The following is a 106140-nucleotide window of genomic DNA, read 5'->3' as shown; positions in this document are numbered from 1 at the left end:
TCCTCCTGTAATCTGCTGCAGACTAATCTCCTTCCTCCCCCCTCCCCTCTCCATAGGTTACACAGGGCTCGGCTGATGAGTCGAGATTTCCTGATTCTGAGCAGTGGATGAGAGAGAGAAGGGGGGGGGACCTGGGGAAAGGCTTTTTGAATGCAGATAATGGCAGATTTGCCTAATAAAACCAATTACAAAGTTTCTTAAAATCGCCTGGACTATTGATTTCTGCAAAAAACTAAACAAAAAAAAATACAGTGACACTTTAAGCAACAGAAATTGGGCCAAAGGAAAGGAGAATAATCTCGGATAACTACTTTAATACCTTGACTGAATTTCATGTACGTCTGGGGCTGCTGCACATTTCTTCACGCACATGAATGAGTTAAACAGTTTCATCAGGGATCCCAGTTAAAAAGAAAGAAAGAAAAAAAAATTAAACCATGACTCTGTGATTTAGATGAAACCTCAGCCGTTCACTGATAAATCTCTGACCCCGACACCCTAAAGATCCCGACTGACCCCAGTCAGGGGACAACTTAAGGGACTACTCTCCCAGTCCGCTATTCACCAACACAAACATGTCCGCAGTTATCTGTACACCCATGTGAGTACTTGCCGATGGGCACTACCCCTTATCTCCACACACACTCTTCTCTGCTTTTGTCCCCAATCTGCGCCTCTTGTCTGCCTGATTCTTAACCAATCTTTTGGATCTCTGTGCAGCCCTCTCTGATGCATCACCAGCAGACCTTGACGACCACATCATTACCTACATTCAAGATACAGCTGTCAAACACATGGATAGGGAATACCCCATTCACGGAGATAGAAGTGCTATCTCATCCCTTAAAAACAGCAAGAGCTCAGGACCCGATTCCTTGAGCAAAAATTCAAACCTCTGCTTTAACCCCTTCTGGTTATATCATTTAACACCATCTCCCCCTCTCCGGGGTTCCTCAATTGTCACATCAAAAAATCCTATCTGTGTGCTTGGCACGTGTTATTCCTGGAGTTACCCGTCAAATGGGTTTTGTTCTTGCCAGGAAGCCACCCCAGCTGCAATGTCTTGAACTGCTTACTCTAGTTGCGGACAAGGATCCCCATGTACTTTCTTTCAGTGGATGCTGGGAAGGTCTGAAACAGGGTGCACTGGCCTTTCTGGCACCGACGCACACTCATTTCAAAGTGATGGCAATATACATCATCTTAAGTGTGCAGGTTCAGGTCAATGGCATCCTGTCGTAGCCCTTCCACATCAGAAATGCCACACGCCAGAGTTGTCCCCTGTCGTCCCAAATATATTTGCTCACTATGGAACACCTCACCTCACCTCACAGAACCAAATATCAAAGCTGTTGGCACTGGGCAGGACCACCACAAATTAAAGGAGAAGTCCGGCAAAATTTTTTTTATAAAGGGGCTATCCAGTGCCCCACTCTTGTGTCCAGTTGAGGTGTGGTATGCAATTAAGCTCCATTTACGTCAATGGAACTGAGACTCAAACCCCACCCAATCTGGAAACAAGAGTGGTACAAAAGTGGCCATGTTTTTGAAGCACTGGTTAACCCCTTTAAAGTATTGTATTGCCCCCCAAAAGTTATACAAATCACCAATATACACTTATTACGGGAAATGCTTATAAAGTGCTTTTTTCCCTGCACTTACTACTGGATCAAGGCTTCACTTCCTGGATAACATGGTGATGTCACTTCCTGAATAACATGGTGATGTCACTTCCTGGATAACAGGGTGATGTCACGACCCGACTCCCAGAGCTGTGCGGGCTGTGGCTGCTGAAGAGGATGATGGCAGAGAGATGCTCAGTGTCCCCCTCTCCTATCATCATCTCCAGCAGCCACAGCCCGCACATCTCTGGGAGTCGGGTCGTGACATCACCATGTTATCCAGGAAGTGACATCATTATGTTATCCAGGAAGTGAAGCCTTCATGCAGTAGTAAGTGCAGGTAAAAAAGCATTTTATAAGCATTTCCCGTGTATATTGGGGATTTGTGTAACTTTTAGGGGGCAATACAATACATTGATAAAGATTTTCGCCGGACTTCTCCTTTAATTTTATATGTAGACCAGCTTATATGCAGTGAGATCCCACCAAACCACATAACCCACTATTCTCCCAGAATTTGAACGATTTTGTACACTCAGCAACCTCCACACATGGAAGCCCCTAAAATATCATTGCCCCAAACTACTCAGGAGCTCCCATATGCACCTTCACCAAATGTTTTTCCTAATCTACCTTCTAATTCTAGAAGCCCTCACTGACTACCATCACAGTCATCTCTCTTAGTTTGGATGCATGAATGTCCTCAAAAAAGACATTGTTCCAAGGTTCCTTTGTTTTTTCCAATTAGTGTACCTGGACAACTTTCACCTGTTTCCTCTGGACCACCTCAAAACCTTGAGTGGTGTCCCACAGGTGTTATTAGTTTTACACCCCTCGCAAAAGTCTGTACTTCAAGTAAACCTGGTAATGAAGTAGTACCTAAGTTTTGCCACAAGATGTTGCTGTTATCTGTATATGCACTCATGTATTGCACAGCTGTAGTGAACAAGGGGTTATTGTTTGTTGTAATCTGTGCACTAAAGAGAGCTGTTCTTTCCTTTCACCTATCTCTTTCAAAGTTTGCAGATCTCCCCCATACAGGATAATGTGTGTATCGTACTGTGAATGGGGGAATAAGTGTTGTAGTAATGCAACTCGGGTTCTAGTTACTAACTAAATACCAACATAATCACTGAACCTCTATGATCACAATATATCACATATTTATAATAATTCATAAAACAATAAACCACGACTAAGAGAATGTTTAAAACAGCGAACATACAAGAGGGGGCTGCTACAGATGGACAATGAGAAGTGTGAACTAGGCTTAGAGTATGTCATAAATCAACAAAGAGCAAAGTGCTATAAGTAAAGTATCAGAAACCTAATAGTGCACAGAGAGGTCGCTAAAGAGAGAACCATAGACAAGTGTAATGGAAATAAATGATGTTACTAGAGATGAGCGAATACGATTCGATCAAGTAGGTATTCGATCGAATATTGCAGTATTCGAAAGCTTCGCATTCAATCGAGTAGTGTGACGAATACGCGGGAAACATTCGAAAGCCCTCCCATCGCAGTTAGCGCTTTTTTTAATCCAATGATCATGCAGGGAGGCCGTGAGAGACGCACACAGCGCCCAAACGGCGTCTACCCTCATTGGATAGCTGAATCACATGACCTTGAATCTTAAATACTTGGCCCCCGCCTCTTGACCGCTTTCAACCTAACCAGGGAAAGATCTTGCAGCAGGGCGAGATAGGTTTTGGTTAGGCAGGATTACTACAAAGCCCAAAAGTCCTTTTCAGGAATAAGATCCAGCGAAAAAGTCATCTCTGAATCCAAAGCTCTTCTCAGTGCTAAGAAATAGATGATATAACAGCAGCAGCAGGTGTATTCATTCCAGTACCCTGTGTGTACAAGTGACTTATAGTGTCCCTGTTTAACACCACTAAGGGCACCTGATATATACTGTTCCAGTAGCCCAGTAAAAGGCACGTGATACCTATTGTTCCAGTAGCCCAGTAAAAGGCACGTGATACCTATTGTTCCAGTAGCCCAGTAAAAGGCACGTGATACCTATTGTTCCAGTAGCCCAGTAAAAGGCACATCATACATATTGTTCCAGTAGCCCAGAAAAAGGCACTTGACACATACTGTTCCAGTAACGTTCGTACAGCATTACGCGTGATACGCGCAAATAACATGACGCTCTGCGGACGCACATTGGAATCATGTGTGTAACACTGCGCAAGAAATAAGAACAAAATGTGTGAACATTGCCATAAATGTTCGTAAAGCGTTCGCAAATATTTTTCCTTCGCAACTGCAGACAGTGGCATTATTTTCCCAGAATCACGTACAAAATCGAACTTTTATTAGATATGCATTAAAAGTAAAAAATTTATTAAAACAAGTGTTCTCCACATATGAAATCGGCACTTCACAACAGATCTAGGGTGTTGACCCTCTGATAGACTGGTATACTTAGGGATAAATTAGGCCAAATGAATAAAGATGAAACCAGACTTCAGCAAAATTTGCAATAAACAAGTATCTCTGTCTCAATCCAAGTCTCTACGCGTTTCACCCAGATATGTCCCTGGGATCATCAGGAGACCTTCACAAAACACAATGGTTGCTGTTTAGAGATTGTATAGAATAGAAGAGAGTGGCATTATACTGCGACTTTGGGGTGTTGGGTGCACCCAGGCATGCTCCCCCTAATGTCCCAGTGTCATTCCGTAGGTGTTTGCATCGTTTAGGGAGGTTTCATGGGGGACTTGGTGACCTTGGTTTGATTTCCAAGTTTTTTCCCCAGAGACTATAATGGGATCTAATACTCGTTCGAATAGTCGAATATTGGTGCCTATTCGATTCGAATTCTCGAAAGTCGAATATTTCACTACTCGCTCATCTCTAGATGTTACCTAAGTGGTGAATAGTAGAACCGTCCACTGGCTGTCGCGCCCCCCCCCCCCCCCCCCCCCCGGACACACCTTTCGGCGATGCCTTTTTCGAGGGGTACTGAACCGCTGGAGGGCCCTGATATAAATATCCATATCACTATGTGGGCGACCAATCCCGCTCCTGAAAAAGCCGTGCAACGTCTACATCACCCAACTTCTGGGACCGGCACTCACCAACGGAGGCGCCGTGGGCGATCACGTGATGTGCGCCGCCACCGCGTCATGGCAACGCGGACATGCACATGATAGAGAGAATAACAAGGAGTAGATAAACTGCCATCTACTGGTTAGGGACAAACATAGCAAGTAAAATAGGGCTATCAATAGCAATAGTGAGGCAATGCTGCCATCAAGTGGACAAATGAAAAATTACCAAACATTCCAGGAGTAAGATGTTGCTGCCATCTAGTGGTGATAATAAACATAATGTTAAAATGAATGCATAATGTTATTATTATTATTATTATTATTATTATTATTAATATTATTATTATTATTTATTTATTTATTTATTTATCAAGTGCCCATAATTCCAGAGTACTATACTAATAATAATAGATAGTGGTAACAAACAGGAACAATACAAGATCAGAACAAATTACATTAAGGCAAAATACAGACTGGTACATGAGGTAAGAGGACCCTGCCCGCCAGGGCTTACACAGGAAGAGAGGACCCTGCCCACGAGGGCTTACAATCTATAAGGTACGGGGAGAGAAACAGGAGGTAAAGTGCAGCCGGTCACAGTGTGATGCAGAATTATTATAGGTTGTAGCCTAGTTGGAAGAGATGGGTTTTCAGGTTACTTTTGAAGGACTTGATGGTGGGAGAGAGCCGGATGTGTCGGGGTAGTGAGAGCCGGATGTGTCGGGGCAGTGAGAGCCGGATGTGTCGGGGCAGTGAGAGCCGGATGTGTCGGGATAGTGAGAGCCGGATGTGTCGGGGCGGTGAGAGCCGGATGTGTCGGGGTAGTGAGAGACGGATGTGTCGGGGCAGTGAGAGACGGATGTGTCGGGGCAGTGAGAGACGGATGTGTCGGGGTTTTGAGAGCCGGATGTGTCGGGGCAGTGAGAGCCGGATGTGACGGGGCAGTGAGAGCCGGATGTGACGGGGTAGTGAGAGCCGGATGTGTCGGGGTAGTGAGAGCCGGATGTGTCGGGGCAGTGAGAGCCGGATGTGACGGGGCAGTGAGAGCCGGATGTGACGGGACAGTGAGAGCCGGATGTGTCGGGGCAGTGAGAGTCGGATGTGATGGGACAGTGAGAGCCGGATGTGTCGGGGCAGTGAGAGCCGGATGTGTCGGGGCAGTGAGAGCCGGATATGTCGGGGCAGTGAGAGACGGATGTGTCGGGGCAGTGAGAGACGGATGTGTCGGGGCAGTGAGAGACGGATGTGTCGGAGTAGTGAGAGCCGGATGTGTCGGGGCAGTGAGAGCCGGATGTGACGGGACAGTGAGAGCCGGATGTGTCGGGGCAGTGAGAGCCGGATGTGACGGGGCAGTGAGAGCCGGATGTGACAGGGTAGTGAGAGTCGGATGTGATGGGACAGTGAGAGCCGGATGTGTCGAGCTAGTGAGTTCCAGAGTATGGGGGAGGCTCGGGCAAAGTCTTGGAGGCCATTGTGCGAGGTACGAACAAGGGGAGAGCGCAGACGGAGGTCACTGGAGGATGGAAGCTTCTGTGAGGGACGGTAGCGGGATATCAGGTCAGAGATGTACGGAGGGGACAGGTTGTGGACGGCCGTGTACGTCATGGTCAACAATTTAAAGTGAATACGTTGGGCAATGGAAGCCAGTGGAGGGATTGGCAGAGGGGAGAGGCAGAGGCAAAGCGAGGGGAGAGGTGGATTAATCGGACAGCAGAGTTAAGGATAGACTGGAGGGGATCAAGGGAGTTAGATGGAGGCCAGAGAAGAGGATGTTACAGTTGTCCAAGCGGGAGAAGATGAGAGCATGTACCAGCAGTTTTGTGAAGTCAGGGGTGAGAAAAGAGCGGATTCAGGAAATGTTTTTGAGGTGAAAGCGGCAGGAGGTGGTCAGGGCCTGAATATGTGGTTTAAAGGACAGGGCAGAGTCAGAGGTGACCCCAAGGCAGCGAACTTGAGGAACAGGGGACAGAGTGCAGCCATTGATAGTGATTGACAAATTAGACAGCAGGGTGGAGCGAGATGGGGGAAAGATGATAAGTTCTGTTTTCTCCATGTTGAGTTTTAGAAAGTGGGAGGAGAAGAAGGAGGATATGGCCGATAGACACTCTGGAATCCTGGATAGCAAAGAGGTGACATCCGGACCAGAGAGCTAGATCTGAGTGTCATCAGCGTAGAGGTGGTAGCTGAAGCCGTGGGACTCTATGATATGTACCAGGCCAGAGGTATAGATGGAGAAGGGAAGAGGCCCAAGTACAGAGCCTTGGGGGACAAAATATATGTATATATAAAAAGGTGAAAAAAAAAAAATAATTATACAGAATATCAAACACTGTAATGAATTCATGCCTGTCAAACAATAATAAAAGTGGGCAGCCCGTCGCTGAACATCTGTGAAATATACATAATAAATAGTCATGATTGCAAACAGTGACTGTGTAAACCTGATAAACCGCTGCCATCTACTGGTTAGGGACAAACATAGCAAGTAAAATAGGGCTATCAATAGCAATAGTGAGGCAATGCTGCCATCAAGTGGACAAATGAAAAATTACCAAACATTCCAGGAGTAAGATGTTGCTGCCATCTAGTGGATGATAATAAACATAATGTTAAAATTAATGCATAATGTTATTATTATTATTATTATTATTTATCTATTTATAAAGTGCCTATAATTCCAGAGTACTATACTAATAATAATAGATAGGGGTAACAAACAGGAACAATACAAGATCAGAACAAATTACATTAAGGCAAAATACAGACTGGTACATGAGGTAAGAGGACCCTGCCCGCCAGGGCTTACACAGGAAGAGAGGACCCTGCCCGCGAGGGCTTACAATCTATAAGGTACGGGGAGAAAAACAGGAGGTAAAGTGCAGCCACTCAAGTGTGATGCAGAATTATTATAGGTTGTAGCCTAGTTTGAAGAGATGGGTTTTCAGGTTACTTTTGAAGGACTTGATGGTGGGAGAGAGGCGGATGTGTCGGGACAGTGAGAGCCGGATGTGTCGGGACAGTGAGAGCCGGATGTGTCGGGGCAGTGAGAGCCGGATGTGACGGGACAGTGAGAGCCGGATGTGTCAGGGTAGTGAGAGACGGATGTGTCGGGGCAGTGAGAGCCGGATGTGTCAGGACAGTGAGAGCCGGATGTGTCGGGGCAGTGAGAGCCGGATGTGTCGGGGTAGTGAGAGCCGGATGTGTCGGGGCAGTGAGAGCCGAATGTGTCGGGGCAGTGAGAGCCGGATATGTCGGGGCAGTGAGAGCCGGATGTGTCGGGGCAGTGAGAGCCGGATGTGTCGAGCTAGTGAGAGCCGGATGTGTCGAGCTAGTGAGTTCTAGAGTATGGGGGAGGCTCAGGCAAAGTCTAGGAGGCCATTGTGCGAGGTACGAACAAGGGGGGAGTGCAGACGGAGGTCACTGGAGGATGGAAGCTTCTGTGAGGGACGGTAGCGGGATATCAGGTCAGAGATGTACGGAGGGGACAGGTTGTGGACGTCCGTGTACGTCATGGTCAACAATTCAAAGCAAATATGTTGGGCAATGGGAGCCAGTGGAGGGATTGGCAGAGGGGAGAGGCAGAGGCGAAGCGAGGGGAAAGGTGGATTAATCGGACAGCAGAGTTAAGGATAGACTGGAGGGGATCAAGGGAGTTAGATGGAGGCCAGAGAGGAGGATGTTACAGTAGTCCAAGCGGGAGATAATGAGAGCATGGACCAGCAGTTTTGTGAAGTCAGGGGTGAGAAAAGAGCGGATTCTGGAAATGTTTTTGAGGTGAAAGCGGCAGGAGGTGGTCAGGGCCTGAACATGCGGTTTAAAGGACAGGGCAGAGTCAGAGGTGACCCCAAGGCAGCGAACTTGAGGAACAGGGGACAGAGTGCAGCCATTGATAGTGATTGACAAATTAGACAGCGGGGTGGAGCGAGAAGGGGGAAAGATGATAAGTTCTGTTTTCTCCATGTTGAGTTTTAGAAAGTGGGAGGAGAAGAAGGAGGATATGGCCGATAGACACTCTGGAATCCTAAATAGCAAAGAGGTGACATCCGGACCAGAGAGGTAGATCTGAGTGTCATCAGCGTAGAGGTGGTAGCTGAAGCCGTGGGACTCTATGATATGTACCAGGCCAGAGGTATAGATGGAGAAGGGAAGAGGCCCAAGTACAGAGCCTTGGGGGACAAAATATATGTATATATAAAAAGGTGAAAAAAATAATAAATAATTATACAGAATATCAAACACTGTAATGAATTCATGCCTGTCAAACAATAATAAAAGTGGGCAGCCCGTCGCTGAACATCTGTGAAATATACATAATAAATAGTCATGATTGCAAACAGTGACTGTGTAAACCAGATAAACCACTGCCATCTACTGGTTAGGGACAAACATAGCAAGTAAAATAGGGCTATCAATAGCAATAGTGAGGCAATGCTGCCATCAAGTGGACAAATTAAAAATTACCAAACATTCCAGGAGTAAGATGTTGCTGCCATCTAGTGGTGATAATAAACATATTGTTAAAATGAATGCATAATGTTATTATTATTATTATTATTATTATTATTATTATTATTATTATTATTTATCTATTTATAAAGTGCCTATAATTCCAGAGTACTATACTAATAATAATAGATAGGGGTAACAAACAGGAACAATACAAGATCAGAACAAATTACATTAAGGCAAAATACAGACTGGTACATGAGGTAAGAGGACCCTGCCCGCCAGGGCTTACACAGGAAGAGAGGACCCTGCCCGCGAGGGCTTACAATCTATAAGGTACGGGGAGAAAAACAGGAGGTAAAGTGCAGCCGGTCACAGTGTGATGCAGAATTATTATAGGTTGTAGCCTAGTTTGAAGAGATGGGTTTTCAGGTTACTTTTGAAGGACTTGATGGTGGGTGAGAGCCGGATTTGTCGGGACAGTGAGAGCCGGATGTGACGGGGCAGTGAGAGCCGGATGTGTCGGGGCAGTGAGAGCCGGATGTGTCGGGATAGTGAGAGCCAGATGTGTCGGGGCAGTGAGAGCCGGATGTGTCGGGACAGTGAGAGCCGGATGTGACGGGGCAGTGAGAGCCGGATGTGTCGGGGTAGTGAGAGCCGGATGTGTCAGGGTAGTGAGAGACGGATGTGTCGGGGTAGTGAGAGCCGGATGTGTCGGGGTAGTGAGAGCCGGATGTGTCAGGGTAGTGAGAGACGGATGTGTCGGGGCATTGAGAGACGGATGTGTCGGGGCATTGAGAGCCGGATGTGTCAGGGCAGTGAGAGCCGGATGTGTCGGGGCAGTGAGAGCCGGATGTGTCGGGGTAGTGAGAGCCGGATGTGACGGGGTAGTGAGAGTCGGATGTGACGGGACAGTGAGAGCCGGATGTGACGGGGTAGTGAGTTCCAGAGTATGGGGGAGGCTCAGGCAAAGTCTTGGAGGCCATTGTGCGAGATACGAACAAGGGGAGAGCGCAGACGGAGGTCACTGGAGGATGGAAGCTTCTGTGAGGGACGGTAGCGGGATATCAGGTCAGAGATGTACGGAGGGGACAGGTTGTGGACGGCCGTGTACGTCATGGTCAACAATTTAAAGTGAATGCGTTGGGCAATGGGAGCCAGTGGAGGGATTGGCAGAGGGGAGAGGCAGAGGCGAAGCGAGGGGAAAGGTTAATTAGTCGGGCGGCAGAGTTAAGGATAGACTGGAGGGGATCAAGGGAGTTAGATGGAGGCCAGAGAAGAGGATGTTACAGTTGTCCAAGCGGGAAATAATGAGAGCATGTACCAGCAGTTTTGTGAAGTCAAGGGTGAGAAAAGAGCGGATTCAGGAAATGTTTTTGAGGTGAAGGCAGCAGGAGGTGGTCAGGGCCTGAATATGTGGTTTAAAGGACAGGGCAGAGTCAGAGGTGACCCCAAGGCAGCGAACTTGAGGAACAGGGGACAGAGTGCAGCCATTGATAGTGATTGACAAATTAGACAGCGGGGTGGAGCGAGAAGGGGGAAAGATGATAAGTTCTGTTTTGTCCGTGTTGAGTTTCAGAAAGCGGGAGGAGAAGAAGGAGGATATGGCCGATAGACACTCTGGAATCCTGGATAGCAAAGAGGTGACATCCGGACCAGAGAGGTAAATCTGAGTGTCATCAGTGTAGAGGTGGTAGCTGAAGCCATGGGACTCTATGATATGTCCCAGGCCAGAGGTGTAGATGGAGAAGAGAAGAGGCCCAAGTACAGAGCCTTGGGGGACACCGACAGTGAGGGGACAAGGAGAGGAGGTGGTGTGGGGGGGCGAGGAGAGGAGGTGGTGTGGGAGTGGGAGACACTAAAAGTGCGGAAGGAGAGGTAAGAGGAGATCCAGGAGAGGGCTGAGCAAGTAACACCAAGGGATGAGAGAATGTGTAAGAGGAGAGAATGTCGAAGGCAGAAGATAGCTCAAGGAGAAGAAGCACAGAGTATTGGCGTGAGGTTTTGGCAGTTAGTTGTGAACTGTTACTGCCATCTAGTGGATACCAGAAGTAATATTACCCAATAATAGAGACTAAGATATATGTATAAATAAAAAGGTGAAAAAATGTAATAAATAATTATACAGAATATCAAACACTGTAATGTGCCTGTCAAACAATAATAAAAGGGGGCAGCCCATCGCTGTACATCTGGGAAATATACATAATAAATAGTCATGATTGTAAACAGTGACTGTGTAAACCGGTATCGTGCATGCGTGTGAGCAGATGTGCCCACACGCAGACACACATGAGTAAAGATGAGAAATGATGTCAAAAGATGTATATTAAAAATAATTATAATCACATGTAATAAATAAATAAATGAGCATCTACAATATCATAGATACCTAAGTGTAAAAGTGCTAAGGTGCAGTACAACACACGTGCGCAGCGAGTGAAAAAGTACCAAGAAAAACACAAGCAATAACAAAAAATAATATATAATATAAATGGTAAATATGGTGCACAAACAAATATATATGTATATTCATGGAAAGAAACATAAATATATTAAAAAGTAAATAAATTGCAATCTCTATTATGACCAAAACAGTCTATACAGATGACAATGTAAATCAATGGTTAATCACATGCACTAAACATAATGAAAGTCAGGGGGTTCAGCGAGGGGTAACCACCATGACAGGCAGGCTAAAATACATACTGGGAAAGGGAAACATGTAAGAAAGACGTGTAAAAGCGTCCACAATGAGCCCAGATCATGCAGACTGTAATGATCCACGTTCAGATATTGCGTTAGATGATAGAATAAATCAGGTGTAGCAATTAGTAACATAGTCCTCCGGAGGCGGAACAAGAGAAAGAACAAATCGAGATGGAAGCGATGGTCTGCAACACACAGGTCACATGATGCGCCTTTTCTCTGACCGCTATGCCCATCAGTGGGTCCAGTTTTTATTTTGTATCTTCTGTATTTGTCTGTAATTATTGTTTGTGACGTCAATAATTGTTGTGATGTCATGACGCCATCATGGAGACGCGGACGTGCACATGCACATCATAATAGAGAGAATAATGAGATAAACCGCTGCCATCTGCTGGTTAGGGACAAACATAGCAAGTAAAATAGGGCTATCAATAGCAATAGTGAGGCAATGCTGCCATCAAGTGGACAAATGAAAAATTACCAAACATTTCGGCAGTAAGATGTTGCTGCCATCTAGTGGATGATAATAAAAAATATTGTTAAAATGAATGCATAATGTGAACTGTTACTGCCATCTAGTGGATACCAGAAGTAATATTACCCAATGATATATGTATACATAAAAAGGTGAAAAAAAATAATAAATAATTATACAGAATATCAAAGACTGTAATGAATTCATGCCTGTCAAACAATAATAAAAGGGGACAGCCCGTCGCGGAACATCTGTGAAATATACATAATAAATAGTCATGATTGTAAACAGTGACTGTGTAAACCGGTATCGTGCATGCGTGTGAGCACTCGCATGCAAGAGTGCAGATGTGCCCACACGCAGACACACATGAGTAAAGATGAGAAATTATGTCAAAAGATGTATATTAAAATAATAATAATCACATGTAATCATAATTTGCAACGTAAATAAAGCATTGAAAAATATATATATATATATATAATATGAATGGTAAATACGTGTGCAGAAACAAATATATACAATTTATTTTTTTTCCAGTAATTCAATTCAAAAAGTGACCTCATATTTTCTATAGAGTCATTACATACAGAGTGAACTTTTTCTAGTGTGTATTTCTGGTAAAGTTAATGATTATGGATTACAGCCAAGAAAACCCCCAAAGTATTTCAGAAAATTAGAATATTATATAAAACCAAATGAAAAATATGTTTTTAACACAGAAATGTCGACCAAACGTTAAGTCTGTACAGTATATGCCCCCAATACTTGGTCGTGGCACCTTCTGCATGAATGACGGCATCAATGCGGCAATGTGGCATGGAGGCGATCAGCTGATGGCACTGCAGAGGGGTTAGTGAAGCCCTTTGATAGCGGCCTTCAGCTCGTCTGCATTGTTGGCTCTGGTGTCTTTCCTCTTACTCTTGACAATACCCCATAAATTCTCTATGGGGTTAAGGTCTGGCGAGTTTGCTGGCCAATCAGGCCCAGTGATGCTGTGGTTAGTAAACCAGGGATTGGTACTTTTGGCCGTGTGGACAGGTGCCAAATCCTGCTGAAAGATGAAAATTCCATCTCAATTCCAAAATCTTTTAAGCAGCGAGAAGCATGAAGTGCTCTAAGATGTCCTGGTAAACGGCAGATGGGACTTTGGTGTTGATTAAACCCAGTGAACCTATACCAGCAGATGACATGGCTCCCCAAACCATCACTGATTGTGGAAACTTCACACTCTTCCTCCAGCAGCTTGGATTGGGCCTCTCCACTCTTCCTCCAGCAGCTTGGATTGGGCCTCTCCACTCTTCCTCCGGCAGCTTGGATTGGGCCTCTCCACTCTTCCTCCGGCAGCTTGGATTGGGCCTCTCCACTCTTCCTCCGGCAGCTTGAATTGGGCCTCTCCACTCTTCCTCCGGCAGCTTGGATTGGGCCTCTCCACTCTTCCTCCGGCAGCTTGGATTGGGCCTCTCCACTCTTCCTCCGGCAGCTTGGATTGGGCCTCTCCACTCTTCCTCCGGCAGCTTGGATTGTGCCTCTCCACTCTTCCTCCGGCAGCTTGGATTGTGCCTCTCCACTCTTCCTCCAGCAGCTTGGATTGTGCCTCTCCACTCCTCCTCCGGCAGCTTGGATTAGGCCTCTCCACTCTTCCTCCGGCAGCTTGGATTGTGCCTCTCCACTCTTCCTCCGGCAGCTTGGATTGGGCCTCTCCACTCTTCCTCCGGCAGCTTGGATTGGGCCTCTCCACTCTTCCTCCGGCAGCTTGGATTGTGCCTCTCCACTCTTCCTCCGGCAGCTTGGATTGTGTCTCTCCACTCTTCCTCCGGCAGCTTGGATTGTGCCTCTCCACTCTTCCTCCGGCAGCTTGGATTGTGCCTCTCCACTCTTCCTCCGGCAGCTTGGATTGTGCCTCTCCACTCTTCCTCCGGCAGCTTGGATTGTGCCTCTCCACTCTTCCTCCGGCAGCTTGGATTGGGCCTCTCCACTCTTCCTCCGGCAGCTTGGATTGTGCCTCTCCACTCTTCCTCCGGCAGCTTGGATTGGGCCTCTCCACTCTTCCTCCGGCAGCTTGGATTGTGCCTCTCCACTCTTCCTCCAGCAGCTTGGATTGTGCCTCTCCACTCTTCCTCCAGCAGCTTAGATTGGGCCTCTCCACTCTTCCTCCAGCAGCTTGGATTGGGCCTCTCCACTCTTCCTCCAGCAGCTTGGATTGGGCCTCTCCACTCTTCCTCCAGCAGCTTGGATTGTGCCTCTCCACTCTTCCTCCGGCAGCTTGGATTGGGCCTCTCCACTCTTCCTCCGGCAGCTTGGATTGTGTCTCTCCACTCTTCCTCCGGCAGCTTGGATTGTGCCTCTCCACTCTTCCTCCAGCAGCTTGGATTGGGCCTCTCCACTCTTCCTCCAGCAGCTTGGATTATACCTCTCCACTCTTCCTCTAGACTCTAGGACCGAGATTTCCAAATGAAATGCAAAATTTACTTTCATCTGAGATCAGCCCCTTGGCCCACTGATCAGCAGTCCAGTTCTTCTCTTTGGCTCAGATAAGACGCTTCTGGCGTTGTTTACTGGTCAGGAGTGACACATGGAATGCAACACTTGTAGCCCATGTCCTGCAGACGTCTGGATGTGCTTGTGGCTTTAGAAGCACTGACTCCAGCAGCAGGCTACTCTTTGTGAATCTCTCCCATGGCATTGAATGGCATTTTGGTTACAATCCTGTTAAGACTGCGGTTCTCCCGGTTGCTTGTGCACCTTTTTCTACCACACTTTTTCCTTCCACTCACCTCTCCTTTAGGCTATGTTCACACTACGTATATTTGAGGCTGTATTTGGTCCTCAAGTCAGATCCTCATAGCAACCAAAACCAGGAGTGCATTGAAAGCACAGAAAGGCTCTGTTCACACAATGGTGAAATTGAGTGGATGGCCGTCATTTAATGGCAAATATTTGCTGTTATTTTAAAACAACGGCTGTTATATTGAAATAATGGCCGTTATTTACCGTTATATGACGGCCATCCACTCAGTTTCAATATTGTGTGAACAGATCCTTTCTGTGTTTTCAATCCACTCCTGGTTTTGGTTGCTATGAGGCCTGAGATATACAGCCTCAAATATACGTAGTGTGAACCCAGCCTAATTAATCTGCATTGATACAGCATTCTGAGAACAGCCAGCTTCTTTAGCAATGAACTTTTGTGGCTTTCCCTCCTTGTGGAGTGTGTGAATGACTGCCTTCTGGACATCTGTCATTGTGTTGCATACTGAACCAGACTAAGGGACCTTTTATAACACTTAGGAAGCCACTGCAGATGTTTTGGGTGTTTTTAACAGAAATAATCGCTTGAAAAAGTTCACTCTGTATGTAATGACTCTATAGAATATAAGAGGTCACTTTTTGAATTGAAATACTGAAATAATTTTTTGTTGATATTCTAATTTATTGAAAACCACTGTATTCATGGAAAGAAACATGAATATGTATATAAAAAAATTGCAATCTCTATTATGGCCAAAACAGGCTTTACAGATGACAATGTAAACGTGGTTAATCACGTGCACTAAACATGAAGTGCTCCAAAGGGTGTAAAAACATGAAAATGAAAGTCAGGAGGTTCAGCGAGGGGTAACCACCACGACAGGCATACTAGGAAAGGGAAACATGTAAGAAAGACATATGGCCGCTCATCTGCAAAAGCGTCCACAATGAGCCCAGATCATGCAGACTGTAATGATCAACGTTCAGGTATTGCTTTAGATGATAGAATAAATAAGATGTAGCAATTAGTAACATACTGTAGTCTTCCAGTGGCGGAACAAGAGAAAGAACAAATCAAGCAGGAAGCAATGGTCTGCGACACACAGGTCAGATGTTGCGCCTTTTCTCTGACCGCTAGGCCCATCAGTGGGTCCAGTTTTTGTTATTTTTTATCTTTTGTATTTGTTTGTAATTATTGTTTGGTTATTTTTATGTTAGATTTTGATGCACAACATCTGACTTATGCATTGCAGACCATCGTTTCCTTCCTGATTTGTTCTTTCTCTTGTTCCGCCTCCGGAGGACTATGTTACTAATTGCTACACCTGATTTATTCTATCATCTAACGCAATACCTGAACGTGGATCATTACAGTCTGCATGATCTGGGCTCATTGTGGACGCTTTTACACGTCTTTCTTACATGTTTCCCTTTCCCAGTATGTATTTTAGCATGCCTGTCATGGTGGTTACCCCTCGCTGAACCTCCTGACTTTCATTATGTTTTTACACCCTTTGGAGCACTTCATGTTTAGTGCATGTGATTAACCATTGATTTACATTGTCATCTGTATATATATATATATATATATATATATATATATATATATATGTGTGTATATATATATATATATATATATATATACATATATATATATATATATATATATATATTCATGTTTCTTTCCATGAAATATATATATATTTTTGTTTGTGCACACATATTTACCATTCATATTATATATTATTTATTTTTTTTGTTATTGCTTGTGTTTTTCTTGGTACTCACTCATTTCACTCGCACGTGTGTTGCACTGCACCTTAGCACTTTTACACTGAGGTATCTATGATATTTCCTTATGTATAGGCTCATTGCTTTATTTACGTGGCAAATTATGATTACATGTAATTATAATTATTTTTAATATTCATCTTTTGACATAATTTCTCAGCTTTACTCATATGTGTCTGCATGTGAGCACATCTGCCTTCTTGCATGTATAATTATTTATTATTTTTTTCACCTTTTTATGTATACATATATCATTGGGTAATATTACTTCTGGTATCCACTAGATGGCAGTAACAGTTCACATTATGCATTCATTTTAACAATATTTTTATTATCATCCACTAGATGGCAGCAACATCTTACTGCCGAAATGTTTGGTAATTTTTCATTTGTCCACTTGATGGCAGCATTGCCTCACTATTGCTATTAATAGCCCTATTTTACTTGCTATGTTTGTCCATAACCAGCAGATGGCAGCAGTTTATCTAATTATTCTCTCTATTATGATGTGCATGTGCACGTCCGCGTCTCCATGATGGCGTCATGACATCACAACAATTATTGACGTCACAAACAATAATTACAGACAAATACAGAAGATACAAAATAAAAACTGGACCCACTGATGGGCATAGCGGTCAGAGAAAAGGCGCATCATGTGACCTGTGTGTCGCAGACCATCGCTTCCATCTCGATTTGTTCTTTCTCTTGTTCCGCCTCCGGAGGACTATGTTACTAATTGCTACACCTGATTTATTCTATCATCTAACGCAATATCTGAACGTGGATCATTACAGTCTGCATGATCTGGACTCATTGTGGACGCTTTTACATCTGTCTTTCTTACATGTTTCCCTTTCCCAGTATGTATTTTAGCCTGCCTGTCATGGTGGTTACCCCTCGCTGAACCCCCTGACTTTCATTATGTTTAGTGCATGTGATTAACCATTGATTTACATTGTCATCTGTATAGACTGTTTTGGTCATAATAGAGATTGCAATTTATTTACTTTTTAATATATTTATGTTTCTTTCCATGAATATATGCACCATATTTATCATTTATATTATATATTATTTATTTTTTGTTATTGCTTGTGTTTTTCTTGGTACTTTTTCACTCGCTGCGCACGTGTGTTGTACTGCACCTTAGCACTTTTACACTTAGGTATCTATGATATTGTAGATGCTCATTTATTTATTTATTACATGTGATTATAATTATTTTTAATATACATCTTTTGACATCATTTCTCATCTTTACTCATGTGTGTCTGCGTGTGGGCACATCTGCTCACACGCATGCACGATACCGGTTTACACAGTCACTGTTTACAATCATGACTATTTATTATGTATATTTCCCAGATGTACAGCGATGGGCTGCCCCCTTTTATTATTGTTTGACAGGCACATTACAGTGTTTGATATTCTGTATAATTATTTATTATTTTTTTCACCTTTTTATATATACATATATCATTGGGTAATATTACTTCTGGTATCCACTAGATGGCAGTAACAGTTCACATTATGCATTCATTTTAACATTATGTTTATTATCATCCACTAGATGGCAGCAACATCTTACTCCTGGAATGTTTGGTAATTTTTCATTTGTCCACTTGATGGCAGCATTGCCTCACTATTGCTATTGATAGCCCTATTTTACTTGCTATGTTTGTCCTTAACCAGAAGATGGCAGCGGTTTATCTACTCCTCATTATTCTCTCTATTATGATGCGCATGTGCACGTCCGCGTCGCCATGACGTGGTGGCGGCGCGTATCACATGATCGGCCTTCGTGGCGTCATGAGGTCACAGCGCCTCCGTTGGTGTGTGCAGGACCCGGAAGTCGGGTGACTAGGACCAGGCCTGTATTTAGAGTTCATGCTGCCCTAGGCACTTTGCATGCTGAGACACTGGCAGGTTACATGCATGCAGGGGTGATTCTAGCCTCTCTGCTGCCCGAGGCGAACTATAGAATGACGCCCCCCCCCCCCCCGTCAATCCGCCCACATTATAATCCACTACTGCCCCCCCCCCCCACTGCTGTCCCCAATAAACATAATGTTTGGTCCCTTTCTGCACAGAGGATGTCAGGAGAGGAGGGGGCTAATCCTATAGGAGAGGTCCCAGCAGCACAGAGGATGTCAGGAGAGGAGGGGGCTAATCCTATAGGAGAGGTCCCAGCAGCACAGAGGATGTCAGGAGAGGAGGGGGGCTAATCCTATAGGAGAGGTCCCAGCAGCACAGAGGATGTCAGGAGAGGAGGGGGCTAATCCTATAGGAGAGGTCCCAGCAGCACAGAGGATGTCAGGAGAGGAGGGGGCTAATCCTATAGGAGAGGTCCCAGCAGCACAGAGGATGTCAGGAGAGGAGGGGGCTAATCCTATAGGAGAGGTCCCAGCAGCACAGAGGATGTCAGGAGAGGAGGGGGCTAATCCTATAGGAGAGGTCCCAGCAGCACAGAGGATGTCAGGAGATGAGGGTGCTAATCCTATAGGAGAGGTCCCAGCAGCACAGAGGATGTCAGAGAGGAGGGTGCTAATCCTATAGGAGAAGTCCCAGCAGCACAGAGGATGTCAGGAGAGGAGGGTGCTGATCTTTTAGGAGAGGTCACAGCAGCACAGAGGATGTCAGGAGAGGAGGGTGCTGATCTTTTAGGAGATGGTCCCCCTCTTCCCCCTTATAGATGGTCCCCCTCTTCCCCCCCTTATAGATGGTCCCCCTCTTCCCCCCCTTATAGATGGTCCCCCCCCCCTTATAGATGGTCCCCCTCTCCCCCCCCCTTTTAGATGGTCCCCCTCTCCCCCCCTCCCTTATAGATGGTCCCCCTCTCCCCCCCTCCCTTATAGATGGTCCCCCTCTCCCCCCTCCCTTATAGATGGTCCCCCCTCTTCCCCCCCCCCTTATAGATGGTCCCCCTCTTCCCTCTCTCCCCCCCTTATAGATGGTCCCCCTCTCCCCCCCCTTATAGATGGTCCCCCTCTTCCCTCTCTCCCCCCCCTTATAGATGGTCCCCCTCTTCCCCCCCTTATAGATGGTCCCCTCTCCCTTATAGATGGTCCCCCTCTCCCCCCTCCCTTATAGATGCCCCCTTATAGATGGTCCCCCTCTTTCCCCCTCCCTTATAGATGGTCCCCCTCTTCCCCCCCCTTATAGATGGTCCCCCTCTTCCCCCCCCCTTATAGACAGTCCCCCTCCCGCCCCTCCCTTATAGATGGTCCCCCCCCTTATAGATGGTCGCCCTCTTTCCCCCCTCCCTTATAGATGGCCCCCCCTTATAGATGGTCCCCCTCTTTCCCCCCTCCCTTATAGATGGTCCCCTTCCCCCCCCTATAGATGGTCCCCCTCTTCCCTCTCCCCCTCCCTTATAGATGGTCCCCCCTTATAGATGGTCCCCCTCTTCCCCCCCTACCTTATAGATGGTCCCCCTCTCCCCCCTCCCTTATAGATGGTCCCCCTCTTTCCCCTCCCTTATAGATGGTCCCCCTCTTCCCCCCCCCCTTATAGATGGTCCCCCTCTTCCCTCTCTCTCCCCCCCTTATAGATGGTCCCCCTCTCCCCCCCCTTATAGATGGTCCCCCTCTTCCCTCTCTTCCCCCCTTATAGATGGTACCCCTCTCCCCCCCCTTATAGATGGTCCCCCTCTTCCCCCCCCCCCCTTATAGATGGTCCCCCTCTCCCCCTCCCTTATAGATGGTCCCCTCTCCCTTATAGATGGTCCCCCTCCCCCCCTTATACATGGTCCCCCTCTCCCCCCTCCCTTATAGATGCCCCTTTATAGATGGTCCCCCTCCCCCCCTTATACATGGTCCCCCTCTCCCCCCTCCCTTATAGATGCCCCCTTATAGATGGTCCCCCTCTTTCCCCATCCCTTATAGATGGTCCCCCTCTTCCCCCCCCTTATAGATGGTCCCCCTCTCCCCCCCCCCCTTATAGACAGTCCCCCTCCCGCCCCTCCCTTATAGATGGTCCCCCTCTTTCCCCCCTTCTTATAGATGGTCCCCCCCTTATAGATGGTCCCCCTCTTTCCCCCCTTCTTATAGATGGTCCCCCCCTTATAGATGGTCCCCCTCTTTCCCCCCTCCCTTATAGATGGTCCCCTTCCCCCCCCCTATAGATGGTCCCCCTCTTCCCTCTCCCCCTACCTTATAGATGGTCCTCCCCCCCTACCTTATAGATCGTCCCCCTCTTTCCCCCCTCCCTTATAGATGGTCCCCTTCCCCCCCTACCTTATAGATGGTCCCCCTCTCCCCCCCCCCCCTGCACAGCAGATAAAACAAAAACAAAAAACAGCACACAACTCACCTGCCCTCCGTTCCCCCGTCGAGCCTCTCTGGTCTGGTCCCGGCTGATGTGCGGCTGCCCGGGGTGTCCCGTCCTGTCCCCGGCAGCGCGCGCATCAGAGAGCTCCCCGTGTGCCTGTGGTTGTGACTTCCGGCGCACGGGGATCTCTCTGATGCGCGCGCTGCCGGAGACAGGATGGGACACCCCGGGCAGCCACACATCAGCCGGGGGACTAAGGCTGCATTCCCACGTTCCGTGATCCTGACGGATCACGGACGTGGAATGCATTTACAGGAGTCCCCCCGCGCCCGGACAGCATCTGTAATGAGATGCTGTGAGCGGGGGAGACTGTATTCATAAGCGCCGCGCTGTAGTAACAGCACCGCGCGGCTGATTCATTACAGCGCGGCGCTTATGAATACAGTCTCCCCTGCTCACAGCATCTCATTACAGATGCTGTCCGGGCGCGGGGGGACTCCGGTACATGGTACGATCAGTGGCGGATTATAATGTGGGCGGCCGCCCGAACCGCTCATATTATAATCTGCCACTGAATGCCGCCCCCATGAAGACAGCTGGTGGCGCCGCCTGAGGCAGACGACTCAGGTCGCCTCATGATTGCGGCGCCCCTGCATGCATGGTGTATACCCTGGCACAGCTGGAAGGCTGGCACCCCAGTACCTGGTACTACTGAGCAGCACCCCCCGTCTGTCAGCAGTGCTGGGTGCTGGGTACTGGGGTGCCGCTCTGCTTGATACCCGCTCTTCTCATCAAACAGACGTGATGGAGGAAGGAAGGAGGCCGGGGACGTCTAAGTTTGGGGACCCCTTCTGTCCAGTGTCTGACTGGGGTACCAGGGGTCCACCAGAGGAAATGATCCTTGGGGCCACCAATATAGAACCAGACACGACATGCTGATCCGCTCCTTTTCTGGATTCATTTGTATCTGTGACAAATCCTTTGTGAACAACATTTTTAGTCGAAATAAAACTCTCAGAACCCCCCATTTATTCAGCTCTCAGGGTATGCTGGGAGTTGTAGTTTCTGAGTGGATTTAATAAATCACTGTGTGCAGAGTCTCCTGGTGGCTGCTTTCTGTGGGTGACAACCATCAGCCTTGAAGGTCCAGCAATACATCTGTCTACACTGTACTACAACTCCCAGCATATCCTGAGGGCTGCAGACTGTCAGTACATGCTGGGAGTTGTAGTGACTGCAGCTGTTGTAGTTGGGTCCTATACACAGGATGCTTTGTTGCATATAAGAATACATAGATCTGTGGGGGCTCAGTACAGGGACGTGACCCCAGAACATCACTAATAGGGGATAGGGGGGAGATGTTTTTGTTCTATCCCCTATTAGTGCTGTTCTGGGGTCACTTCCCTGCACTGAGCCCCCACAGATCTATGTATTCTGATCTCCCACAAAGCATCCAGTGTATAGTGCACCTAGGACCCAACTACAACAGCTGCAGGCACTACAACTCCCAGCATGTACTGACAGTCTGCAGCCCTCAGGATATGCTGGGAGTTGTATTGCCTGCAGTTGTAGTTGGGTTCTAGTTTAAAAGTTCCCGCTAGTGTACTGTAGTGACCGCGGGGCTGTGTCAGTACACTACCGCAAACAATACACTGACCCATTTAGACCCCAATGATACACAGGCTCTGCACACTATAGAAGTGATTACAGTGCAGTTACTAATGACTCACAGGTGACATCTTCTCTGATTGCCGTCGCTCACTTTTTGCTTTCTTTTCCATCATGAAGACTTCTCCGACCACAACTGATCTGCAGAGAGGCAGCTGGGGGTGACTGGGGAAGGGAGGCAGCAGGGGTGGCAGGGGGAGCAACTGGGGTGACAGGGGGAGGGGGAGCAGCTAGGGGTGGCAGGGGGAAAAGCTGGGGGCAGGGGGAGCAGCTGGGGTGAAAGGGGGAACAGTTGGGGTGACAGGGGGAGCAACTGGGGTGACAGGGGGAGGGGGAGCAGCTAGGGGTGGCAGGGGGAAAAGCTGGGGGCAGGGGGAGCAGCTGGGGTGACGGGGAGGGGGAGAAGCTGGAGAGCAGCTGGGGTGACAGGGGGAGCAGCTGGGGGGGGGAGGGGGAGAAGCTGGGGGACAGGGGAAGCAGCTGGGGCAGCAGGGGCAGCAGCTGGGGTGACAGGGGCTTGGGGAGAAGCTGGGGGTGGCACAGGGAGAAGCTGGGGGTGGCAAAGGGAGCAGTTGGGGGCAGGGGGAGCAGCTGGAGGCAGGGAGAGAAGATGGGGTGGCAGAGGGAGAAGCTGGGGGGGCAGGGGGAGCAGCTAGGGGGCAGGGGGAGACGATGGGGTGGCAGGGAAAGAAGCTGGGGGTGGCAGGGGGAGCAGCTAGGGGGCAGGGGGAGAAGATGGGGTGGCAGGGGGAGAAGCTGGGGGTGGCAGGGGGAGCAGTTGGGGGGAAGGGGGAGCAGTTGGGGGGCAGGGGGAGCAGTTGGGGGGGAAGAAGGAGCAGCTAAGGGGCAAAGGGAGCAGCTGGGGGTGGCAGGGGGAGCAGTTGGGGTGGCAGGGGGAGCAGTTGGGGGGCAGGGAAGCAGCTGGGGGGCAGGGGAAGAAGCTGGGGGGCAGGGGGAGAAGCTGGGGTGGCAGGGGGAGAAGATGGGAGGCAGCTGGGGTGGCAGGGGGAGAAGATGTGGTGGCAGGGGGAGAAGATGGGAGGCAGCTAAGGTGACAGGCTGGGGGGGGGGGGGCAGGGGGAGAATCCGGGCAGCAGGGGGAACAGCCAGGGAGCAGGGGGGACAGATGGGCGGCAGGCTGGGCAGGTCCCCTCCAATGCAGGGCCAGGGTGTGCATGATGTGACGTCATTGCGCTGGTGCCGTGCAGGAGAGAAGTTCGGCACCGTGGGGCTACAACTGTTAGCTTCCAGCCTGTCTTATACAGGCTGTCTGTGCTGTAACCTCACCCCAGCCGACCTATCAGTCATCTCTTCAGTCATGGTTCATTGTTTTATGAATTATTATAAATATGTGCTTTTAATAATAAAATTTGTTCATTTTGTGATAATTTAGAGGTTCAATGTTTTCTATTGGTATTTACCTCCTGTAGGAAGTTGTCACATGGGGAGAGGGAGGACGCAAGACAAGACGGGCCCTGCTGTAGTCCAGCTGGGCCCTTACTTTGCCAGGTCCCCCCTCCAGTCCAGTCCGGTGTAGTCGAGTGTTTGGTAGTGGATAGACGCACATGGGAGACAAAGAGACTTTTTCTTCAAAAGCTACACCTATTCCTAGTATGCATTTGTTGGATACTACACAGAAAAGAAGGAGAGGCACCACGGGGCGCACATAGTGTGATCCGCAAACTGGCAAAGAGGAGGTACAGGTGGTGAGAAAATCGTACACTCACCTGGTGCGGTCGTGCTACGAGCACGGCACCGCTGGGCGCAAGTGAATTAAGCTGTCCGCTGCCTTCCCGACTCTCCGATTCCCCGGAGCAGACTGTGAATGAAGCAGGTAATACCAGTGGAGGTCCACAAGTAGCAAGGATTCGGGTGTATAGGCACTGGTACAGCAAGCTGTAGTGGTACTGATGCAGAGTAAATGATAGGAGTAGTAGTAGGTAGTTTAAAACTACATTTAATATAGACAACGCGTTTCTAGGCTAAACCTCTTTCTCAAGTCCTGCATTTGTATGTATGCATTTGTAAGCTACTCGGGAGAGGACAAGTCATAGAACACCCCAACCCAGAGCAACTGATCTGGACACAGCAAAGTTGCTAGAAGCCTACGTACTCTATCTCGCAGCGCAGGTGTAACCAGGTAATTTGGCTTGTGTCACCCTAATAGGATGGGTCACCCGACATTGTAGGGCAACAGGTGGTATCACAACAACAAAGGTCGAAATACTTTCAAGTATTCTTCAGTATTCAACTTCTTCTAAAGTTCCGGCAGAGCACATTTCTACCCTTGGTTGGGACTCTCGGCACAAACTCCTCTCCACTACTCTGAACTCTCAGCACAAGCTCCTCTCTACTTCTCAGATCGCAACCAAGTGAGCCCAGCTCTTCTACTCCAAAGGCTCTTAGTGCAGATTCTTTTCTGTCACGTATACTGTATATTGTACAAAGTATTTTAACAGTAAAGAAGATTTTATTTATGATAATAGGACTCTGTGATCTTTGTTCCGGCACCTACACAGAGGATGGAGATCCTTGGGTCGTCCCCTCTTTCTGTGGGTGGCAGTACCGATAGTCTGGGTGGGTCACAACTCCACTCTGATAAGTGATAAGTATCCAAGGGACCCCTTCACAGCCCCGCAGGTCACCGACCACAGGGGAAAGGAAAAGCTCACCACGGAGCTATACTCCGTCTAACCACCTTAGAAGTGGCGTCACATGGTACCATCTAGCAAGTGACCAATTGAGCACATGCCACACCTGTCTGAACAGTTCCATCCTCTTAAACCCCAGGGGGCTAGGGGGGACAGGTCTCCCTGACCTGCAATTGCATCACATGGCTTTAACCCGATAGCTGGACTGGGCCCAAAAAGGCTCCCACAAACTATAGGCTCCCCTGGAGGCCTCTGTTTCTCCGATTAAGATTGTCCTGGCTTCCTGGATGCACAGCTCAGATAATGGGGATTCCTCCTCCTGGCTGTACCTGGCACCCCATTTCCTGTGTATAAGGGACAAACAGACTCGCAAATTCAAACTTTACCATTAACCAGGCCCTATCGTCCCCATTATTGGAACCCCGCCCCCCCCCCTTTATCCCACTCCAAAGGGCAGAAGTTGAACTTCTGCAGCTAAAGGATGCCAGGTCGCCTCCCATGCGTGGTCAGAATAGTATTCAACAGTGCTCAGGCAAGGAGGAACAGGATGAGCGACTTTAAATTGGTGCGGGTAAAGACAGCATTAATTGAGGCAGAAGAACAGAAAGAGGTGGATACACTGTCCCTTTAAAGCCTAGGCAAGCAGATACAAGTGAAGCGAGGAGTAGGACCACCATGGGTGTTACTAGTTTATACACCCCTTGTAAAAGTGGTAATGAACTTGTACCTAAGTTTTGCCACTAGATGTCTGTGATTTGTGCACCAATGAAAACTCTTTCCTTTTATCCACCTATCTCTGTTCTCCTTCTTCTTTTGCACTCTCTTCTACATACCATGTTGGAGATTGTCACATGGGGAGAGGAAGTGTAGTCTGTCACGGCCGCGGCCCGTGTTCCGGGCCGCCGCCGCGACCTCCTCCTGCCCCATGCAGCCGCCGGGCTCCTTGTGCAGGGACCCGGCGCTGCTGCTAGTTCGGCCCCTGAGGGTGCCTCAGCTCTCCTTCGCTCCTGTCTCTCACTGTGCCGGCCGGCGCGCGCGTCAGCTGTCCCAGGTTTAAAGGGCCAGTCCGCCCCTAATTGGTGTATGCACACAATCACTCCCTATAAATTCCAGCCCTGCCCCACTACAGGAGTTGGAGCCTCTACATGCTTCCCATAGCGTTTGGCCCAGCTCCCTGTTGTTCCTGACCTTAGTCCTTGTCCCTTGTTCCTGTCTTCAGTCCTTGCCCGCTGCCTTCCCATTGTTCCTGAGTCCTGTCCGCCACCTGCGAGCACGTCTACAGTCCTCTGCCTGCACTATCTCCTGCCTACTGCTCCTGCCACGCCTCGCCTGCCGTCACTAGCAACCAAGCCAGGGGTAGCGACCTGGGGGTCGCCTGCCGCAGCAAGTCCATCCCGCCTTGTGGCGGGCTCTGGTGAATACCAGGGGCCCCTTAGACTCCGCTCCCTGGTGAGGTTAGTGCTATCGCTAGTGACGATCCAGTGGATCCACTACTCCAGGCGTTACATAGTCAAACACTTAGTCAGTCTTAGTCTGGTTCCTGTACAGAGAGGACTCAAGCCAGAATGGTCCCTACGGCAGTCCAGTTGGGCCCTGGCTTATGCCAGGTCCCCTGTTGGAGGACAAGTCCAGTGTAGTTTAGTCTGGAGTGAGGTAGTGGACAGACGCACCTGGGAAGCACAGACACTCTTTTCTTGAAAGCAGCACTCACTATGAAGTGCTAAACACAGAGAGAATAAAGTCAGAGATCATACCAGCCCACGCCAAGAACAAGTCTAAAGGTGCAGGACAGTATGCTGAAACGAGAGGAACTGATCCAGATAAAGCAAAGTTGCTACAAACCTACGTACTCTATCTCGCAGCGTGGGTGTAAGCAGGTAAACTTGGCCACTCTGCTCAACCCAGGTAACGAGGTCTGGGGCTTGTGTCACCCTAGGAGGATGGGTCACCTGACACTGTAGGGCAATAGGTGGTGCAAAGACAAAGGTTGAAACACGGGCACACGTAAACTTCTATTTCTTTTCAAGTCTTCAGTATTCTACTACTTCTTCTTCTAAAGTTCCAGCAGAGCACATTACTACTTGGGTTGGGACTTTCGTGACATCTTCCTCTCCACTTCTCTGTACTCACTCTACTTCACAGCACACAACTAAGCCAGTACGGCTATACTACCTCTCAAGCTTCCAGCACAAGTCTTGTCAGTCAAGTCCAAAGTATAGTATCAAGTCAGAAGTCTATTGTCTATTATTGTATTGAGCATTGCTGAAGTAAAGACGAGTTTATTTATGGTAACAGGACTCAGTGATCATTACCCTAATACCGGCACAGTATTTGCACCTTCCTTGGGTCATCTCCCCTTTCTGTGGGTGGCGGTACCCATAGTCTGGGTGGGTCACAGCTCCACGCCGGACCACCATGATAAGCACCCAAGGGACCCTCTCACAACCTGGCAGGTCACAAACCACAGGGGAAAGGGTATAGCCAGCCTCCATAAACTAAAAGCAGGTGTGCCCCAATACCTGTGTGTCCAATTGGCACTGGCGTCACGACAACCTGCGCTGGGCACTCCGCTGAGAGTAGTGGTAGATGGTAGTACCGGGTAGGATCCCGGGCAGCTGCCTGCCAGATGTTAGGTCACGGTTATGGCATGAGGGGAAGCAGCTAACCAGCAGGAACCTGACCATGCAGAGCCCGCGCAATTCTTCGTTGTCCTTAGTCAGGGCACCAATAATTACAACAATGCCAAGGTTCAGAAACAACGGTAGTTGTGTATTTATTATAACGGTGGTAACTAGTAGCAACAGTCTCTCCGGATGCAACCGGGTATAAGGCAGACTTGGATAAGGCAGAGCAATGGGTGATGCTGCAATAGGCTGTGATGGTAGCGTACTGAATGATGGGAGTAGTAGTGAGACTGAAGTTGAGATGCTGGGCGGAATGAAACTGAGATGAATACTTGCTGTTGACGATTAGAGAAGATGATGAGAGGAATGACTGAAGAACAGCACCTAGATCTTGTGGTTAGGATGAGAATCTTGAGGACTTGAGAATAGAACACAGCCAGGAACACTTCTTGTGAAGCTGGAGCAGCAGAGCACACGTATCTCTCTCCTGACAGGGGAGAGAGATCACACACACACCTGTCCCCCTGAAGGTGGAAGACAAGACTGAGGCAGAGAGGAAGTCACATGGTATCCTCAGCCAAAGCTCAATGGCCATTGGGGTTACCATGGAAGCAGGGGCAGTCATGTGACATCCAGCCATTGCATCATCACACCATTAGGACATATAGGACCAAATATACATGAGAAGTACCATACTTGAACACTGGGGGGCGACATAATACCATTAGGCACTGATAACTGAATATGCATACAAGAAATGAATGGAATAGCAGACCTGAATACTGAGAGAGGTGACACAATACACACAGTTGGCAGTGGACCATAGCTTTCCAGAACAGAACTGGCTACAATAAAGGTGCAGAGATAAAGTGACAAATAAATACTCTGTTCTGGGACACTGCATACCTCCCCACTAAAAATGAGCCGACTTCAGCGAACCACAAGTTGAAGTAGATGTGGCTGAAGGAACATAAAGGATCAAGACAAGACAAGAGGAAGGAATGTGAGAGAATATGTAGATGTGTGTTTCCCACGCTCAAGGCACAGGTGACAAGAGAAACTATGAAGAGAAAGAAAAACCCTAGTGGCAGGACTTCACCTAGGGGTGCCTAACTTACTCTGGTTACAGGTAGTTAGCGCATGGACAATCTGACATGGAAGTCAGGACTACTTAACTGCTGGCGAGGGTCACGAAAAGGTATCCAAGGTGCAGTATGTATGGGCAAGCGTAAATGTTGAACGACTATGTGCAGCAACTACTGTGTGTTGGGACAGAACAGGGGTAAACAAACAATGGAAACACAAGAAAGGGAGACATGGAAGACAAACACTATGAGGTCCTGAAGAACACTGGCTCAAAGGATCTTTCCAGTGGAGAACATAGTAATACAATATATGAAGGAAATAGAATACCCTTTTGAGAAAATACACTCCTCGAAAAATATACTCTTTAGAAAATAGACTTTCTCTGAGGCTATACATACATAAACTAGTTCTTGCAGTCCTAAGGCGGCACACCATGGGTTAAGTCTAGGATCCCGAGTGCAAGGCAGAAGAGACATGCTCAGCAGTATCCAATCAAAAAAGGACACATGGTATAAGAGGCCGGATCAACCACACCAACACAGAGTTTTTTTCCTTCTGCAAGTAGGAAGAGACAATTATGTGTTTTTGCACTTAATTTACACTTGTTTCTTTGTGTTTTTTTCAGATTTGCCTGAGCAGTGTTTGCTGGCACAACGCATGTTTCAGACTTGGAGACCAGGCTACAGTGTTGCAGTTTGCCTTGATCTGTCATGCCCTGGATGGGATCTAGAGTTGGACTCAGGACTATAATATATGGTTCTCCAATCTCTTTTTCGATCCCTGTCCGCACAGTCCTCCCGGAGATGACCTGACCTGCAGATGACCTGATATGCGGAGGACCTAATGTGCGGACCACCATACATTCATTTGGTGCATGGTTCCTGTCTACCTACTCCGTCCTCTGGGGATGAATGGGACAGGACCTACATGCCGCGGGACAAGTCCTCCCGGTGATGACCTGACATGCAGATGACCCGATATGCGGAGGACCTAATGTGCGGACCACCATACATTCATTTGATGCATGGTTCCTGTCTACCTACTCCGTCCTCTGGGGATGAATGGGACAGGACCTACATGCCGCGGGACAAGTCCTCCCGGTGATGACCTGACATGCAGATGACCTGATATGTGGAGGACCTAAGGTACGGACCACCATACATTCATTTGATGCATGGCTCCTGTCTACCTACTACGTCCTCTGGGAGGACCTACATGCCGCGGGACATGGTGAGTGTATAACACCTATCAGGTTATCTGATGGTGGTGTTTTCCCGTTTATTATTCACTTAGCCGTGTTAGGGTGATTTCTGGCATTGCCAATATGGGGGCAGGTTGGTAATCTTGAATTTTGGCGCCAAAGACGCCCGTGCTGAATTCCCCCGCCACTCTATGCACGAGGTGCCGGCGTGCGGTCCACCTGCGTTCCAGCGTGCTGGGAGCTTCCTGCCACACTGAATACCCTTTCCGCTATCGCCTGTCATGCTGAAATAGAGGGGGTGTATGTTTCCGTCTGTCACACATCATGCAACGGTAATTACCGGCCTCCTCATTTAGGTAGTTGGTGCCTAAATTACGGGCTCTGCATCGGCATCCCGGTCTCTGTGCCTTCCTTTTTTCAGCTAAAGAGTAGGTGCTGACAGCAGGCGTTATGTGCGCGCCCTTTTGCTGCGTAGCTTATGGGGAAATTACCTGAGGGTTTTTATTTATTATTTCTGTTTTCCCCTCCTTATCAGTTGATCAGAGTTAGCAAGGGTTACAGCGGTATATATATGATTCTGTAACTGTGTTTGATGATGAGCTTGTTTTACTACTCTCACTCCCATCATGCTAACTTTTCATTGGGAGATCTCTGTGTATCACTGAGCTCTGCTGGGAGAGTAGTCTCTATGTCATTCATCCTTCCCCAGCAGCCACGCCCCTAGGGCGTGGTTTATACTTTGTGTTGAGTTTGGAGCATTTTGTCTGCTCTCTCTCTCTCCTCTAACTCTGAGGGGAATCCCCTAGCTGTTATATATTGGGAGATCACTGTTCTAATCTGCTATTTTGCTGTGAACACATAGGGGGAATTGGAATTTTTTTCTGCAACTCGGGGATATTTCCACCAGTTGTACTGATTTATTATACTGATACTATTATACTCTATTTTTGTGTTCGTATAAGAGTTTTTCCCCCTGTGTTATGTTTCTGCTTCCACTCCCATCTTACACTATAGCAGATGGGAGGGTTCTGTATTGTCTGCGCCCTGATGGGTGGAGTAGTCAAGTCATATGCCTTTCCCCTTCTGCGGTAGTTCTGGGGGTTTGTTCACTGGGTTGTTTAACATTTTGTGCCCTTTATCGTACTCGCATATATATCCCTTTCTGTGGCTCTGGCTGTTTCTGTTTCTATTTTCTGTTTCAGAATGAACTCTCCTGCCAAAGGATACATCAGCAGGAGGAGTCACAGATTTTGACAGCCCTATCATCAGTTTCTTCCATGAGGATCATTCTGCGAAGATTGCCTGAACTGATGGATTTGCTTGAACAGTGTTGTGGACACAACGCGTGACAGACTTGGTGACCACTCTGCAGTTTACAGTCTCGGTCTCGCCCTGAAAGACATCAGGATAACAATCAGAACTATAATCTATGGTTCTCCCAACTCTTATTTATCCTGATCTGCACCATCCTCCTTTGGACGATCGGTTGTCAGACCTGCTTGCATTCGGATGACGCAGGATTTGTTTCCCTGTCTTTGCCGTCCCCTACTCGATGAACGGATTCAGACCTGCATGCATCCAGATCACACAGGGTACATGTTATTGTTTACCTATCATGCTCTTGGATGACGGTGTTTTTATTCCCGTCACTATCACACATTATTTGTGTATGCAACTATGTCTACTGGGGGCAGGTCTGATACTTCCATGCTACAATCCTCTTTATTGGATGCAGAGTTTAAACTTCTGGCGCAAAAATTAGCCACTCTGACTTTTCAGCGGACGACTAAATGCACGTGCAGCTGGTGTCTGAGCGCCATCACAGTCCACCTGCAGATTAACGCACAAGGAGGTGTTCTCTGCCATGCTGAAATTTTCCCCGCTGACGGAGACACGAGGAGCCGGAGTCTCGGAAGTCGGGAGCGGCGGCCATTATGCCTCTAAAGCTAAGTACTGGAAAATGTGTTTTCTGTGTGTACTTTCTCGTTACCTGCACCCCGTTTTTTCAGGGAGAAGGGTAAAAAAGCTCTTTTTTAGGGGGGAGTGCGCCAGGAAGTCAATACCTGTTCCACGGGAGAGTTCCCGCCATTTGAAAAGCACGAGGAACTGGCTTCCAGAAGCACAACTTTGCTGTGCGTACAAAGTGAACAGTGGGCCTTGCTCGCCCTATAATGGCTTCAAGCTATCAGTGATGATCTATATACTTAGCTCTATGGTAAGTACCTCATTATCCCCTCTGTCTTTCATCCTTTTTTGCAGGATGTTTCTTTATTAGGACTGAGAGGAAATCCGATAAAGGATTTGGCTGTGTGTCACTACTACAGCTGAGACTTTGGAAGAGGGACCCTGGGGGATGTTGGGGCTGTGTATCGCTAGTCCGACTAAACGGTGGACCCCGGACTGAACTGTGAAACCGCACGACTTACTGACATCCTGCTACTGGAATTATCAGTACCAGTTCTCCTCTGTTACCGCCGCCACCTCACGTCCAGGTTTTGCTTAGCATACTCTGCACTATAGTGGATATGGCTGATCCGGAAACAGTATATCCAGAAGGCGGCTGCTCGTTATCCTGCTGGTCGCTACATCGCCACTCTCTCAATAATGTAAGTAATATTTCCGGCACATTAGTCTCTTGTTATGAGACTTTAAATTATCTGCTTGCCTGCTGAAAAAAAAAAAAAATAAATAATTTTCGTTACCTGAGCTTAGTGAGCTACACTCTAGGAGTCTCGTAAGTAGGATACTAATCCCTGTCTGTGATGGTAGCCCCACAATTCAAGACTTGGGTTGCATTACACACATAAATGACTGTCTACCCTGTTTAGGATCATCACAGCCTCGATGGGATACCTTGCGATGCAAGCCTAGCTCATATCATTGACCATTAGTCATGATAAATGTTTACTGTATGTGTTTTCCACATTATCCCCGTTTATGGGATCTGGGATGTATTACTTTTTGTCATCTAACCTGTTCGGTGTGTTTTTCTTTATGCGGCTAGGAAGAATTGTCTCAATGTCTTTCCCTGCGGCAGTCTACTCCTAGCTAGCGGGGAGAACCTTTTTTTAGGCGATTCTCCTTCTCCACGGCTTTACAGGGAAGCCTCCTAGTATTGTTAATACCGACATTCCAAGGAGACTATGTATATTGTTTTTTTTTTATGCTGGCTGTTTTTCTAGGAGTTGTTGTTTTCAGATTTATTCTCCTGCCAGAACGTAGCAGGAGGAATCACAGATTACACCAGCCCTATCAATGGCTCTTTTTCCAAGAGCACCATTCTATGGATATTGCGGGAACGGTGTGTCCTGATACTTTGGTATGTATTCAGCCGGGGGTTCCCTGGCTTTTGAAGTTCTCCTCTCTGAATCCGACTACCGCTGAGGAAGAGGAGAGAATCCGGGAACCGAGAGTGCAGCTCTTTCCCTTCCCTTTGGTGTGGTCCGGCTGCCATAGAATGACATAATCCCTGATGTTGGACAGCGTCCTCCTAATAAGTGAGTAACTATCTGGTTTCTCTTTTTTTGCCTACCTTGTGTACAGCCTCTCCAATAGATTCTAGTATCCAAGGAACAACTCTTAGCTATACAGAAACTTGTCATTTCTGACAAACCGGCTCGGAGGTTCCGTTCTACCCTTATAGTATGCCGTCTGTTGTACAGTATGCTCATGTGTGTTATTCATACACTCCTTTCCATTTTTTTTTAAGCTATCTATATTCACAGGGCGTGTTCTCCGGACCCGTACAGGCGGTCAAGGGGACCCTTGATACCTGACTATTTTGTTAAATCATTTTACCAGGGATATATGGTTTCAGTTCCAGCTTATAACTCTGCTGTTTATTTGTACGAAGAAGGGAAGTAACATACCAGACATCTGGTTTTCAAGTCCAAAATATCTTTAGTTTGGACGAAGCACTCGCCTCAGCCTGGAACGCCCCTCCTAGGATGGTTTTGGTTCAGCCCCCTATCTCGCCGGGATCTTTCCGGCTGAGAATATGGGGAGGCTTTGGAGCTTTTTAGCTTAACACGATAGATTGCTTTGGACTACAGCAGACAATTGGAAAATCTCCAAAAGGTCTCTGTGTGTCTTTAGCCCGTTCTGTTTCAGAAGATGGTTGGCTTCCAATCTTTCTCCTCCAAGTTGGCTTAAATTAACAATTAGCCATGGTTCAAGGATTATCTTTCCTCCTTCAGACGCTTCTTCAGATGCTTCAATCAATCCCCTGGATGATAGAAGTGCTACTTCTGGGAAACCTGGTTATTTGTTTCTGCGGGAAAAGGAGAACTTCACAGCCTCAAGAAATATAAAAATAGTGCTTATGGCTTGTTCACTTCTTATTCCTCAAGCTCTAGATGGGACTACAGCTTATTCAGCAGGGCCATGTCAGTTGACTGGCCTGGATTTCAAGATCGTTCTTCAAGAGGGCTGAGAGCTGCTTCATGTTTAAGAAAAGCTTGACCTTTTTTACCTCCTTCTACGGGATTTTTATCCCTAAAAAAAGCAGCCTTAAGCAGAAAAGTACTAAGTGTCTAAGTATTGGATTAATTCCCACCCGTGTGTGCTTTACACTGCTGTGTATGTCCCATGGTGTGCCGCCTTAGGACTGCAAGAACGTAGGAATTTTGATACTTACCTAACGGGAAATTCCTGTTCTTGAAGTCCGTAGGCGGCACAACACACCCTCCCTTATTAAATATACTGCTGCATACGAACTCTGTGTTGGTGTGGTTGATCCGGCCTCTTATACCATGTGTCCTTTTTTGATTGGATACTGCTGAGCATGTCTCTTCTGCCTTGCACTCGGGATCCTAGACTTAACCCATGGTGTGCCGCCTACGGACTTCAAGAACAGGAATTTCCCGTTAGGTAAGTATCAAAATTCCTACGCTTCTTACTCAGAGGAGGAGAAAAATATCTGACTTTGCCACGAAAACACACTCTATGAGAAGATAGACTTTTTCAAAAGACACACTTTACTTTGAGACTATCTAAAAGACTTTCCTGCTTACTCAGAGGAAGAAAATATATATATATATGAGTCTGATATGAAAATAACCTTTGACTACTGAAGTGCAATAATAAACTTCTGACAATCACATAATCATGAAAGTGCTTTAGGAAGAACTGGGTAAGTGTCTCTTTTTAGCAATGTAGATCATCGTCCATGTAAAAGGCTCTGGGACAGGCACTAAAGAACTTAGTAACATCTTGGTGTCCTTTCAGCACATAGCTGGGTGATGAACAGAGAAGCTTGGTCAGGAGGACCAGGTACGAACCGTAAACGTTGCAGAGGAACTTTTTAAACTTGGAACATAACAGCAAACAAAACAAGAAGAACAGTCAAGGGTTTTGTTCTCTATAGAGAACTCAATAAGAGGGCGCAGGGGAATCCTCAGTAGGCTTCTTCTTCTAGAAGTAGATGGTAGATGGTAGTACTGGGTAGGATCCCGGGCAGCTGCCTGCCAGATGTAAGGTCACGGTTATGGCACGAGGGGATGCAGCTAACCAGCAGCAACCTGACCATGCGGAGCCCGAGCAATTCTTCATTGTCCTTAGTCAGGGCACCAATAATTACACCAATGCCAAGGTTCAGAAACAACGGTAGTTGTGTATTTAACGGTGGTAACTAGTAGCAACAGTCTCACCGGATGCAACCGGGTATAAGGCAGACTTGGATAAGGCAGAGCAATGGGTGATGCTGCAATAGGCTGTGATGGTAGCGTACTGAATGATGGGAGTAGTAGTGAGACTGAAGTTGAGATGCTGGGCGGAATGAAACTGAGATGAATCAGGGCCGTCTTATCCATTGGGCAGGGTAGGCGGCTGCCCGGGGGCCCTTGCGTCCTAGGGGGCCCTTGCCCTCTGTGACCTGTATTTTTAGCTTTATAAGACGCACTTATAAAACTAAGTGCGTCCTATAAAGCCAAGACGGCTTCCAAGCAGTGCTCAGCACCGCAAGGAAACCGTCCTGCCCGCCCCCTGTATTGCCGCTCACTAAGCATATGCATAGTGAGCGGCCCTGAGCCACCCCCTCCACCCGCCCAGCCCACCCCTTCTATCGCTTCTCAGCTGACAGCCAATCAGAAGCCCAGGAAAGTGCAATGAGCAGCACTTTCCTGGGCTTCTGATTGACTCAGCTAAGCGGCGATAGAAGGGGCGGGCGGGCCCGGAACTCACCCGTCCGGCGGCCCCAGCAGCTCCTCTCCCGGCAGCGCGCCACTCCCGTCATCCTCCGGGCACAGGCAGCGGGGTACAGAGACGCTGCCTGTGTCCTGGATGTGTCATGCAGCCGGACACTTCCGGCACAGGCAGTCTCTCCGTACCCCGCTGCCTGTGCCCGGAGGATGACGGGAGTGGCACGCTTCCGGGAGAGGAGCTGCTGGGGCCGCCGGACAGGTGAGTAACTGGTTTGTTGTTTTGGGGGGCACTGGCTACTATGGGGAGCACTGGCTACTATGGGGGCACTGGCTACTATAGGGGTACTGGCTACTATGGGGGGCACTGGCTACTATGGGGAGCACTGGCTACTATGGGGGGCACTGGCTACTATAGGGTTACTGGCTACTATGGAGGGCACTGGCTACTATGGGGGCACTGGCTACTATGGGGGCACTGGCTACTATGGGGGGCACTGGCTGCTATGGGGGGCACTGACTACTATGGGGGGCACTGGCTACTATGGGGGCACTGGCTACTATGGGGGGCACTGGCTACTATGGGGGCACTGGTACTATGGGGGCACTGGCCACTATGGGGGGCACTGGCTACTATGGGGGCACTGGCTACTATGGGGGCACTGACTACTATGGGGGGCACTGGCTACTATGGGGGCACTGGCTACTATGGGGGGCACTGGCTACTATGGGGGGCACTGGCTACTATGGGGGCACTGGTACTATGGGGGCACTGGCTACTATGGGGGGGGCACTGGCTACTATGGGGGCACTGGCTACTATGGGGGCACTGACTACTATGGGGGGCACTGGCTACTATGGGGGCACTGGCTACTATGGGGGGCACTGGCTACTATGGGGGGCACTGGCTACTATGGGGGTACTGGCTACTATGGGGGGCACTGGCTACTATGGGGGGCACTGGCTACTATGAGGGGCACTGACTACTATGGGGGGCACTGGCTACTATGAGGGGCACTGACTACTATGGGGGGCACTGGCTACTATGTGGGCACTGGCTACTATGGGGGGCACTATATGGGGGGATTGGCTACTATGGGGGGCACTATATGCAAAGATGTGGGGGATTTGATGGTGGCGGTTGGGGGGGGGGCAATTCGCACCTCTGCCCAGGGGCCCATAATGCTGTTAAGACGGCCCTGAGATGAATACTTGCTGTTGACGATTAGAGAAGATGATGAGAGGAATTACTGAAGAACGGCACCCAGATCCTGTGGTTAGGATGAGAATCTTGAGGACTTGAGAATAGAACACATCCAGGAACACTTCTTGTGAAGCTGGAGCAGCAGAGCACACGTATCTCTCTCCTGACAGGGGAGAGAAATCACACACACACCTGTCCCCCTGAAGGTGGAAGACAAGACTGAGGCAGAGGGGAAGTCACATGGTATCCTCAGCCAAAGCTCGATGGCCATTGGGGTTACCATGGAAGCAGGGGCAGTCACGTGACATCCAGCCATTGCATCATCACACCATTAGGACATATAGGACCAAATATACATGAGAAGTACCATACTTAAACACTGGGGGGTGACATAATACCATTAGGAACTGATAACTGAATATGCATACAAGAAATGAATGGAATATCAGACCTGAATACTGAGAGAGGTGACACAATACACACAGTTGGCAGTGGACCATAGCTTTCCAGAACAGAACTGGCTACAATAAAGGTGCAGAGATAAAGTGACAAATAAATACTCTGTTCTGGGACACTGCAAACCTACCACCTGGCTGAGCTATATCCCGACCAAGCACGATAGTAGTGGTGTCCCAAAAAACCATCTGACAAGTGACCGGTCAAGCCCCATAGGAATGCACCACACAAGTCCAAGCTATAGGCAGTTATGGGGTGTAACTTGATTTTTTTTACTATGTACATACTGCTGCCTCCTAAATATAATCACATCTCCCCTCTCATTTTAGTTATCATTGCTATTACAGTTTATAGCTTAGACTAAGCCTGGTTTTGTGATACTCTGGTATTGTGATGTAAACTCTTTCTTGTGACCCTCTTTACTGTTTGTTACCTTTTTTGCTCACATAACATGGTGCAAGCCCAGTGCATCAATAACTCCCTCCCCCACATGCAATCTAAAGTACTTTCCTGTAAATCATCTTCCAGCAAAGTACCAGCCTGTTCAGTTCAGGCAGTGAACTTTTTCAGAACTATCTATGACATGGCATGGCAGAGAAGGTTTACAAGTAAGTACTGGAGACCTTGGTGGGGTATTTCCAAAGTCCTGTCATTTCTTGGCGGTGGCTTGTTGGAGGGTGGTTTCCTTGACTAGAGACTTGGCTTGGTTGTTCCTTCCCGCTAGAAGGTCTGGCTACTGATGTTGAGAAACGTGCTGGTGTCTCCGCAGTATTTTTGCACATTTGATTTCCTGGGTGGCAATGTCCCTAGAATTACTGATGTTGAGGAGCAAGTGAAGGCATCTCTGCAGTGTTTTGGTTGATTTCCCTGAGGTCTACCGGCATTCTTTTTTTAAAAGTACGAAAGTAATACAGAAGTTAGGGAACGGAAGTTTAGAGTCTTGCTGGCAGCCCAGCTCTGGTCCTGCCTTTTGAAATGTACAGAAAAAGGAATAGCAGCAATGAAGGGACACTCAGGATATCAATATGAACTGAAGCACAAAAAATCACCACAACAAAAACCATAAAGCATAATGGACACAGACATCCTGCTTCTTCTGAAGTGGTGGGGGGGGGGGGGGGGGGGGTAGGAAAACAGCTTTCTGACTACAGAAGGAAACTCTTTTTGTGGTGTCCCGCCACGGGTGTTGCTATTGGTTACACCCTTTGTAAAAGTGTGTACTTTTAAGTTTAAGCGGTAATGTAGCAGTACCAGAGTTTTACCATTAGATGTCGTTATCGCAAGGATGTATGCCTAGATATTGCACAGCTGTAGAAGCTAAAGGGTTCTTTTTTTTTGTGTGTCACATGGATCTGTGGATCAATGAGAGTTCTTCTTCTCACCTATCATCTCTCTCTTTACCTTTTTACATGCACTCCTCACCCACTCACAGCATACCTTACATGCGCTGTAGAAAGGAAGTCACATGGGTAGAGGAAGTGTAGGGTCTTTTGCCTTTAGATTCTATATAGTGATGATCGAACAGTAAGAGTCAAACCTCGAACAGTAGTGGTGTTCAGTTCGAGGTTCGACTCAAACTCGAACCCTATTAAAGTCAATGGGAGATGTTCGGGTTAATACTCCTATACAGCTGAATAGAAGCTGGAATTACAATCCAGAAGAATAAACTGGATACATGGAACAACTTAGTGAAGAATAATTGGCTCTAAGAATGACAGGAAAAAAAATTAAGAGGGTAAAATACTTCATACCTTTCAATAAATAACTGAGGTAGCAGAGTTAAGATAGTGACGTAGCAGAGTTGAGGTAGTAAGGTAGTGACTTAGCAGAGTTGAGGTAGTAAGGTAGTGACACAGCATAGTTGAGGCAGTAAGATAGTGACGTAGCAGAGCTGAGGTAGTAAGGTAGTGACGTAGCAGAGCTGTGGCTGTAGTGACGTAAGCCACCTCTGTCTTCCCCATATAGTAGATACCCCACCTTAAGCCCCCCCTGAGGTAGCCATTGCCTCCTGGTAGTAAGCCCCCCTGAGGTAGCCATTGCCCCCTGGTAGTACGTCCCGCCCTGAGGTAGCCATTGCTCCCTGGTAGTAAGCCCCCCCCCCTGAGGTAGCCATTGCTCCCTGGTAGGCAGTCCTCCTCTCTCCCATGTGGACAATGCCCCCTGTACAGTTTAAAAAAACAAACATATACTCACCTCTGCAGCTGAGCTCCTCTGTCCTCCAGCGTTTGTTTACACTGCTCTGTGTGGATGAGTGACGTCACTTGTGTGCCAGAGCTATGGGGGAGAGAGTGGCCTCTTGTGGCCGGAGGCAGAATGATGCCTTCGGTCACAAGTTTTGGCAGAGCAGGAAGCCGATGTCTCCTGCTCTGCCAGTGTAACTGGGGTGCGGGGGCTAGGCACGGGGGGACTAGCAGGACACATGGGGGCTGTCCTGGGGAGGCGGGACATGACCCCTAAATCGGGACTGTCCCGCCGGACCGGGGACAGTTGGGAGGTGGAGGAGACTTCCTGGGTCAAAGAACAGTGCTGTAGACCAGTGCTTCAAAAACTTTTTCTACTGGAGCCTCATCCAACAGACCAAAGCAATGCCTGGGCCTCACCAGACTGGCCAAAAGGGTGCCTGGGGCCTCACCATCTGTGTTGAAAGTCCATTTAAAAGCTGAAAATAATGCTAGGGCTACCAATCACCCGTCTCCCAAGCTCTATATAATAATAAAGCAAGTATGAAATAAATTAATAATGTTGTTTAACCCCTTAGCGACCCATGACGTATCTGATACGTCATGGTGCCGCTCGGGGTGTTCAGAGTGGGGTCCCGCCGGGACCCCGCTCTGAATGGCGCTGATCCCGGCTGACACGTGCAGCCGGGCAGTGCCTCTATTAGCCGGCGCGGGTCCCGTTGCCGCGCCGGCTAATTAAGCCTCTAAGTGCAGCTGTCAAACCTGACAGCTGCACTTAGAGGCTTTGTACACACTATCCCTGGTGTCTAGTGGCTCGGATCTCCCCCCCCCGCGATGCGATCGCAGGGGGGAGATCCGTTCTTCTGCCCGTGCCGGGCCTCAGCGTCGGAATGACGCTGATCCCGGCTCGGCAATAGATTACTATGGCCTGCAGCAGGCCATAGTAATCTATGACCGATCTAATCGATCTTTGCTGTGTATATACACAGCATTGATCTCTATGAGAGATCATTGCTGTCTATATACAAGTCCCCCAGGGGGGCTTCTAGTTACAGTAAAAAAAAAAAAGTAAAAAAGTGTTTTTATTAATAAAAAATCCCCTCCCCTAATAAAAGTCCAAATCACCCCCCTTTTCCCATTTTATAAATATAAATTAATAAATAAATAAATAAATAAACATATTTAGTATCGCCGCGCGCGTAATCGCCCGAACTATTAATTAATCACATTCCTGATCTCGCACGGTAAACGGCGTCTGCGCAAAAAAATTCCAAAGTGCAAAATTGCGCATTTTTGGTCGCATCAAATCCAGAAAAAATGTAATAAAAAACGATCAAAAAGTCGTATATGCACAATCAAGGTACCGATAGAAAGAACGCATCATGGCGCAAAAAAAATGACACCTGACACAGCCCCATAGACCAAAGGATAAAAGCGCTATAAGCCTGGGAATGGAGCGATTTTAAGGAACGTATATTTGTTAACAATGGTTTGAATTTTTTACAAGCCATCAGATACAATATAAGTTATACATGTTATATATCATAGTAATCGTAACGACTTGAGGAACATGCATAACAAGTCAGTTTTACCATAGGACGAACAGCGTAAATGCAAAACTCCCCGAAATCAAAACAAATTCGTTTTTTTTTTTCAATTTGACAGCGCAAATGATTTTTTTTCCGGTTTCGCAGCATATGTTATGGAAAAACAATGCCTGTCATTGCAAAGTACAATTGGTTTCGCAAAAAATAAGCGCTCATATACGTCTCTAGGTGAAAAAATGCAAGCGCTATGGACTTTTAAACTTAAAATGGAATAAGCAAAAAGCGCAAAAACGAAAATAGGCTTTGACCTTAAGGGGTTAAGGGTGCGTTCACACCTACAGGATCTGCAGCAGATCTGCAGCAGATTTGATGCTGTGTTCAGTTATTTAAATGAAATCTGCTGCAGAAAATCTGCTGCAGATCCTGTAGGTGTGAACGCACCATAAATGGAGATTTTTGAAAACAGCAAAAGGACTGTGCAGATCATAGTTACTTTTGTGAAAACTAGCTCCCCAGCTGGGCCCGCCTCACAGTTTAGGTAGCATTGCTATAGACCCCGCTATGCAGATCATGCCCCTCCCCCACTCCCGCCCAGTACAGTGAGCTCTTAAACCAAAGCAATGCTCTTAAACCAAGTCACAAATTTTGAAAACTGTGAGCTCTTAAACCAAAACGCTCTTAATCCAAGTTACTTTTAAACCAAGGTACCACTGTGTGTGTGTGTGTGTGTCTGTGTATATATATATATATATATATATATATATATATATATAAAACAATAATACACGGTATATATCTGTATGACAATAACAAACGGTGAATATATATTTGTATGACAATAATAAACAGAATATTTGAACGGTATTTCACCCCTAAAACTGACAGAAATGAACTTTTACCCACTCAGGATAGATTTAACTAGGTAGCTCCTAAGTATGATTGATAGATTTGTATGACAGATGTAGAGACTTTTTTATATTATTATTCAGCAATAAAAACTGAACGAACAGTAAAAAGTTCAGTTCGGTTCAAGTTCGAGAAAATCGAAATGTTCGGCTCGAACTTAACTTTTCTCAAACAGTTCGATCAACACTAATTCTGTAGAGGAGGGACGCAAGCAAGTACAGTTGTGGTCTAAACAGAGAGCACATGTACCTAGACACAGTTTCCCTCAAGCAACTTCACTAGACACTATGCAGTGTTAAGTTCCTACTAGAGAGGGCAAGTCAGGGATCATCCTAACCCATGCCGTGGACAAGAGGAACACAGTGCAGGACAGTATCCACAAAGAAGTAAGGAACTGATCCAGATAGAGCAAAGTTGCTAGAAGCCTATGCACCCTACCTCGCAGCGCGGGTGTAATCAGAAAACTCTGACCACTCTGCTCATCCCAGGTAACAAGGTCTGGGGCTTGGGTCACCCTCTAGGACGGGCACCCGACACTGGTGGGCAATAGATGGAGCAAAGACTAAAGAGTCAAAACACAGGAACAAGTATTCTCTCTACTTTCAAGTATTCTACCTCTTCTACCTCTGAAGTTACATAGTTACATAGTTACATATAGTTACATAGTTAATACGGTTGAAAAAAGACACATGTCCATCAAGTTCAACCAAGGAGGGGATGGATACAGGGAAGGGGGAGGGGTGATAGGTTCTATACATATGCATTTATATTATTTTGCTCTAAGAACTTGTCTAGCCCTGTTTTGAAGCCCTCTACTGTTTTTGCTGTGACCAGATCCTGTGGTGACTGTTCCACAGATTCACAGTTCTCATGGTAAAGAAGGCTTGTCGCCTCCGGAGAGTGAACCTTTTTTTCTCCAGGCGGAGGCAGTGCCCCCTTGTCTCTCCAGGCGGAGGCAGCGCCCCCTTGTCTCTCCAGGCGGAGGCAGCGCCCTCTTGTCTCTCCAGGCGGAGGCAGTGCCCTCTTGTCTCTCCAGGTGGAAGCAGTGCCCCCTTGTCTCTCCAGGCGGAGGCAGCGCCCTCTTGTCTCTCCAGGCGGAGGCAGTGCCCCCTTGTCTCTCCAGGCGGAGGCAGCGCCCCCTTGTCTCTCCAGGCGGAGGCAGTGCCCTCTTGTCTCTCCAGGTGGAGGCAGCGCCCCCTTGTCTCTCCAGTCAGAGGCAGTGCCCTCTTGTCCTTTGAGGGGGTTTTACCTGGAACATCTTTTCCCCATATCTCTTGTAGGGGCCATTTATATATTTGAATAAGTTAATCATATCTCCCCTTAAACGTCTCTTCTCCAGACTAAACAAATGTAATTCTTTTAATCTCTCCTCATAACTAAGATGCTCCATTCCCCTTATTAGTTTAGTTGCCCGTCTTTGTACCCTCTCCAGCTCTAGAACGTCCTTTTTTTTTTTTTTTTAAATAATATTTTATTCAAAGTTTACAGTGATACAGTTTAGAAGACAGGCTGGGCAAATACCTGTGAAATAGCCTCCAGGGGCGAAACACAAATAGCATTAAGGTACACAATGGATTGAGTAGTCATCCCCGTGATATGTCTTGCAAACATGCCCGAATTAGTCATGAAATAAAGCATAGCCCAGCCGGGGCATTCCAGCCATATGTCTATATCAAACAAACACTAGAGTATCCCAGTAAAAGCAAACAAAATTAAAGTAACCATATAAAAACATAGCAAGTAACACAAATCCCATATGAAACCACGGCATTCCCATGTGCGAGTATCCAGGACAAACACCGGTAGAAGAAAAGGTAAGTAGCCATTAGATGTCATGGCGCACCAGAGGGAGGGAAAAGGTAGGGTCATAATGAGAAAGCAATTAGGGTTCACTTCCTAGTCGGTGAGCTTTAAGAACACCTAGAGATCCTTTCATGTCTTCTGTAAGGTACCATGTAGATTGTGTGAAAGGTTGCATTATGGATTGGATCTCAGTATGAGAAAAGAACGCCACAATGAAGCGCTTCCATCTGCAGAAGAGCGATTCAGTCAGTTTATCTTTTTCTCTCAGGGCAAGTCTGCGTTCCACATAAAAGAGATGTTTTAGTCTCTCTATCACCATTTGGAGAGTCGGTAAGGTAGGTTTTATCCACTCCTTGAGTAGGCTCAGTTTGGCCACCATTATAATATAGTGAGCTAATGTAGGAAGATAGGAGTAAGATGCTCCATTAATGTGGAACAATGCTTCCATTGGAGTTAGTCTGGACGCAAATGAAGTGACCCTGTGGACTAGGTTTGACACCTCCCTCCAGTACGCCTCCAGGCAGGGGCAGTTCCAAATACCGTGAAACAAGTCAGTTTTAGGGGTATCACATTTTGGACAGGCTGGTCTGCGTTCCGGAAGCAATGTGGATGGAGGAAACGTAAATGCATAAATAGCATTGTAAATAAGTTTCAACTGCGTTTCTCTCCATTTCTCATTTATAATGTGCTTACGCAAGGCAGTCATTCCAGTCTGAATATGTTTGACCATATCAGGTGTATTCAGCACTGTGCTCCAATATTTACCCGGGGGTAAGCATGAAGATGGCAGTAACCTCGGGAGCAATTTCTTATATAACAGAGAGATGGAATTACCAGGGGGATGTAGTAGCAGGGAATCAAAGTCATTTGGAGATGACTCCAATGCCATGTCACGTAGCTTGGAAGTGAAGTAGGACTTGATCTGGTAGTAAGAGAGGAAGTCGGTGGATGATGTCTGAAACGTAGTTCCTATCTCTGGCAATGTGAGCCAGCGATGTTCGGCTGGATGAAGTAGGTCTCCCAGGACCTTAATCCCCCTATTCCTCCATCTAGATAGAAGCCCACTATTGTCCCCTGGAGGGAAATCCGGCACGTTCCACAATGGGAAGTGTTTGGAACACTGGAATGGCCTATTGTAGGCTGCCTGATTTGCTTCCATGCTAATATAGTATCACGAATGACTATAGAGTGTTTCACGTCCGGGGGGAGCACAGAGAGAGGACCAGGGCCGGACTGGGACTTAAAATCAGCCCTGGCAATCAAACCCCAGCAGCCCACATACCATATCCTTCCCTATATATCATGGATAGCCGTGTAAAATACGAGCTGTAGCAAATTCTGCTTCATTTAGCCATGTCCCCACTACTCCCCTAAACATGTGAACCCCACCATCAGCACCTGAAAATAATGCTATAACATGATCTGCTGATGATTTGATGCGGCATATATATGCATTCATTTCAACTGATTAAATAAGAAGCATCAAATCCGCATTTGATTAGGTATGAACGTGCCCTTACAGGAAACCTGTGGGGTCTATACCAGGTACACAGCTGTAGATCCCAGCGTACAGGTCAGGGACCGGACCTTTAGTCCAGTGTAAACCTCTATAATCATTCTTTTCATTACCAGCTGAAGTGTCACAGAGGTGGAACCATAGCAGCACCTTCTGCCCCGCCCCTTCCTGCTCTGACTGATGGACGTATAGGATGGTGGTGCTGCTGCTGTTGTGAAACTTTAGTTGGAAATGAAAAGGACAATTATATAAGTTTACACTGGACTAAAGGTCAGTGATATCTCCTCACACCTGTCTGCTGAGATTTATAGCCCTAGACCTGGTACGGACCTCACAGATTCCCTTTATAGGAGAAAAACATGGCCACCTTCTTCCAGAAACAGCGCCACACTCTTCTTCAGTTTGTGTGAGGTATTGCAGCTCAGTTCCATTGAAGTGAATGGAGCCAAGTTGTAATAACCATACACAGTCTGAGGACAGGGGTGGTGCTGTTTTTGGACAAAAGTTACTATATTTTTTAAATCCCTTTTATCCTGACTATGTCTGCACTCCATATAATGGCGGTCAAAGCTACATAATAAGCTGCTAGATAGCCATTTCCTACTGGATATCTATCTATCTATCTATCTATCTATCTATCTATCTATCTATCTATAGTATCTATCCCCTATCTATCTATCTATCTATCTATCTATCTATCTATCTATCTATCTATCTATCTATCTATCTCCTATCTATCTATCTATCTATCTATCTATCTATCTATCTCCTATCCCCTATCTATTTATCTATCTATCTATCTATCTATCTATCTATCTATCTATCTATCTCCTATCTATCTATCTCCTATCTATCTATCTCCTATCTATCTATCTATCTATCTATCTATCTATCTATCTATCTATCTATCTATCTATCTCCTATCTGTCTATCTATCTATCTATCTATCTATCTATCTATCTATCTATCTCCTATCTATCTCCTATCTATCTATCTATCTATCTATCTATCTATCTATCTATCTATCTATCTATCTATCTCCTATCTATCTATCTATCTATCTTTTTTCTGTGCATGATAACACTGTCATAGTTAACACCAGTAAGCAAATATTATCACCATACTGTACACGTTACTGCCATACTGTCACTAAGCAAAGCCACCAATATTTCCTATACAAACAGTATATAAGTAACAAATAATATCACCCCACCATGAGCACGGCCAATACCACCACATAATGACTAATACCGCTACACTGTGACTGAATACAATCCACTATATACAACACTAAAATTACCAATAATACGAGTAATACCATCACACCATGCCCACTACTCCCACCATACAGTGACTGGATAATACCACTATACCATCACACCATGCCCACTACTCTCACCATACAGTGACTGGATAATACCACTATACCATCACACCATGCCCACTACTCTCACCATACAGTGACTGGATAATACCACTATACCATCACACCATGCCCACTACTCTCACCATACAGTGACTGGATAATACCACTATACCATCACACCATGCCCACTACTCTCACCATACAGTGACTGGATAATACCACTATACCATCACACCATGCTCACTACTCTCACCATACAGTGACTGGATAATACCACTATACCACCACACCATGCCCACTACCCTCACCATACAGTGACTGGATAATACCACTATACCATCACACCATGCCCACTACTCTCACCATACAGTGACTGGATAATACCACTATACCATCACACCATGCCCACTACTCTCACCATACAGTGACTGGATAATACCACTATACCATCACACCATGCCCACTACTCTCAGCATACAGTGACTGGATAATACCACTATACCATCACACCATGCCCACTACCCTCACCATACAGTGACTGGATAATACCACTATACCATCACACCATGCCCACTACTCTCAGCATACAGTGACTGTATAATACCCCTATACCATCACACCATGCCCACTACTCTCACCATACAGTGACTGGATAATACCACTATACCATCACACCATGCCCACTACTCTCACCATACAGTGACTGGATAATACCACTATACCATCACACCATGCCCACTACCCTCACCATACAGTGACTGGATAACACCACTATACTGGCACCAAATAACAGCCACTATATAAAGACCAATATTCTCCCAAAGCAGCGACAATAGAACACAGGTGTCACACTCCGTCCCTCCAGCTGTTACAAAACTACAAATCCCATCATGCCTGGACAGCTAAAGCATGACGGGAATTGTAGTTTTGCAACACCTGGAGGGCAGGAGTGTGACACCCCTGATACTGAGGCAGATCCCAGCTGTATAAAGGTTCTGCAGACCTTACAGGTGATTATAGTGCAGTTACATCCTGTCACTCACAGTAGGCGTCTTCTCTTCACTTTTCCTTTTCTTCTCCATCTGGCTCCGGTCATCAGGAAGGCTTCTCTGGCCATGACTCCTCTCCACGGGATCTGCCAGACAGACATTTTAGGCTTCTTGCTCCAGCAACATCCTCATCTATACATCCCCCCAAATAGAATAGCCCCCCCTGCATCCCCCCATATAGAATAGCCCCCCTGCTGTACATCTCCCTATATAGAATAGCCCCCCCCGCATCCCCCTCCCATATAGAATAGCCCCCCTGCATCCCCCTCCCATATAGAATACCCCTGCATCTCTCCCATATAGAATACCCCCCCTGCATCCCCCTCCCATATAGAATAGCCTCCCCTGCATCCCCCTATATAGAATAGCCCCCCCCTGCATCCCCCCATATAGAAAAGTCCCCCTGCATCCCCCTCCCATATAGAATAGCCCCCTGCATCCCCCTCCCATATAGAATAGCCCCCCTGCATCCCCCTCCCTATATAGAATAGCCCCCCTGCATCCCCCTCCCATATAGAATAGCCCCCCCTGCATCCCCCTCCCATATAGAATAGCCCCCCTGCATCCCCCTCCCATATAGAATAGCCCCCCTGCATCCCCCTCCTATATAGAATAGCCCCCTGCATCCCCCTCCTATATAGAATAGCCCCCCTGCACCCCCTCCCATATAGAATAGCCCCCCCTGCATCCCCTCCCATATAGAATAGCCCCCTGCATCCCCCTCCCATATAGAATAGCCCCCTGCACCCCCTCCCATATAGAATAGCCCCCCCTGCATCCCCTCCCATATAGAATAGCCCCCTGCACCCCCCCCCATATAGAATAGCTCCCCTGCATCCCCTCCCATATAGAATAGCCCCCTGCACCCCCCCCCCCCATATAGAATAGCTCCCCTGCATCCCCTCCCATATAGAATAGCTCCCCTGCATCCCCTCCCATATAGAATAGCCCCCTGCATCCCCCTCCCATATAGAATAGCTCCCCTGCATCCCCTCCCATATAGAATAGCCCCCCTGCATCCCCCTCCCATATAGAATAGCCCCCTGCATCCCCCTCCAATATAGAATAGCCCCCTGCACCCCGTCCCATTTAGAATAGCCCCCTGCATCCCCCTCCCATATAGAATAGCCCCCCTGCATCCCCCTCCCATATAGAATAGCCCCCTGCATCCCCCTCCTATATAAAATAGCCCCCCTGCATCCTCCTCCTATATAGAATAGCCCCCTGCACCCCCTCCCATATAGAATAGCTCCCCTGCATCCCCTCCCATATAGAATAGCCCCCCTGCATCCCCCTCCCATATAGAATAGCCCCCTGCATCCCCTCCTATATAAAATAGCCCCCCTGCACCCCCTCCCATATAGAATAGCCCCCCTGCATGCCCTCCCTGTGTGGCCACATGTGAAGGGGTTAAAAAAAAACAAAAAACATTCTCACCTCACCTCGCTCCCAGCAGCTTCTTTCTCCGGATCTTCAGCATCTTCTTTCTGCTGCAGCAGCGTGGCGGCGGCGGCTGCGGCTCTCCTCTCTCTCCTCCAGGTCCTCAGCGGCGCGTCAGGGAAGTGACGTCACCGCTGGGGGCCTGGTGGAGGTGGCTGCAGACGTGCCTGCGCGCGGCACGTCTGCGGCCCTTGGCACTTGGGGGAAGCACAACGGGGCGGAGACACGCCACCGCAGCCCCCTCCCGCCACCACAGCCCGCTCACCTCACCCCGGCTGGCCCGCTCCTGACGTGCTCCGCCAATCAATGAGGGGCCGCTGCGGCCCCACGTTGATTGGATTGGAGGAGCATGTCAGGAGCGGGCCGCAGCGGTGATTTTTTTTTTTTTTCCATTAGACAGCCCGGGCGGCCCACGGACTAGTAATCTGGCCAGCCCAGCGGGCATTTGCCCGCCTTGCCAGATTACCAGTCCGGGCCTGGAGAGGACCATGTAGGACAGCCATGAGATCCCAAGGTCTTGATAACTGCCTCTCCAAACGCGTGTTGGAGTGGACGGTAGTGTTATGCTGCCAATCCAATATGTGTCTGAAGAGGCATGCTAAGTTATATCCGCGGATGTTGGGGAAGTTGACCCCCCCTTCGCCCTTAGATAACATAAGCTTAGAGAGAGCGATCCTCCGCTTCTTGCCAGCCCAAATGAACCTAGTGAAGGTAGATTGTAAAGAAAGAACGTCTGAATGTTTGAGCAACATGAGTATAGTTTGGAGTGGGTATAGGAGTTTGGAGAAGCCTGACATTTTAACTAAATGACACCTACCTAACAGAGAGAGGGGAAGTGAATGCCACCTATGTAGGTCGGAGCGAATTTTAGCAAACAAAGGGGGGTAATTTAGGTCATATAGAGAGTGGGACGTTTTACCTATCTTTATTCCCAAATATGTTATGGCGGATTTTGCCAGGGTAAGACCCAGGCTGGATAAATCATTAGCTTGCGTTCTTGAAGGGTGAAAAAGGGGGAGCATTTCCGATTTACCTGTGTTTACCCTGTAACCAGAGTAGCTACCAAAATCCCTTAGCACCTGCACGATTTTGGGGATGTCCGTTACAGGATCATTAGAAAAAAGGATGATATCATCCGCGAACAGAGCTGCTCGTACCGCCACCTCACCCACCGGAATTCCGGAAAACACCTCCCCAGAGGTAAGATATCTGGACAGCGGTTCCAGGGCTAGGTTGAAAAGAAGGGGCGATAATGGGCAGCCCTGGCGCGTTCCCTTATGTAGATGAATGACTGGGGAGAGAAATCCTGGCGTGTAAATTCGTGCTGTTGGTGAGGAATAAATGTGGGATAGCAAAGTTCTAAAGGCTCCCGAGAACCCAAATGCGTCTAACACCGTCCCCAGCCAGGGCCATCGGACGTTGTCAAAAGCCTTTTCGGCATCGAGTGTGACAAGGGTAGAATGGGTCCCTGGCTGAGGACGGAGACGCACTCTATCTAGTACTGCAATTACCGTCCGAATATTGGCGACGGCAGATCGGTTTTTGATAAACCCCACTTGTTAAGATTTTAGTGTCCACGTTGATGAGGGATATGGGACGATATGAACCTGGTAGTAATGGGTCCTTACCTGGTTTGGGCTAAAGTTTTATATAAGATATGTCTGCCGAGGGGGGCAGGCCCTTGTCAGACAGAGCCCCATTATATAATTCAGATAGGGGGGTGGAAATTTGGTCGCCTAAGATTTTAAAGAACTCCCCCGAGTATCCATCAGGTCCTGGGGCTTTAGAAGGTTTAAGGTGTTTAATGGTGTCTAGAACTATCTGAGGTGAGATAGGGGCATTCAGAAGGCCCAAGTGGTCAGGTGTCACTCGAGGAAGGGAAATTGGAGGAGAGTGTCTGGTAGCTGAGGTGTGTCGGGGTCGGAATATAGCTGTGAGTAGTATTGGGCTAGGTGGACGCTGATGTCCTTTGGGCTAGCAAGAAGTCTATCACGGGAATCGCGGAGGGTGGTGATATGGTGAACCGCCCTAGGGCCCCTGGCAAGGTTGGCAAGTAGCTTACCCGCCTTGTTGCCAAATTTATGTAGAGTGGCTTCAAACTCCGATCTATAAAGGTCCTCTCTCTGTGCTGCCCAGTCATGGAACTGGCGTTTGGCTTGGGTCCAGGCTTCTTTATTCTGTGGGGTGGGTGTCTGCAGAAAAAGATCATAACAGTTACGTAGATGTTCACTAGCTGTTTTAAATTTCTCCAAAGCTTCCTTCTTTTTGGCTGTAGTATAGGCAATGATATGACCCCGTAATACAGCTTTTGCTGTGTCCCAGAAAAGGGTTATATTTTCCCTATGCGCTGCATTATCCGCACTGTATGCAAGCCACCATCCCTTAAGGAGGGAGGTGAAGTTATCATCCTTGCTAAAGGATAATGGAAAACGCCACAAAATATCGGTTCCCTTGGGGAATGTCTCAGCCAAGGAAATCGATATCGGGGAATGATCCGATATCACCATTTGTTCAATTGATGCTTGCATAATTTTAGGGAACAAGGATTGGGAGGTAAAAAGGTAGTCTATACGCGACCAAGTAGACCTCGGAGCCGAATAGAAAGTGTATTCACGTTCTACCGGATTGTGTGCCCTCCAGGAGTCCACTAAATCGGTATGTGACAATAGTGGGGGCAATGCTTTATCTCTGGCGGATACTACAGGGGCACCTGTTGAGGAGGTTCCCGATGACCTATCCGCTTGAGGGTGAACCATCGAGTTAAAGTCGCCACCCACAATTTTGTAAGGGGTGGGATCCGCCAATATTTGCGTCTCCAAGGATGAGAAAAAGGTTGCATTGCCATCATTAGGGGCATATACGTTGTATATACTCAGGGTCCCACATGGTGTTTCTAGAACCAGGTTATTAACCCGTCCCGCCGTATCATGAGATGATTTGAGAACCCTGCAGGATAGGTTCCTATGCAGTAAAGTAATCACCCCCGCCTTCCCCTCCACTGAAGGGGAACCATATATCTCCCCCACCCACAATTTTTTCATCCTGAAGAAATCGTTCTGAGTCAGGTGAGATTTCTGAAGCAGGACGATATCCCCTTTTAGCTTTTTGAGATGACGTAATACCATTAAGCGCTTATTCGGTGAGCGCAACTCCTTAATATTCCATGACACTATACGCATGAAAATACGGAAGAGAAATATCTTGGCAATGCCAATGACTACTCACTATACACAATTCAGTGTTCATCGCCGCCTTGTGGTTGTTCTCGGGCTCGCACATGGGAGATGCGTCAACAAAGATAAACATGGAATGAATAAAAAGAACATGCCAAAACAACATTATAACCAACTGAAATAAAATAACAGCGCCAACGGGTGGCGGAATGGCTAGTGCAGGACTACTAGCCAAGTAGTGGGGCGCTCTCGACTTCCTTTTTTCAGGGGGAGAAGCAATCCTCCAAACCAAATATCCTCATAACCATAGGGTCAGCCTGGGAGAATGAGGGGGATGGAGACGAGGGGAAGGAGGGACCGGGGCGGGGAAGGGACGACACAGGGGAGGGGAGGGGGGGGTTAGGGAGTGGGGGAGGACAGGAAAAGATAGGGGAGGGATGGCCAGGGTGGGGAGGGGGGAAACAGGGGATGCAAGGTATATTAGGAGACTAAGGAAAGAGGTAACCCTCGATGCATCATACTAGATAAACCTTCAAGAAAGAGAATGAGAGAAGAAATGTGAGCCAAGTAGAGGCCCGAAAAAACAGAAAAGGGCCTCTAAAAAGAAAGTCAATCTTAACCTGACAAAAAAAAAGAAAAACCCAAACCTGTTCGTCCCATTAAAACTTGGGGGAGTTATTAGTCAAATCTGAGAGTTATAATGATCTTCTGTTATCCGGTCGTCGTCCATCTTGAGCAGATGAAACGGTCATGGGGGCGCATTTCCCTCCTCCGGCGCAGGCAGGTGACTCTGTTTGCGGCGTTTCTTGCCTGGGCTTATTAGGAATATATCCACTGACGGCTCCTGGATCATGTCCTCCCGAGGGGGGGATGATGCCGAGGCTGGGCGTAAGAGAGGGCATTGGGCCGCTTCCTCTGCTGAGGTGTATGATTGCAGGCTGCCATCACTGTACAGGATCTTCAAGGTTGCAGGGTACTGCAGGCGAAACTTTATGCCTTTCTTGTACAGTTCAGAACAGACTGCGCTGAACGCCCTGCGCTTACGTGTGGTCTCTGCTGAATAATCGGAAAATAGGATTACTTTGGCCTCATTAAGCAAAAGGGGAGTATTCCTGGATCTAAAGGCCTTGAGGATATCTTCTTTATCGTTGAAATCCAAGTACCGCATGATGACTTGTCGCGGGCGCATTTTCCCGGTACCGTTATTGTCATCTAGATTTGCGATGCCAGGTCCTACTTGGTGCGCTCGCTCTACTTTTTTGGGGAAGGGCAGCCCCAGGGCCTCTGGTAACACCGTCTCACATATGTGCTTAAGTTGCTGTGGTTTGATGGACTCCGGGAGGCCGATTAGTCGTAGGTTGTTGCGACGCGCCCGGTTCTCTTGATCCTCAAGGCGGTCTCTAAGTATGGCGGTTTCTCTTGTGAGGTAGCGAACCTGGGCAACTGTGGAAGAGGAAACATTTTCAGCCTGGTGTACTCTGTGTTCAATTTCATCCAGGCGAACTGCGTGTTTTCGTACCTCTATTTGTAAGGCTTGCATTGATGCCCCTATAGTAGTGACTAAAGTCTCTCTCAGATCGGGCGCCAGGCGGTCCGCAACCGCTATAGCCAGGTGTTTGTAGTTAATAGGAATCATGGGTGACTGTGGCGCAGCTTCTAGATCATGTGGAAGAGAGATTTGAGAGTCCTGAGACAACAATATATAATCCGAGTCGGGCGTACTCATCTGTTCTGGTAAGCTCGCCGGATCATCATGAGCCATAGTGCCCGATCTGGTTTGTGGTGGCATGGCTGTACATTTGGCGTCCGCCATCTTGGGAGCAGGAGAGGCTGCCTCCGTGTTGGTGTCGGCCGGGCTGGCGGGGACTCTCAGCACGAACCGATCCATGCGAGGGTGATCTAGGGCAGGTGAGGGGTCTCCCAGCAAGGTTAGTCCCCAACTTCAGCCAGTATCGTCGCTGTATATGCGGGTATAGTGAGGTGGTCTGGAGGAGCTGCGTCCCGCACGTCCTCACATCCCTGCACCGGATTCGGAAGTGTAGAATGTCCTTTTTATGAATCGGGTTACAAAACTGGACAGCGACTCCAGATGAGGCCGCACCAAGGCTTTATAAAGTGGTAATATTATATCCCTGTCCCGTGAGTCCATGGCTGTTTTAACACATGACAATATCCTGCTGGCCTTAGAAGCAGCTGCCTGACATTGTGTGCTGTTCTGAAGTCTATTATCTACAAGTACACCCAGATCCTTCTCCATCAGTGACTCTCCCAGAGTAACTCCCCCCAGGACATATGATGCATGCGGGTTATTAGTACCCAGGTGCATAACTTTACATTTATCCACATTGAACCTCATTTGCCAAGTGGACGCCCAAACACTCAGTGTGTCTAAGTCATCCTGTAATATCTGCACATCCTCCATAGACTGTACTGTACTACAAAGCTTGGTGTCATCTGCAAAGATAGAAACATTGCTGTTAATTCCATTCTCAATATCATTAATAAACAAGTTAAACAGTTAAAGTTCCGGCAGAGCAAAGTAATACTTGGGTTGGGACTCTCTCAACATCCTCCTCTTCTCAACACGCAACCCAGTTAGCACGGTTGTATCTTCTGCTTCACTCTCAGAACAGATCTCGCCTATCAAGTGTAAAGAACCTTATCAAGGCAAAGCTGTATTACCTGCTTCCTATATTAAGTAAACAAATTTTATTTATTGTAATAGGACTCTGTGGTTCTTCACTAAGCACCTACACAGTCAGGCCTGTATTTAGAGTTTATGCTGCCCTAGGCACTTTGCACGCTGAGGCGCCCGGCGCGCCTCCCCCCCCCCCCCCCCCCCCCCCCCCCTCATTACTGTACATGCATGGTATATACCCTGGCACTTGGGTGCTGCTCTGCTTGATGCCCGCTGTTCTCATCAAACAAATATGATGGAGGAAGGAGACCGGGGACGTCTTAGTTTGGGGGCCGCTTCTGTCCAGTGTCGGACTGGGGGACCTGGGGCCCACCAATATAGAACCAGTGAGACACGACATGCTGACCCGCTCCTTTCCTGAATTCATCTGTATTTGTGACAAATCCCTACATTTATACAGCTCTCGGGGTATGCTGGGAGTTGTAGTCTCTGAGAGGACAACCCTGTAATAAATCACTGTGTGCAGAGGCTCCTGGTGGCTGCAATCTGTGGGTGACAACCATCAGCCCTGAAGGTCCAGCAATACATCTGTCTACACTGCACTACAACTCCCAGCATACTCTGAGGGCTGCAGACTGTCAGTACATGCTGGGAGTTGTAGTGCCTGCAGCTGTTGTAGTTGGGTCCTATACACTGGATGCTTTGTGGCATATAAGAATACAAAGATCTGTGGGGGCTCAGTGCAGGGAAGTGACCCCAGAAGATCACTAATAGTGAATAGAACAAAAACATCTCCCCCCTATCCCCTATTAGTGATGTTCTGGGGTCACTTCACTACACTGAGCCCCCACAGATCTATGTATTCTTATATGCTACAAAGCATCCAGTGTATAATGCACCTAGGACCCAACTACAACAGCTGCAGGCACTACAACTCCCAGCATTTACTGACAGTCTGCAGCCCTCAGCATATGCTGGGAGTTGTAGTGCCTGCGGCTGTTGTAGTTGGGTCCTAGTTTAAAAGTTTGCGCTAGTGTACTGAAGTGACCGCAAGGCTGTGTCAGTACACTACCGCAAACAATACACTGACCCATTTAGACCCCAATGGTACACAGGCTCTGCACACTATAGAAGTGATTACAGTGCAGTTACTAATGACTCACAGGTGACGTCTTCTCCGATTGCCGTTGCTCACTTTTTGCTTTCTTCTCCATCTGGCGCAGCAATCAAGAAGACTTCTCCGACCACAACTAGTCTGCAAGCAGGCAGCTGGGGGTGACTGAGGAAAGGAGGCAGCTGGGGGTGGCAGGGGAAGCCGCTGGGGTGACAGGGGAGAAGCTGGGGTGACAGGGTGAAGGAGAGCAGCTGGGGTGACGGGGAGGGGGAGCAGCTAGGGGTGGCAGGGGGAGAATCTGGGGAGGCAGAGGGAGCAGCTGGGGGCAGGGGGAGTAGATGGGGGCAGGAGGAGGAGCAGATGGGGGGCAGGGGGAGCAGCTGGGGTGAGAGGGGCAGGGGTAGTAGATGGGGGTAGGGGGGAGCAGCTGGGGTGAGAGGGGCAGGGGGAGCAGCTGGGGGGGCAGAGGGAGCAATGTGGGGCAGAGGGATCAGCTCGGGGGCAGCAGCTGGGGTGGCAGGGGGAGTAGATGGGGGGCAGGAGGAGCAGCTGGGGTGGCAGGCAGGGGGAGCAGATAGGGGGCAGCTAGGGTGGCAGGGAGAAGATTGGGCAGCTGGGGTGCAGGGGGAGAAGATAGGGACAGGTGGAGGAGCAGATGGGGCAGGGGGAGAAGATGGGGGCAGGAGGAGCAGCTGGGGGGCAGGGAGAGCAGCTGGGGGTGCTGTGGGAGAGGCTGTGGGGTGCAGGAGGAGAGGCTGGGTGAGGCTGTGGGGTGCAGGAGGAGAGGCTTGGTGAGGCTGTGGGGTGCAGGAGGAGAGGCTGGGGGTGCAGGAGAAGAGGCTGGGGAGAGGCTGGGGGTGCAGGAGGAGAGGCTGGGGGAGAGGCTGGGGGGTTCAGGAGAAGAGGCTGGGGGAGAGGCTGTGGGGTGCAGGAGAGGCTGGGGGTGCAGGAGGAGAGGGTGTGGGTGCAAGAGGAGAGGCTGGGGGTGCAGTAGGAGAGGCTGTGGGGTGTAGGAGGAGAGGCTGTGGGGTGCAGTAGGAGAGGCTGGAGGAGAGGCTGGGGGTGCAGGAGAAGAGGCTGGGGAAGAGGCTGTGGGGTGCAGGAGGAGAGGCTGGGGGGTGCAGGAGAAGAGGCTGAGGGAGAGGCTGTGGGGTGCAGGAGGAGAGGCTGTGGGGTGCAGGAGGAGAGGCTGGGGGGTGCAGGAGGAGAGGCTGGGGGGTACAGGAGGAGAGGCTGGGGGAGAGGCTGGATGGTGCAGGAGGAGAGGCTGGGGGTACAGGAGGAGAGGCTGGGGGGTACAGGAGGAGAGGCTGGGGGAGAGGGTGTGGGGTGCAGGAGGAGAGGCTGGGGGTTGCAGGAGGAGAGGCTGGGGGGTGCAGGAGGAGAGGCTGGGGGTTGCAGGAGGAGAGGCTGTGGGTTGCAGGAGGAGAGGCTGGGGGAGAGGCTGGAGGGGGGGTACAGGAGGAGAGGCTGGGGGAAGAGGGAGCGGCCGGGGGAGCAGAGGCAGGTGAGGCAGGCTTGGCAGGTCCCCCTTCCCATGCAGCTTTGGTCCGGTGAGCTTCCGGCACACGCTGCCTCTATCACTGGCTGGAAGCTCACAGCTGCAGCCCCGCGGTCCAGGAACTTCTCTCCTGCTCGGCGCGATGACGTCACGTGCGCCGCTGCCGAGCAGGAGAGAAGGACCGCAGGGCTGCAGCTGTGAGCTTCCGGCCAGTGTGTGCCGGAAGCTCACAGGACCGAAGCGGCACAATCCCCCCCCCCCACACACACACACACCCCATCGCGGAGCAGGCACCCGTGGGCCGGTGCCTACGGCGGCGGGGGTAAAAATATATATTTTTTTATTTTATTTTTATTGTTCCCTGCGGGTGCCGCCCCCTGCTGGGCGCCGCCCTAGGCACCAGACCACGGGTGCCTAGTGGTAAATACGGCCCTGTACACAGTGAGTACACTTTCCTTGGGTCATCTCCCCTTTCTGTGGGTGGCAGTACCAATAGTCAGGGTGGGTCACTATTCCACTCCGGACCACCATGATAATTGCCCAAGGGACCCCGAAACAGCCCGGCAGGTCACTGACCACAGGGGGAAAAGGTATAGCCAGCCCACTAAAATAAAAGCAGGTGTGCCACCATAGCTGTGTGCCCAACCGGCACTGGAGTCACGATTTACGACAAATTACCACCGGGCACAGCTATATCTCGGCTATCCACTACAGAACTGGTGTCACACCTAAACATCTGGCAAGTGATCCGTCACACCTCTACATCGGAGATCACCACATTTTGCTTAATAAAACCTATTAAAGATGGGATTTTTTAATCGCCTGTAGGTCAGTTGGTGTTTGCATGTCAGCATAGCCAGTGATGTTATAGTCGTGATGCCAGTGCTAGTCCAGCACACAGGTGTGATGTTGATACCTGCTTGTGAGGCCGGCTGTATTCCCTAAATGGTCGGTAACCTGCCGGGTTGTTGTGGGTCAATTGGGCTCTTGGGTCACCGTAGTCCTGAGTGGCAACTGACCCATCTGGATTATCAGTACTGCCACCTACAGAAAGGGGAAAAATGACCCAAGGTGTGCGGCTAGTGTGTATAGGTGCTGGTGCATTTAGAAGATGACAGTCCCAGTGATATAAAAATAGAACAGTTTTACTGTAAGTGTGGTGCACTTCTGCGAGGCTCGACCGGTCACTTGCCAGATGGTACTGTGTAACGCCACTACTGTGGTGCTTGATCAGGATACAGATCAGCCAGATGGTATACTGTTGTGACGCCAGTGCCAGGTGGGCACGCAGGTATAGAGGAACACCTGCTTTTATTTTGGAGTGGCGAGCTATACCCTTTCCCTTGTGGTTGGTGACCTGCCGGCTGTGAGGGGGTCCCTTGGGTCTGGAGTGGATTTACGACCCACCCAGAATATTGGTACCGCCACCCACAGAAAGGGGAGATGACCCAAGCATATGGTATCTACTGTGTAGGTGCCTGAGTAATATTCACTGAGTCCAGTTAGCATAAATAGATTGTCTTTACTGAGAGAATACCTTATACAATAGCTGACAGCAGAATGTAGATGTGACAAGATAGAAGCTGTACTGAGGACCTTTAGAGTAGTAGAGGTGAGAGTAGTAGAGCTACCCAACCTCTCAGGGTAATATAAGCCCCAGCCATGGTTACCTGGGTGTAGCTAAGTGTCCGGGATGTCCCAGTTACCTGCACTGCGCGACAGGATACGTAGGCCTTCAGTACTGGCTGCTTTGTCCTATCAAGGCTAGTTCCCTATTTGTTTCAGGATACTGCCCTGCTCTGTGTAGACATGGTCCTTGGTTACCTCTCCCTTTAAAGTACTTACCACTGCATATTAAATGTGGTAGAAATAATAAAAGAACTGGTTGTCTCTTTCTTCATCCATACACTCTTGTGTCTATAGTAGACTGCACTCGTCCCTGACAGTGGTCCTGGCATCAGCAAGGCCCTAGCTTAACTACTGCAGGAACAGTTGTTTCTTGTGTCTTTCCTCTCTGAGAATCTGATAGGAACTGAACTGAACTGCACTTCCTCCACCATGTAACTCCTCCTACAGGGGCCTACAGTGTGCCTATCTGTGAGTGTTGGGGCTGCGTGTGTGCAGGAGAAAAGAGAAAGATAATAGGCTAAAAAAGAAAAGAGCAACTCCTATTGGTCAGCTACAAACACACAGCATACATAAAACATTAACTCACCACTGAATTCAGCTGTGTAATACATAGACATATAGAAAACACTGACACTTAGTGACAAAACTTCAGAATACTTCATAACCACTTAACCTGAGAGAGAGGACTTTTTGACAGGTACACAGGAGAGACAATAAACACCATTGGTGGGACACCACATTCATACTTATTTGATTCCTGAAAAGTGACATTTACATGACAGTTACGTTGAAGCTTTGCCCACTCCAGCTGTGTTTGGTTTTCCTTGGTGCTCGGCGGTTCTTATCTCTATGACTTTAAAATACAAATTATGATTTGGTTTTAGTAATTAAAAACAAATGATAAGAAACCAGACATTAAGGGTGAGTTACTTACCCCAGTACTGAATTACTATATAAAGGGAGAACAACTTACCAACACGGCGTCCAGCTACCGGATATCAGCATGAAGTGGTTAATTCTTTTATGTATTTCCCTCCATCTGTCTGAGGGGATAGTCAGGTGAGTGGCTAATAAAAAGAGGTGTAAAATGGCGAGCAATGCTTCACACTAATACTTGTACACTTATACACTACATCACTGAATTTCTGCCTGTTAGATACATTTAGAGCACATTCACATCTGAGTATTTTTCTCAGTATTTTATGTCAGTATTTCTAGCCAAAACCAGGAGAGAGAATTACACTGAGAAAAAGTATTCCTGACCATTATCTATCATTATGTATATTTATAGAAACGTATTATAGTATTATAGAATACTAAACATGGCCCAAACCCATTACTGTGCGTGTCTATTGGTTCTGTGCACTGACGGCTCTGTAGCTTCTCACAACAATCCTCTAATCCAGCATCTTCACAGAGCTTGTCTTTATATGTGTGTTGGTAAGAGGAGAGTAAGGGCCCTATTACAGGGAGCGATAATCTGCGGGTTATCAGGCTGATTCTGCAGATCATTGCTTCTGACCTAAAATCATTGGCCATCAGGCGCGCATTGCTGTGTGTAATAGCAATGCGTGGTCGCAAATAAATATGTAAAAAAATAACACCTCTCCATGCTCCCTGGTGTCTTCCTGTGTTCTCCCTGCAGCCACAGGTGGAACTTCAGAGCTGGTCTCTGATATGACAGGCTGCTTAGCCAATCTTGCTCTGAAGTTGCACCAGAGGCTGCGGGAAAAGGACAGGAGGGTACCGGGGAGAGTCAATAGGTAATGTATATACTTTATTATTTTACACTTTTCAAGCAAGGGCCACATGGACATCACTAATGATATTGGTTGGTGTCACCTTTAACCATTTACATTCTATAATCCATAAGCTTTAAAGCGAAGTTGTCAGCACAGATATGCATATACCTTTTGTATGTCTCGCATGTATATCCGTGCTGTCAGTTTCCCTTTAAAGGAGTCGTTTTGGCCAGCGAGGGAAGTTATAAAAGAGGTAGGCGTACCCCGTCCCACTCCGTCACTGCTGCTGGTCTCCTGACCACCTACTCTTGGCCGCTGTCTTCTTCTATATAGTGACGTGCCGTGCAGACATGAAGCATGACAGCATATAGATCAGCCATTGAACGGTTCTGAAGGGATTCCCCCCAGAAGCAGCAAGGATGGTGTAGACCAGGTGCTTAGGAAACGCCAGCAGTGGGGGAGTGAGACGGGTACGCATACCTCTTACTTAGGTTCACTGCAGTTCTGTCCACATTTAAAAGCCCTTCCCTGGCCAGACAACCCCTTAAGCTTATTTCCATACTAGTTATTAGTGTTTGGATAAGAAGACATCGCTGTATCTTTTCTATTTAAGGGTCCCCTTAAAGAGACTGAAATCAATAAGGGAAACCATGAGGGATGAAGGGATCCTGAAGGATTTTGTCAAGACTCATGTGAAAGAACCAGCTATAAAGTACAACCTAAACAGCGAAAACAGCTACGGCGTGGTCTATGAGCCCATGTACTTAAATGTAGGTTCTGCTCAGTACATGTCTCCAGAATAATACCACAGCTGACATGTTGGCATCGACTGACGGGGTGTAATTCCTTATCTTTTCTAGAACTATTATTTTGGTGAGATCAGCATCGGGACTCCGCCTCAGAACTTCCTAGTCGCCTTTGATACTGGTTCTTCCAATCTTTGGGTCGCTTCTACATACTGTCAAAGTCCAGCCTGCAGTAGGTAGTACTGTAACAGGTGGATGTGGTTCACACATTGGGGGACATTTGTAAAGACAAGTGTACGGGTATGCTGGTCCTAAATTAGGCCCCACCCCCAATTGCCCCGCCGGATTCACTAAGAGGCATGCGCCTGACCTGCGCTTGCCCTATGCAAGTTGGCATAAACGCCTCCTTCCCGCCTTGCCGTGCCCTCCTGCCCGCCCATTGGGTGAGCAAGGGATACGACTGGTGTACGCCAGGGAAAAGGGAACATGTCCCCCATGGTGTATAGGGGGTTATGGTGTACAGGGGAAACGTTAAATATTGTGTAGACAATTGTATTGGTCTTTCTGAGGAGGTTACAGAAACCTGGCTTGTTTTATAGCTATTTTACCATTTTCCGTGTTCTGGTTATATATAAGGTATACATAGAATGGATACTTTTGTAAAATGTTACCCACTGCATAATTATTTGATTAAAGTGTGGGGGGGGGACACTTAAAGGGTTAATTTACCTGACACCAAGCACTGAGCTCAGTTACCCCAGCTAGGACTCTTTCAGACAGGTGGTGTTTGCCTGAATGTGGCGGCTCCTAACGCTACCACATTGCGGTCATATATCAGACGCACAAGAATTTGCCTCTTTGAAAGTTTCTCTCAGTTTTCCTGTTTCCGATTTGCTGCTACTGCAGAATACTGGTCTCAGATCTATGCTGTAGATTTCTATATTTCCATATTTATATACAGATGTGCATTGTGCATATAACGTCCGTTGTCATGAAAGACGGCTGTCATAGTGTGTGCCCAGCCTATAAGTGATCATGATCAACAACGGACGTTCTTTGCCTTTAATCTGTCATGTCTTTCTAGTATTTGCCTGATGTTTTTGTTTATTAAACTAAGTGTATTTTCTCGATTATTAGCCAATCACCCACTTTTTAATCCGGGTCAGTCGTCTACGTATACCACCAATAACCAACAGTTCTCAATGTCCTACGGGAGCGGCAGCATGACTGGAGTGCTGGGTTATGACACAGTTACTGTAAGTATCTATACATGAATTGCTGCATGTTATGGAGATATTCTGTAAATTCTAATCACCACATAATATAATGTTTACATTCTATCCGGCTTAAAAAGTGACTATTCAGTGAACATAGATGGAGACATACTGGAGACTTAAAGGGGTATTCCGCTCAAACCTTTCACATGTTTCTGCTTATGGTGAAACTAACCATTCCTTCCATACCTGTTATTATCTATTCAGTCTCCTTCACCCATTTTTCAGCTGCTTCTTTTTGCTGAAGACACAAAAATCTGTGTGTGAGCTTTACTCTCTGTCTTCCCCTCCTCCCCCCTCCCTTCTGAGACGGCTGATGTAAACAAGTCCCTGGCTGGCTTTATCTGCAACATTGTAGCTTCTTTGAAATGTTGGGAGGGATAATCACAGTGAGTTCATTAGCAACATGACCTAAGAATAACCCTCCTAACATTACAAAGAAGCAACAATGTTGCAGATAAAGCCTGCCAGGGTCTTGTTTACATCAGCCGTCTCAGGAGGGGGAGGCAGAGAGAAAAGCTCACAGATTTTTTTTTGTCTTCAGCAGAAAGCATCAGCTGAGAACTGGGGGAAGGAGACTGAAAAGATAATAACAAGTATGGAAGGAATTGTTAGTCTCACCATGGGCAGCAACATATCAAAAGTTATGTTTGAGCAGAATACCCCTTAATGGTGCGTTCACACCTACAGGATCTGCAGCTGATTTTCTGCAGCAGATTTCATTTAAATAACTGAACACAGCATCAAATCTGCTGCAGATCCTGTAGGTGTGAACGCACCCTTAATGTATTTCTGTCAGTCGTTTTTTCAACCAAAACCAGGAGTGAATTGAAAACACAGAAGCTGAGCAGATCTTTCCATTATAATATTGCCCTGTCAGCTCCGCTTCTAATTCTAGTTGAAAAAATACTGATGGAAATCCTATGTGTGAACATGGCCTATATAAGTGCGTCTTAATTGTATCTTGTAGGTACAAGGCCTCTCTATTCAAAGTCAGGAGTTTGGTCTGAGTGTCACGGAGCCCAGCAGCTTCTTTTATTATGCTAAGTTTGATGGGATATTTGGGATGGCCTATCAATCGATGTCAGCCGGAGGAGCTACAACTGCTGTGCAGGGGCTGATACAGCAAAACCTCATCCCACAACCAGTCTTCAGCTTCTATCTTACTGGGTGAGTAATAGTAAAAAATAAAAAATATATATATTTACTCCTCCCAGGTGTGTTAAGTGACGGCCTGTCTCGTCATTTATCGGCGGAATAATAATAAGAAAGGGGAGGGGCTTCTGCCGCCCATCATTCTTTCTGGTTCCATGTTGTCCCAGTATGCTTGAAATTGCTGAAAAATCTTTGTACGTCAGTAAAATCTTAGTCTGGATGCGTCATGTAATGTGTTTTCTATCCCACCAGGCAATCTGGAGAAGTCATACTGGGGGGAGTGGACAGCAGCCTGTATTCCGGTCAGATTATTTGGGCTCCGGTGACTGAGCAAATCTACTGGCAGATCGCTATCGATGAGTACGTATGACATGAAATGGGTCCGTTTAGAACGTTGCCGTCACAACACGAAATTATTATCATTTACCGACATATAAAATACAAAATATAAATCCTTCTGTAGCAGGTGTGTATGCAGGTACAGCAGGGATGGGGAGCCGGCCAAAGCTCTACAGGCATGATGGGAACTGTAGTTTTGAAACAGCTGGAGGGCGGGCGGTTCCTTATCCCTGAGGTGCAACATTTCTGAGTAAGGGTACAAATCCACTTGCCGGATCTGCAGCGAGTTTCTCACTTTGAATACGCAGCGAGACTCTGTTTTACTCCTGTTTACTCAATGGCAGACAAACTCACAGCAGGGATGTACATTCCGCAGCCTGCCCCGTGAACCTCCCGGCCGCTGGAGACTATACATCACCGGGTCCCCGCTCCTGCTTGCTTCGGCAGTTCCCGGCATGTCCCGCTCGGCCAATCAGTGCGCTGCCCCGCCGCAGGGCAATGATTGGCTGAGCGGGACTTGAAGACACTGGGAGCCCCAAAGCAAGCAGGAGCGGGGACCCGGTGATCTATAGTCTCCAGCGGCCTGGGGGTTAACGGGGCGGGCTGTGGACAAACTGCGGAGTAAACAGGGCCGGGATCTGCAGTGAGTCTCGCTACGTATTCGAAGTGAGAAACCTGCTGCAGATCCAGCAAATGGGTTTGTAACCTTAGGGTGCGTTCACACGTACAGGACCTGCAGCAGATCTGCAGCAGATTTGATGGCACAGATTTGAAGCTGCAGATTCAAAGCAAATCAATTCTAGGCCATCAAATTTGCTGCAGATTCAAATCTGCACCATCAAATCTGTTGCAGATCCTGTACGTGTGAATGCACCCTAAAGGGATATTCCAGTTTTCTGTTTTTTTTTGTTTTTTTTTGTTTTCTTTAAAATCAACTGCTTTCAGAAAGTTATACAGATTTGTAAATTACTTCTATTTAAAAATCTCCAGTTTTTCAGAACCTATCAGCTGTTGTATGTCCTGCAGGAAGTGGTGTATTCTCTACAGTCTGACACAGTGCTCTCTGCTGCCACCTCTGTCCATGGCAAGGAACTGTCCAGAGCAGCAGCAAATCCCCATAGAAAACCTCTCCTGCTCTGGACAGTTCCTGACATGGACAGAAGTGGCAGCAGAGAGCACTGTGTCAGACTGCAGAGAATACACCATTTCCTGCAGGACATACAGCAGCTGATAAGTATGGGAAGGCTGGAGATTTTTAAATAGAAGTAATTTCTGTATTGTGCTGACCAATAGTTGCTGGCCTTGCTTCCTGACCACGTATTATTGGGTTTGTCTGTCTTGTCTGCATTTTGTGTTACACCTGTGCAGACTAGGGTCTGTCGCCCAGTTATCTGCTGCCGTTTAGGGCAGTTGCGGTAAGCAGGCAGGGCCAGCAGGGGGGGGGGGCAGTGCTAGGGCATCACCTGTCCTGTGTCCTCCAGTCCCCAGGTCCTGACACCAGTTGATTTGAAAGAACATTTACCCCTTTAAATCTATAACAGAGGACCCTGAGTGTGAACAGTCGTAATAAAAAGTAACAACCCTGTAAAGCTGGAAGCATCTAACACAGAATGCAAAATTGACAACGGTTCACAAACACAGCTCAGCTCTTCCCCTTCCCTGCACAGTGGCCCCTGCACATGTCACAGAACCTGCCCCGAACCCTGTCTCTTAGACCACAAGTCATCTTCAGTCGCCATCACTGATTTGATATGTACACGTGACTGCTGTAACACCTGACAATAAGACAGAGGAGAACAATACAACAATACAAAGCTTCCTATGTTACAGAATGTTTGTTCATTTTGGGTTTTAACCCCTTGTCTCTAGGTTCTCAGTTAATGGTCAGGCAAGTGGCTGGTGCAGTCAGGGCTGCCAGGGCATCGTGGACACTGGGACTCCTCTTCTTACCATCCCACAACAATACCTGGGCGACCTACTACAGTATATTGGTGCCCAGGAAGGGCAAGATGGAGAGGTAACAATGCTTCTATGTCCCCTCATATTTATAATGCAGGCTCGGACTATGTTACCTCTTCAGGAACATATCGGGGGAACATATCGGGGGAATAATGATCTTTATTAGCGGCCGTGTATTTAAAGAGACGGACACGTTCCCCCGATATGTGGGTACATAGCCTTAAGGCTCAGTTTCTGAAAATCTTTGTATTATAATTTTGTCCTACAGGTTCCACTCCTAATTTTGGCTACAAATACTGACCAAAATAGTCTGTGTGATCATAGCCTTATGGTTATGATCACAGACAGTAAAGTCAGGGCCTATCAGGTCAGCGCTCGCTTGTTGTCTGTGCTACTATAGGCAGAGACGTTAAGTGAGGAAGAGGAGGAGTGCGGGGGGCATGAGCTACCCATAGAAGAGACCGTCGCTATCCAGATTGTGATTTTGGTCCATGCTTTAAGACAATGATCAGCCGACATTGTGCAGGTTTGCTGATCATTGCCTTTAAACTGTTACACTAAACAATTATTGGCCAGAACGGCCGGTAATCAGCCAAGTACGGGCGATAATTGTCTGGTATAATAGTACCCTAAAACCAAAATACAAAAGTAAGGCCTCATTCACACATCCGTAGTGCTCTGTGCTTCACGGAGCACTACGTTCACGAATCATTACCCCAGCGTTCCGTGCCGTAAAAGAAAACGGTCCACATTACAATTTGTCAGGTTTTTTTGCAGCACGGATCACAGCCCCTTATACACATACGGACATGTGAACAGAGCCATGAATCATTGGTTTTATGTTCGCAATTGCAGTCCGCAAGCAGATAATTCTGTGATGTATTTCCCGTCAAATTTCCTCACTGTGCACCTACCCGTCGCGCATTCTGCAGCTCGTCTTTGGACGGAGGGCGGAATGCTCTCAAGCATAGAATGGAGTCTATGACACGGGCAGAGACACACACGCCCGGCAGAGGTGTGAGCTGCGGAATGCGCCACTGGTTATCCGTCGCCATTCCGCAGTGTGCACGTACCCTAAGGCTATGTTCACACAACGTAAAACTACGGCCGTAGTTTTGCGGTGTGTGACTTAGCTTTATGTTGAATGGGATCCTGGCCGGAGCGTACACACATCATACATTCTCCAGCCGGGAGCCCATGCGGCGCCCGAACAAAACTGACATGTCACTGAATTCCGGCCGCAGAAAGACCTGTCAGTTCAAACAGTGAAGCGAGCGGCTCCGGCTATGTGAAGCTCTGATGGGGGAGCACATTGTATCAGACCGGCCGTTCTGTGACAACAGCTGGAAATAATGTTCATGAATATTCAATGCAATTTTTAGTATGTCGTGGGAACATAGCCAAACTGTGCAAATCTTACCACTATAAAGTATAAGCAAATATTGATTAAAAAACTGTTCAAAATACTATGGGAGGCATTTATTAAGTCCGGCGTTTTTTACGCCGGACTTAAAAATGTCCCCGCAGCTCCGGCGGTACGGGGATTTATGTAGAGGCGGACTGCCTCTACATAAATCCTGTGCGCGCCGGTGCGCACCGCCGAAAACCTACGCCAGCTGAGGACTGGAGTAGGTTTTCGGCGTACATTTGGGCGGAACGGATGATAAATCGCGCGGACTCTGAGTCTGTGCCCTCCGTTCCGCCCACTTCCCGCCTACTTTCCGCCCCCTTTCCGCCCCCTGGCGTACTCGGCGGAAAGTGCCGATTTGCGAATATTTTATTCGCAAATCGGCCATTTGCGTATAAAAAAATATGCAAATCGGCACTTTCTGCCAAAAATCATCCGTTCGCCGGATGATAAATGTGGCCCTATGTGTGAACATTGCCTAAGGCAGCATTCACAGAAGCTACAGACCGTGAAGCGGCTGGCCAGAATCAGGAGCTCCCGGCATTATGTATCATGATGATGCCGGGCGGCTGTGTCACTAGAGTAACGGAAAGATTTAAACAGGTTCGGAGTATCCTGGCATTGTGTATCATTCCCGATTCCGAGAATAAAACTCCAGTGATTCACAGAGTGTGTGAATACACCCCAAAATAGAAATAAAACACGGCCATATTTGCAGTGTGTGAACATAGGGGGGGATTTATCAAACATGGTACAAAGTGAAACTGGCTCAGTGGCCCCTAGGCTGCAGCAATTTTAATTTACTGCCTCGGCGGTGGGAGAGGGTTAATATAGCACGTTATTAGGCGGATTCATGGTAGGTAAAAATGACAGCCGCCTTTCATACCAACGGCCACCATTGCACAAATAACATCCATTATATGAAAAATACTGGTTGTTGTTTGCACAATGACGGCCGTTATTATGAAAGGCGGCCATCATTTGTACATAGTGTAAGCCTAGCCTAATAACGTGCTACATTAATGTGTAGAAGAAATCGGCAGCCTGTGCCCACAGTGTATAAATTAGTATTTCTTTGCCGTGTGTGCACAGGTGACCATTTTTTCCATAGACTTTAATGTAGCACATTATTAGATTCAAAATGCGGCCGTGCTTTATACCTATTTTATTGTCATATTTTAGTTTTATTTTACTAAGTGTGAACATAGCCTCAAGCTCTAGCCATAAACTTAACCCATCACTTTCATGCTCTGCGTTTCTCTGCACAGTACTATGTCAACTGCAACAATGTACAAAGTCTGCCACCAATCAGCTTCACTATAAGCGGGGTCCAGTTTGCCATACCGCCTTCAGGATACATTCTCCAGGTATCTTTCCTTCAGTATACAGTGAGTTCTCCTCTTTGTTTTGTGTGTATCCTTTGTAGAAGCATGGCCTCTCCTTGTCTATTTCAGATCAATGGATACTGTGTTGTTGGATTCGAGTCTACATACCTGCCATCTAGGAATGGTCAGCCTCTTTGGATCCTTGGAGACGTCTTTCTTCGCCAGTACTATTCTATTTATGACTTTGGAAATAACCAGGTCGGCTTCGCTGCCTTGGCTTAGACAATGGCTGTTATCTTCAAATCCTTGGACACATAAAATATCTGTCCACAATGTGCTGTCCGTTACAAGGATGTTTCCAGGTTCTGACACACCCCTGAAGAAGGCGGCACAACCGTGAAATGCTCTGATGGAACATGGGAGAATAAACATATGTCTCCATATTACTGCATCTGTTCTGATTTCTCTTTCATGTTTAAGGCTGGGATCACACTGCGTCTTTGCAATTTGTTTTTTTATCTGTTTTATCAAAAAAAACGGATTAAAAAACGGATAGTAAAAAGGCAGTGTGACCCCAGCCTTCTGGGATTCCATTCCATGCACAGAAGTTGTGTCACAGAACGTAATCACGGAACTCTCAGCATCATGTATCATTATGATGCCAGGAGCTCCTGCTCAAAGGAGCTCAGTCCAAAAAAATATTGTATGGTTGTGGCCCCAGAGAGACTCTCACATCAGTCCTGACTAGTTCAGCCCTAAAATTTCCCTTTTTCTGGAGTTCTCTCATTGTAATATATACAGAACCTCAGGACCCTGTGTCTTTACTCTTACCACCATCTAACAATTATGCTGATCAGGGAAGAAACAGAGCGCTGCACCTCACACCTATGGCTGATACTAGTGCCCCTAAGCTAAATAAAAAACACATCAGAATTTTGTGTATGAATTGATCAAGCCATACTGCCCCATGTTCCGCGTGCCGGTATCTGATACACATGGGTCCCTACACTAAGTCCACACCGTGCCAGTCAGTGGCCACCAACCCCGCGGGCGTGCACAGCCAGGGAAGGGAGGCCATGGGACGGCCCTGCGACCCCCATGCCACAGGACCAGACCCAAAAACACCACACAAGAACCCGGCCAGCACCGCCGGCGGAGAAGGTCGCCCCCTAACAGCACAAATCTGGATGAGGTATTGCGCTCACCATAGCTGCAGTAGACAGAATGGGATAAAACAGGAGGGATTAAAACCATGTGCACTCAGGTGTCTCCTGCTAATTGCGGTCATGTGGGTCTCACCAGGAGGAGTGCAAAACACGGAGAAAAGAGAGAAACAAAATGCGGTTCAGGGGGGGGGGGGGGTTTGGGTCTGGTCCTGTGACATTGGGGTTGCAGGGCCGTTCCATGGCCTCCCTTCCCTGCACGTGCACGCTTTGCGGGGTTGGCGGTCGCTGACCGACACGGTGTGGAGTTAGCGTAGGGACCCGTGTGGACCAGAGGACCTGCGCGGTGGTACACGAGGCAATATGGCTTGATCAATTCATATACAGACACTCTGGTGTTGATTTTTAATATAGGCCTAGCGGCATTAGTATCAGCCATTGATGGGATGTGCAGCGGTTCCATTCTCTCCAGTTCGTGTTTAACAATTATGCTGAGTCTCAAGGAGAGGTCTTATTATCTCTGACATACTACATTAACAGAACCCTCCCCTGACGGTGGTATTAGACCCCCCACACACACACACACTTCGTGGCCAAATGGGAGTCATTGCTAGGATTCCAGCTACCCATGGATAAATAGTGCATCATATGGAACAGAGCTGCTAAAACCCTTGTACATATTATAAAGAGTCCTATATACAGTAAATTCATCTCTTACATCTTCTCCAACTATCCCCAATCTTCTCCAATCTATTCCCAATACTTGCTGAGACTATAGAGCAGGTGGGTTAACCTCATATACACAGCGGAAAAAAATTAAAAAGCTGCACAAAGTCACAGCCAACTTTGATATCTATTGAAGCGTGCGTGCGGCATTCTTGGTGCTGCGAGACTGTCCAGAGCAGCAGCAAGTCGTGCTCTGGACAGTTCCTGACATGGACAGAGGTGGCAGCAGAGAGAACTGTGTCAGACTGGAGAGAATACAGCACTTCCTGCAGCACATACAGCAGCTGATAAGTACTGGAAGACTGGAGATTTTAAAAAAGGAGTAAATTACAAATCTGTATAACTTTCTGACAAGTTCCTGTAGCCTGTTGTAAATTGTTTAAGGGGTGTAGTATTTAAAAATAGGGTACTTTATGCGGGGTTCTAACATACAGGCCTCTACAATCCATTTCAGAAATTGATTTTGAAAGTTGTCATGAGAATTTTCTGCCAAGCTTCTAAGTTTCTAAGGTCCCAAAAAAGTAAAATGACATTTTGCAAATGGAGCCGACATAAAGTAATCATAGTGTAAATGTGAATTCTTAGCTCCTTTATTCGGAATGGTTCTGTTTCTTACAGACAGAGAATTTTTCCATTATTTCTCACTAACAAAGTACAATGTGCCATCAAATACAATCTCAGAATCAAAGCATCACAATGTTATTAGCACATAAAGTTTTAGAGGTCAGATCTGAAAAATGGAGGTAAAGAAACCACAAGCAGAGTGATCATGTGACTGAGCCTGAGAACACAAGAGAAGGGGAGCTAGAAATCAATAATATAGAATATACAACACCCACAGAACTCACTGTAATGCTAGTATACAGAAAAGTCCCGGACAAGCCCTTAAGGCTAGGTTCACACTGCGTTTTCAGCATCCGTTTAACGCATCCGTTTTTTGCAAAAAACGCATGAAAAAGGGATTGCAAAAAACGGATTCATTTGTGTGCATCCGTTTTTCCATTGACTTCCATTATAAAAAAAACGGATCCGTTTTTTTTGACGGACAAAAACGGACAAAAAAACGTTGCTGACCCTATTTTTCTGGACGTTAAAAAAAACGGATCCGTTAAACGGATGCTGAAAACGCAGTGTGAACCTAGCCTAACTAGTAATTACAGATGAGTGAAGCAGATATATGAGGGTTCTAATGAAGCCAAACGATGGGCTTTGGGAATTGCACTTCCCGCTTCCCGCTCTGTGGATGAGGTGGAAACAGCCCGAGGACTGCCTGGAAAACCTGGATACAGCCTGAAAGCCAAAAATCATCTGCCGGATAAATCATTCTTTTACCCATGACAGAAATGATACATACCCACACACATTATATACTCATTATATACATATTACATACCCACACACATAATATACCCATTATATACACATTACATACCCACACACATAATATACCCATTATATACACATGCCCGCACACATTATATACCCGCACACATTATATACTCATTATATACATATTACATACCGGCAGACATTATATACCAATTATATACACATTACATATCCACACATATACTATACCTGCACACATTATATAACATTATATATACATATTATATACCCACACACATAATATACTTATTATATACATATTACATACCGGCACACATTATATACCCATTATATACACATTACATACCCCGTACACATTATATATCCACTACTAGCTTCATGAGCGATGCCGCTGACATCAACAGTAGGAAGTGATGATAATAATGTGGGTCTTCTGTGTACGTAGAATAGGAGGAGATATGGTAGGTTGCCAGTACTGACTCAGCACACAGGTATGGAGGCACACCTGCTTTTAGTTTTTGTGGCTGGCTATACCCTTTCCCCAATGGTCGGTGACCATTGGTTGTGATGGGTCTCTTGGGCGCTTACCACGGTGGTCCAGAGTGGAGTTATGACCCACCCAGACTGTCGGTACTGCCACCCACAGAAAGGGGAGATAACCCAAGGACAGTCTAGCTGCTGTGTAGGTGCTATTGTGGTGTAATAAATAAACTTGTTTTTTTACTGACAAATACGTTGGCATACAAATAGACATTACTTAAGACTTGACTGGATTAGATCTGCGCAGAGGACTGTAGAGGCAGTGAACAAAGAGTAGCAGTGCTAACTTGGTTGCGTGCAGAGAAGAATAGAGTGAGTTGAGAGCTGTGGGGGAGAGTAGGTCATGAAAGTTCAGAGTAGTGGAGAGGAGTTTGTCTTGAGAGTCCCAACCCAATTTAGTACTGTGCTCTGCCGGAACTTTAGAAGGAGAAGAAGGATACTTGAGAGGACTTGAATAAGAAGAATACTTGCGCCCGTGTTTCGACCTTTGTCGCTGTAACCAACCTGTTGCCCTACAGTGTCAGATGAACCGTCCTCCTAGGGTGTCACAAGCCCCAGTCTTAGTTACCTGAGTTGAGCGAAGTGTCCGAGGGTGTCCCGGTGTCACCTGCGTTGTGATATAGAGTACGTACTCTATATCACAACGCAGGTGACACCGGGACACCCTCGGACACTTCGCTCAACTCAGGTAACTAAGACTGGGGCTTGTGACACCCTAGGAGGACGGTTCATCTGACACTGTAGGGCAACAGGTTGGCTCTTGGCTGCTTTGCTGTATCCAGATACAGTTCCTCTGCTATAGGATACTGTCCTGCACTTTTAGAGACGTTCACGGCATGGGTTGAGGTGATCCCTGACTTGTCCTCTCTGTTGGTGTTTAGCATTGCATTAGAGGTAGAAGTGTTTCTTTAAGGAAAAGAGTCTCTGTGTCCTCCATACGTCTACTTCCACACTCCAGACTAGACTACACTGGAACGGGTAGGGGACCTGGCAGAGCCAGGGCCCAGCTGGACTACAGCAGGGACCGTCTTGTTTTGCGTCCTCTCTTTCTACAGAAACTTGACTAGGACTGACTTAGTGTGGGTCTATACTTCCTCTCCCCATTTGACAACTTCCTTCAGGGTGTTAAACAACCTCTGTGAGTGGTGGAGAAGAGAGTGCAAGAAGAAATAGGGACAGAGATAGGTGGAAGAGAAGAGCAATTCTCATTAGTGCTGCAGATCCTGAGCAAAACATTAACCCTTAGTTCACTACAGCTGTGCAAAATACGTACATGAATACACATAATACCGACATCTAGTGGTAAAACTTAAACAACTTCATTACCACTTTACTTTGAGTTACAGGCTTTTGCGAGGTGTGTTTAGACTAGTAACACCCCTGGTGCTACACCACATACACATAGTATACGTTCTGGCCGGGATCACTAGCGGCAAAGCAAAAAACTGACATGGGCCTCAGAGAACCTGTCAGTGCATACAATTGAGCGTGCGGCTCCGGCTACACGCTCCATTGTGTGCAGCGGGGAATTCCGTGTGCACCCGCATCGGAATTCAATAGTATTGAAGATCATCCGGTCGGTACTGCAGTACCAGCCGGGATGATCATCAGTAACACCGGCAGTTCTGTGATGTATCTGCACTGACAGAAGCAGAGGAGATTAGAACCTCTTACTCTCATTTTGGTTATCTACTTAAGTTGTTCACCAGCAAGCTGATCATAGCTAAAGCTATGGCAGGAGAGATCAGCATACAAAAACACAAAAAATGCAACAAGATACAGACCCAATACAGATATGAAAGGCAGCCCCCCAACTGCTAAAAAAAAATCTCCATAAAAATAATGAGGCTCTTGGTTACCATTTGCAAATAGTGTAAACCATCCCACCAACGATAAGGTGGCCTCATGTCTGGAACAGAGAAATCAGCATTACAGCTTCTGGACTTCAGGCTCCAGACCCTCGGAGTGGAATGGATTTGGGTGGTTTTGGATGGTGGTTTGGGGAATCCCATGAGTCGCACCCCCACCAATAGGTATATCATTATTAATTTCAGGCTGTTTATCTCACAAAGAATCGCCTAGAATTGACACAGAAACTCTTTTTTCTCTCTTTCTCAGCTGAGAGCAGGACTAGGTCTAGACTACTACAGTATGTGGGCACTCTACTGGCACTTATACCTATAAAGACACCCAGTCTCTATTCGCTGTGGTGTTGTGTCCCACCACAGGCGTTTTGTGTTTCTCCTTTGCACCTCTCAAAAAAGCTTCTTACTCCAGGTTAAGTAGTAATGGAGCGCACTTTAAAGTTTCACCACTAGATCACAGTGTTTGTTTTATGTATGCTCTTATGTGTTGCACAGCTGAAGTTAGGAATGGGTTACTGTTTCCTTTGGCACACATTCCTTTCCACTACTCACAGTGTAGATAACACATCCCCTGTAGGAAGTACTTACGTTGCGGGAGGAGGTGTAGTGTCAGTTCTTATCCTCCAGATTCTCGTGGAAGAAGGACATGCAGAGCAAACATCCCTGCTGTAGCCAAGCCAAAGCCTGGCTCTGCCAGGACCCCTGTACGGGAGCTAAGTCAGTCCGGGGCCCTGAGCTCCTGAGGGACCCATGGCTGCAGCCAGGAGACAATGCAGTAACATTAGAGAATATATTGAATGACCTTATTATGTGACAATGATGTCATCACAGGTCCTTTACAGGCTGCATTGTGGAGGAAAAAGACTTAAGTTAGTGCCGCCATAGTTATAGTGGGTTGGGGGGGGGGCAAGCTTGGTGAACAGTCCGGGGCCAATGGTAAAGTTAATCCGCCCCTGGTTAGTTAAGTCAAAGACACGTATGTGCAGAAGCAACTAGAGACACTTAGTTCTTTTAGTATTCCTACTATATTAGAGACACTTAGTTCTTTTAGTATTCCTACTATATCTACTATGCAGTGCTAAACATTACAAAGAGAGAAGAGTCTGGGAGTCTCCATTGTGTGCAGCGGGGCAGTGGATTTTGGCGCGCACAGATGCGCCTGCATCCGAATTCAGCGGCTGCAGTACCGGCCGGGATGATCTTTTCTGACACTGGCCATTCTGTCACCCGGCTGGATCACGGAACAGCCAGTGTCATACAAAGTGTGAACATATCAGCGTTTCGCTTATGGCTTTACTAGGCATTGCTCCCACCTTACCAGAATCCTGCTCCTTACTGATGAGGGGCAACACCCCAAAACAGCTGTCTATGGAAGGATTCCTAGCCTTGGTTTTTCCCTTGTCATTACATTGACTAATAGGGCAACTTAATATGGTGGTTTTGGTGGTTTCCCTACAGGAGCCACCCCTTGGCTGGGTCCTTCATGGAGGGATATCCGGCTAGTCCTGTGTTTTGAGACTCTTAAATGAGGCTCCATGGGCTCTCCTTTTGTATATTCATGTTTCCCAGGGAGCAATGCACCTAGGATTTTACTGCATTGAGCGATTTAACCGGCAGCCAGCAGTGTTGTTGTTTGGCTGGTCTCCCTGAGATCAGCGATCTGTTTCTCTTATGGCTTTACTAGGCATTGCTCCCACCTGCTGCAAACTGATGAGGGGCAACACCCCAAAACAGCTGTATGTGGATGGATACCTAGCCTTAGGTTTTCCCTTGTTATTACATTGACTTATATGGCCACTGAATAGGTAGTTTTGGTGGTTTCCCTACAGGAGCCACCTCTTGGCTGGGTCCTTTACGGAGAAATTACTGGCTAGCCCTGTGTTTTGAGACTCTCAAATGAGGCTCCACGGGCTCTCCTTTTGCAAATTCATGTTTTACATCGAGCAATGCATCTAGGATTCCACTGCATTGAGCACTTTAACCGTCAGCCAGCAGTGTTATTGTTTGGCTGCTCAAGGGAGAGGACAAGTAAGAGAAACCCCAACCCACACCGAGAACAAGTCTAAAGGGGCAGGATAGTATCCTGATAATAAGAGGAACTGATCCAGATAGAGCAAAGCACAGGTGTAACGAGGAAATCTTGGCCACTCTGCTTAACCCAGGTAACAAGATCTGGCGCTTGTGTCACCCTCACAGGATGGGTCAACCGACACTGGTGCGCAAAAGACGGTCGAAAAAGGTCAAAACATGGGCACAAGTAAACATCTATTTTCAAGTCTTCAGTATTCTACTTCTTCTACTAAAAGTTCCGGCAGAGCACATTACTACTGGGGTTGGGACTCTTACAACACACTCCTCTCCTCTACTCTGAACTTGCAGTCTAAACTTCTCTCTGCTGTTCTGGACTCTCAGCACAAACTCCTCTCAACTACTCACAGCTCCACTACTCTAAAGGTCCTCAGTACAGCTCCTGTCTTATCAAGTCTACAGTCTGCTATCAGCCATTGTACAAAGTATTTCTATAGTAAAGAAAATGTATTTATGCTAACAGGACTCAATGAATATTACTCAAGCACCTACACAGTTAACACCACATTCTTGGCTCATCCCCCCTTTCTGTGGGTGACGGTACCAAAAGTCCAGGTGAGTCACAACTCCACTCCGGACCACCGTGATAAGTAACCAAGAGACCTCCCTCACAGCCCGGCAGGTCACCGACCACAGGGGAAAGGGTATAGCTTGCCACTCAAAAATAAAAACAGGTGTGCCCCCATACCTGTGTGCCCACCTGGCTCTGGAATCACAATAGTACAACAACTGGCTGAGCTATATCTTGACCAACCACCACTGCAGTGGCAGTTAAGGGTTCGACGCGTAGTGGCTGACGAATCTGTAGTAGACCACAGATTAGATGAAATGTGTGGTAGATTTATTGCACGTGGTTACCCTGCAGCACTTGTCGATAGACATTGTGAAAAGGTAAAAAATGTGAATAGGAATACTCTGTGTGGGAGAGAGATACGTATGACTACACCACGTATACCTTTTGTCTCGACATATGGGCCCTTGAGTGGACGTATTGGCAGTGTACTGAGGAGGAATTGGGGTATCCTTTCTAAAGGGTGTCCGAAGGTGGTGGAATTCAGTAGTCCACCCATGATGTCATATAAGCGGACAAAGAACATAAAAGACTTGATTGTGAAATCCGATATTGGGGTATCCAGGGGACCGAAACAAACTACACTGGGTTTAGCCAGGACGGGTTGTTTTCCCTGTCTTGGCTGCTCATGTTGTAGTAATTTATTGAAAGGTGAGACATTTGTACATCCACACACCACGAAACAATTCACAATAAAACAGAGATTTACTTGTAGATCGGACTTTGTTGTGTACATGATTGTATGCCCCTGTGGTCTATATTACATCGGGGAGACCACACAGGAGGTTAGGCATAGAATACAACAACATAAGAGCACGATAAGGACACAGAAAACAGAGCTGCCTATCCCGAAGCATTTTAATGAAGCAGGACATACAGTGAGTCAGCTCAGATTCAGGGTGATTGACCATGTACCCCCACTGGTCAGGGGCGGAAACAGAGAATTGAGACTTAAGAAATTAGAACTAAGGTGGATCTTTGTGCTTGAGACGTTGAGCCCTAAGGGACTCAACCTTGAGTACAAGGTCCTTCCGGGTATGTGATACTCTTCGTCAGTATTTTTATTATATACATTTGTGACATTGTTTTTAAATATTTTTAGCTTATGTATACTAATTGTCTTATTTTGTTTCTTGCAGTTACTCCAGCGACTTGCTCCCGACTCTCCATTGGTTGGATTTAGTTTTTGTTGGGTTTTTGTTTTTATGGACGGCATGATGAGTATATTAACTCCTTCAAGACTAAGCCTATTTGGGCCTTAATGACCAGGCTCATTTTTCAAAATCTGACCTGTCTCACTTTATGCGCTCATAGCTCAGTGATGCTTTAACGTATGCTAGCGATTCTGAGATTGTTTTTTCGTCACATATGCCACTTTATATTAGTGGCAAAATTTGGTCACTACTTTGTGTGTTTTTTGTGAAAAACATCAAAATATCATGAAAAATTTAAAAAATTAGCATTTTATGAACTTTGAAATTCTCTGCTTCTAAAAAAAGAAAGTTGTAGCACATAAATTAGTTACTAAGTCACATTACCAATATGTCCTCTTTATTCTGGCTTCATTTCATAAACATATTTTACTTTTTTAGGGTGTTACGGGGCTTAGAAATTTATCAGCAAATTACCACATTTTCGTGAAAGTTTCCAAAACTGATTTTTTAGGGACCAGTTCTTTTTTTAAGTTGATTTAGGAGGCTTGTATACTGGAAACCCCCATATGTGACCCCATTTTGGAAACTACACACCTTAAAGAATTAATCTAGGGGTATAATGAGCATTTTAACCCTACAGGGGCTGGAGGAAAGTATTCACCATTAGGCCGTAAAAAAATGGAAAATTAAAATTTTCCAATAATATATACATTTAGATTAAAGTTTCTCATTTTAAAAAGGAACATGATAGAAAAAGCACCCCAAAATTTGTAAAGCAGGTTCTTATGAGTACAACGGTACTCCATATGTGGGCATAAACCACTGCATGGGCACACAGCGGGGCTCAGAAGGAAGGGAGCGCCAATTAGCTTTTCCAATGCAGATTTTGCTGTAGAAGTTTCTGAGCGCCAGGTGCGTTTGCAGCGTCCCTGTAGTGTCAGCGGAGTAAAATCTCTCCATAAGTCACCCCATTTTGGAAAGTACACCCCTCAGAGAATTCATCTTGGGGTAAGATGAGCATTTTGACCCCACAGGTATTAGAGGAAAGTATTCAAAAGTAGACAGTAAAAATGAAAAACTCGAATTTTTCCAATAATATGTTCGTTTAGTTCGAAATTTCTCAATTTTACGAGAAACAAGAGAAAAAAATTACCCCAAAATTTATAACGCAGGTTCTCCTGAGTAGAACGGTACATCATATGTGGGTATAAACCACTGTATGGGCACACAGCCGGGCTCAGAAGGAAAGGAGCGCCAATTAGCATTTTCAGTGCAGATTTTTCTGAAGAGGTTTCTGAGAGCCAGGTGCGTTTGCAGAGCCCCTGTAGTGCCAGCGGAGTGAACCCCCCCCCCCCCCATAAGACACCCCATTTTGGAAAGTGCACCCCTCAAAGAATTCATCTTGGGGTAGGATGAGCATTTTGGCCCCACAGGTATTGGAGGAAAGTATTCAAAACTGGCCAGTAAAAATGAAAAACTCTAATTTTTCCAATAATACGTTCATTTAGTTTGAAATTTCAAAATTTCACAAGGAACAGGAGAAAAAATGTACCCCGAAATCTGTAACGCAGGTTCTCCTGAGTAGAACAGTACCCCATATGTGGGCATAAACCATTGTATGGGCACACAGCGGGGCTCAGAAGGGAAGGAGCGCCAATTTGCTGGAGCAAAACCGCAGCTAGTAATAGTTATTAGAATAGCGCAGTTACTAAAATACAATAAAGAAAATGAGATTACAGGTAACGTGGGGTGGTTACGGACAGTCTGGGGTGGTTCCGGGTAATCTGGAGGTGGTTACGGGCAACCTGGGGTGGTTACGGGTAATCTGGGGTGGTTACGGTGAACATGGGGTGGTTACGGGTAATCTGGGGTGGATACGGACAACCTGGGGTGGTTACGGTGAACATGGGTTGGTCACAGGCAACCTGGGGTGGTTACGGGCAACGTGGCGTGCATACGGACAACCTGCTGTGGTTACAGACAACCTGCTGTGGTTACAGACAACCTGCTGTGGTTACAGACAATCTGGGGTGGATATGGTCAACATAGGGTGGTCACAGGCAACCTGGGGTGGTTACGGGCAACATGGGGTGGATACGGACAACCTGCTGTGGTTACAGACAACCTGGGGTGGTTACGGGCAACGTGGGGTGGATACGGACAACCTGCTGTGGTTACAGACAACCTGGGGTGGTTACAGGCAACCTGGGGTGGTTACAGGCAACCTGACGTGGATACGGACAACCTGGGGTGGTTACAGGCAACCTGGGGTGGTTACAGGCAACCTGGGGTGGTTACAGGCAACCTGACAAGGATACGGACAACTGGCTGTGGTTACAGACAACCTGGGGTGGTCACAGGCAACCTGACGTGGATACGGACAACCTTGGGTGGTTACAGGCAACCTGGGGTGGTTACAGGCAACCTGACGTGGATACGGACAACCTGCTGTGATTACAGGCAACCTGGGGTGGTTACAGGCAACCTGACGTGGATACGGACAACCTGGGGTGGTTACAGGCAACCTGGGGTGGTTACAGGCAACCTGACAAGGATACGGACAACCGGCTGTGGTTACAGACAACCTGCTGTGGTTACAGGCAATCTAGGGTGGTTACAGGCAACCTGCTGTAGTTACGGTAAACATGAGGTGGTTACGGGCAACGTGGGGTGGTTACGGACAATCTGGGGTGGTTACGGGCAATCTGGGATGGTTACGGATAAACTGAAATGCTCATAGGTAATCTGAGGTGGGTACCTGTAATCTGGCGTGGTTACGGGCAATCTGGAGGGGGTCATTGGCAATTTGGGGTGGTCAGTGGCAAGGTGCGGTGGTCAGAGGCAAGGTGCGGTGGTCAGAGGCAAGGTGCGGTGGTCAGAGGCGACCTGCGGTGGTTGCGTGCAATCTGGGGGGGTTACATGTAATCTGGCATGATTACGGCAACCTGTGGTGGTTAGGGCAACCTGAGGGGGGTTACAGACAATCTAGATTTGTTACGGATAAACTGAAGTGCTTATAGGTAATCTGGGGTGGGTACATGTAATTTGGGGTGATTACGGACAATCTGGAGGGAGTCACGGGCAACGTGCTGTGGTTACGGGCAATGTGTGGTGGTTACGGGCAACGTGCGGTGGTTACGTGTAATCTGGGGGGTTACGTGCAATCTGACATGATTACGGACAACCTGGGGGGGTTACGGGCAACCTGCGGTAGTTACGGGTAATCTGGGGGGGTTAGGGGTAATTTAGGAGTAAACTGCAATTATTACTATAATAAAAAGTGTGTGTTTTATTTTTTTGTATGTCACTTTTTGTACTTTACACATTCATTTTCACTGTATTACTATGATTACTGTGATATTTTCTATCTCAGTAATCATAGTTCAGTGACAGAGACCAAATTGGTCTCTGTCACTTTAAATTTTCAGAGTTGGCTGGTTATGTAGCGCATGCGCACTTCATAACCAGCCAGGACGTCGAGGAGGAAGGAGCTCCAGGATCAGGTAACGTATAAGGGGTAGGGGGGTGACTGGGGGACGGGGGGTTACTGGGGGGGCGACTTGGGGTACAGACACTGACACTTTTTATCCCCTGTCACCAATGATTGATGGTGACAGGGGATAAAAAGTGCATCCCTGCACTGTGAACAGGCGATCGGCGGTATATAGTATATACCGCCGATCGCCTGTTCCGGGACCCCACAGGGGGGTCTCCGATCACTGCCCCATGCTCTCCGCTACCTCCGGTGGCGGAGAGCATGGGTGTTTCATTCATTTTTATTTTCTGATCACTGTGAACAGACATTAGTCTGTTCACAGTGATTGCGGCGGCCATCTTGGATCTGATGGCCGCCGCGGGGAGGGAGAGGGTTAGTGACCAGCCCACTAGGGGGGCTGATCTGGGGTCTGATTGACTTATTTCATCTCCTCCCGCCGTGGATTCACAGTGGGGGGAGATGAAATGCACTGCAGCGCCGGCCCATTAGTGACCGCCGTATCGGCGGTCACTAAGGGGTTAACTGCCGGGATCCGGGCTCGGCGCGGATCTTGGCAGTTGCGGCGGGTGCCCGGCTAGCACTGACAGCCGGGCCCCGCCGGGGATGACAGGAGTGCAGCTCCTGCGCCCCTGTCATCCCGTGGACGTACCGGCACGTCCATCTGCAGGAACTGTATGCAGATTTGGACGTGCCGGTACGTCCATATGCGGCAAGGGGTTAAATAATACCTTTTGTTTTCTTTTTTGGAATGGATATATTTTGTCCTTTTTTGCCTTTGTATTTTTTCTACTTTTTATCTGGAAAATGTATAGGGTACAGAACATATACAAATCATGATCATAAAAAACAGTTTTTTTGGGCACAAGTATACCACTATGAGGCAAGTTTGGATGGTTACTATCGTGTATTATTATTGGACATGGAGGCCCTAACGCGGTTTACACCCTTGACGCCTGTTCGCATAGGCATGAATATGATGGGGCTCATGATGGCATATAGTCCGGAATGGATCAGGTGAGCTGCGTGACATGTTACTAGTTAATCACCGGTTAGCAGGGATGGAAAGCCCGGAGTGGACTCTGAAACCTGCATGATCTCCACGGTTTGGTGGGAAACGGTGATAGTGACGTGTGGGCTGCCAAGCGTATGATGCCATGGTTACGGCGACTATGCCATACTTCTAGCTATGGAAACTCTACATATAGCCGCCAGGAACTTCTGAGTCACCACGCAAGACATTGACTTATACATCTCTCTAATGACCTCCGTGTCCATCCGGAAGCCTTATAGGACATGATGATATACGTTGGGACAATACACACTGATGCGGTTTTGTGCCGATGGATGAGCCATAAGGATTGAGAACCGTGCCTCTTATGGTGGAGTTACACAGGAAGGTTAACGCTGTATTGTGACAGTTCCCACGAGTGCGGTTTGTCACCGACATATGCCGATGGATGTGCCCGCAACGATCATCAATTACATTTTTGCATTTTTTATGTTGGAGCTACACAGGAGTAATTATGTTCCATCCGCTAAGTGGACTGAATCATGACTGTTGTCTTCATTTCGTTTTTCTTCTTTTTTTTTTCTTTTTGTACTATCATGCTGTACGAGCGTCGCGGTTGCCATAGCACCGGTCAGCTGACCGATGTGATGTCATCAGCGGACTGCCGATTGGCTATACCCTGCACCTGCGCAGTGACACCGGCAAGACGCCGATGTTTGCGCGCTCTAGCTATACCATGGAGTCGGTTGGATACAAGTCCTGGGGATATTTTCTGCTTTTAATATGTAAGTTATATATGCTCACTGATACACTGTTTTTGGTGGTGAGGGTTAATAAAGTTAATTATGTACTTGGCAACTATTTGCTAGCTTAAACATATGATTGGCTGTATGATGTATATATACTCTGTTCACTTGTATATTGTATCAGCTTGAGAAAGACCTTTTTGGTCGAAACGTTGCTGCTATGCTATTGCCATGAGGGAATAAACACACTTTTTTGCACTTTATCAACGCCTTGATGCCGTTACCTTTCGCATTTTTCCACAGCAGTGGCTTCACACAATACCATCTGGCAAGTGACTAGTCGAGCCTCACAGGAGTGCACCACACTAATAATGTAAACTAAACTATTTTACTATCAAGTAGCCAACCCCTTTAAGGACTGAAGATGGGTAAACGGTGATATAAAATGTCTCTGGAGGACACATCACTTGACACAGGTAATCTGTAATTACAATGGGCACTGGATTAAGACTAATTTTCCCTGTGGACGTGGTGCAGGGGGAACTCATCACTTGCTGCTCTCTCTTTCCACAGATGCAGGAAAACCTAACAAAAAAGAATCATAAAACATAGAGGGCCCTTTAAGGGAATATGTGCCAAAGTAATTCTAGTAATAAAAGAGGAAAAAGTGTCATTGGGTCGGCATGGGTTCTAATCACGAGTAAATACATAACTGCATATCTAATACTAAGTATTGATTTATTGCTATCGCTAGTCAAACACTTTACACTGATAGTAGATTTCCATTCTGATGTCCGGTTCCAGTATACTTTAATATTTTATTGCAGCAAGGTTATAGCTCAAGGTGAATATAGAAATAATTATTAGCTGCCAACAATTGTTCCACACATTCTATCATCCCCATCGCTCTTATCAGTGGGGGACTCGGGTGGAATTTCTGCACCGGCCAGATAAGCAATCTGATTGGTAGAACTATGAACAACGAGGAGGCCATAGGTCTGTCCGTGTAATATAAGGGGGTTGAATCAGATGATGGGACTTCCTAAGAGAGAAGAGACAGGAAACATGAAGTGGGTGGTGTTGGCTTTTATCTGCCTCCAGCTGGCAGAGGGGCTGGTGAGGTGAGTGCCAGCCATTTATTACATCTTATATATCATATGCTGATGTAGGCCGAGGTCTGAGCTTTGAAGCGTCATTGTTGTTTCACAAAACTTTTGACATGTCATAGAGGCATATTAAAAGTTTTGATCGGTCCAGGTCTGAGTGTTGAGACCCCTACCAATCGGGAGATCGAGCCGGGGGAAGACCACGCTAAGCGGGTACTCTACTGGCTCTGTCACGTGATCAGTCAGACTTATCAGTTGCGCTCCATAGAGCTCTATTATAAGCCAGACTGATCACGTGACACAGAGCAGGGAGAGGAGAAAAAAATCCTGGGAGGGAAAAAAAATCCTTTCTGACTCTAATATGGTGTTCAGAATAATCCCTGGATCCACGTCCGATCACATGTAACCTAGTGGCCATAACCTGTAATATTATATTTATAGAGAAGCATCCAGGCCTCCCCTGTACTTAAATAATGAATATGCCATGACAGCAACATGTGGCAGAGAGTTCAATAATGTCACTGCTTTTACAGTAAAGAATATAGAGAGTCCCATAGTCTAACTAATCTTACAGTAAAGAATAAAGAGAGTTATATAGTCTCACTGCTCTTACAGTAAAGGATATAGAGAGTTCCATAGTCTCACTGCTCTTACAGTAAAGAATATAGATACGGACAAGAAGAGAAAAAAGCGCTGCCCCTCACACCTATGGCTGATACTAATGCTTCTCAGCTACATTTAAAAACAAACTCCAGGATGTTGGTATATAATTTGATCAAACCATATTGCCCCATGTACCAGCGTGCAGGTCTCCTGGCTCACATGGTTCCCTACACTAACTCACCACCGTGTTAGTCAGCGACCGCCATCCCCGCAAGGCGTGCACAACCAGGGAAGGGAGGCCATAGAACGGCCCTGCAGCCCCACTGTCACAGGACCAATACCCAGAGGCCCCCGTAAATCCCAGCAGGCACCGCCGGCGGAGAAAGCTGTCACCAAACAACACAAGTGTGGGGGATTTACGGGGGCCTCTGGGTATTGGTCCTGTGACAGTGGGGCTGCAGGGCCGTTCTATGGCCTCCCTTCCCTGGTTGTGCATGCCTTGCGGGGATAGCGGTCGTTGACTGACACAGTGGTGAGTTAGTATAGGAACCCATGTGAGCCAGGAGACCTGCGCGCTGGTACATGGGGCAATATGGTCTGATCAAATTATATACCAACATCCTGGAGTTTGTTTTTAAATGTAGCTGAGAAGCATTAGTATCAGCCATAGGTGTGAGGTGCAGCGTTATTTTCTCTTTTTGTCTGTATAAAGAATATAGATAATTCCATAGTGTCACTACTCTTACAGTAAATAATAGAGAGTTCAATAGTCTCACTGCTCTTACAGTAAAGAATATAGAGTTCCATATTCTAACTGCTCTTACAGTAAAGAATATAGAGTTTCATAGTCTCACTGCTCTTACAGTGAAGAATAAAGAGAGTTCCATAGTCTCACTGCTCTTACGGTAAAGAATAAAGAGAGTTCCATAGTCTCACTGCTCTTACGGTAAAGAATAAAGAGAGTTCCATAGTCTCACTGCTCTTACAGTAAAGAATAAAGAGAGTTCCATAGTCTCACTGCTCTTATGGTAAAGAATATAGAGAGTTCCATAGTCTCACTGCTCTTACAGTAAAGAATATAGAGAGTTCCATATTCACACTGCTTTTAAAGTACAAAATCTGCGTCTGTGCTGATGGTGAAACCTTCTTTCCTCTAAAGGTAGAGGATGCCCCTGGTTGTCATGGTTACAGGCTTAGGTGTAAGGAGATCACTAGAAAGATCTCTAGTGGATCTCATCACTATAGGCAGAAGGTATTAAAACAATTTATAAATCCACAACATATGTAAAATGCTAATCTGCAGGTAAAGTTCGCATCAGTTCTGATGATGAATGTTTTATTTTTGTCTAGTTCTCCAGGCTGCAGCCTGGCAGCAGCTACAGTACATCTATAGTATTTATCATATTATATTCACTGAAAAGAGGAATCCATTAAAAAAATCAGTTTTTTAATTAATTTCTTTTTTAAATAACTCACTGAAGGTCCCGGCCCCCTCAACAGGACCACAAGTGCCTAATGGCAAATACAGCCCTGACTGTAACCCACCTATTACCCTGAGACCTTGGTCTCCCTCCTCTGCACCCGCTCCAGGTCAGCCATGTCCTCCTTATATACTGGCGCCCGATGCTGTATACAGTATATACCATATGTGGTCTGACCAGTGATTTATGAAGAGGCAAAACTATGTTCTTATATTTAGCATCTCGGCCTCTTTTGATGCCTCCCCCTCCCATGATGTTATTAGACTTGGCAGCTGCTTCCTGGCCCTGATCACTGGTTACTGATCACTGGTTACTGTGCACCAATAACCCCTTTTCTGAAGCAGTTTTACCCAGCGTTTTTTTATTTAGCCCAGAACTGTATTTCTATGGCCCAAATGCATAACCTTACATTTTTCCACATTAAACTTGATTTTCCATTTCTCTGCCCTAGCCTCCAGCTTCTCCAAATCCCTCTGTAATATTACATTCTCCTCCTCTGTAATATTATACTCTCCTCCCCTGTAATATTATATTCCCCTCCTCTGTAATATTATACTATAATATTCTTCTCCAAATCCCTCTGTAATATTACATTCTCCTCCTCTGTAATATTATATTCTCCTCCTCTATAATATTATACCCTCCTCCCCTGTAATATAATGTCCTTCTCCTCTGTAATATTATATCCTCTTCCTCTGTAATATTATACCCTCCTACCTTGAGTATTGTTGTACCGTGTTAGCCATAGAAATCAGAAGAATAGAGAAGAAATCAGGCGATACCTTTTGGAGGCTAACTGAGTATATTTGAGTGAGACTCTCGAAAGCTTACACTCAAATATACTCAGTTAGCCTCCAAAAGGTATCGCCTGATTTCTTCTCTACCCTCCTACCTTGTAATATTATGTCCTTCTCCTCTGCAATATTATATTCTCCTCATCTGTAATATTATACCATCGTCCTTCTATAATATTATACTAACCTCCTCTGTAATATTATAAACTCCTCTCCTGTAATATTATATTCTCCTCCTCTGTAATATTATATCCTCCTACTTTGTTATAATATACCCCTTCCTCTGTAATATTATACTATCCTCCTCTGTAATATTATAAACTCCTCTCCTGTAATATTATATCCTCCTACTTTGTTATAATATACCCCCTCCTCTGTAATATTATACTATCCTCCTCTGTAATATTATGTCCTTCTCCTCTGTAATATTATTTCTTCTCATCTGTGGCGATTACTTTACCCAGTTTAGTGATATTACTCTGTAGCCCCTCTATAAGGTCATTAATAAACATACTAAAAAGAAGTGGAGCCAATACTGCCCCCTGCTGTACCCCACTAGTAACTGTGAACCAATACTGCCCCCTGCTGTACCCCACTAGTAACTGTGACCCAATACTGCCCCCTGCTGTACCCCACTAGTAACTGTGACCCAATACTGACCCCTGCTGTACCCCACTAGTAACTGTGACCCAACACTGCCCCCTGCTGTACCCCACTAGTAACTGTGACCCAATACTGCCCCCTGCTGTACCCCACTAGTAACTGTGACCCAATACTGCCCCCTGCTGTACCCCACTAGTAACTGTGACCCAATCTGAGTATGTCTCATTGATGACCCCTATGTATTCTATTACTCGGCCAGTTAACCATTTACATACATTTTCCCCTAGTCCCAGCATCCTCATTTTATAGACCAGTGCTTCTCAAACTTTTTCTACTGGAGCCTCACCCAACGGACAAAATGATGCCGGGCCTTACCAGACTGACAAAGAGGATGCTGGGGCCTCACCAGACTGACCAAGAGGATGCTGGGGCCTCACCAGACTGACCAAGAGGATGCCGGGGCCTCACCAGACTGACCAAGAGGATGCCAGGGCCTCACCAGACTGACCAAGAGGATGCCGGGGCCTCACCAGACTGACCAAGAGGATGCCGGGGCCTCACCAGACTGACCAGGAGGATGCCGGGGCATCACCAGACTGACCAAAAGGATACCGGGGCCTCACCAGACTGACCAAGAGGATGCCGGGGCATCACCAGACTGACCAAAAGGATACCGGGGCCTCACCAGACTGACCAAGAGGATGCCGGGGCATCACCAGACTGACAAAGAGGATGCTGGGGCCTCACCAGACTGACCAAGAGGATGCCAGGGCCTCACCAGACTGACCAAGAGGATGCCGGGGCCTCACCAGACTGACCAAGAGGATGCCGGGGCCTCACCAGACTGACCAGGAGGATGCCGGGGCATCACCAGACTGACCAAAAGGATGCTGGGGCATCACCAGACTGACCAAGAGGATGCCGGGGCCTCACCAGACTGACCAAGAGGATGCCGGGGCCTCACCAGACTGACCAAGAGGATACCGGGGCCTCACCAGACTGACCAAGAGGATGCTGGGGCCTCACCAGACTGACCAAGAGGATGCCGGGGCCTCACCAGACTGACCAGGAGGATGCCGGGGCATCACCAGACTGACCAAAAGGATGCTGGGGCATCACCAGACTGACCAAGAGGATGCCGGGGCCTCACCAGACTGACCAAGAGGATGCCGGGGCCTCACCAGACTGACCAAGAGGATGCCGGGGCCTCACCAGACTGACCAGGAGCATGCCGGATCCTCACCAGACTGACCAAGAGGATGCCAGGGCATCACCAGACTGACCAAAAGGATGCTGGGGCATCACCAGACTGACCAAGAGGATGCCGGGGCCTCACCAGACTGACCAAGAGGATGCCGGGGCCTCACCAGACTGACCAAGAGGATACCGGGGCCTCACCAGACTGACCAAGAGGATGCTGGGGCCTCACCAGACTGACCAAGAGGATGCCGGGGCCTCACCAGACTGACCAGGAGGATGCCGGGGCATCACCAGACTGACCAAAAGGATGCTGGGGCATCACCAGACTGACCAAGAGGATGCCGGGGCCTCACCAGACTGACCAAGAGGATGCCGGGGCCTCACCAGACTGACCAGGAGCATGCCGGATCCTCACCAGACTGACCAAGAGGATGCCGGGGCCTCACCAGACTGACCAAGAGGATGCCGGGGCCTCACCAGACTGACCAGGAGCATGCCGGATCCTCACCAGACTGACCAGGAGGATGCCGGGGCCTCACCATATAAAAGCTATTGCTCAGTCTACCCTCCATTTGTCTCCTAATCTCTGTATATCATTATAATAAGTACATGAGTCAATAATGTTCCTAAAGCAGAGATTGTTGGCGTCAGGGAAAGGACTGTGCAGCATGGTCACCTTTGTAAGAAACTGCCTCCCCAGCAACTGGGGGGCGCCTCACAGTTTAATAAGCACTGTTATAGACCAATAGAAATATCCATCTTATAAATGTAATATGCAACTGTGTCTAAACATGAACAGACGTCAGGACGTCTGTGTGACTGGAGGTCTGTGTGACTGGAGGTCTGTGTGACTGGAGGTCTGTGTGACTGGACGTCTGTGTGACTGGAGGTCTGTGTGACTGGACGTCTGTGTGACTGGAGGTCTGTGACTGGACGTCTGTGTGACTGGAGGTCTGTGTGACTGGACGTCTGTGTGACTGGAGGTCTGTGTGACTGGAGGTCTGTGTGACTGGACGTCTGTGTGACTGGAGGTCTGTGACTGGACGTCTGTGTGACTGGAGGTCTGTGTGACTGGACGTCTGTGTGACTGGAGGTCTGTGACTGGACGTCTGTGTGACTGGACGTCTGTGTGACTGGACGTCTGTGTGACTGGAGGTCTGTGTGACTGGACGTCTGTGTGACTGGAGGTCTGTGTGACTGGACGTCTGTGTGACTGGAGGTCTGTGTGACCGGACGTCTGTGTGACCGGAGGTCTGTGTGACCGGACGTCTGTGTGACCGGACGTCTGTGTGACCGGAGGTCTGTGTGACCGGAGGTCTGTGTGACCGGACGTCTGTGTGACCGGAGGTCTGTGTGACCGGAGGTCTGTGTGACCGGAGGTCTGTGTGACCGGACGTCTGTGTGACCGGAGGTCTGTGTGACCGGACGTCTGTGTGACTGGAGGTCTGTGTGACTGGACGTCTGTGTGACTGGAGGTCTGTGTGACTGGACGTCTGTGCGACTGGAGGTCTGTGCGACTGGACGTCTGTGCGACTGGAGGTCTGTGAGACTGGAGGTCTGTGTGACTGGACGTCTGTGTGACCGGAGGTCTGTGCAACCGGAGGTCTGTGTGACCGGACGTCTGTGTGACCGGAGGTCTGTGTGACCGGACGTCTGTGTGACCGGACGTCTGTGTGACCGGACGTCTGTGTGACCGGAGGTCTGTGTGACTGGACGTCTGTGTGACTGGAGGTCTGTGTGACTGGACGTCTGTGTGACTGGAGGTCTGTGCGACTGGAGGTCTGTGCGACTGGAGGTCTGTGTGATAGATTGTGATAGATTGTGAGCATCTGTGTACTTTTAAAAAACGCCATAGTTTGTTCGCGCTGCTTCTTCTTGGACCTTACTGTTGGATTATTTTGTTTGACTACTTTAGTCACTGTCTAGATAACTGATAGCTGGCTCCAACTGCTGTACATTGGCGTTCAGGCCTCGGATGCACTTACCTGCTTGTCATTTGCATTATGTCTTACGTATGGATTTCCACTTGTGTGCACTTTTTCTTCTCAATAAAAACAGTTGAATATGAAAAAAAAACGCCATAGTTGACAGCAGGTAAAACAATACTTTGCATTGTCTCAGTAAAGAATATAGAAAGGTCCCTTAAACATGGAACAAACCGAATCCCTCAAAATATATATATATATATATATATATATATACCTTATCACAACTCGGTATTAAGCAGTTGTGAGGCACTCACCAACATGATACGGTGATGCTAAGCTCTTCCTCTCTGTGTCAGAGTCCCTCTACATAGATACAAGTCCGCACGGGATAACATGCGGGAGCAAGGAGTCCTGGACCACTATATGAAGACTCACAGACGGGACCCCGCACTTAAATATCACTTCAACCAAAAGATGGATTTTGCTGTAGCCTATGAACCCATGTACATGGATGTAAGTGGGAATACATAGATAGATACATATAGATGAAGCAGAGATATACAGGATATGTGGGCACTGACTTGTCTCTTCTTTTCAGACATATTATTACGGACAGATCAGCATTGGCACACCACCCCAAAACTTCTTGGTTCTTTTTGACACTGGATCTTCCAACCTCTGGGTTCCATCGGCCTCCTGTCAGAGCGCTGCTTGTGGTGAGAACCAGCCGCTATGCTCTAGTATTACAAAGAACCTGAAGAAAACTCCTTTCCATATGGCTTATTAGGGGATACGGGCAGTGTGTGTGTGTGTGTGTGTGTAGGGCAGGGCATATAGCAGCTGAAAAGTACTGGAAGACTGGAGATTTTTTTATTAGAAGTAAATTGCAGTCATATGACATTCTCTTTTGATATGACTTCTGTGTGGGCTTACAGTAAGCTCATGAATAAGTACATCCAACTCTCTGATGACTGAATACAGTATAGACGCTACAGACACCTATCGACACGCTATAGATCCGTGCAACTGAAAAACTAGGATGAGTACTGGCAAATTAAAGTTATAGAGCTGAGCAATGTTCTGCGTCCGTCTGAACATACCGACAAGAGATCTTAGACTGTAATATAATGTGAATTATAGTAATTAGCGCCGAGAAAACGATATAACAAGACATAATAACATGGTGAGAGCGGGAGAGCATACTGTACAGTGCTGGGCTCTACTATACATGAAGGATACAGCAGAGACAAACAGGATTCACTAAACTTGGTGACATCAGTTTTTTGCCTCATTCACTTCTATATATACAGGAAACCTAATTTGTTATTTGTTTTTCACAATGTTTCCTGAAAGCTATAAAAGATACAGTGTATATATATATATATATATATATATATATATATATTATATATATATACACACACACACACACACACACACAGAGTATGCATATCTTCCCGCAATGGTTTGTGGTGTCTGTCATCACTTGGTTGGTATATGCAGCATGCTGCAGTTTTCTCTCACACCGTTCTTACAGGGATACTTCAGCCATTTAGAATGTTTTCTATATTGTTATTGCTTCCCCCTGCATACAATATAACAAACATCCTATTCTCCCCTCACCAGGCTCCACAGATACGTGGTGTCTCTGGTCCCGGTTAGCTAATCACTGACTGAAGTGGGATGAGGCTGCTGCCAGTGATTGGCTGAGCTGTCACTGCTAGGACGAGGCTGCGGCCAGTGATTGGCTGGGCTATTACTGCAAGGACAAGGCTGCGGCCAGTGATAGGCTGAGCTGCCAGGTAGAGGATGGGCCAGTGATTGGCTGAGCTGCCAGGTAGAGGCTGGGGCCAGTGATTGGCTGAGCTGCCAGGTAGAGGCTGGGGCCAGTGATTGGCTGAGCTGCCAGGTAGAGGCTGGGGCCAGTGATTGGCTGAGCTGCCAGGTAGAGGCTGGGGCCAGTGATTGGCTGAGCTGCCAGGTAGAGGCTGGGGACAGTGATTGGCCGTTCAGCAGGGAACCTGAAGACGCTGCAGAACCCAGAGGATGTAAGAATAGAATGTTTATTATGTTTTAACCAATATATCAAATATTGTAATGGCCAGAGTACCCCTTTAAAGCTTCTACTTAAAAAAAAAACTGTTAAAATTGTTTCAATTAAAGGGGTAGCTCATAAAAAAAAAATGTTTTTACAGTAAATCAACTGGTGCCAGAGATTTGTACTTATCAGCTGCTGTATGTCCTGCAGGAAGTGGTGTATTCTCTCCAGTGTGACATAGTGCTCTCTGCTGCCACCTCTGTCCATGTCAGGAACTGCCCCCATAGAAAACCTCTCCTGCTCTGGACAGTTTACCTAGAACATTTACATTTTCTGAGAAGATTTATAATTGAACCTAATAGTCACTTTATATTTCTATAGGGAACCACAATGTATTTAACCCTAGCCAGTCCTCCACCTATACATCCAATGGACAACAGTTCACCATGTCTTATGGCAGCGGCAGTGTCAGCGGCGTCTTTGGATATGACACGGTTACTGTAAGTATATAGTGCTGCATCTGACCTTACTGTACTTATCCTGTACCTCTATAATACACATATATATATATACTTCACCTATATCTCACCTAGGTCCAAGGACTGTCCATCACTAACCAGGAATTTGGGATGACCTATACGGAAAGCGGCAGCAGTTTCTACTACTCGAAGTTTGATGGGATCTTTGGAATGGCATACCCTGCCATGTCTGCAGGGGGCGCCACTACAGCTATGCAAGGAATGTTGCAGCAGAACCTACTCAGCTATCCAATCTTTAGTGTCTACATGGGCAGGTACAGTAAATACTGTATATAAATACTTGCAGCAAAGACAGAGAAAGAGAGATACTGATCATTTATTAAAGTGAATGGACCATCAGGTACCGTACACTGCTATCCCTATTTTTTATTTCGGTGGTGCTGTTCTTTTTTTGAAATGCTGCCAGGTTCCCGCACTTGGCACCGTTCTTTTCCCAAGCCCCAGCCCAGCTCTATCCTTCGAGTCCCAGCCCAGCTCTATCCTTCGAGTCCCAGCCCGGCTCTATGCTCTGAGCCCCAGCCCGGCTCTATGCTCCGAGCCCCAGCCCGGCTCTATGCTCTGAGCCCCAGCCCGGTTCTATGCTCCGAGCCCCAGCCCGGTTCTATGCTCCGAGCCCCAGCCCGGCTCTATGCTCCGAGCCCCAGCCCAGCTCTATCCTTCGAGTCCCAGCCCGGCTCTATGCTCCGAGCCCCAGCCCGGCTCTATGCTCTGAGCCCCAGCCCGGTTCTATGCTCCGAGCCCCAGCCCAGACCGGCACCAAGTGCGGGAACTGGGCGATGTTTCAAAAAAAAGGACCATGCCACCGGGGTCCCTGCACCGGCACTGAGCGGCTAAGGTGAAAATGTACCTGATGGTCTATTCTCCACATATCTGATTTACATAAAAAATAAAACCAAATATAATGGTCCCTCAGGTTAAAGTACTTGAGTGGTGCAGTCATTTATGTAAACCTTTGCTGTGTCGTCCACACATGTCCAACTTTTAGATCTCATCGGGTGTCAGTGCTGCGACCGTGAGTTATAAGCGGGTGACGTGCACTCGCCACCACTCGATGCATTATACTCTATGGCGGGAATGGAGTGTAGTGCGCTGCTGTGCGCTTCACCCTCTTATAACTAGCGATCTAAGCGAGTCTCACGCCTCATGTCCTCCTGGGGGACTCTTATAAGCAATAATCTGATTACTTCTACAGCTTAATGCAGTTGTGCTAGGGTCCATTTACACAGAAAGATTATCTGACAGATTATCTGCCAAAGATTTGAAATCAAAGCCAGAAACAGACTATAAACAGAGATCAGGTCATAAAGGAAAGACTGAGATTTCTCCTCTTTTCAAATCCACTGCTGGCTTTGGCTTCAAATCTTTGTCAGATAATCTTTCTGTGTAAACGGACCCTAACACAGCAGACTCTATCAGTAGGGTAAAGGGGATCTCCGGAGAGCAGGAAGGGTCCTACCTTACTCCACTTCCCTCCTCTGCCCGTCCGTGCTGACACAGACCGGAGGGGGCTGGGGGCATATTGTGGGTGAAACTGCTGTCCAACAAATATCACACATGACATAACAACCCCTGATTGGTCAGGTGACCAATAGCAATCTGTTTATCTCTCTATTGCCATCAATAAATACATTCAATTACAATGGAGGGATGTATTATTCCAATAAAGTGCAGAAAGTGCATGTTTTATATAGCGTATATGTGCGCAATATGCACAGAATAATAATAATAATAACAACTGACAAACCACAACTGCACCTGATTATAATACAAAGATAAGTTTAAGTGCCAACGCTGGACAAATAGTGCAAGAATCAGTGCAAGGTATTTCCCCTTAATTAATTCCAAAACAGGCGACCTGTGCGAGCCCTTCTGTAGCAATAATATTCATCCATCGCTTATAAAATGTCAATAATGAGATGCTGCTGCCATCTAGTGGAACCAGTGTACATTGCATCACACACAATCTCAATGATGAGTCACTGCTGCCATCTAGTGGAGTCAGTGTAAATTACATCATTGGCCAATTCTGACAACAATGAGTAATGAAAATGCAAGTCACACAATATGCAGCCTAATCATACTTGGTTATGACTGAAAAATAACACCTAAAAAGAGAAGTAACCTAAATAAATAATAAACCATATAAATAGTTGTAATACAGGCGCAGACATCATCTGGTATACAGCAATAAACCGCTTACACCTGTGTAAATAAACTAGCTAAAGGTATTATATAGTTTTACCCATCTATCATGGTAACAATGCTGCTGTCCTCTCTATACAACATATAGATAATCTGCTAAATATTAAACTGCACAAAATCAGAGATGTAGGAAGATCTATAGATACCAGTGTGCATGCTATGACCTTTAGCGATGGGTCACACACACACATATATATATATATATATATATATATATATATATATACATACATATATACACAGCTGCACCACACTGGAGGGAGGCACTACAGTCAGTAACCTGAGACCATTGAAACTTAAAGGAATTTACTCTATTCCCAATGGTTACAGGTGAACTCTTATATAGTCAATCAGGTGTCGTCTTATAGTCAATCAGGTGTCTTCTTATAGTCAATCAGGTGTCTTCTTATAGTCAATCAGGTGAAGTGATCTTCGGTGGGGTGGATAACAGCCTGTACTCAGGACAGATCCTTTGGGCTCCCGTCACACAAGAAGTTTACTGGCAAATCGGAATTCAAGAGTAAGTTGTTCCTATTTCTTGCTACAGTTTGATCTTTTGGGGGTGTATAGGGGTCTACTGTATGGTGATCAATGGACAGTAAATAAGACGGGTCTAGATGTACATTTCAAGGAGAAAATATATAGTGCTTGAAAAGAGTGCCCTTCAAAAGTGACTTCCAAGAGCACCCCTTTAAGAAAAACTTTAACCCTTTAACAATCCATGACGTTTATTTTTGTGTATTAGGGTAGCTTCACACGTACCGTATCGCAGCGTATTTATCACTGCGTGTTTGCTGCGTTTTGATTTTCACATGATTTTCATGTGAAAATCAAAACTCGCATGTAAAGATTGCACCAAAAAAGCAGCGTTAAAAACACAGCGATACGGTACGTGTGAAGCTACCCTAATAAACAAAAATAAACGTCATGGATTGTTAATTAGGGTAGCTTCACACGTACCGTATTGCTGCGTTTTTAACGCTGCTTTTTTGGTGCAATTTTTACATGCGAGTTTTGATTTTCACATGAAAATCATGTGAAAATCAAAACGCGCATGTAAAAAACGCAACGATAAATACGCAGCGATACGGTACGTGTGAAGGCACCCTTATGGTGTATTAGTCGGGCTCTTTGGTATGGGCCCTTAAATTGCATAGTTCAATACCAGCCCTTTAAAATCGACTTTGGTTCTAGAACTTTAAGGGCAAAATCGGCACTTGCCCTTTAAGAGTGACTTTTGTGTCAGCCCTTCAAGAGAAATTCAATATTGGCCCTTTAGGAGCAAATTCTGTGCTGGTTCTTTAAGAGTAAATCTGATATTGGCTCTTTAGGATCGAGCTTAGTACTGGCCCTTTAAGACTGAATTCAGTATGAGCCCTTTAACAGCGACTTTAATACCAGCCTTTAAGGGTGAGTGTGGCACTGGCCGTATAGGTGCAAAACCTGCACCGGCCCTTTAAAAGCAAATGGAATACCGGCCTTTTAAGAGTGCATTTAGTACCGGCCCTTTAGCAGTGAATTTAGTATTGTCCCTTTAAGAGCAAATCCGGTACCGGCCCTTTAAAAATGAATTTGGTGCCGGCCTATTTAAGAGTGAATTGGGTATGGGCCCATCAAGAGCAAATTAAGCAATGGTCCTTTAATAACTAATGTGGTACCAGCCCTTTAAGTACAAACCCTGTTTTGGCCCTTTAAGAATTAATTTGGTACCAGCCCTTTAAAAGCAACTTTGGTGTCAGCCCTTTAAAGGGGTATTCCACTCAAACATAACATTGCTGCCCATGGTGAGACTAACAATTCCTTCCATACTCGCTGCTATCTATTCAGTCTCCTTCCCCCAGTTTTCAGCTGCTGCTTTCTGCTCAAAACACAAAAATCTGTTTGTGCCCTTCTCTCTGTCTCCCCCTCCCCCCTTCCTTCTGAGACTTGATGTAAACAAGTCCCTGGCAGGCTGTATCTGCAACATTGTAGCTTCTTTGTAATGCTGGGAAGGTTAATGTGAGGCCAAGTCACCAATGACCTCACTGTGATTATCCATCCCAGCAATACAAAGAAACTACAATGTTGCAGATACAGCCTGCCAGGGACTTTTTCACATCAGCGATCTCAAAGGGGGGGGGGGACAGAGAGAAAAGCTCACACACAGATTTTGTGTTATTAGCAGAAAGCAGCAGCTGAGAATTGGAGGAAGGAGACGGAACAGATAATAATAAGTATGGAAGGAATTGTTAGTCTCACCATGAGCAGCAACATATCACAAGTTATGTTTGAGTGGAATACCCCTTTAGCCCTACAAAGAAGCTACAAAGTTGCAGATAAAGCCAGCCAGGGACTTGTTTTCATGAGCCGTCCTGAACTGGAGGACGGAAATGGATCCAAAACACATCCTTTTTAGCATACACAAAGACGTGGTCGACGTGGTGGATGCATTTTGATCCATTTTTTTTTATAATGAAAGTCAATGAAAAACAAATCCAAACGGATTGCACACAATTGCATCTGCTGTTTTGTTCTCATAAAACGTAAACATTAAATGGACTGCAAAAAAGCAGTGTGAACCCGGCCTTACATAAAAATATGCCCCACATACTTGGCTTATGTGACTTGATAAATTCCCCCTTTATGTTACAGGTTTTAGACAATCTTTACACTTGTATCTTTCAGGTTCGCTATCAATGGACAAGCAACAGGATGGTGCAGTCAGGGTTGCCAGGCTATTGTGGATACAGGAACTTCTCCACTAACAGTTCCCCAACAGTACATGGGCACTCTGCTGCAATACCTGGGAGCCCAGCAGGGACAGAATGGAGAGGTGAGCCTGAAGAGCAGCTCAAGCCTTTACTGCTAAGTCTATGAACCTAGCTTTATCTTTATCATTACACATTTCTTTTGGAGCAAACAAATCCAAAATGGTAGAAATGTAACCAAATCTAAAACACATGCTCTGTATATCACTGAACCGTATGCATCAGAGCCTACTGGGATGGACTGGAGAAGATCATCTCATCACCAATTCAGAAAAATACCCCCCAATATACAACATATACAACTGCAGATTGCTAAACAAACAGGGACAACTAGTCAGATTGCTGTGTTTGGTAATGTCCGCATATCTCTAAATGCTTACCAAACAACACCAGTGTACAAGAAGAATATTGTCAGCACACTGATACTGACCAAACCCTGTATACCAAGTCTGATATTACCAATAATACTGCTACACCCTGACTACTACTATATCCACCAAGAAATAACTAGTGCCCCCTATATTACAGGCCTGTTCTTTATGTCCATATAGTATTAGGCCCCCTTCAGTGTCCCCATATGGTAATAGACCCTATCCTGTATGCTCCAATGTAGTAGGCCTCCTTGTTAGGCCCATCTCTCTGCTCCCCTATAGTAGTTTGGCCCCCTTAGTGCACCCATATAGTATAGGTCTCCTCTATAACCCCATATATTAGCCCCCTTCTGTGCCCCCATATAGTATAGGCCCCAACAGTTACCCCATAAATTGTTAAAGCATAACTGTCATATTTTTTTTTTTTATTGCAGCAGAAATCAGTAGTATAAGCGATTTTAAGAAACTCTGTAATCGGTTTTATCAGCCAAAAAAGCCTCCTTCTGTACTCAAGAAGCAATCTCCCAGCCTCCCCCCCCCCCCCCCCCCCCGACTTCTTATCCCCCCCCCCCCCCCCCCGACTTCTTATCTGTGCATTATCAGGCAAACACGTCTTCATTACAGAGAAGCCAGTGAAGACGGGTTCTGCTCTCTCCATTCTATCCTTATGGAGGGGAGAGGGGCTGAGGGAGATGAGGGAGCAGGAAGAGGTGACATGAAGGTCAGCTGTTTGTAGACTCTCTGGGCACCTAAACTGCAGGATTCTGGGGTCAGAAAGGTCAGTGCTTATCTATGAACTTACTGAGAGAAGATTGCAGGGTGTTGTGCTGTGCAGGACTGCTCTGTGCTCACTCACTCCTAACAGCCCCTCCCCTCTCCATAGCCACATAATGGACACAGAAATCCTGCTGCTTCTGAGGTGAGGGGGGAGGCTGGGAGATTGCTTTTTCAGTCCAGAAGGAAACTCTTTTGGTTTTTAAAACCTATTACAGAGTTTCTTAAAATCGCTTGTACTGTTGATATTTAACCCCTTAACGACATAGGGCGTATATTTACGCCCTGATGCCGTTAAGGACGTTCAGAGCGGGGCCGCGCGCAACCCCGCTCTGAACCGTGGCGGTCCCGGGTGCCGCTTGTAGCCCGGGACCGCAGGTATTAGCGGGCACGGTCCGATCACCGTGCCCGCTAATACAGTAATCAGATGCAGCTGTCAAACATGACAGCTGCATCCGATTACCGGACACAGCGTCATCCCTGGTGTCTAGTGGGGAAAACGCTCCTCCGGGATGTTATCCCGGAGGAGCGATCTCCGTAACTGAAGCCGGCCGGGGACTGCTCCAAGATGGCGCCGTCCCCGGCTCGGCACTCGTTTACTTCCGGCTGCAGCAGCCGGAAGTAAACGAGTGCCTATCTCATGGATCTCTGCAGCATATCTATGCTGCAGAGATTTCTATGAGAGATCAACGCACTTATACTAGAAGTCCCCTAGGGGGGAATAACCCTAACCCCAGGGGGGAACAACCCTAACCCCAGGGGGGCTTCTAGTATAAGTGTAAAAGTAAAAAAAAAAAGTATTGTTATTAATAAAAAGCCCCCTCCCCTAATAAAAGTCTGAACCACCCCCCTTTTCCCAGGTTATAAATAAAAGTAAATAAATAAACAAACGAACTATTAATTAATCACATTCCTGATCTCGCACAATAAACGGCGTCAGCGCAAAAAAATCCCAAAGTGCAAAATTGCGCATTTTTGGTCGCATCAAATCCAGAAAAATTGTAATAAAAAGCGATCAAAAAGTCGTGTATGCGCAATCAAGGTACCGATAGAAAGAATACATCATGGCGCAAAAAATGACATCTGACACAGCCCAATAGACCAAAGGATAAAAGCGCTATAAGCCTGGGAACGGAGCGGTTTTAAGTGACGTATATTTGTTGACAATGGTTTGAATTTTTTACAGGCCATCAGATACAATATAAGTTATACATGTTATATATCGTTTTAATCGTAACGACTTGAGGAACATATATAACAAGTCAGTTTTACCCCAGGGTGAATGGTGTAAAAACACATTTCCCCCAAATAAACAAAATGCATTTTTTTTTTTCAATTTCCCCACACATTTATTTTTTTTCTGGATTCGCAGTGTACTTTATGCAAAAATTCAGCCTGTCATTGCAAAGTACAATTAGTGACGCAAAAAATAAGGGCTCATGTGGGTTTCTAGGTGGAAAAATGCAAGTGCTATGGCCTTTTAAGCACAAGGAGGAAAAAACGAAAACGCAAAAATCGAAATTGGCTCTGTCCTTAAGGGGTTAATGTTTTCAAAAAAATGGCCCGGAAATGACAGTTACGCTTTAAGTCTAGCTGTGCCTCCATATAGTATTAGGCCCCTCTGTGCCTCCATATACTATATTTATTTTCTGTGCCTCCATATAGTATTAGGCCCCTCTGTGCCTCCATACAGTATAAGTACCCTCTGTGAACTTCTATAGTATTGGCTACCTCTGTGCAGTCACAGATACTACAGGCTCCCTTTGTGCCTCCATAAAGTATAAATGTAGATATGTAGTCAACCGACTACAGGACCAAAGACCAAATCCACACCAGAATACGAAGAGCGCTGGAGTATATGCAATTTGCACACACCGGTGCAACCAGAAGTATCCAAAAGTAGATGGCGTAGTAAATCAATGTTCCTTTATTGCAACGCGTTTCGGCCCTATATTATCTAACATGGGCCTTTTGATAAAGGCCCATGTTAGATAATATAGGGCCGAAACGCGTTGCAATAAAGGAACATTGATTTACTACGCCATCTACTTTTGGATACTTCTGGTTGCACCGGTGTGTGCAAATTGCATATACTCCAGCGCTCTTCGTATTCTGGTGTGGATTTGGTCTTTGGTCCTGTAGTCGGTTGACTACATATCTACATTTGTCGTTCCCACCGTCGGTGGTGATGTCCCCCAGTACAGCTGCGGAGTACACCCTTACATGCTGCATTTAGAGTTGTGCCTAATATTCGCACAACCTACCCAGGTGAGTGGATCCCTGTTAGATCTTTTGTCCATCCACCTGGTCATTCTTCACTACACGAGGAAGCGCCCCCTGTCTCCCTTCTTTTCATTCCATAAAGTATAGACTGTCTCTATGTAGCTTCCAAATAGTATATGCCCCTTCTGTATAGCCCTCATATAGTAAAGGCCCCTTCTGTGAAGGAGCCCCAATATAGTTTAGGCCCCCCATGTGAGTAAAACACTTTTTCATCTCTAAGAACTCTGATTCCTTCCTGAACTCTTGATGCTGCCTGCAGCAGAAGCTCCATCCTCTTTGCTCGGCTGCAGCATTCTCTTTAGCTATAAAGTCTTGCTCGCCCAAGGATCTGATCAATACACAACCACCCCATCCTCCGCGTGCCTGGGGTCAGCCCAAAACGTGGTGGCCGCAGCCGTAAACATCCACTGAAAGACCCGGCCGGGGACAAGTTCCATCCTGTCCCCAGGCGAACCCACCCCTGCAAGGAGCCCAGTCTGCAACTAAGAGCAGGTTACAACCACATACTGGGGACCCGGAAATCTTTTCCCGGGTGTTTAATAAGTTACAATAACATTTTTTTTTTCTTTTAACTTTTAGTTCCTGGTGAATTGTAACAATGTGCAGAACCTGCCACCCATCAGCTTCACCATCAACGGAAACCAGTTCCCTATTCCACCCTCTCAGTATATAATCCAGGTAAGCTGCCAGAAAAGCTGTGCACACATGCCGATTGTGCTGCAGACGTGTCCTGCTCATTCTGTGACAGATTTCTCAGTAGAGAGGTGAAGTCCACAGTGAATTTGCTGGAAAATGCACCTGTCACATGCGGATTTTGTTAGAAGGAACTGCCAGGAATCTAACCAGGAACGTGCTGTTAGCAGTGTAATCCTGAACCTGGAGCATGCCTCTCCCCCATCATGCTGTTCCGGCCTGCCCGCTCCTTCCAACAATAAACAATGGAGCGGGCAGACAGGGTGGGGATGTGCGCCGGGGCGGAAGATAATAGACCCCCTTGGCGCCCTGTACGCATTAGGGGGCTATCAGCAGGATAGATTCGTCTCACCTGCTGATAGTTTCCCTTTAAGAAGTCTCAGATTTACAGTGAAATCTGCAAGAAAGAATTCTGCCCTGTCTGAATGCAACCTGACTGGGTTGACTTTTTCCCCCGATCTCCTTGGCTTTGGTTGTTCATATTGCACTGTAATCCGCAGAATTGTTCTCACCAGATTTTTTAATTTTTTTCTTCTCTAGAATAATGGCTATTGTACCGTTGGTGTTGAGGAAACCTATCTGCCATCTCAGAATGGTCAGCCCCTGTGGATTTTGGGAGATGTATTCCTGCGGCAGTACTACTCAGTCTATGACATGAGCAACAATAGGGTGGGCTTTGCCCAGGCAGCGTAAGAGCACAAGGAACTGTCACCCATCAGAGGAAAGTTGATAAAAAGTTACCGCTGTTCTACAAGTAGCATAAACACATTGGCTGGAAATAAATTGTCATATTCAAATTTGTTCTACAATGTATCTGAACACTGAAAAGGTTACATGTGAGCTATACAGGAGTCTAGGAAGGGTATGGTTTACACACATCACATTTGTTATCCATTTCTATTAAAGGGGAACTCTTTCAGTCTTCTTTTAGGCTGGGTTCACACTACATATATCTCAGTCAGTATTGTGGTCCTCATATTGCAACCAAAACCAGGAGTGGATTAAAAACACAGAAAGGATCTGTTCACATAATGGTGAAATTGAGTGGATGGCCGCCATATAACAGTAAATAACGGCCATTATTTCAATACCACAGCCGTTGTTTTAAAAGAACAGCAAATATTTGCCATTAAATGGCGGCCATCCACTCAATTTCAACATTGTGTGAACAGATCCTTTCTGTGTTTTCAATCCACTCCTGGTTTTGGTTGCAATATGAGGACCACAATACTGACTGAAATATACGTAGTGTGAACATAGCCTATTATGTTGCGTTTACACAGACAGATTTATCTGACAGATCTTTGAAGCCAAAACCAGGAACAAACTATGAACAGGGAACAGGTCATAAAGGAAAGAATGAGATTTCTGCTCTTTTCAAATTCATTCCTGGCTTTGGCTTCTAAAATCTGTCAGATAAATCTTTCTGTGTAAACGCACCCTTATGCTGCGTTTACATTGAGCGATAATTCGCCCGATCGTTCAGACGGAACAATATATCGTACGGAAAAATCGTTTTGTGATTGCTTAAGCCTATCTGGCACATAGGTTAAATTGGTGAAAGACTGTTTACACGGAACGATCTGAGATTTTTTTGCGAACGATGATTTTAGAACATGTTGTAAGATCAAAATGAACGATTTCTCGCTCGTCGCTTGATCGTTCGCTGCGTTTACACGTACGATTATCGCTCAAATGCGATAGTTATCGTGCAAATTTGCACGATGATCGTTCCGTGTAAACGCAGCATTAGTCTTTCTATTTATCGCTGGTCTAAACACTGCACCTGTGTCGCTATAGCACATGTGCAGTTAGACAGGTAGTGAATGGAAATCCTGCCTGGAGGTGTTCCTAATGATGAGGAGGGCAGGGAGAAAGAAAGGAGAGGCGTCACAGACCTGGGGCACAGACACTCTAGGCCACGCCAGTATGACACAGCGCTGCAAGTTGAGAAGATAATTTTTTGCTCTAACCTAGGCACCAGGCACATTTTAAAAGACACGACTGGTAGAGATTTACTCTCATCAAACGGATGGTACTAGGGGTTTGATGGGGTGGGGGATACAGAGTCGCTTTAATATCCCAGGTGTAATTATCTTCACACA

At 47.0% G+C, this 106140-nt stretch overlaps 2 protein-coding genes across 2 annotated transcripts; both read left to right on the top strand.

Moving 5' to 3' along the window:
- The first annotated feature begins 60968 nt into the window (after nt 1-60968).
- LOC138767674 (gastricsin-like) lies at nt 60969-70408 on the top strand. The gene is made up of 9 exons (XM_069945335.1): nt 60969-61076; nt 62373-62529; nt 62620-62737; nt 63643-63761; nt 64750-64949; nt 65187-65294; nt 67143-67290; nt 69909-70007; nt 70095-70408. The coding sequence occupies exons 1-9, from the start codon at nt 61021-61023 to the stop codon at nt 70245-70247; spliced, it is 1158 nt and encodes a 385-aa protein (XP_069801436.1). The 5' UTR covers nt 60969-61020; the 3' UTR covers nt 70248-70408.
- A 15276-nt stretch (nt 70409-85684) lies between these two features.
- LOC138767992 (gastricsin-like) lies at nt 85685-104832 on the top strand. Its single transcript, XM_069945947.1, has 9 exons — nt 85685-85794; nt 92745-92901; nt 92987-93104; nt 94808-94926; nt 95020-95219; nt 97580-97687; nt 99832-99979; nt 103922-104020; nt 104576-104832. The coding sequence occupies exons 1-9, from the start codon at nt 85703-85705 to the stop codon at nt 104726-104728; spliced, it is 1194 nt and encodes a 397-aa protein (XP_069802048.1). The 5' UTR covers nt 85685-85702; the 3' UTR covers nt 104729-104832.
- The last annotated feature ends 1308 nt before the right edge of the window (nt 104833-106140 follow it).

Source organism: Dendropsophus ebraccatus, chromosome 11 (assembly GCF_027789765.1).
Source record: "Dendropsophus ebraccatus isolate aDenEbr1 chromosome 11, aDenEbr1.pat, whole genome shotgun sequence".
Taxonomy (NCBI): domain Eukaryota; kingdom Metazoa; phylum Chordata; class Amphibia; order Anura; family Hylidae; genus Dendropsophus; species Dendropsophus ebraccatus.
This window is presented reverse-complemented; position numbering and strand designations above follow the sequence as displayed.

Coding starts and splice junctions, on each gene's coding strand:
- LOC138767674 (XM_069945335.1), top strand. CDS start 61,021: ATGAAGTGGTTAATTCTTTTATGTATTTCCCTCCATCTGTCTGAGGGG. Junction 63,762..64,749: donor TGGGTTATGACACAGTTACT/GTAAGTATCTAT, acceptor TGTATCTTGTAG/GTACAAGGCCTCTCTATTCA. Junction 67,291..69,908: donor AGGAAGGGCAAGATGGAGAG/GTAACAATGCTT, acceptor TTCTCTGCACAG/TACTATGTCAACTGCAACAA.
- LOC138767992 (XM_069945947.1), top strand. CDS start 85,703: ATGATGGGACTTCCTAAGAGAGAAGAGACAGGAAACATGAAGTGGGTG. Junction 95,220..97,579: donor TTTAGTGTCTACATGGGCAG/GTACAGTAAATA, acceptor GTCTTCTTATAG/TCAATCAGGTGAAGTGATCT. Junction 97,688..99,831: donor TGGCAAATCGGAATTCAAGA/GTAAGTTGTTCC, acceptor TGTATCTTTCAG/GTTCGCTATCAATGGACAAG.